Source organism: Molossus molossus, unplaced genomic scaffold (genome assembly GCF_014108415.1).
Source record: "Molossus molossus isolate mMolMol1 unplaced genomic scaffold, mMolMol1.p scaffold_m16_p_12, whole genome shotgun sequence".
In the NCBI taxonomy this organism is placed as follows: domain Eukaryota; kingdom Metazoa; phylum Chordata; class Mammalia; order Chiroptera; family Molossidae; genus Molossus; species Molossus molossus.
The window spans coordinates 73742367-73846251 of NW_023425347.1; the positions used below are offsets into that span (position 1 = coordinate 73742367).

The 103885-nt window shown below is 39.9% G+C and overlaps 1 protein-coding gene and 1 pseudogene across 1 annotated transcript; both read right to left on the bottom strand.

Annotated features, from left to right (window-relative positions):
- Nucleotides 1-845: 845 nt before the first annotated feature.
- Nucleotides 846-102511, bottom strand: CCDC30 (coiled-coil domain containing 30). The gene is made up of 17 exons (XM_036256208.1): nucleotides 102383-102511; nucleotides 93019-93096; nucleotides 90477-90597; nucleotides 85397-85587; nucleotides 81728-81881; nucleotides 74221-74292; nucleotides 71811-71926; nucleotides 70793-70891; nucleotides 40626-40805; nucleotides 30554-30763; nucleotides 27879-28033; nucleotides 16761-16923; nucleotides 14286-14398; nucleotides 8327-8468; nucleotides 4821-4957; nucleotides 2833-2947; nucleotides 846-944 (listed from the first exon to the last, which is right to left on the bottom strand). Exons 2-17 carry the CDS (start codon nucleotides 93082-93084, stop codon nucleotides 846-848), a joined length of 2133 nt encoding a protein of 710 aa, XP_036112101.1. The 5' UTR covers nucleotides 93085-93096; nucleotides 102383-102511.
- LOC118626468 lies at nucleotides 89740-90004 on the bottom strand (annotated as a pseudogene).
- Nucleotides 102512-103885: the final 1374 nt, after the last annotated feature.

The window sequence follows — 103885 nt, forward strand, 5'->3', positions numbered from 1 at the left end:
TTACAATGTTTTTACTTTTTAAACAATAAGAAAATACCCATGAAAATAGGAACTAATGCTGAATTAGCCATATATATGTGTGTGTGTGTTCTGCTGAACAGAAACCTAATTAAACCATCCAACTTAATTTACTATATTGATCAGTACAAGGCATTTGAGGATATCAAACAAACTTGAAAAATCAATTTTTAGAACTGGTTTAATGAATTTATCAGCAATTTTGAAGACTCTTGGTTGATGTCCAGTGGGGAATTCATAACTTCTCCATGTCATCTTCTACCTTCACACCCAAGCTTTAAGTTAGCAGCTTTGATCAGTCTAGTTTTAGTCTGATTGTATAGTCTGACTTCTGGTCTGGTTCTTACATGTGATGTGTTTCTTTTAGAGAAGCCACATTTTATGTGTGTATCCAGCTTCAGATTCTGTGAACAGGAAAGAGACTCCAGGGACTTGGGATTTGCCACTGCTTCTTCTGATTTACGTTCTTTAGTCTCTTAAAGACTTCCAACTGATTCTACCAAGCCTGTTACAGAAAAACTAAAAAGGCCACGTGTGAGGACTTCGTGTGGATGGCATCTCTTGGCAGCATTTTGGGGTTATAGGGATAAGGCTTCAATAGGATTTCAGTTTTGACAACTGTCAAACACAAAGACAGCCAAGTAAAATTACCTTACATTTATGTGTATTATCTTCTGCCATGAGTCAGGATTCTGTCAGCTGTGGGGGTGAAGCAGGGGTGAAGGGAGGAGCTGGAAGATTTAAATACTATATAGAGAAAAGTATCCCTGAATGCTATGCTTTCTCAAGCCAGCAACTCACAACTGGTTAGGCAGCGTGAGTTTCAGTCATATAGAAGATTGTCTTGACTTTACTAACCTGGAGTTTGATAGGGGCAAAATTTTATTCAATACTTCATATTTAGAGGTGCTGCTAAATATTGTTTCCTAAAAAGAAAGAAAGCATGAATTTAAAAATTGTAATGATAAACCATTGGCACTATGGTCCTAGAGCTATGCCATATATATATATATGTATTTTTTTTTTTTATCCTCACCCAAGGACATTTTTTGTTCAGATTGAGTGGGAGGGAGAGAGAGGGAGGGAGAGAGAGAGAGAGAGGGAGAGAGAGAGAGAGAGAGAGAGAGAGAGAGAGAGAGAGAGAGAGAGAGAAACATCGACGTGAAAGGGACACATCAAGTGGCTACCACCCGCATGACCAACCAGGGCCGGGAACAAACTGCAACAGAGGTACATGCCCTTAGCGGGAACCGAACCCGGGTCTCTGAACCGCAGGCCGATGCTCTAACCACTGAGCCAAACTGGCCAGGGATATATATGTTTTTTGTTGTTGTTGTTGTTGTTGTTGTTAAAAATGTAATCCCCTTACCTCATACCTGTGAGAAAGACTTATAAAAAAGACAGGAGGTAATAAATGCTGGTGAGGATAAAGAGAAAAGGGAACCCTTGTGCACTATTGGTGGGAATATAAATTGGTGCAGCTACTATGGAAAACAGTATGGAGGTTCCTCAAGAAATTAAAAATAGAGCTAGATGATCCAGCAATTCCACTTCTGGGTATTTATCCAAAGGAAACAAAATCACTATCCTGAAGACATACTTGCACCTCATGTTCATTGCAGCATTAGTTATAATAGCCAAGACATGGAAGCAACCCAAGCATCCATTATGGATGAATGGATAAGGAAATTGTTATTATTCAGCCATAATAAAGAAGGAAATCCTGCCATTTGTGACAACATGGATAGACCTTAAGGACATGATGCTAAGTGGAATAAGTCAAACAGAGAAAGACAAATACCACATGATCTCACTTATATGTGGAATTTAAAAAAACAAACTCATAGGAACAGATAAGATCCATGGTTGCTAGAGGCAGGGGGTGGGGGAATAAGGCGAAGATGGTCAAAAGGTAATACTTCCAATTATAAGATAAATACATTCTGGGGATGTAATGTACAACACGATGACTATAGTTAACAATACTATATATTTGTATATCTGAAAGTTGTTAAGAGAGTAGATCTTAAGGTTTTCATGACTAGGAAAAAATGGTAAGTATCCTGGGAAGAAACATCTAGCATGTGATATAAGCCAGGGAAGAAAACAAGCAACCTCTATTCTGGATTTAAAATGAAACTCAGCTCACTGAAGTTCCTCTTGTTGACTTGCTCACTAACCAGACTCTGGACCTTGTCTGAACCTATACTTCTTGTCTGCTTGGGTTTTTGTAACATAATTGCTTTTTTCTGACTCAGATGTTCTCTCTAGGCTTGACTTCTTGCCAGACAAGACTAGCTTCCCTATATCTCCCTCAACCTCAGATTTGCTCCTCTCTCAGATTGGGCTGGAATAATCACATGGTAAACAGGGTTGTTGAGAATGGGGTACAAATGTGCAAACATTTAACAGTCATTCATTCTCAAATATTTGTGGAGCACCCATGCATAGATACAGTGACATATGAGATACAATCCTTGATCCAAAATCTCAGCACTGAGTGGATGAGATAGCGAAGTAAAAAGGCAATGGTAATATCGTGTTAAGGAAGAAGTTATGAGCACACAGATTGCTTTGGGACCACACAGAAGGAGAATGTTTACTAAAAGCTGACCCAATGAAGAGCAAAGCTGTCCAAAAGCAGATTCAGGGTCTGCTGTCCTGGTGTGCAGCCAATGAGTCTCTTTGTCACAACCCACCATGAAGACAAGTTAAGGCTACAACAATATGAAGAAGATGGAGGGAAGAGAGAACAGAGCAACCTTAACAACCTAAATGTCATATTAAACACCTACCAGGAAGCACACATCTTACCTGTCCTCGGAAAATCTGGATGCTTCTTATAACGCGTTTTAAGAGGCCAACCTGCTCTGTGAGCTGGAGTCTGTTTTCCTGTAACTGCTTATTTTCTTTATCCAGGAAAAATACTCTAAGAATGGGATAAATCAGAGGCATAACTAAAATGTACATCGTTACTAAAAACTAAAAACTACGTCCCACTTCCCACTAGCTCTGGGTCTTAGCCCATTGTCCAGATTTTAGAACAAACTTTGGCAGACCAAGTGAAAATTCATAAGCTTTAGGCCTGTGCATAGTCATCCAATACCTACTGAGAGCAGGGACATACTATGTGCAAGAGAATGAAAGGCATAGTTCTAGCCCTTGAATCATTTAAGGAAGGATATGATCGCATTTAGGAATGGAACTGATAAAAGAGACTGCATCCCTTCAAAGAAAGTAACTGCCCAGCCTACATCTGGTCTATCTCCCACAGTCATCCCATACATCAGCAGCAGCAGCAACCATTCATTCGCGTACTTCCCATGTACTTAGGCACTACAACCTATCCACACAGAAAGCACTTCAAACTTTGCATGTATCAGCTCATTTAATCCTCACAACAACACTGTGAAATAGTGTCATGAAGCCTATTTCACAGGTGAGGCAACTGAAGCTCAGAGAGGGGACACTAACTTGTGTAAGAGGATAAACCAGAAAGTGGCAGAGCTGGGATGCCAGCCCAGAACTTTCAGACCTCTAAAGCCTGAGCTCCTGACCGCTACCCCAGGCCCGCTCTCCAGGGCTACAGTTTACACAGACACATGACAGGACAATAGTTTTGAGCAGAGGTTTGTATTTGAATGCTGCCACTTACTAGCTGTGTCACCTTGGCAAATTATTAAATCTGAGCCTCAGTTTCCCCATCTGTAAAACGAGGAACCATCCTGTAGAAGAAATTTACTCTAAGTCAAATCCAGGTGACCAGAGTGTGCCTTCAGGAGGGCAAGACAGGAACATTACTAACGTGAAGGCAAGGGTAATGAGTCAGTTGTGCTGAGGCTGTCAGAGCAATGACGTCGTTTGAGAAGGGCAATAAATGATACAGAATATAGAGGGGAGACACAGATCGTAAAACATAATCAGAGATTCTCCAGGCCTGCCTGGAGGAGCAGGTACCCAAATCAGTGGGAAGTGCCAGTCTGCCTGGCAGATCTCCCAGACTGCAGTGCAATGGGGTCTAGCTAGCATCAGGCTGCTGAGGTTCACATGCTGCCCTGCCACTACCTAGGCTGGTGAGTTCCCTGACCAATCTGGACCTCAGCTGCTCACTCATAAAATAAGGCTGTAATAGTGTCTTCCTCCTGGGATTGGTGTGAAAATTAAATAAATATATTTAGAGAGAGTTTAGAACAGTGCCTCGCATATAGTAAGTGCTCCAAAAAGTGTTAATTGCTATAGGTATTATTGGTGATACTGTCTGTTAAGATCAACCCACTCTCTGCTCTAAGTCTGTGCTCTGAAAAAACTTTTCATTGCAATGAAAGTTTTCCTATAAGAGAATGCTTGGGCTGGCTGATATGTGAATCCTTAACCTGTTGGGAATATTCTCCTTACAAATTAATACACTGGTAATCCTGTGGGTTTCGAGAATTTCAGTTACTAGAATAAACCGAAAGAGCCTACTTCTCTCTTGGTTTACCTTGATTCTGTAGGTATCAAATGATAAAAATGAGTGTCAGCACACACAAAGTAATAGGCCAGAATGAGCATGGCTGGGTTCTCAAGGAGGCAATGCCACCATTAAAGAGCCTACCTGAATGGCCAGCTCTCCTTCTCCATGATATTTTTCTCTTTAATTTCACAACTTCTGCTACTTGTATGAACTGCTGAAAACAGCAGATGGCAGAGCAACAGTCGTGAGACAGGCCGCAAGCTCAAAGGACACTCTCAGGAAACATCTCTGTTGAGGGGAAGACACCTCATTTGGAGCTCACTGGCAATTCGAGCAGGACCACACCTACCTGTGCTGCACAGAAGATATTGTGCATCTGTTGTCTTCGATCAATTTTTCTTGCTCCGTGAGTTGCTCCAGAAGTTTCCGATTTTCTAGGAGCAAGTTATTATTTTGGGCAAGGATCTGGTCCTGGAATGCCTTCTCCTAGAATAAGAGCAAAAGCACCCTAATTACCTCAGCAGGAGAAATGATAAATTTAAGAACATCAGCCTGTTTATAACTCCGATGGCAAATTTCCCTTATTTATTTTTTCTTTCCTGAGGTCATGCTGTTTTCACTTGTTTGCTGACATTGTCAGCTAGATTGTCCTTCTATATATTTTAGCTACTATGTCATGTATTTTGTTTGGATATTTACTCATGCTTTTAGGTTAATATTTTAAAATATCTGAGCACTCAACTTCTAATAAGATCCCAATAATCTCATCCATACTCCAACTCCATTTATATCAAATCACAAATACATAAAATTGAATTCTCTGAAGCCCCAGGCTAAAAATCATTTCCAGATAACACATTTCCATATGCTTTTATATGTAATTATATTCTTTTTAAGGCAAAGAGAGGAAGATGGGAATTGAACCGTCTGACTTGGCAACCAGTGTCAGGATCTCAGTCGGCGTGGCAATGAGGCATGCCAGCCAGGCACTGATAGCATTCTTGCAGTGACGATGCTGAAATGATTTCTAGCTGAACACCATGCTTCATTTTCTACCAACGATTTCCCCTGAAAGCAATAGCAAGTGAAGTTATAGGTAAAATGATAAAGGAGTGTATTTTGGGAAAAAACATTCTTAGAGTGAGTCAGTAGATATTAGTAAATATCACTTGTTGAGGAGTTAAAGCTCAAAAGCATAGAAGTCCCTTCTCATTTTTTTAATTTTTAAAAAAGATATGTTTTCATTGATTTTTAGAGAGAGAGGAAGGGAGAGAGAGGTAGGAACATCAATGTGTGCCCTGGCCGGTTTGGCTCAGCAGTTAGAGAGTCAGCCCATGGACCAGAGAGACCCGGGTTCAGTTCCCGCTAAGGGCACGTACCTCGGTTGCAGTTTGTCCCTGGCCCCAGTTGGGGTTGTGTGGCTGGCAGCCAGTCGATATGTCTCTCTCACATTGATGTTTCTCTCTCTCTCTTCTTCCCTCTCTTCCTCCTGATCTATCTGAAGATGAGCGCAGAAATGTCCTCGGGTGAGGATAAAAAAGAAAGAAACATCGATGTGAGAGAGAAACACTGATCGGCTGCCTCACACATGCCCCCTATTGGGGATCGAGCCTGAAACCCAGGCATGTGCCCTGACCTGGAATCCAACCAGGACCTCTCAGTCCATAGGACGATGCTCAATCCAGTGAGCAACACCAGCCAGGCCCCCCTTTCATTTCACTGGTAACCTGGCAATAGTAGCAGGCAGGTGCTTTCACCTTTTCATGTGTGTTTCTCACCTGCCAATAGTGGGAGGGACTGGAGGTAGGAGAATAAGAATGGCCTCTGGCAGGAGGGTGAATCATAGGGTTAAGAGGGGTAATTTTCTTTCTCTTAAATAATATAATGATATAGAGTATTCAGAAAAGACCAAAGCTACAGTACATACACTTAATGGCAGTGAGCAAAAGGTCCAATTACTCTTTCTTAGCCTCTGCTGGTTTTCTATCTCCAATATCTTTCATGGAGACCTGTGGTTCTTTGGGTAGATGTATTTGTGTCCTGGGACTGCCATAATAAATTCCCACAAATTGGGAGAATTAAAACAACAGGAATTTATTTTCTCACAGTCTAGAGGCTCTAAATCTAAAGTAAAAATGTTGGGCCCTGGTCAGTTATCTCAGTTGGTCAGAGCATCGTCCCATACGCCAAGGTTTCGGGTCCTATCCCTGGTCAGGGCACATACAAGCACCAACCAATGAATGCATAAATAAGTGGAATAACAAATTGATGTTTCTCTCTCTCAAAAATCAATCAATCAATAAATTTTTAAAAATCCTCACCCGAGGACATTTTTCCACTTTTTGTTCAGATAGAGTGGGAGGGAGAGAGAAGAAGAGAGCGAGCGAGAGAGAAACATTGATGTGAAAGGGACACATTGAGGCTGCCTCCTGCACGACCCAACCAGGGCTGGGGACAAACTGCAACCGAGGTACATGCCCTTAGCAGGAACCGAACCCGGGTCTCTCTGGACCACAGGCCAACGCTCTAACTGCTGAGCCAAAGTGGCCAGGGCAATAAATAAAAATTTTTTAAAAATGTTGATAGGTTTAGTTTCTTCAGGGGACTCCAAGGGAGATTCTGTTCCATGCTTCTTTCCTAGCTGGTGGTGGTTAGTAATCCTTGGTGTCCCTTGGCTTGTAGCTTCATCACTCCAATCTCTGCCTCCATCATCACACGCCTTCCTCCCCAGTGTAAGGTCTCTGTGTTTTCTCCTTTTTTTTATAAGGACACTAGTCATATTGGACTTAGAGTTCAGTAAATTTTGTGTAGTGAAGGGATTCTTAAACTGGAGTCAACAGCCCATGGAATAACTGAAATTACATGGATTATTTTGGTATCCTTGGCACAGAGTGGTGGTAGTATAAAATTTGTTGGGTGTTGAAATGAGTATGTTAAGAGTGAGGACAGAGTTTTCAAATTTCTGAAATGGGCTAGGGATCTCAAGAAGGGACAACATTACTGGTAGAGTCAGTTGCTCTCCACGTTGGATTTATTTAGTTTAATTATCTCAAGACCATTCTGCCTTAGATTCCAACCACCTGTCCCATTTTCCCCCTACCCACACACCAGCAAGTCACAATGGCAATAAGGCAAATGTAAGGACACCATGGATATTCAGAAACAAGCTTGAAGGCGCTAGTTACAGACTGATAGAGGAATAGGGATCAGCTATTTTCACTGCCATTTAGAACTGAAAGAAGTTTGAGGCAAATGAGGGCTTATAGAAAGTAGGAACAAGCTACTGAGGGTGTTTCAGAACTCTGCTAAACGGTGCTTAGGAAAATATACTTTCACTTGGAGGCAAGGCACAGTCACAGCTGGCAGTGCAGACTATTTTCAGTGTCCAGTTTGGTTTCGCATCACTACGAGTCTTTTTTTTTTTTTTTTTTTAATTTATCCTCACCCGAGGACATTTTTTTCCATTTTTTGCACAGATAGAGTGGGAGGGAGAGAGAGGAAGAGAGAGAGAGATCGATGTGACAGGGACACATCGAGTGGCTGCCACTCGCACGACCAACCAGGGCCGGGGACAAACTGCAACCGAGGTACATGCCCTTAGCGGGAACCGAACCTGGGTCTCTCCGGACCGCAGGCTGACGCTCTAACCGCTGAGCCAAACCGGCCAGGGCTCACTACGAGTCTTAAATCCTTGTTGGCTGAGCTTGAACAGTTACACACGTTGAAAGAAGGTGGAAAGAAAAGACATGAAGACACGGGCTATGAAGAGGCCACAAATAAATTTGGAAAGGGAGTGGGCTTTCTGTAGATGACTGACCACGTGCATCATCAGGGAGCTCTTCACTTTTTTCTCACCTTTTCTAATTTTTGCCGCAGTATTCCGTTTTCATTTTCAAGTAGTTTAATTCTGTCATCGCGTTGCTCTACTTCATGAATGAAGCGATTCTTGACTCTGTGAAGCTTGGTTTTGTGATCATAACATTTTTTATTATAGTTTCTGTAAAATAAATACAGGCACACTTGAACACAGTGAAAATTTTTTTTGCCTCCTCAGTATGCATCTTTCTTGGGTTTCCTCTCCTTGCTTTGTCAGGGCCTGGAACCAGGGAGGGATACCTGTCTTGCCTCCCATTTGCAATACTTCTTGCCCCCAAGTGGGGGAATGGGCCAAAGATAACCTCCTACAGAACACCAGCTTTTAGTCATCACCATGGCCTCAAGTCTCTGGCTTATCTTGGTCTTGAGCTGATGGGTGTAAGCCATACTTACAAGCTTAATTTTGGAAACTCCTTGACTTCTGATCCTCGCTCCACTGATTCAGTAACTAGTTTTGAACTGTCTAGTTCTTAGCTATACCCTTGTATAGTAATATAACCCACTTCAGTTTTGCCTATTTTCCAGATAGCTAGGTCTGCTTTCAGCCCTTGCCTTCAGTCTGGCCTAAATGCCAGTTCTATGTAGGTCTCTGCTCAGAACTCTTACTCTGATTCCGATATAAATCTTACTTACCGCCAACAAGCACATAAAAAGATATTCAACATGATTAGCTATTAAGAAAATGCAACCGAAAACTATAATGAGATATAACTCCACCTCCACTAGGATGGCTAAAATAAAAAAGAAAGGTGGTAACAGTGCTGACAAGGATGTAGAGAAATTGCAATTCTCACATGCTGCTAGTAGGAATGGCAAATGGCACAACCTCTTTGGAAAAAGCCTGGCATTTCCTCAGATGGTTAAACATAGAGCCATATGACCCAGCCATTCCCCTCCTAGAGAAATTCCAAGAGAAATGAAAACATACGTCCACACAAAAACTGTATATGAATGTTCATAGTAGCACTATTCATAAAAGCAAAAAGGTGGAAACAACCCACATTTCCATCAACTGACTGAATAAACAAGATGTGGTGTATACATACAATGGAATATTATTCAACCTTAAAAAGGAAATTTTGACACATGCTAAATTATAGAAATGTGGAGAAAAATCCAATTTCTAATATGATCAGTATTATATTGTATTTTTTTAGTTTTTAGTGTTTTTTTAAAAATTAATCCTCACCCAAGGATATTTTCCCATCGAATTTTAGACAGAATGGGAGGGAGTGGGAGGGAGAGTGGGGGAGAGAGAGAGAAACATCAATGTGAGAGAGATACATTGATTGGCTGCCTCCTGCACGACCCTGACCAGCAACTTGGGTATGTGCCCTTGACCAGAATCAAACCCATGACCCTTCAGGCTGATGCTCTAACTGCTGAGCCAAACAGGCCAGGGCTCCTTTTAGTCTTTTTATAAGCATGTTTTGTTTAAACATTGTCTACATTAAAATTTTTATCATATGCTCTTTTCACAGACTATATCTTAATCATTTCCCCATGCGGTTATCTAGTCTTCACAGCCACCATCTTTTACAGTGGTAATATGTCCCATGAATATATTATACTTGACCTAACTAATTCCTATTGCTGATGTGCAGGTTTCTTCCTGTAGTGTTATGTATGGTTGCAAGAGTGCTGCAGTCCAAGTGAGGGCTTAGAGCCTTCGCTTGCATTGCTGGCTTGCTGTTTGGCACACCTGGTGATTTGGTCAGAAGTTCTGTTGGCCAACTTGCCTGAAGAACATGTGGCTTTGTTAACTACTAGCACCATGAGGCAGCACAATACTGATGTTCTAAAATTCAGGGACAGCTTTTTGCTTATGTTTAAATAAAACCAGATGGCCTTTCTATTCTTTCTATCCCAAAGAAGCAAGGAATTTGTTCCTCTGGAAGAGTGGATGGGAAAGCGTGGAAAAAATGAGCATTGTCCATAAAGGTCAGGTCTGGGATCTGGGGAATGAAAACAGAAATGAACCTAGAGTTTTGACAGTTCCTTCCATTTTCATTCCTAAAGCTGTAGTTTTCAACCCTGCATGCACATCAGAGTCACATGGGGAGGCTTTTAGCAGAATATCAATCCCCAAGCCTTATCTGAAGAGTATGATTTCATTAATCTATGTTGGGGCCCAGGCATATGCAGCAAGGGTTAGGATCCACTGTCCAAAAGGCTATGGACAAATAACATGGGAAAATATTCAGCCTCACTGCCCATCAGAACAACTCAAAATAAAATAACAGTCAAGCCGCCTGGTGTGGCTCAGTGGTTGAACGTCGACCCATACACCAAGAGGTCGCTGGTTGGATTCCCGGTCAGGGCACATGCCCGGGTTGTGGGCCCAATCCCCAGTTGAGGGCATGTGGGAGGCAGCCAATCAATGTTCTCTCTCATCAGTGTTTCTGTCTCTCTCTCCCTCTCCCTTCCTCTCTCTCTAAAATCAATAAAGGGGAAAAAAAAACCAGTCATGTAATTTATGACTACATGAGCATTAAAAATCATAGCATATGTTGAGCTAAAGAAGTTCAGACATAAAAGATTACATGCAGTATGAGTCCTCTTAGATGGAGTTTTAGCAGAGAGAAATCAGAAGAGGGAATGCCTGGGAGGAGGTTGTGGGGAGAAGGAGATACAGATTGACTGCAAAAAGGTAGGAGAGAACTTTGAGGGATAATGAGAATGTTCTGTATCTTGACTGAAGCAGTGGTTATGTCAGTGTATACATTTATTGAAACTCATCAAATTGTACATTTAAAACCTGTGCATTTATAATAAGTAAGTTATACCTCAATTAAAATAAATAATATTGGGACAATTTCATCAATAGCAGCACCCAGGGCTAATGAGGATACAGTGAAACTGCTACTCTTCTACAATGATGACAGAAAATTTGGGTAGGGTGCTTCTGAATTGTTGTCAATACATTTCAAGATCCAGAGTACCAGCTTTTTGACCAGTAATTCCACCCCTGGGAATTTAGTTGATAAAAATAATTTTTAAAATGAAAAGTATATACACGAAAATGTTTTTTTTCAGTGTTATTTTGAATAAAAATGTGAATCGTAGGCCAGTGAGAAATTTTTAACTAATTAGGACTGTGTTGTGAGGGTTGACTCCGGCAGGCCTAGAACTGCCCTGAGCTATTTTGCTAAAGTTCTCGTTTGGCACTGAACACTGGTCAAGGAATGAAAATACTGATTACAACTGTGTTGCTTTGTAAACACAGGTCCATGGAGTTTCATGGCAGTTTGCATCAGCTTGTCAGCATTGTTTATTGATAACAATGAGATTTATGATTTGTACCTAGTCTCAGTGAGACCCCAGGAAGGCTCTGCTCTTGAGGCTGGTTACATTGCAGAGATATGCTTACATGACCAGTAGAATATTTTTTAAAATCTCAGTTGAGAATCCATTTCGGGATCCTGGTTGTTAGGTATTTAGTGCACATTTCTGGTTCGTGACCCGAGAGAGGAGGTGCACCCAGGCATGGCCCTCGCATAGGGAAGGCCTCTGGGCTCCTGCCTCGCGGCTCTGGATGGCCTGCTGTGAGACCATGGCTGTGACGGTACCCTGCCTCTATTCTGTTGCCACTTTGTGTCCTTCTGCAGTGAGCTGTACATTGGTAAGCGCTGTCACTGGGATTCTGTTAGTCTTCTTTAGCAATCAAGCCCAGTTTAACTGGCATTGTTAGTGCATGACTTGTCAACTTTATGAAACTTTATGCTTTACAAAAATAAGCAAATTCAAAGACTCTAGCAACACTGCACAATGCTGACGAGATGATATCAAGAGAAAGAGAATATAAAATTTTCTCTAAGCTAAAATAGTAAAATCATGAAACTATAAAATTATGTTTAGACAGAGGACAAGGAGAGAACATGTGATGGATTCTGAGTAAGTGTTTTGCAAATTCAAAAATTTTCATTGTTCTTTAATTATTTGTGAAATGGATGAAAAAAATGTAACTCCCAAGAAACCAAATGTCATTTTACCTTTGGAGGCTGATATTGACCTATCATATACCAGGATTATATAATATATAATATATATATACACATATAATATATATAATACATGTATTATATATAGATTCGGTATCAATTAATTTGGCAAGCAGTGTGGCACTTTACATACTCTAGCTCTAGTACTTCATTCTCTCACCTCCATATAATGTAGAAAGAGCACTGCATAGGTTATCAGAGGGCTGAGTTCTTCTCTAAGATTTGTAAGCAGCATGAATTAAACCCTTGACCATGATTTCTACATTTCTTAGTGATATAATGATCAAAGCAAGATAATGAATATTGCCCTGGCCGGCTCAGCAGTTAGAGCGTCGGCCTGTGGACCAAAAAGTCACGGTTTCGACTCCAGTCAAGAGCCATGCCTTGGTTGCCGTTGGTTCCCAGCCCTGGTCGGGGTCACGCAGGAGGTAACCAACTGATGTGTCTCTCTCATATCAATGTTTCTCTCTCTCTCTCCCTTACTCCCTCACTCCCTCCAGCTCTATCTGAAGATTAATGTAAAAAAAATATATATCCTTGGGTGAAGATTACAAAACAACAACAGGCTACCAAGAGTACTGATGTTGCTAAAGGTGTGACAGTGCTCATGAGATAATGATCACAGGCAACTGAGAAAGTTTAAAACGGAATCATTTGGGGGGACTCTAGAATGGATTAATTCAATTTACATTATTTCTCATGGGGAAAAAAAAGATTCAGTTTTTGAACAAATCACTTCTTAAACAGACTTCCAGAATGAATAAAGTTTGAGAACCGAGGTTTCACTGTATCATTAACATCATCAACATAGTAAGGAAGGACATAAAAGAATAAGAAACTTCAATCTGTAAAGGAATAAAACAGAAGACTACAGAACTGGGAGCAGAGGAGTTGGTCATGGAGAAAAAACAAAAAATGAATTAATATAATAATATCTGTGTGCTAGACACTGTTCTAAGTACATACTTTACATATATTTATTCACTTAATTCTCACAACAACCTTAGGAGATAAGTAATGTTATTTTGCCCATTTTAAAGATGAAGGACCTCAGACACAAAGCACTTATATAACTCACCCAAGGTCACACAGCTGGTTTCTAATAGAAACAAGATTTGTACCCAGGCAGTATGGCTTCAGAGTCCATACTCTGAACTACTGTGCTACCTTCCAGAGAGGAGGAGAGCAGGAGGAATCTGGTGAAATGATGACCAGGAAACAGAATGAAAGAGCGGGAAGAGTCCTGGCTGGTTTGGCTCAGCGGTTAGAGCGTCAGCCTGCGGTCCAGAGACCCGTATTCGGTTCCCGCTAAGGGTATGTACCTCGGTTGCAGTTTGTCCCCGACCCTGGTTGGGTCGTGCGGGTGGCAGCCACTTGATGTGTCCCTTTTACGTTGATGTTTCTCTTTTTCTCTCTCTTCCTCTCTTTCCCTCCTGCTCTATCTGAACAAAAAGTGAAAAAATGTCCTCGGGTGAGGATAAAAAAAAAAAGAATGAAAGAACAGGAAGATCAGGAACGCACATTTTTATTGAGCACCTATTATATATCAGGAGCTACAGATAAACAGATGAATGAGATTGCGGCCCATGCTCCTGAAAAGCCTACAGTGTGGTGAAGAAGACAGGTGGCAAAATCACATTATTTCAAAACAACACGGCAAGCTCTTAAATAAGTACACAGAGGCATGTACAAAGGGCTATAGGGACACCTGAATGAACACATCTTCCAGCCCAGGCTGCTGGTGTCAAGAAAGCCTTTTTGGAGAAGGTGACTGCTAGTCTAAGAAGTATGAGCTGAAATGAAAAGGTGAAATGGGGAGAGGGTGGTCCAGGCTGAGGAAGGTATTGGGGGGGGGGGGCATGAAGGCAAGTGAGGAGGAGGGTGCATTTGGAGAAAAGCAAGAATTTCCCTTCCAAAGAGAACTTGTTTTTGTTTACCTCATATGGACATCAATCTGCTTCACAAATCTCCTACACTCCTTATGTAGAGCTTTCTTCTCTTGCTGCAACCCAGACACCTTCTTCAACAATTCCTGGTTGCTCTTGAGATACTGAAAAACATTTTTTAAAATGAGAATATTCTGTGCTGAATAAAGGTATGATGTTGATGGATGATGCTGATGGAATGTAAACTGACAAAGCCTTTCTGCTGCAAAAGGCTTACAGTGGCTCCAGCTTCTGATACCAGAGTCACTTCCTGTGATTTCTGCTCTTCCAGATTTTCTGAAAGCTAGCAGCTCTTTTCCTCGACTTTTGCCACCAGCCTTTCCAATAGTTTTACAAGCATCTAATTATCTATATAAAAAGTCTTCCAGTTTGAAGTACATAAAGTGAGAGCTACTTTCCTGACCTAACCCTGACCAATGAAGTATCTGGTTCTAGAAAGCATTCCAGCGAATAGGTCCTCAAATATGGGAAGCTCAAAGATTGGTTATCTGACCAGGTTAGATTTAAAGGCAGTATGATATTATCACTAGTGCTAGATATCCATGACATAAGGCTTGATTTAATTATAACTTACAGTTACCTGTCATGAAGTACTCTGGGAGACCACATGACTGGTACAAAGAATGTTACAGAAGAATTAAGAAGTACAAGGAGTTTGGGGTGGGGGTGAGGTTAGCCACATTCGACCATGTCAATGAGCTTTCAAGGAGATAATGTCCAACTTGGGGATTTAATTATTTTTATTTATTTATTTATTTTTTTTATCCTCACCGGAGGACATTTTTCCATTTTTTGTTCAGGTAGAATGGGAGGGAGAGAGAGGAACAGAGAGAGAGAGAGAAACATCGACGTGAAAGGAACACATCGAGTGGCTGCCACCCGCATGACCAACCAGGGCCGGGGACAAACTGCAACCGAAGTACGCGCCCTTAGCGGGAACCAAATCCGGGTCTCTCAGGACCACAGGCCGACGCTCTAACCGCTGAACCAAACCGGCCAGGGCAGGGGATTTAATTATTGAAACAAGGCACAGTCAGAGACTCAGAGCGCTTCTATAAATGCTCTGAGAGAACCTCTTCTCTCTTGTAGGCAGCAGGTCAATGTATCCAAAAACAAAATCCCAAATTTCATCAAGTAGTTTGCAGAATGACAGCACAAGTTGACTTCACAGCCTTGCCAGGTCTCTTTTTTGAAAAAGAATGCTTTGTTTGGGAATGCATGGAAATTTGAGAAATGGGAATGAATACATTTGGCAGGATTCCAAAGACTGAGCACCCTGGACTTCCAGGTTCTACCCAGCCTCTATTGTCTGCATAAGCAGTTCTTTCTTTGCTCTTAGGAGATCAGCCACTCTTGCCTTGGTCTCTTATTGAGTTCTCTTGAGGCAGTTATCCCATAAGAGGATACCTCTTGTTCTCAAAATCCACCTCTATGCTGCCACTACTCATTGCCTCCAATCCTACAACTAGAGTCAGATCCTAGGACATCCCAGGGTATAGGGCTTGAGTTTAGGTCCTGATCTGGGAGGACTACCATACTGAAAAGATGAAACTATGTTGCCAACTTAAATTGGCAGAAATCTGAGAAATATATATAAGAATGTATTTGTAGGGTGTTATACTACAAAGAAAGAAATATAATGTCGAATAGGTCAAATTTATTGATATGGATGCACTTAATAGGGATTCTGGATGTAATGTGTTTAACTTGAACACCTAAAATGACTTCAACAGTTTGCTTTGTTGAAATTTGGATTCAACAATGGCTCATGCTAAATGATGTTAAGATGTTATACCTTCCTGATATAAGAAAGAGGAAGAAATCCAAAGGCTTAAGCACTAAACTTAACACTAGCAAGTAGATGAATGGGCAGTCAGCAGATGAGGGGCTTCACGAAGAGTCCCTACAAATCCCCCACTTTAGTGCTGCAGGTTCATTTCTGAACGTCTGCATTTATTGAAAGCCAGAGCAGTTCTTTCTGACCTCCTTACCCTCAACTCTCCCTTCCAACCATTGTATAGGCATGTTATTCCCTGTGTTAAATCCCTTTCTGTTTGAAATACCTAGAGTAAATTCTGCTTTCCTGACTGAACTCTGACTAAACTAATGGGTAAAGCCCTGGGCACTCAATAATGATTAGCTATCGCTCTACGGCAGCGATTTTCTACCATTTTCATCTCATGGCACACATAAACTAAAATCACTAAAATTCTGCGGCACACCAAAATATTTTTTTTCCAATCTGACAAAAAAAATAGATATATTTTGATTCATTCACACTGTATGGCTATTGTTGTGTTGGCTGTTGTCATTTTTTAAAATTTGACAGTCTAAGGGGAAAGAGGTCAGTGCCCCTGACTAAATAGTCAGGTATTGTATGTTTTAAAAATTCTTGCCGCATTCCGGTTGGAAGTCACTGCTCTTGGGAACTGGAAAACTAAGAAGCGTGTCTATATACTTTCTTACCGCATCAGATTTTCTTTTATTATTTTCCAGTTGTTTAAGTTGGGCCTCTTGTTGCTGAATTCTGTATTGTTGCTGAAAATTGGTCCTTTCCAGTACGTTCTCTTTATCCTGTAAGATTTTAACTTCCTTTTGTAGCTCATTTATATTCTGATCTAGGAGTTTCCTGAGGGCAATTAATATACATTAAATCACACTGTGAATTGCAAAGCTTTGTGAATAAAACTCTTTGAGATAAAATTGTTTTGTTTTGTTTTTAATCTTCATCCAAAGATATGTTTTTTTGTTGATTCTAGAGAGAGAGGAAGGGAGAGGGAGAGAGAGAAACATTGATGTGAGAGAGAAACAGATATGAGAAAGTAACATTGATCAGCTGCCTCCTGCAAGCACCCCGACTGGGGATCAAACCCACAATCTGGGTAGGTGCCCTGACCAGGAATTGAATAAGCAACACTTCAGAGTATGGCATGACATTCCAACCAAGTGAGCCACATAGGAAAGGTTGAGATAAAATTGTTATATTATCACAGAGGAGTTTTTTGGGTTCAGTGAGGTGGGTTATGTGTCCATAAGATAAAGGGACCAACATAGGGAACTTCCTCTGTGACAGAAACTTTTCTTATCTCTCTCTCACCAACTCTATGAAGAAGAAATAACTCTTTTTATTTCACAGGGGAAGTTGTGACAGAGTTTTAGTTACCTTGCTCGAGGTCACACAGCTAGAACAAGATAGAGACAGGGCTCTGATCTTGAATCCAGTATTCCTCCTCCTATTCCTCACTGCTTTACAAGTTGAGTCCATTGATCTTCTTGGTTCAATATGGGGTTGTTAGTTACAAACACCACTGATACTAATATATACATGTTAACACTACTGTAGCTGAATCATGAATGAGCCTGTGTTTGATGAGTGTTAAAAAAGAAATACCAGGCCCAAAATGGAGCCACCTGTGCTAAGCGTCATGTCAGTAAATCAGGACCTAGTGCAGTTTCAGCCTCTCTCAGGAATGTGACCTTTAACCAGTCAACCAAGAACTACCTGGTCAGTGCTGGTGAGCAAATCTGCTTGGTAGATCCCCATCTTTACCCAAAGGGCAGTGACTTGGCCTAAAATACTGCACTCTTTGCTAGAAACTTCCTTTCCCTGCATATCCCTTCTGCCTATAAAAGCCTTCCATTTTGTACAGCTCCTTAGAGCTCCTTTCTCTGCTAGGTGGGATGCTGCCCAACTCATGAATTGCTGAATAAAGCCAATTAGGTCCTCCAATTCACTCAGTTGAATTTTGTTTTTCGTTTTTGTTTGTTTTTTTTTTTTATCCTCACCCAAGGACATTTTTCCATTTTTTTGTTCAGACAGAGTGGGAGGGAGAAAGAGGAAGAGACAGAGAGAGAGAAACATCAACGTGAAAGGGACACATTGAGTGGCTGCCTCCTCCACGACCCAACCAGGGCCGGGGACAAACTGCAAACGAGGTACATGCCCCCAGAGGGAACCAAACCTGGGTCTCTCTGGACTGCAGACCTACGCTCTAACCGCTGAGCCAAACTGGCCCTGGCAAATTTTGTTTTTTAACATGAAGAAATTCACCCTTTTCCAAAAGGGCCATATGTACATAACTCCTTCAGAGGGAGTTTCGCCAGACTACAGTTTGTAGAATGTTTCTGGGGGTTTCAGACAAGCTTCTTTGGAGTTAGAAGATTTATGTAGACAAATATGATGATCCTCATAATATAGCAATGGTGGGCAAAATACTCACCTGAATGCTAGGTCACTAAAATATTGTTACCACATAAATAAATTTGCTTTTTCTAACTTCAGTTTTTTTTTCAGAAATCAGTGGATTATTGGGAAAGATGTATTGAAACATAGGGTTCAGATCTCTCAACCTCTAGTTCTTCTCGTGGTTCTGGATGTAAGTGCAGGCTTTCCAAGAACTGCTGGAGCTTACTTTCTACCATTTACACCCACCCCTGCACCAACACCCCCGCCTTTCAACTCTATTTCATCTAATTCGTTATATACATGAGCAATCCCTTACTATTGCTGTCTATTTCTTCTTTTTTGGTTCCATTCTGAATTTCTGATCAAGAGACCAGATTAAGACAAGCCTTGGAGCTGAAAGGGAAGTTTTAATTTGCTAGACCTGAAAACCTTAGTGGTCTGCGGTAAAATTCAGGAGTTAGAAACGGGTTGAAAAATAAGAAGTCAAAATTTAAAGAGCAACTCATGAATATGCTAGAAATTAATTTCTATATTATATGTAGGGCTTGAACAATAAAACATTAACAAGCCAGTTCTGCCAGTAAACAAAATTAAGAATTTGGTAAATTGATAAAATTCCCTTGTCTCCCTAATAGCCTAAACTCTTTCAATCCTTCCTGTACATAGCAAGCAGAGTGTTCTATCTCAATCACAATCTAATCTTATCACTCCCTCTGCTTAAAATCCTCAGTGGTTCACATTACCTTTTTTTTTTAAATACTCACCCAAGGGTATGTTTGGTTTTTTTTTTTTATTGATTTTAGAGACTGAGGAAGGGGGAGAGAGAAACATCAATGTGAGAGAGAAACATCGATTGGTTGCTCCCATATGCGTTCTGACTGGGGATCGAACCCACAACCTAGGTATGTGCTTGACTGGGAATTAAACCTGAGACCCTTTAGTCTGAGGGCTAACACTGTACTGCTGAGCCAAACCGGCCAGGGTGAGGAAGGCTTTCTTGAGCTCTCTAGATGAGATTAGATGTCCTTGCTACATGCTATCACATTATCTATCCTAAACTTCCCTTAGCATAACACATATTTCATTGCAGTTTCAAAGTCTTATGTAGAAGAATATTCTTCAAGGTGAAACCGAGGGTCCTGATTTAACGTACGACTTCTGTTTAATACGCAGCCCCAGCACTCTAGTCAGTTTCTTCACAGCTGCCCTGTAAGCCTTAGCCCAACGGTTCTCAACCTGTGGGTCGCGACCCCTTTGGGGGTCGATCGGCCCTTTCACAGGGGTCACCTAAGACCATTGGAAAACACATATTTCCGATGGCAACTCATAACAGTAGCAAAATTACAGTTATGAAGTAGCAATGAAAATAATTTTATGGTCGGGGTCACCACAACATCAGGAACTGTATTAAAGGGTCGTGGCATTAGGAAGGTTGAGAACCACTGCCTTATCCCTTTTCCGTACCAGTCATTAACCCCGAGGCAGCCAGAAACAATGGCCTTCACTAAGGGTCACAAGGTATCTTCTGTTAAGCTGAAGATAATATCTTAACCTAAGTTAGGTTTCAGCTCCTGAGCCCTAAGGTGGAACTTCCTGACTACTTTTCCATGAAACCAGACAGAGGGACACCAGAGCTTTTCTCAAGAAATGCTGTATTACCCTTACTTTACCTTCCAACCAATCAGCTCCCAGCACGACCCCAAACCTCTAATGCATGGTGTCTTATAATTTGGTTCTATACAATCTGTAACCTACATGCCATCAGGGAGTTTGGGCTTTTGAGCTTTAGCTTCCCGTTCTCTGGGGTGGTGCCATTTATAATAAAATAGCCAATAGTTCTCCACTGCAACTTTCGGTTTTTAGTATTTTGCTCTGCTAGCGCCAGGTGGATGAACTCTTTCTGTTTGATAACAATAGCATTATTTATAAGAACGAAAATGTCTAAAAAACATTTTACATAAATAATGATAGATTTATGTAAAAGGATGCTATAACACTGTTTAAAAGAATACTATGAAATTATAAATCAATAACAGAAAGATAGCTGGAAAATCCCCAAATATTTAGAGATTAAACATAGTTCTAAAATTGCATTTGTCAAAAAAAAGAAGTCTCAAGAAATTAAAAAATAGTTTGAAGTACATGTATTTTACATGAAAATGAAATACAACTTATAAAATTTGTGAGAGGCAGCAAAAACTGCTTAGAAGAAATTTATAGCATTAAATGCAACTATTATAAAAGAAAATCAACAATCTAAGTTTCCACCTTAGGAAAACTAGAGAAAGAGACCAATATAAGCCTAAATAAGGCAGAATAAAAGAAACAATAAAAATTAGAGCAGAAATCCCATAAAACAGGAAAACAATAGAGGAAACCATGAAACTGTTACTGGAAAGGGGACCTGGCCCTGAGCGGGTCTGCCTAGGGCCAGCCAGGAGTGGTGGGTTCTTGACTCCATGCAGGAAAAACTGCACATGAGTCCAGGTGAATTTTAGAGGACATTTATTAAAGCTGGGGACAAGAGCCCTGACCGGTTTGGCTCAGCGGTTAGAGACTCAGCCTGCGGTCCAGAGAGACCCGGGTTCGGTGCCCGCTAAGGGCACGTACCTCGGTTGCAGTTTGTCCCCGGCCCTGGTTGGTCGTGCGGGTGGCAGCCACTCGATGTGTCCCTTCACGTTGATGTTTCTCTCTCTCTCTTCCTCTCTCTCCCTCCCGCTCTATCTGAATAAAAAATGGAAAAATGTCCTCGGGTGAGGATTAAAAAAAAAAAAAAAAAAGAAAGCAAGCTGGGGACAAGAAAGGGCTGGGGAAATAAACCTAGGCTGGTCTGCTTTGCTGACTAAGAAGTCAGAGAAAAGAGGGCCTTGGGGACAGGTTTAGGGGGTTTGAACTGCCGCCCATTGCTGCCCTGGTTGCAAGTTGGGGGGTCCCTTAGAGTTTAGGAGATGCATGCCTATGGGAGAAGAAGGGTGGGGGTGAGGGTGTGCTCCTGGGAAGAAGAGCTCATGTTGGGTCCTTTGTGGATTTTCTCTCTTTTTTGCAAGCTGGAATCTTAGGGAGGTCTCAGGAGAGGGTTTCAACAGAATATTCATCAGTTTTCTAGGTGTGCTCCTTCCGGGTCATGGTCCTCACTGACTGGTCAGTGTCAGGGAAGGGAGTTGGTCATTGCAGCTGGTCCTGGTTTTGCTGATTTTCTGTGCCTGGAGCTGAAATACAACTGAGGCCTAGATGTAATTTCTAGGGAGGTGACCTTCAGTATCTGCTATAAATTGCTCTGTCAGTTTGTTTAGTTATCTGTCTCAGTTTCCCTAATCCAGTTGTCCTGGTTTACTGGCTTGTCTCAAAATTAAAGCTGGTTCTTTAAAAAGATCAATAATATTGATAAACCTCTAACCAGGCTAACCAAGAAACAGAAGACATAAATTACTAAAATCAGAAGTAAAAGAGGGATCATCATTACTGTCAGGGAGAAAACATTTTCCTCTACTCTTCTGTGGTAGGCAGTTAGACAGACATGAGCAGAGCAAGGGTGATGGGCTAGGTATACAAGGTCACCAGGGCACAGAGCATTGGGTCCAAGCAATGGGAAAACAAGGACCTAGCCCCCAGAGTAACCTTTCCTCTCCTAGCATATTGATGGTCATGAGATTTAGACCCCCTGACCTTCCATACCATTGGTCATGCTGTTTGGACCCTCCCCTGACCTTTCCTCCCCTGGCATGTCACTAGTTATGAGGTAGACCTCCTTGGAGGAGGAACAAGGGGCCAAAAAGCAGCCTCATGTGACTCCTAGACAGGCTCTTGCATGACCACTCCCTTAAGCATTAACCTCTAGGGATAATATCCAGGCCTCAGATGTTTCAGCCCCAGGCCCAGAAAAGCAGCAAAACCAGACAAGTGATACATGGCTGACATCAGGACCAGCTGCACTGACTAATGATCCCCGGCCCTGGTGCCGACCCAGACACATTACCTTTCTCTCTCCTAAGGTCCAAGGACTCTTCTTTGGCCCCTGTCACTTGTTTCCTGAGCCCATTTCTTCTACAGCTCGCTTCTATCTCTGTGACTTTTTAAATAAACTGTCCATTATAGTTTGGGTCTTGGCTCCGAATTCTTTCTTAGCCAGAACTCAAGTACCTAAGTTGCTGAACCAAAGTCTGGTTTGATTCCACCTATATGGCACTTGGTGCCGTTTTGTCACCAACACTTCCAGGTTCTTCTGGCTGGTCTAATAATCAAATTGACATAAGACAGATTAGTAGGAGAAACACACATTAAAGTTTAATAACACATATATTTCCTGTATACATGGGAGAGATGCAGGAACACTGAATAACTTGCCAAGATGACAAAAGCCTTTACCTTTACCTTCAGCTAAAGACAGAAAAGAAGGTGAGGGTGGGGAATCAGTTATGGGAGGTTACCAGGAAAAGCACAGTACACAAGCATAATATTATCATGCAGACTTAAATCCACACCTGCTCCACTGATAACAATTTCTAGAGTTACCCTCCTCTTCTTGGTACAATGAATGAAACACCCTTACAAATGTAAATGTCCTTTTAGAAAGAGTAACTTCTACTTGGTTTTCAGAGGTTCTCCCTTGTCTTCTGTTTCTTAAAATTAACCAGCCTAAATAAAATCATCAATATTCCTAAAGAGGCATATTTAGAGGTGGTAAACTTTGCTCCCTTCCCTACTGATCTTCTGGACATTAAGAAAACAGTAAGAGAATATTATGAACAGCTCTATGCCCATAAATGTAATTAACTTGGAAGAAAGGGACTGATTCCTTGGAAGACACAATCTACTAAAATTTACACAGGAAAAATAGATAATCTGAATAGGACTATATCTATTAAGGAAATTGAATCAGTATTTAATCATCTTCTAAAACATAAAGCACGGGGCCCACATGGTTTCACTGGTGAATTCTACCAAACATCTAAGGAAAAAATTATACCAATTATCTATAATCTCCTCCAGAAAAATCGAAGAGGGGACACTTTCTAACTAATTCTAATAGGCAACATTCCACTAATACCAGAACCAGATTAGGATATTACCCAAAGGAAAACTGCAGACCATTATCTCCCATGAACATTCCAAACTCAATGCGGCCAGTGTTAGGCTCATCATGACCAGGCCTACCTTACCCTTCTAGCTTCATTTTCTTGCCACCCCCTTATTCCCATGTTTTGTTCTAGCCAAAATGAACATTTTTCACTTCAGTGAAGATGATGGTGATGATGACGACAACAGTAACAGTAACAACAACAATTATAACACCTTTTTAGTAGTCTCTGTAATCTGTCAACTTGACTAGGAACTCCATCCATGCATGTTTCTAGTTAGGGTGGGCTACAAGAGATATATTTGCGCAAGATTTGGAGGGCTGAACTGAAGCATTTTGTTGTTTACTTTTGGAAAGTTGAAATATGTACTTTTGTAGGTCATACATGTTGCCACTTATCTGCTGCTCACCTCAGGGTGAGGCACAGTGGGTGCAACCGCTCCACCTTCCCTTAGAGCCTCCTTCACCTTCTCCATTTCCTGTTTAGCTCCTGGATGCGGGGACACTCCTGTAGGATACCTACTTTAACAAGGTTGGAAGCACTGAGAACTGACATGGGCTCCAGCCCATCCTCATGTGCTCCTGAGTTCCAGCCTGTCATGGCTCTCTCACTTTATATCCATCTTCACTTCCTCACTGTTTGCCCTGCAGACTTCAAGCTCCCGCATAAGATGCAAAGACGACAGCTTTACAGACTCTGTAACCTGTTCCCACCACTGCATAAGATCAAGTCCCTGTAACACATCTCTTATTAAATATATTTTCCTTCTACTGGCTCTGAGGCAATATAGTAAGAAGCTAGGAAAATTACTTGGCAAGTGGAATGGGGAAACTGAGACAGCTGATTCAAAACGGCCTCATCTAGCACCCTGACTCACTTGCCTCTTTCTCCCTTGTGCGACCACTCCCTTAAACATTAAGCCCTCAGGACAACAAGGTTCTGATCAGCATAAAATAATACTAAGAACAAAGCCTCGGGTCTGTTGACCACAAAGACAGAATTTTGGTCAAACTAGAGATAACATCTAGACCACAGCTGTGTTTCAGCTCCAGGCCCAGAAAAGCAGCAAAACCAGATGAAGCGATGCCATGGCTGGCATCAGGACCAGATGCAATGACCAGTGATCCCCTAGAGTAGTGGTTCTCAACCTTCCTAATGCCACAATCCCTTAATACAGTTCCTCATGTTGGATGTGGGCGTATCTGCATGTGGGCAGACCCGCCTGGACACGGATAGAGGAGGGGTGTCTCGGTTCCTATGACCATTGGAAAAATGTTTTCCGATGGTCTTAGGAGACCCCTGTGAAAGGGTTATTTGAACCCCCCAAAGGGGTTGTGACCCACAGGTTGAGAACTGCTGCCCTAGAGGCTCATTTTGGGGAATCAGCATATTAAAGGACACACCTGGAGATCCTTCCCTGAGCTCTCCCCTAAAATTCCTGCCTTTAGAAAATAGATAAAAGCACTTAAGACAAAGGACCCAGTGCATTCTCTCTCTCTCTCTCTCTCTCTCTCTCTCTCTCTCTGGAGCACACCTGCACCCCACCCCCTTCTTTCTTCAGGCATGTGTCTTTGCTTTTTTTCCTCCTAAGCTCTAAAGTTTCCAAGAGACTTACAACCAGGGGAGCAGCTTGTCCTGGGCTAACATCCTGAACCTGTTTCCAAGGGCTCTTCTTTTGCCTCTGTGACTTGTTTCCTGAGTCCCTGCAGCATGGCTGGCTCACTTTGCCTCTGTGACTTTCCTCTGTGAGCTCTGCCCAGGCTCACTCCTACTGCTATAATCTGCCTCTTCTATCTTAAGCCCTTCCTTTGTTTTACTGTCCCCACCTTTAATAAACATACTCTCAGAATCATCTGGACTTGTGTTGTGAAATGTTTCCTGCATGAAGTCAAGAACAGAGGGCTGACATCACCGCTAACAGTTCTACTTCAATTGAACCCTGACTGATACGAGTGCTTACTATGTGCCAGACAATGATACAAGCCAACTGCTTACAACTCATTTAATCTGCATATTGATCCTATGAGGTAGGTATGGACAGGCACTGGGAGGATAAGACATTGCCCAAGGTTATGCAGCTACTAAGTGGCTAATAAGATGACCATGTTGTATTGTTAGGTGATAAATGCAAATTCCAAAGCAGTATATTTTAAATGATTCAAATTTTGTTAAGAATAATAAAATATATGCATATATAGAGTAAAAAAAACTAAGTAATACGTGTCCGAAGACTAGAATTCTGAAGAACTTGGGTTATTTTACATGGCTTTTTAATATTTGAAAATTTATAACAAACAGTTATAATTGCAATTTTACTAGCCAAAATTTATCTCAAGGAAATAATAAAAGATATTCACAAAAATTTGACTACAAGGATATATATCATGTGATTGTTTGCTATAGTAAGAAATTGGAAAAAAATGTAAATGTCCAACAATAAAGAACTAATTAAATAAGTTATGGTATATTATAATAATATTCTAGAAGCTTTAGTGGCAGGTAATCATGATATTTTAAGTGAAAAGAGTAAGTTAAATCTAAATATCTAATTTGGGATTGCTTTCATCCAGGTTACAAAACAATGTATACTTATAGTTCCCTTTTTGTGGAAAATAATGTTCCTACATATTTCATTTTCCTATACTTTAAATATTACTTCTACGTATGTATATCTTCTTAGCCAATCTTCACAAAAAAGGTATAGAACTGGTATTACTATTCCCACTTTAGAGATAAGAAACCAAGCTTCAGAAAAGTTAAATAGTCCTTTTTCTTATTCAGTTCTTTGATTACATCTTTTATTTCTTTAAAAACTTCACACAGGTGCCTTACAATTGATCCTTCTTAATCCCAATGGCTGAATCTGGTGTTTGTTGTTTCTGCTGACTGTCATTCATGGTAGCAAGTTTCCTTGTGTTAGTTGGTGATTTTTGATTGTCAGCATATATTTGATTGAACTTAATAGATGGGAATCCTTAATATCTAAACTGAGGTTGCTTTCCTCCAGAGATAATTTGGGGGCTGCCTACTGGGGGAATACTTTCGCTCCTTCAAGATTCCCAGCTAAATACTAGCGTCTGTCGCAAACTTCCTTGACTTTTCCTCTGAACACAGGGTTGATATTGTGATTTGCCCTTTGACTCAGGAGTTTACTATTCATCATGTTTGGTTTACCTCATGGTGTATCTGCCTTCTGGGCTTTCTATTGCTTTGTGAGCGATACTTTAAAAGGTACACTTACTGTACTTTATTCCGGAGGACAGCCTGCCACCCTGCCAGAAGCGACAGTGAGACAACTATTTTTCCCCTATTCTCACTGAGTGAATTCATTATTCATTTGTACATTTATTCATTCACTTACTCAAACATTCTTTCATTCACTAAATATTTACTGAGTACCTACTGAGTGTCAGCCCTGTGCTAAAGCTTTTAAATGGAGCTAAGAGTAAGTTTCTGAGCTTCCCAGTATATGTGGATGTCTGTATATCTTTTCAGTGGCTAAAACCATATTTTTCTTAAAATATATGTGAATCACTCTGAGTGCCATAAAAGTAAGAAGCCTCAGTTACTGGAGTTTAGGGCATCCAAGAAGACGATTTAAGTAAGATCCTAACAACAATCCCAATAATTTTAGAAAAAACTATGACACCTCTTATCTGGTAGCAGCTTGTTGATGATTAAAATGCCTGTAAAGTACTAGGAACTTCTTTGAAAAAAAATCAGCTTATAAATACAAAACACCAACTTCATTCTATTCTGCATTTTGTGCTAATAGTGTTAGAGTTAGAAAAGCAAATCCCAGATATCCTATTTCCTAGGCAATTCAGTCATTCATGAAAATTCACTGGTGTACCAAGTGTGTCCCAGAACAAGAAGAAATAATCCCTACCTTAAGAATCCCACACTCACCCTGGCTGGTATGGCTTGGTTGGCTGGGTGTCATCCTGTGCATAAAAAGTTGCTGGTTTGACTCTGGTCAGGGCACAAGCCCAGGTTATAAGCTCAAGCCCTGGTAGGAGACGTGCAGGAGGCAGCTGATCTATGTTTTGCTCTTATACATTGATGTTTCTCTCTTCCTCTAAAAATCAATAAAATTCTTAAAAGAAGAAGAAGCAGCAGCAGCAGCAGCAGCAGCAGCCCACACTCTAGTGTGAAAGGCAAAGAAAGAAAGAAAGAATGAGCATACAGTGTGGTAAGTGTGATGTACGAGAAGTGTGAGTTTACTTCAGAGGGACACACAGGAAACACACTGGTGAACTGACACCACTGGAAAACTCAGCCAAGGTTAGCCCACGAGAAACTGACGTCTGCTCCTCTTACCTCTTCTGTTGTTCTTCCTGATATTGCTGCTTTATTTTAGCTTCATTTTCTGTGGCTTCTTTTATCCTTTCCTCTAGTTGCTTCTTTCCCAAAATACAAGCATCTGTGAGACAGACTTTATGAGCATGTTCTAATTTCTGCTGCAGATCCAAAATCTTGAATGAAAAAGTTTACAAATAAAACTTTAGAGAAAAGTGTGACCTATTTTCCAATTAGGGAAATACAATATAAATAGCAAACACAGTAGTGCTGGCACACAAATCTGATCTAAAGTAAAGAGTGGCTAGATTTATTTTCATTTTAAAATAAATTTAGTTTCTGTAATATGTAATATATTCACAAAGCTGTGTGTAAACAAAGCTATATGGTGAAAAGTCTCCTTCCCACCCCTAACCTGTCTTCCTCCACCAAATAGATGATCACTGATATTAGTTTCTTGTATATCCTTCCAGAGATTTATTTATGCACATATAAACAAATATTATTATATAGTTCTCCTTCCCATACACATTTTTTACACAAATGATGGCATGTTATACTTACGTACCTTGCTTTTTTAAATAAAAATACACTCAGTGATTTTTCTATATTATAAGTATATATATAAGAGTCTTCTCTTTTATAGTCATATACCATTCCACTGTAAGAATATACCATAATTTATTTAACTAGCCTCCTACTGATAGACATTTAGGTTAATTCCAATCTTTTGCTGTAATGAACAATGCCTCTACAATAACTTACGAAGTGTGGATTTGCCAGGGCAAAGGTTATTATTTGTTTGTTTGACAGATAAGGGCAAACTGTCTCCATAGGTATGAGAGCCACCTTACATGTCTAATAGCCATGTGTGAGTGTCTGGTTTCTCCACAGTGTGGCTGCATTCAGGAATAGTATCTCAAAACAAAGTCAAAGTCTCTTACAAATCAAGCGCCAATTAGCATACTACCTAACACCAGTAATACCCTGGTAACACTAAAAATAAGGTTTATGAATGTGAAAGATATATACTTTTATTTTAGAATTTACATGTTAGATTAAAATGAAAATTATTTTGTTAGATGAATATTCTTTTAAACTTGTTTATTTATTTTTAAAATGTTTTTATTGATTTTTTTTTTTTGTACAGATAGAATGGGAGGGAGAGAGAGGAAGGGAGAGAGAGAGAGAAACATCGACGTGAAGGGACACATCGAGTGGCTGCCACCCGCACGACCAACCAGGGCCGGGGACAACCTGCAACCGAAGTACGTGCCCTTAGCGGGAACCGAACCCGAGTCTCTCTGGACCGCAGGCCGACGCTCTAACCGCTGAGCCAAACTGGCCAGGGCTTTATTGAGTTTTTATAGAGAGGAAGAGAGAGAAAGATAGAAACCTCTATCAGCTGCCTCCTGCACGCCCCCTACTGGGTATCGAGCCTGCAACCTGGGCATGGGCCCTGGCCTGCAATCAAACTGGGACCTCTCAGTCCATGGGATGACACTCAATCCACTGAGCCAGACTGGCCAGGCATAAACTTGTTTACTTATCTTTTATAAGCCTTTCTGTCACCTAAATTTGTGACTGGTACATAGTAAGTGTTCAAGAAATATTTGTTGAATGACTAGATGTCAGTAGAACAGCTGTTCTCCCTCTACTGCCTTCCTGACCCACCAATGAGTCCCTCACAATGGTTTGATGCAACATTCTGCGCGAACACTCAGTGAATGCCAGTGGATGGCAGTCCTTTTCTAAGAGAAGGGCTTTCTGCATCAGCCCTAAGCCTGGGCACGTAGGACCTTGCAAAATCATACACTGTAGGACAGGTGAAGATGCAGAACAATTCAGGGCAATGGAAGAGGTCAGGTCAAGTTCCTTTGAGCTGCCCCATTAGTTCTGTGCTTAGGGAAATGCTACTTAAAGATATTGTCTCTTTCTTTTTAATTTTTTTCTTTTTTTCTTTATTGATTTTAGAGAGAGAAGAAGGGGGGGAGAGAGAGAGAGAGATAGAAACATAGACGAGAGAGAACATCAACTGGCCACCTTCTGCATGCCCCCCACTGGGGATAAGGCCTACAACCTGGGCATGTGCCCTGACTGGGAATCAAACCGGTGACTTCTTGGTGCATGGGTCAATGTTCAACCACAGAGCTACACTGGTTGGGCTGTTATTTACTTCTTGATGTTAGTTTTATATTTATATAGCTAGATTAAATGACTTATTTTTGATATAAAATTTGGCTCAGACAAACCTACAAACCAATACAGCCAACCATTACATCCTACTGCCACCTGGTGCTGGCAATCTAAAATGCAGGGCAATATTTCGAAAGGGCTCATTTCACAACACAAATCCGAAAATTACAAAATAAAAACCATGTAAATACCAATCCAATGAGGGGAGAATAAATCTCTTAAAATTTGAATGTATAAAACAAAAGTCATTTGGTCTCAGTTCTTTAAATGATCACTTTCATGAAATACCTTTATAAATTCACACAGTTTTAAAAAATACACAAGATTTACTAGAATCGTAGAAGCAGGTGAAGTCCAAGGGAAGAAAGCATGGGAGGGTAAAGAAAAACCCTGGAATTCTGACAAGCTTGCACCATATCTATTTCTTAAAATCCTTAAGGAAACAGGATTCTGGTGGTGGTATCCAGCGCATGTTACTTATTAAGCATGAGGATAATTACCTTTTCCTCTGCATCAGCAACTTTAGATTTCTCCTGAGCCAGCTTTTCTTGCAGGCTGTTCTGTGATTTAATGATCTGAGCCTGTGTAAGTACTTCCAGCTCCAGTTCCTTGATTTTCTGCTGACATTGCTTCCACTCTGCTGGGGGTGAAGAGTACAACTTCACACTGTCTAATAACTTCTGCTGGGCCTGCTTTAGTTCAATTTTGATCTAGAAGTGGAGCATAAATAACAGTGATGGAAATAAGCATGGAGCGAGTGTGCATGTGAGCCAGAATAAGCAGCTTCCAAAGGAATGCAGTCCCCCAGGAACGAACAAACACCAATGTCATGTGGCTGCCTACCTCTCTGGAGCTGATGTGTGTTAGCAAGGTTCGCCAAGGTCTATCTTGCCAGATGGCAGCGGGACAAAGGGATTTTCCTAAGAGTTTCAATACATGCATGGTCTAAATATTTTTCATCCTTTTTTCTATCACTCCAAGCTGGCTTTCCTTGCCACTACTCCATGAAGCTGCTTTTGCCAAGGGCACTATTGCCAAAGTAAGCCCGATGGACAGTGGAGCAGTGGCATTCACTCTCTCCCTCTCAGAAAGTTCTCCTCTCTTGGAGTCCGTGATACCAAATTCCTCTGGTTTCCACTTACCTCTCTTCTGTTCATTCTTGGTCTCTTTTGCACTGTTCTAAATGTTATTGGATTAAACTGGACCTTGAGGGTGGACCATTCTCTCTCCTGATTCATGCTTATGATTTAAAACACCACCTTTGCCCTGGCCGGTTTGGCTCAGTGGTTGGAGCGTCGGCCTGTGGTCCAGAGAGACCCGGGTTCGGTTCCGGTTAGGGGCACATACCTCAGTTGCAGTTTGTCCCCGGCCCTGGTTGGGTGGTGCGGGTGGCAGCCACTCGATGTGTCCCTTTCACATCGATGTTTCTCTCTCTCTTCCTCTCTCCCCCTCCCACTCTACCTGAAGAAAGAATAGAAAAATGTCCTCAGGTGAGGATAAAATAAATAAATAAATAAATAAATAAATAAATAAATAAATAAATAAATAAATAAATAAAAATAAAACACCACCTTTATGTCAAGTAATTGTCAAAGTGAAACTCTTTGATCTGCCCATATCTCCAAAATTGTTTTTCTCTCAGTCTTCCTGATTACAGTAAATGATGCCACCCTCTATCCTTCTATTCAGGCCAATAACCTGAGTTTCCTTTCCCATCATGAGCCACTTCAACGCCAGCTGTCACTCTGCTTCCACTGCAGCTCTTGCATCAATCCAGTTGTGTCGTCTGTGTTACCACCCTCCTCTGGATCAGCATCACCTCTAGCCCTGGCCGTAGCAATAGTCTCAACACTGGTCCTGTCATTTCCATTTTGACTCCCTTTGAATCTGTCCTCTGCACAGCAGCTAAAATGTTCTTTTTTTTAATCCTCACCGGAGGACATTTTTCCATTTTTTGTTCAGGTAGAGTGGGAGGGAGAGAGAGGAACAGAGAGAGAAACATGGACGTGAAAGGGATACATTGAGTGGCTGCCACCCGAACGACCCAACCAGAGCCGGGAACAAACTGCAACCGACGTACATGCCCTTGGCGGGAACTGAACCCGGGTCTCTCAGGACCACAGGCTGATGCTCTAACTGCTGAGCCAAACCGGCCAGGGCTAAAATGTTCTTTTTAAAACATAAGTTGAGCCCTGGCCGGTTTGGCTCAGCGGTTGGAGCGTTGGCCTATGGTCCAGAGAGACCTGGGTTTGGTTCCCTCTGGCGGCGCGTGCCTCAGTTGCAGCTTGTCCCCGGCCCTGGTTGGTTGTGAGGTTGACGGCCACTCAATGTGTCCCTTTCACGTCGATGTTTCTCTTTCTTCCTCTCTCTCCCTCCCACTCTAGCTGAACAAAAAATAGAAAAAAGTGTCCTCGGGTGAGGATTAAAAAACAAAACAAAAAAAAACAACATAAGTTGATGTCCCGGCTGGTTTGGCTCAGCAGTTAGAATGTCGGCCCACAGACCAAAGAGTTGCGGGTTTGATTCCGGTCAAAGGCACAAACCTCGGCTGTGGGTTTGGCCCCCAGCCCTGGTCGGGGTCATGTAGGAGGCAACCAGTCCATGTGTCTCTCTCACATCAATGTTTTCTATTGTTTTTGCTTTTTAATCCTCACCCAAAGATATTTTTCTATTTCTCTTCAGATAGAGTGGGAGGGAGGGGGAGAGAGAGAGAGAGACATCGACATGAGAGGGTTACATCGACTAGCTGCCTCCCGCACAACCCCGACCAGGGCCGGGGATGAACCACAACTGAGGTACATGCCCTTGACCGGAATCAAACCCGTGACTCATTGGTCTGTAGGGTGACGCTCTAACCGCTGAGCAAACCGGCCAGGGCACATCGATGTTTCTCTCTCTCTTTCTCTCTCTCTCTATCTGAAGATAAATGGAAAAAAATATCATTGGGTGAGGATTTAAAAACAAAGAAAAACATAAGTTGAACTACTTGACTCCCCTCCTTAAATATTTTAGTGGCTTCGCATCACTCCGGGAACAAATCCCAGCATCTTGCCTGGCCTTGTATGATCCAGCCCCCACAGCCCTCTTTAGAATCATCTTGTCATTCCCCCTTCTTCCACTGATCTTCTGTCATGCTGGTTTCTGTTTGGAGTTTCCAACACACCAGACTCGACTCTCTCCTCTGCTGGGAATGCTGTCCCTTTGCTCTCTCCTAATGGTATGCTTGGTTCCTGTCTATTCTTAAGGTCTTAGCGTACACGTCACTTTTTAAGAGAAAACTTCCATGATCATTTAATCTGAAGAGGTTTCCTTACTTACTTCTTACTTATTATACCATATTTATTTCCTTCATAGAACTTACCACAATCTATAATTAAACACGTATTTATCTACTTGTTTACATCCCTCTTCCTCACTCTAAATTCCCAGCTGGGACCATGTGTTTTATCCACTTCTCAGTATCCAAGGCCTATCAAAAGTGCCTAAAGTAGATGATGAATCAATATTTGCTGAACAAATAAGTGAATGAATGACATTCTAAGGAATAGTAGAACCTGGTAAATGGACAAACTAGATAGGACTCACAGACAGAAATGCTGAGCTAGAACTTACTTTATCTTATGTAAAACAATTTCCTGGGCTCAAAATTAATAGGGAGCATAACTACAATTTCCTCCATTTATGACTTTTCTGTGTATTAGCCATTTGGATCTTATCAAATGAATTAAAAGTTACTAATGTTCAACCTCTCTGAGCATCAGTTTCTTCATCTGTAATATAGGGATAACTACTTAACTCATAGGACAAAGCAATGAAAACATCAAGAACAGAAACAGCCCTGGCAGGTTTGGCTCAGCGGTTAGAGCGTCGGCCTGCGGTCCAGAGAGACCCAGGTTCGGTTCCCTCTAAGGGCACGTACCTCAGTTGCAGTTTGTTCCCAGCCCTGGTTGGTCATGCAGGTGGCAACCACTTGATGTGTCCCTTTCACGTCAATGTTTCTCTCTCTCTCTCTCTCTCTGTTCCTCTCTCTCCCTCCCACTCTACCTGAACAAAAAATGGAAAAATATCCTCGGGTAAGGATAAAAAAAAAAAAGAACAGAAACAGCTACATGGGTTATACTATTATAAGTTAACTGCTGTTCCTCAAGAATCACTTATAGAATATCTACTGTATTTGAAGTATAGAACTGAGGCAGATACTACTATAACTATTGTATATTGGTTAGGCGTTCATATCTACGGAGTAGCTGAGATTGGTACTTTACCCCATTTTAGATAAAAAAACTGAGTCTCAAATATAGTTGGCAAATGATAGAACCACCATCTGAATACAGATTTCTGATTCTAGTCCAGTATTCAACACGAAACTGCCTCAAAATTGTGAAAGCCTGTATTTTTTAATTTATCAACAGAGCTAAAAGTTAGTTCTTGAAAGGTCTAATAAAATGGGTAAACTAGTGAGAGTGATTAAGTGAAAAGCAACAAAGGACAGGTAACTAGTATCATGAAATTAAAAAGGTCCATTACTATATTTAAACATTTCATGAATAAGTTTATATAAAAATATATTTTTAATTAAAAAAGTTTGTTTTTTCTTTATTGATTTTGAGAGAGAGCAGAAGGGAGAGGGAGAGAGAGAAACATCGATGAGAGAGAACATAGGTTGGCCACCTCCTGCATGGCCCCCACTGGGGATCGGGCCCACAATCTGGGCATGTGCCCTGACCAGGAATTGAACTGGGACTTCTCAGTCTATGGCACAATGCTCAATCCACTGAGCTACACCGGTCAGGTAAAATTTTTTTTAAAATTTAATGAAAAGAAAAAATTTCTAAAAAAGTAAGATATACCAAAGTTAATATAAGAAGAAATTTAAAATGTGAGTTTTCATAACTAATAAGGAACTGAATTAGCAATAAAAAAATCTTTCCAAAAGAAACCTTAGGATTCAGAAATGAGTTGTAATTGTTTAAGAACTAATGAAGTTTTATACACTCTTTCAGAGAACAGAAAAACGGGTATATTACCCATTCTATGTTAAGAGGCTATGATAACCTTGAGAGCAAAATTTGACATGTACATTATAAGAAAGGAAAATGACAAGCTGTCTTATTTATGAACTATCTCAAAAAAATATTAGCAAGCCAGAATCAGCAATGTAGGAAAAGGATAATAACTTATGATGAAGTTGGTTTATCCCAACAATGCAAGGTTGGGTTAACATTAAATCAGTCAATATAATTCACTATATTAGAATTTAAAAAATTTAAATCTTATCTCAAAAAATGCAGAAAAAGAATTTGATAAAATTCAACATTTACTTATTATAAAACGTTGAACTAACACTACAAAAAAATTTCCTTAATTTGATCAAGAATGTCCATTTAAAGGCCCTACAAATAAACATACTAAATGTTGAAAACTGAGAGATTTTCCTTTGAGAGTGGGAATGAAGTAAAGGATACCCATTATCACTGGTTCTATTCTGCACCATACTGGCCACTGGAGAGAACAAAGAAAAAAGAATGAAAGGTGTAATTTTTGGAAGGGAAGAATTTATATTTGTTCTCAGATGATATGATTGCATGCATAGAAGATCCAAAACAATATAAACACAAATTGTAAGAATTAATTTAAAAGTATGGAAAGGTTTTTTTTTTTATCCTCACTTGAGGACATTTTTGCATTTATCTTCAGATAGTGCAGGAGGGAGAGAGGAGGGAAGAGAGAGAGAAAAACATCAATGTGAGAGAGACACACTGAGTGGCTGCTACCCATATGACCCCAACCGGGGCCAGGGACAAACTGTAACTGAGTTATGCGCCCCCAGTGGGAATCAAACCCGGGATTCTCTGGTCCGCATGCGGAGGCTCTAACTGCTGAGCCAAACTGACCAGGGCTGGAAAAGTTTTTATTACAAATTGTGTTTTTATATATTACCAATAGTTAGAAAATGAAATTTAAGAAAAGTTACCATTTACAATAATATGAAAAATATCAGCACCTAGGAATGTGTCTAACAAAAGATGTATAAGACCTCCACAAAGAAAATTATAATGTTGAGAGAAATTAAAGGCCTAAGTATAGTATATACACATATTTTATAAATGCGAGGATTCGATATTATAAAGATTTAAATTATGTCAAATTTATCTATAGATTCAGTGTAATTCCAACTAAAATCCCAAATGGTTGTGTGTGAGTGCATGTGGGTATATGTTTTAATTTGACAAACTGATAATAAAATTTATATAGAACTTCAAATGGCCAAGAATAGCCAACACATCCTAGAACAAGAAGAACAAGGTGAAAGGATTTTCTCTATCAAACCTAAGATTTATAAAAAGCTAAAGTAATTAAGACAGCATGTTATTTTCAGAAGAACAGACAAATAGAACAATGAAAGAGAATAGAGTTCAGAAACATACCAATATTTTTATGACCCAGGTAACAACATAGTAGTGTAGGAAGGTATCTTTATAACTTTGAGATAGACAAAGATTTTTTTATTTTATTTTATTTTATTGGTACGTGCCCTTAGCGGGAACCGAACCCGGGACTCTCTGGTCCGCAGGCCAATACTCCAACCACTGAGCCAAACCGGCCAGGGTGACAACGATATTTTTTAACAAAGATTTCTTAAAAAAAAAAAAAAGATTTCTTAAATCAGATCCCAAAATGGCCAATTATAGGATTAAACACAGATTAAAATTACAAGCTTTGATTCCTCAAAAGATACCATATTTAAAGAATGAAAATATAAGTCACAAAAATGTTTGTCATGCATACCTGATCAACTATTCATATATAAAGATTTCCTATCAATTAATGGAAAAATTAAAAGGACAGAAGCCCAAAGGAAAAGTGAACAAAATCTTGAATAGGCATTTCACAAAATAGTAACTCAAATGCCAAATAAATATATAGAAAACTGCTCAACCTCATTTGTAAACAGGGAAATGCACATTCAAACTGCAAGGAGCTATCACTATACACATAAACCAAATTAGCAAAATTTTAAATTCTGACAGTACCAAGAGTGGGTGAGGCTATAGAGCAACAGGAACCTTCTCACACTGCGGGTGGGAGTAGAAAACTTAAGAGTTGAAGTAATATATACCCTATGATGCAATAGTTTCACTGCCACTCTTTCGTAGAAAAATGTATACTTATGGACACCAGGACACATGTATATGACTGTTTATAATGGTATTTTTTTTTTAAGTAGAGGATTATTACTCATACATCTCACTATTCAGGCAAGAGTCTTACATTCATTAAATGAACTTATCTGAAATTATGTGCTCTTATGCTCTCTGTTGCTCAGGTGAGGATTAAAAAAAAGCATCCTAACCTATTAGATAGTTTGGAAGTTTCAATTTTCAAAAATAATAAAAACAATAAAAAACTCAGTTAAACACAGATGCAGTGAATAGAAGAAAACAAAGAAAAGAAGAAATGAAGTATTGGAATATTTGGCACATTGGATTGGTTCAGGATGATGAAAACATAATTTTCTTACTGTAAATAGAAAAGGAATAGATCCGTTCATAATATATTGTCCACATACTCCATACAAGAAAGCTAAAGGCCTTTGGGCCTTGTGATCATCAGTCATAGAGCCAACACTCAGCATTTGGAATGCTGGTAATGATGAAGTCAGACAACAAAAACACTGGAACAAACACTGTTATGGCAAAAGACATGTGCATCGTGGGTGGCTTCTCCAGCTTTAGGTTGGGATGAAGCACCAGGAAGGGGAACCAGTACAGTGTCTCATTGCTGGTGGTGGCAGAACAGCTCTCTAAGCCTATAGCATTCTTCTTAGTGTGCTGGAAACACACAAGATATCCGTAAGCCACAGAAAGAATAAATACTCTGGGGCGTTGCCTTACAGTGGAATGCTACACTGCAAAGCAAATAGGTGAATGAAGGGTATACACCATGATGTGGATGACTTTTCCAAACAAAGTAGATCATAAGAAGGCAGACACAGTTACATGTAGCGATTGGTTATATTTTAAAAATATACAGAAATAGGCAAAACCGAACTATATTGTGTGGGGTACATATATAGGTGGTGAAACTCTAAAAAAAAAGAGAGTAATTACCAAAATTAGAGACTACTGTACTGCTTAGATAGGAAGGTGATGGGATTATTGTGTGAAAGGAGCATTCAGAGGCTACTGGTATACAGGCAATGTGCTATTTCTTGTCCTGGGTGGTGGTTATATGGATAATCACTATAGAACAATTTGTTAAACTATATATTTATGTTTTATGTACTTTCCGAGTGTTATATTTCACAATAAAATGGTTTAAAAGCAATTAACTAGTATTGTGCTTTTTAAATCAATCTCATACATATGCCTGATATTAGCCAGAGACCCAGTGTTTGATCATCTCTGAGTGTATTTTAAAAAGTGAGCTCTAAGTTTGCAAAGCTGAAGTTCCAAAGTGATCTCAAAATGAGGGGAGGTATAATATGGAATGGTAACTCGACACAGGAAAAAGAGAAACAAACCTGGGTTTACATTCTGACTCCACAATTTGTTAGCTTTTTGATCTTGAACAGTTTTCCCATCCATAAAATGCTGACTCTTTCAGGGTTGTGGGGAGGTTTATAAGGAACAAAGTGGACACACTGTCAAGAAAAGGGAGCTGGGTATTGTGTATACGACTCTGCGTAGGAACCTGGCCTAAGGCACCAGGCCAAAGGTCGATGTCTCATTACTGAAAAGGCCAATATTTTACCCCACCATAAAGATTTAAAACAGAACAGCCCTGGCCGGTTTGGCTCAGCGGTTAGAGCGTCGGCCTGCGGTCCGGAGAGACCAGGGTTCAGTTCCCGCTAAGGGCATGTACCTTGGTTGCAGTTTGTCCCCGGCCCTGGTTGGTTGTGCGGGTGGCGACCACTCGATGTGTCCCTTTCACATCGATGTTTCTCTCTTTCTCTGTTCCTCTCTCTCCCTCCCACTCTACCTGAACAAAAAATGGAAAAAGGTCCTTGGGTGAGGATGATAAAAAAAAAATATATATTTAAAACAGAACAAAAAAAATCTTCTCCTTTCATCAAGCTATCATTTACCCATCTCTGAAAAACCCATTCATTAATTCAACAAATATTTGTAGGGTGCCAACCATCTATAAAGCTTCATGATGTGTGTTTTGTGGTCACTGAACCTTGAAAAATACATAGTAGTGCTTGAATACATTTAGAGTTGGACAGTTAATATGGTCTAAGAAAATGCATTTGAAGGGAAAGGTAAAAGGCAGGGAAATGTGATTAAGATTTGGAATTTAGTTTAAAACTACAAAGGTTTGAGGGAATATGATCAATATTCAAAAGATCATGAAGGATGAGGATAGGGAAGAGATTTATTCAAATAATCCTGGAACACTAGAACTCCCAGAAGAGCTTCCTTTGAAGTTTGGGGTGAATGACTAGTCATTTTCCTTTAGATCTCCCCTACTAGACTGTGAACTCCTGAATAGTCGGAAACTTTCTTAATCCTGCATGACCACAACCAGGCCGAGGACTGAACCTGCCCTAGACCCAAATCAAACCTGTGACCCTTGGGTCTGCAGGCCGATGCTGTAACTCCTGAGTCAAACTGGCCAGGGCCACACTTTAGCCTTTGTGAGCCATATGGTCTCTGTCAGCATCATTCAAATCTGTTGTTATAGTGAAAAAAATCCATTGATAATATGTAAACACACAGGTACAGCTCTTTGCCAATAAATCTTTATTTACAAAAACAGAAGGCTGGCAGGTTTTGACACAAGGGCCAACGTTTGCTGACCCCTGCACCAGGGCATAAGCACTGTGTATGTTCTGCCTACCATTAAACACTCAGTATCAACAAGATTTCCTGCTCTGTGAATACTGATGCTCAATAGACATTTGCTGAATGCTGAAAACCAAACTCTTAGATAGGAGCTCACAGAAACTAGGTACCTATATGTTTACAGAACTGAACCACAATAAAAAGGAAGTACTATTGTACATGGTGGTTCAAATTGTACATTTTTGTGGTTTATAAAATTTAGATGAATATGTGGATGGCAGTTCACATAGATTATTTTCAAACAAGTATGTTTGCGGGATGGTCCCCTAACTTTTGATGCTTTTGTGTCAGAAAGAACAACTTTGCATTCCTATAAATTATACCTTGATGCAGTTGATATTTGATTCAGCCAATAATAATGGATACACCTATTAGGGATAAATAAGTCTAGGGCAGGATAACCAGAGTTTGGGCTCAGGTCACTGAAATATAATAAGTGCTAAAATTTTAGGTAATAATTTCAAAAGCTTGTATGACTTTAAAATGTTTCCTATTTACAGGCTGACAGCACACATACACCCCCTCAGCCCCAAAGAAACAACTAAGCTGTGTACCTACTTGGTAGAGAAAAGTTAAAGGGGTCAGTCAACCATAGAGCACATATTGTCCTCCTATCTATGGACACTATCATGAATTATAACGTTGAGAAATTTTGATTCATTTTTCCCCAGGGCCAACTGAATTACAGAGACCCGTCAATGAAGGATGTGCCCACTAGAATTACCTTAACGCTTTCTTCCTGAAGTAAGCTATTCTGTTGCTTTAAATCCAAGTTCTTTCCTCGCTCATAGCGAAGCTCTTTCTCAGCTGAGTTGCATAGAACCTGGAGCCGGTGCAAATTCTGGCGAAGTTGTTGTACTTCCTCTTGCTGCTGGTATTTCAGTTTTTCTCTACATGATGCATTCTAAAACAAACATTTTAAAAGAGAAACATGGACAATTTGAAAAAAAAATACATGGGTTCAGGCTGTCAGAACCAGAATTGTCAGAATGTGGTTATTCACATGTTAGTTGTTCATATAATTTAACTCCCATTATATTAGAGCAAAAATATCAAAGAAATTATGTGAAATTAACTTCTTATTTTTCATATCAGAAGCATAGAACATTTTAGAGTAAAAAGCCTCTTCAGTGCAACAAAACGACTGTGACCAAGGAAGTCATGAGGGTTTTCTTTTTTATTTATTTATTTATTTTTTTTTATCCTCACCCGAGGACATTTTTCCATTTTTTGTTCAGGTAGAGTGGGAGGGAGAGAGAGGAACAGAGAGAGAGAGAGAAACATCGACGTGAAAGGGACACATCGAGTGGCTGCCACCCGCACGACCAACCAGGGCCGGGGACAAACTGCAACCGAGGTACATGCCCTTAGCGGGAACCGAACCCGGGTCTCTCAGGACCGCAGGCCGACGCTCTAACCGCTGAGCCAAACCGGCCAGGGCTCATGAGGGTTTTCTCATAGGTGGGCACACACCGGTGTGCGGAGTAGATAAAGAATTCAACCTTATCCAATTCAGTAGATAAGATGTACTTAGCGTTTCCTGAGTCCTGGTCCAGGATGCTTCCTATCTGTGACTTTTTGAAAAGCCCATGTCATTATTATATTTCTAGCTTGCTTACAACAGAATTTCCCAAGGCCTGCTAGTCCTTAATTTCCTATCTGGATTTACCCAGAAAGGTGGTCTAAATCCAACTTACTTGTCTTAGAGCTGCAAGTATCTAAAATCCCTAGAGAAAATTATTTAATGTAATTATAATGTAATTATTAAGAACCCTAGTTTTGGCATAAGAGACATTTGGGTTTCAATTTGAATCTATCACTTACTATTTGGGTGATTTTGGAGAATTACATAGTCTTTCTACATTTCATATTTCTCATCTTAAAGTGGGGATAATAATGACAACGACTGGATGGAATACAGGGTGAGGCAATGCAGGCAAGGACTTAGCATAATGCCTGGCAGTAACAAGCACTCAGTAACATTACCCATTACTGTTGAAGCTGCTTAACTTTACTTTAACTTCCTTCTTCTATCTGAAAACAAGAGTTTTCCTGACGCCTGGAGAGCCTTAATGACCACTCTAGCTTCTTATTTAACTATTATACAGCAGGTTTTAACAACTGATTAGCAATCTTCAGCCTAGATAGCTATTTAACATAACGAAACAGAGACATACAAAAGAACCCCATTTGTACCAATGCAACAAACACATTGTTAGCCTATTTTGTAGATGAAAAAAGCCAGAACAGTAGTTCTTCCTGTCTACATTTTCCAGACAAGTTACAAAAGTAAAAATGCAAATTATTTTTCAAAGGCAACTATGAAAGAAACTACCAGTCAGTTTATTAATTAAATTATCTGGAGTGTCAGTTTATTCATCTGCAAATTAAAGATATGGAACCAAATAAAATGATGTTAATGTCTCTTCCATCTTAAGGAATTCCTTAAGAATTTTTTTTTTTTCTTTATCCTCACCTGAGGACTTTTTTTTCCCATTTTTTGTTCAGATAGAGTGGGAAGGAGAGTGAGGAAGAGAAATAAAAACATCAATGTGAAAGAGACACATTGAGTGGTTGCCACCTGCACGACCCAACCAGGGCCAGGGACAAACTGCAACTGAGGTACGTGCCCTTAGTGGGAAAGGAACTTGGGTCTCTCTGAACCGCAGGTGGATGCTCTAGCCGCTGAGACAAACCAGCCAGGGCGGAATTCCTTAAGAATTTAAAACAAGTTGGAACCAGCATTAATTGTCTTAATTCTATAGGCTTAAAATCTAGCTTTTAATATTTTAAAATATTATCTTAATAAAATAAAAATGTAAACCAACCAAGATAATTTATTGATCCCAGTGACAAGATCATTCCTATTACAGAAACAGAGTAAAAGACTACTGGCTTTAAATGTTCCAGCCAGTGAACGTGGATAAACCAGCTATCGAAATCTATGAGTGTATCAATCATCACACTAAATCTGCTTGTTCTGACTCCCCACTCATCAAACGTCCATCAGATTTTGATTTATCATGCTTAGCTCTCTACATGTTCATTTAAACATGTCTGAATGATGTTTATAATTAATTATTACAGAATAGTAACTAATTGGCATTATAATTTTACCCAATAGTTTTGAAAGTTTGGTTTAATGTTAGTTTATCTCCAAAAAAAATCAAGCCTTGGAGGCTGTAAGTCTAAGGGCCAAACCTTAAATAAATTCACCAATATAATCTATGACTGAAACCCTAAGAAGAATTTTGAGAGCCAGCCTTTCTTAGGAAATTAACTTAACATAAGAACTGTACGCTTTTTAAAAATTTCTCAGTAATTGCAAGCAAATGGCAGCAGTTAAAAGGCCAAGCGCTAGCGGGATCCAAGATGGCGGCAGAGTAGGTAGAAGTTACACTCGCCTCCTCCCAGGACCAAACTGGAATTACAACTAAAATATAGAACAATCAACCTGAATAACCAACTGAAGACTAGCTGAAGAGAAGTTTTATAACCAAGGATTTACAGAAGAAGCCACACCGAGACTGGCGGGAAGGGCAGAGACATGAAAAGGGCTGGCCCCACACTCATGTGCAGCAACTGAGAATCTGGAGGGATATCAGAGGTCCCCCCTGAGACATGTGGGGATCTCAAACACATACTGGGTTCCCCAGCCAGGCGCAGCACCAGAGTCAAGAAGAGGAGGAGCCCACATAACATCAGGCTGTGAGAATCAGCAAGGATTCTGTCCACCAGGCAGAGACAGGAGTCTGCTAAAAACCCAGGTGCCCTCTTCCAGAGCGAGTGCACAAAATCTCATTTGCAGCCACTCTCCCTGGGCTCTGGAGGAGGGAGGGCACCTTTAGAGCAGACTAGAGTAGTGGGAGAACAGACTGGGCTGTGTGGCTCTTGGGAGAGAGCTGAAGGGACAGCCGCCAAGATTCCTGTGCTGAGTTCCTGCCCTTCCGTGCCCATAAACACCACCTTTCTTGGCTTGGTGCACACCCCTACATATGACATCGGCCTCGGGGAATGCAATAGCTCCACCCTCCCTACTCTCTATTTCTCCACCCTACTGAGCTCACACTTTGCAGAGGAGTCAACTCACTGCGGGGTGTAGAGGGCTGGGTGAATTCAGGGCATATCAGAGACTGAGTTGTGTGACTCTGGGGTGGGGACCATTCCCCTCTTCTCTGGAGCCTGACTTGGGCCATGTCCTCACAGGAAATCTACAAACCCCACCCTCCTAACTCCTGGCAGCCCCACTCTTCCAACCTCAGGCTCTGGAGGAGGTCTGGGCAGAATCCAGGGAAATTGTGTGGCTCTCAGGTAGGAGTCACTTTTCAATTGCATACCTAGCCAGTGCCACCATTCCTGTACAAAGCCCTCCCCTCACACAACCAAATCTAGGTCTGTTTGGGCCTCATAAACTCTGCTGGCCTCACCCTAAGGACTTCCTGAGATCCCGCCTAACCAAAAAGGTCTTTAGGCACTGGTGGGTAACAGCTGACCTTGGTGTACCCTAGGACTTTGCTAAATGGTCTCAGACCCAGCACCGGCACTGAGTGTGCATCTGTATCAATCTGGTAAACACTACTTGCCCCTACCTGGTGACTCACAGAGAACCTCCCTCACATAACTCGCATACCACCAGAGGTTCTTTCAGTGACCAAACCTAACAGGAAGCTGGCAGGCAAAGGCAGGTGGAGGCAGATCTTGGGGTGCCTTGGGCCTTTAGCTGACCAGCCCCAGGCTCGGTGTTAAAGGAAGCTGGCCTTGGTGCCCAGCTTGGCCCTTCCCATGCACACCAAGGCCCAATAGAGGCAGCCACAAACTCTGAATTGTCTTGTAGCTCCAAACAGCTTGCCTAGGGTCCAATATAGGCAGCATCTGACATTGACCTGCACTAGAATCCCTCTACAGAGGCCCCAGAACCAAAACACCTAGTGGTCAGCTTCAGACAACATTAGAGCAGGATCTAATTGGCAGCACATCCAGTGGGAGATGTCGGCAGGCACCAGACCCTGCTGAAACAAATTTTGCTTCATGTGGTGAGCACCCAGCCTGAGGATTGACTCCATGCACAGATGAGCCAACAGCAATCACGCTGCAACTACAATAGAAGGGCTCACATAACCCACACAAGGGACATTCCTGGAGCACCCAGCTCAGGTGATCAGGGAGATTGTGCCACTGGTTCCCACAGGACACTTACTACATAAGGTCACCCTACCAAAAGTGGGAGACATAGCAGATCTACCTAGTACACAGAAACAAACACAGAGAGGCAGCCAAAATGAGGAAACAAAGAAACATACTCCAAATGAAAGAACAGGAGAAATCTCCAGAAAAAGAACTAAATGAAATAGAGGCAAGCAATTCACCAGAGATAGAGTTCAAAATAATGGTTATAAAGATGTTTAAGGAACTTAGTAAGAACTTCAACAGCATATTAGAAAAACATGGAAACCATAAAAAAGAACCAGTCTGAAATGAAGAATACACTAGAGCAGTGGTTCTCAACCTTCCTAATGTTGTGACCCTTTAATACAGTTCCTCATGTTGTGGTGACCCCCAACCATAAAATCATTTTCGTTGCTACTTCATAACTGTAACTTTGCTACTGTTATGAATTGCCATCGGAAATATGTGTTTTCTGATGGTCTTAGGTGACCCCTGTGAAAGGGTTGTTCGACCCCCAAAGGGGTCGCGACCCACAGGTTGAGAACCGCTGCACTAGAGGGAATCAACATTAGGTTAGATAAAGCAGAGGATTGCATCAGTGATTTGGAAGACACAGTAGCAGGAAATACCCAATCAGAGTAGCAAAAAGAAAAAAGAATTTTAAAAAATGAGGATAGTCTAAGGCATATTTGGGACAGCATGAATCTTTTTTTTTTTTTTTTTTTTTTTTTTTAATCCTCACCCGAGGACATTTTTCCATTTTTTGTTCAGGTAGAGTGGGAGGGAGAGAGAGGAACAGAGAGAGAGAAACATCGATGTGAAGGGACACATCGAGTGGCTGCCACCTGCACAACCGACCAGGGCCGGGGACAAACTGCAACCGAGGTACGTGCCCTTAGCGGGAACCGAACCCGGGTCTCTCAGGACCGCAGGCCAACGCTCTAACCGCTGAGCCAAACCGGCCAGGGCGGGACAGCATGAATCTTAATAACATCCACATCATAGGAATACCAGAAGGCAAAGAGAAAGAGCAAGAAAATGAGAACTTATTTGAAGAAATAATGACTGAAACCTTCCCTAACCTGGTGAAGGAAAAAGAAACACAAGTCCAGGAAGTGCAGGCCCTTACCAAGACACATCATAATTAAAACAGCAATAGTTAAAGACAAGAGAGAATCTTAAAAGCAGCAAAAGACAGTTATCTACAAGGGAGCTCCCATAAGACTCAGCTCATTCCTTAACAGAAACATTTCAGTCAGAAGGGATCAGCATGCAATATTTAAAGTGATGAACAGCAAGGACCTACAACCAAAACTACTTTACCCAGCAAGGCTAAACAAATGCAAAATCACACACGGGTGCTCACCACACAAAGCAAAATTTAAAACTGAAGGAGAAATAAAGAGCTTCCAGGTAACAAAAAGCTAAAGGAGTTCATTACCACCAAATCAATACTACAAAAAATGTTAAAGGATCTTCTTTAAGGAGAAGAAAGGAAAAAAACCCACAGGTATATAGTCAGGAAGAATAAAATGGCAATAAATACATACTTATCAATAATTACTTAAAATGTAAAAGGCTTAAATGCTTTAATCAAAAGATATAGGGTAGCTGACTGGATAAGAAAACAAGACCCATACATATGCTGTCTACAAAAACCCACATCAGAACAAAAGACACACACAGACTAAAAGTAAAAGGATGGAAAAAGACATTTTATGCAAATAGAAATGAAAAACTTTTATCAGCCCAGCTGGTGTGGCTCAATGGTTGAGCATTGACCCATGCACCAAGAGGTCGGTGGTTCAATTCCCAGTAGGGGCATATGCCTGAGGCTGTGGGCCTGATCCCCAGTGGGGGGCGTGCAGGAGGTGGCCAATCAATGCTCTCTCTCATCAATGTTTCTACTCTTTCTCTTCCTCTCTTTCTAAAATCAATAAAGAAAAAAAACCTTTTATCAGACAAAATAGACTTTAAAACAAAGGCTATAATAAGAGACAAAGGTCACTACATAACAATAAAAGGAGCAATCCAACAAGAGGACAACAGGGTACATACCACAAAAATGCACACACAGAAGTAAAAAGAACAATCTATACTCACCAGTAGGTCAAAGAACCCTACACAGAAGGAGGTTCTAAAATTGTCACTGCATAGCTCACTGTAGAAAAAATAAATCTGTCTAAAATGCATTTTCGTCCTTGCCTACTTAAAGAAGTAAATGAAATAGTGTGGGTGACAGCACTTTGGGAAATATAAAGTTCAAAATATGCTATTGCTTTCCCGTAAGGTCTACATCTATCTTGTTTATTAGATCTCAAAACAGTTATCAGAAAGGTGTGTGTAGGGAAATCTTAATTTGTACAAGAATTAACCTGTAAAATTGAGGTGTAAGAAGTGAAGTGTAGCTGGTAGTCATTCCCTTCATTTCCTGAAGGCAGATCTCTGGTAAACAGCAAACGCCATGTTTATTTTTATTTAAAAAATATATTTTTTTTTCATTGATTTTTAAAGAGAGAGGAAGGGAGAGGGAGAGAGAAATAGAAATATCGATGAGAGAGACACATCAGTTGACTGCCTCCTACATGCCCCGCTACTGGGTGGGGATCAAGCCCGAAACCTAGGCATGTGCCCTGATCAGGAATGGAGCTGGTGACCTCTTGGTCCATGGGTTGACATTTAACCACTAAGTCACACTGGCTGGGCAACAAAAACCATATTTAAAACAATTCCATGCCCTGGCAGGTTTGGCTTAGTGGTTGGAGTGTCAGCCCACTGACCAGAGAGACCCAGGTTCAGTTCCACTAAGGGCATGGAGTTCAGTTGCAGTTTGTCCCTGGCCCCGGTTGGGGTTGTGTGGGTGGCAACCAGTTGATGTGTCTCTCTCACATCGACGTTCTCTCTCTCTCTCTCCCTCCTGCTCTATCTGAAGATAAATGCAAAAATGTCCTTGGGTGAGGATAAAAGAAAAATTCCGTATCTGTGGTCTTTTCTCTCCAAAACAAAGTATTTTATACATCTAAGCTAGGTACCAGCTGTAGAAAATGTGGCACAAATCCTGCCATTCCCTATCCTACCTGCCAGGGCAGACAGAGACAATTAATCAGCATTTGTTTTTTGTTTTTTTCCTGTTGAGCCTCAATGGAGCCTAAGAATCCTTTATAATAAAGTGCATCAACTGACAGGCTTAGTTCCAATTTTGGCTGCTATCTTATTACCAGACTGTGGTTATGATATTTTCAACAAATATGTATTTAATAATGACATAAATTATATTTGTATCCACAGCTGACCAGAAAAAATAGCCTGGCTAGGGCACGTGTTTACAGCACCCACCTTGGCGTTACCCCTGTGTCTCTGAGACTGAAGGAGGCTCTGATTTATACAGCTCAGCTCTTCTTTAAGCCTCACAATTTCCTCAGGCTTCAAAGTCAACTGCTGGTCTTCACTTTTCACATCTTGGTTCTGTTGTGAGTCCTCTTTCTGCCTCTCTCTTGGAAAAGTGCCCTCCTCTAGTGACTCCTCTGGAGTTTCCATCGGCTTATTTTCTCCTAGTTCAGAACTTGGTTAAATATAACAATAAAAAATATCAAAATGCTCATTCTACTGGCAGAATATAGAGGAAAAGAAAATCTACCAGTCAAGACAGTACTGCAAGCAAGATTTTCAACTTGAATACTATAGCAGATCAGTTATCTTATTCTTTTTTTTTTTTTATCCTCACCCGAGGACATTTTTGCATTTATTTTCAGATAGAGCGGGGGTGGGGGGTGGGGTGGGGAGAAGGGGTGAGAGAGAGAGAGAAACATCAATGTGAGAGAGACACATCGACTGGCTGCCACCTATACGACCCCAACCGGGGCCAGGGACAAACTGCAACCAAAGTACATGCCCCTAGTGGGAACCAAACCTGGGACACTCTGGTCCGCGGGCTGATGCTCTAATTGCTGAGCCAAACTGGCCAGGACAGTTATCTTATTCTTATAATTAAACCTTGAAAACAAATGAGTCGCCCTGGCCATTTTGGTTCAGCGGTTAGAGCGTCGGCCTGCGGTCCAGAGAGACGCAGGTTCAGTTCCCGCTAAGGGCATGTACCTCGGTTACAGTTTGTCCCCAGCCCTGGTTGGTCGTGTGGGTGACAGCCACTCGATGTGTCCCTTTCACGACGATGTTTCTCTCTCTCTCTCTTCCTCTCTCTCCTTCCCACTCTATCTGAACAAAAAGATGGAAAAAATGTCCTCGGGTGAGGATAAAACAAAACAAAACAAAAAAACCAAATGAGTCTTATTTTTTACTCACACTCAGGGAGATGACACCATAGACTTTTGCCCTACACCCAAACAACCAATTTAAGTGAGTTTTTTGTCTTTTTAACCTTTAGTATAGCATTGGGCAGACAGAGCTTATAAAGATTTTTTTAAAAAATCACTCAGCCCTGGCCTGTGTGCTCAGTGGTTAGTGTTGGCCCACACACAGAAAGGCATTGGGTTAGATTCCAGGTCAAGGGCATGTACCTGGGTTTCATATTCGATCCCTGGCCCTGGTTGAGGCACATGCGGGGGACAACCAATCGATGGGTCTCTCTCTCACAGATGTGTCTTTCTCTCTCTTCCCCCTCCTTCTCCCTCCCCCCTTCCACGCTCTAAAAAAAAATCAGTGGAAAATATCCTCAGGTGAGGATTAACAACAACAACAAAAATCACTCAATAAGCACTGGGCACTTTGACAGGCACTAGGGCTACAACAGGATATAATCCCTGCCCTAAGGAGTCTACAATTTAGTGAGAAACAATGATAAGTAAACAACTGATTAGATTAAATAACAGTAAGTAATCTGAGGCCTGATAGATAAGTAGGTACACACTAGGCAAATGTGAAGGAAGAGGTGTATGCATACTTGCATGTGTGTATGTATGCATATTGGGGAAGGGGGTGTTGGTACAGATAAGAACAGGGAAAAATAGTTCCGGGGTGACTAGTAACTAAGCTGTGTAAAAGCCCAGACGCAAAAAAGAGAAAGGTCTTTTGTATACCATATTGCAGGGAAACCAGCTGAGAGACTGTTGTAGTTATCCATGTAATAAACATCAGTGCCTACCTACTGACTAGCTCCTTTCTGATACTCTGAATCCTAAACCTGTCCATTTTAGGACTCTTTCCCATCAGCACTTAAACATACATAAAATTCCTCTTAACTCAGCTCCATATTCTTTTCTCCCCTCTACAACCACCTTTATTGGAAAGTGCTATCTACATTAACCATTTTCATGCACCATCCATTGGGCTGAGATCTAGGAAGCAATGTTTTCTGCCACTTTTTAGGACTACTTTTATGAAAGTCTTCAACCATCTTCTTATTGCTAAGTTCAGTAGTCACTTTTTATCCCTTATTTTATTTGACTTCTTGGCAGTACATGATGCTATTGACCATGACTTTCTTCTTGAAGTACTCTTTAATTTGGCTTCTGTAACACACTCTCTCCTGACTATTCTTCTCTGGCTTTTTTGTCTCAGTTACTTTTGGGAGGGGGATACACACACACACACACACACACACACACACATATTTAAAATATGTTTTTTGTTTTTGTTTTTTAGAGAGAGAGAGGAATGGAGAGAGAAGAAGAGGGAGAGGGAGAGAGAGAAACATCGATGTGAGAGACACACATCCACTGGCTTCCTCCTGCACGACCCAACCAGGGCTGGGAATCAAGCCACAACCGAGGTATGTGCCCTTGACCAGAATCAAACCTGAGACTCTTTGGTCCATGGGCCAATGCTCTAACTGCTGAGCCAAATCAGCCAGGGCTAAATATATTTTTACTGAATTTTTTTTGAGAGAGAGAATAGAACTTCATCTTTTTTTTTTTTTTTTTTTTTTTTAAACAAAGAGTATTTGGGTGATATTTCTGTGTCTTTGAACATGCCCTTTTTTGTTATCACATATGAGAGAAATTAGTTTGGCAGCTGGTACAATTCTTGAGTTACAATGATATTCCCTTAGTGCCACTGTCTTTTTTTTTTTTAAATAGATGAAGACCACACTTTTTTTTCTTTATTTATTTTAGAGAGAGAGGAAAAGAAAGAGAGAGATAAACATTGATGTGAAAGGGACACATCGAGTGGCTGCCACCCGCACGACCAACCAGGGCCGGGGACAAACTGCAACCAAGGTAGCGCCCTTAGCAGGAACTGAACCCAGGTCTCTCTGGACCAAAGGCCGACGCTCTAACCACTGTGGAAAAACCGGCCAGGGCTGTGCCACTGTCTTTTAGGATAGTGTTGCTGATGCATCTAATTTTCTTTCCATTTATTTTCAGACAAAGTAAGGTGGGGAGAGGGGAGAGAGAAACATCAATGTGAGAGAGACACATCGACTGGTTGCCTCCCGCACGACCCCAACCACGGCCAGGGACTGAAGTACATGCCTTTGAGACTCTTTGGTCTGCAGGTCAATGCTCTAACCACTGAACCAAACCGGCCAGGGCCTCTGCCTGCCTCTTCATCCTCATCGTCTCCTTCCCTGTTTCTTCTCTTCACACTCTATACTACAGCAGCACTGAGGTCACTTTTAAATTCCTGAAATAAAGCATGCTTTCTCTTGCACATCATATCTACCCTGAAGATCATTCCTTTTGCTTGGCCCTTGATTACTCATATTTCAGGACTCAATTTCAGTTGTCAATTCCTTTAAGGATATGTTCTGCTTTATTAGCCTGGGCCAGGGCCTCTGCCTAGTGCTTCCATGGTATCCAATACTCGCTATGTAACTATTTATCTCCCCCCATCAGGCTCTGTGGACCATAAGAATAGAAATTGTGTTTTATTTTGCATCCTCAGTACCCACCTACAATACCTGGCCCATGGCAGAATGCAATTGATTGTTAAATGAGATTGCGTAATGGCTCTGAGACAAGTAGAAACTTGCAGAGGGCACAGGAGATAAGCAAGCAGGGAAACGTTATGAGGAGAGAGGGAAGCATATGGCACATGGATTCACAGTCCCGGCAATGGGAAGCAGTTTACACCAAGTCCTGGAAACAGGTGGCAGCAAGGAGCTTTTTATAGAGAAGTCCAGTATCTTTTTCATGGCAAAGTTCCCACTTCCGAATGAATTAAGGATGTCCCCTGTGGCAACTATCCCTGCCAACGATCCCAAATCAGCTGGGTAGATTTTTGTCAGCTTTGATTAGTAATGTCAACTCCTTCTCTGGAAAGCATTCATATTGGCCATTTCGTCTCCACTGCCACTCACTCAATCTAGGCTACTATCTCTTCATCTGTGGCTCATACTGGGATTAATCATTCTGTCTTTCCTCTCCAATTCATCTAATATAGAGACATTAGAAAAATCTCCCTCAAAAACTCTGTAATAATACACTATTCTAATGCTCAAAATTAGGCTCGCCCCCACCCCCAACAAACCTAAATGCTGTGACCTGGCTTCTTGGCCCTTTGCTCTTGTGACCACTGTCTCACTGTCCCTGACCGTTTCTCCTGTATGCTCTTCGCCCTTCTGCAGCTAGGTAGGTTCCATGACTGTGAATCCTGGACTCAGAGCTCACTCTAAATTTAAAAGCCAGTTTTTAAGAGAACATAAAATTTAGGGTCCCAAAACTAGCAATTTCCTTTCGTAGAACATTTATTAAGATATTAATTTGGCCCTGGCCAGTTTGGCACAGCGGTTGGAGCGACGGCCCACTGACCAGAGGGTCCCGGATTTGGTTCCCACTAAGGGCACGTACCTCGGGTGCAGTTTGTCCCGGGACCCGGTTGGGGTCGTGTGGGTGGCAGGCAGTCAATGTGTCTCTCACATCAATGTTTCTCTCTCTCTTTTCCCCTATCTCTCCCTCCTGCTCTAGCTTAAGATAAATGCAAAAGTGTGCTTGAGTGAGAATGAAAAAAACAAAACAAAACAGATATAAATTTGGCTACACCAACACAATGTTTTCCCTATTCAGTGATGATGTATCCTTGAGTACGGTATATAAGTAAAAACTGACAGCTACTGTTTCCTTTCAATAATTCCAATTTAGGCTTTTGCCCAGGCAAAATTTGATTGCATCTATTAGTTTTTATGCCAAAACAGTAGTGCATTTGCCCAAGCCTCAAAGTTTCCGTGAAAGATACTTTTAGTGAAAAAGAGAAATACAAGAGTTAGAGGACAAGATTAGGAGGAGGAGGAGGAGGAGGAGGAGGAGGAGGAGGAGGAGGAGGAGGAGGAGAAAGGTTCTCAAAACAATGATCAGATACAATGTTAAATAAAATAGCAAAAAACAAACCTCTCTTCAGAGTATAGTCTTAATTATGCTAAAAGATACATATACATTTATGTGTACAGAAAGAAAAAAACAAGAAAGAAAATTCAGGATGTTAACATTCTCTATGATGGGACTTATGGGTTATTATAATCTCCTTATAATATTTCATGCTTAACAAACTTGCTATAAAAATTATATATTTATTTTTTAAAAGCAGGAAAATGTTTTAAAATGCAACAATATACTGGAAGACAAACTTTTTGGGGAATGCTTGCTTACAACAAATTTTTCCACTCACATCATTTGGAGTTGAATGTCAAATTAATTATAACAGTCAAGTCTAATAAAATGTACTGTCCAAATAATTAATGTAATATGGGATTTTCTCAATTTACCAGACTTCCTCTCTCTCTTCCTTTCGGCTTTGAATCTCAACTTCCGAAATTGGTACTTTAGACGCGAGAGCTTTACAGATATTTTCACTTATAATAAAAGTTGCAGCTGCAGTGTTTATCCCTACAGTAAAATTGTTTAATTGTACAAATTCTTCTGCAAGCTTCAAGACCTGTGAAGTTAAGTAAAAAGACAAATATTCTATTTTTCATATTTTTATATATAATTGTGAAAAAATATATTGATTCTATTAAATGATTAAATAGTTATTGCCTTAAGTAATAGAAGCTGACATCCGCCCTGGCCAGTTTGGCTCAGTGGTTGGAGCATCAGCCTGCGGACTGGAGAGTCTCAGTTTTGGTTCCTGCTAAGGGCATGTACCTTGCTTGCAGTTTGTCCCCGGCCCCAGTTGGGGTCGTGTGGGTGGCAACCACTCGATGTGTCTCTCTCGCATGGATGTTTCTCTCTCTTCCCTCCCTCTCTCTCTCCAGCTCTATCTGAAGATAAATGCAGAAATGTCCTCGGGTGAGGATAAAAAAAAAAAAAAGAAGCTGACATCCTAAGTTTAAGTGTTCATCCAATTTAATACTTTGCAGTTGTTATATAATCTAAAACATTTTTACCACAGGGTGATAGATCTGTTTTTTAAAATAAAAGGGTATTTTTTGTTTCTGGGGTTGGCTTCACAGAATGCTGTTTAGGGTTTTGTTCTATCTTTTAACATGAACAAAAATGTGACCTACAGTTTTACACTATTATTACACATTTTTGTTCTCAAGTTTTGAATGTATTTCATTGATTCATAAAAGCAATATAATATATTGCTATAAGAAAACATTAGATTGAATATAATACATACATTACACAGTACAAATTTCTTCCAGTCTGATCCTGTTTGCCTGGAAACATTTGAACATGTAAAGGCTCCTAGACTATCATAGTGGTTCTCAAACTTTAGCGTATAAGAGCGTCGATCACCTGAGGTGTTGAAACATGTAGTCTGCCCCACCCTCAGATTCAGAGTCAGTGGTCTGGGCTGAAAAATAGGAATTTGCACTTTAAATAAGTCTCCCAGGTAATTCTGATGAGGGTGGATGTACCTGCTCTGTTGTGTGATTTGGTAAAACATTTATTTAGGATTTCTTTTTTCCCTCCGTTTTTTTGACAAATAGATTCCTTTCCTCAAAGGTTGCTCTTTAGAAAAGGAAAGAACACCTCCAGAAGGCAGAAGAAAGGCTAGATGAGGTATAGTTCTAAGAATGGAAATGAATCCCCATTAAAGGACTGCACTAAAATAGACATCAACCTGTTTGACTTCCATTCTGAGCTCATTTGCAAATGCAAAGTTCCTACAGTAGCTGTGTTTGATTCTAAAAACACAATGAATTTAATTCTAAAAATCAATCTAAGTTACTATAAGAGATTCCTCTGGTTTACTAAGCTTTTCACTTCTCTGAAGAGAAACTACAGTGTGTGATATAGACTCTAATCTCATAAATCCATATATTCTCATATGAACTAGCACCTCTCCAGGGGAGAGTGTTGGTCTTGAACTGGAGAGGGAAGATATGGATCGGTGAGAGCCGACAGCACATTTATTTATTTTTTATTTTTATTTTTTATTTTTTTATCCTCATCCAAGGACATTCTTTGATATTTTGTTCAGATAGAGTGGGAGGGAGGAAGGGAGGGAGGGAGGGAGAGAGAGAGAGAGGGAGAGAGAGAGAGAGAAAGAGAGAGAGAGAAACATCGACGTGAAAGGGACACATCGAGTGGCTGCCACTCACACGACCCAACCAGGGCCGGGGACAAACTGCAACCAAGGTACGTGCCCTTAGCGGGAACCGAACCCGGGTCTCTCCGGACCACAGGCCAACGCTCTAACCGCTGAGCCAAACCGGCCAGGGCCCGACAGCACATTTAAAGCATTTTAAGCATGAGTGACATGATCAAAGGCACTGGTGTGGAACTGAGTATAGAGCATTGGAGCGGAAGTGAGAATATTCTCATTGGAGTAGAGGCTACAAGATGAGGAACTGAGGAAATAAGGGTAAGATAGAAGGGAAGAGTCACTTTATGATGGAACTTTAAAGAGAAGAATTCTTTTTATTTTATTAATATTTTTTTTACAGATGTCCCTCCTTTTTCTGCCATTGACACTCTCCACCCCACTCCTGTCCCCTCCCCCACCTTCACTGTAACTGTTGTCTGTGTCCATTGGTTATGCATACATGCATGTAAGTTCTTTGGTTTATCTCTCCTCCCGCACAACCCAACTGGGGCCAGGGATCAAACCCACAACCTGGGTACGTGCCCTTGACCAGGAATTGAACCCATGACTCTTAGGTCTGTGGGCTGAAGCTCTAACTGTTGAGCCAAACAGGCCAGGTCAAGAAGAATTCTTAATAGGTTTGCACTACTTTTGTAAGCAGACCGAAAAAAAAGACAGAGATTTCAAAATGCTACTTAATCATTTTTTATGGTGAATGTAAAATCTTAAACATTGTGGTTAATAAATTTTAGTTTCTTAAGGAAAAAGCCAAAAGGAATTTAAACTTGATATTATAGCAAATTGAGGACTGCTGAAGGTTTCTGAAGAGGATGGTGACAATAATACTGTTTTCTAGGTGTTCTGGATTTTCACATGATGGTGTCTATCTTAAGTAGGCAGAATCTTTGCTCTTTATCATGAAGAGTTAAATCGACAGAACCTTCCATGACACAGATGTTGTGAAGCAGGACCACTTCTGTGCCACAAGCTCCTCCTTACCAAAATTTTATCTCAGTGACATAGCTCAATCTAATACTCAGCCATACTTTAGGTATATAAAGTATTAAATTGATTGTTCCTCTTTCTGCTTGAGGCCCTAGAGAGGGAGGACAAAGTTTAGGCTGAGAATCACCAGGCAGCATGGCAGCTGTTTAATATCTCCCAGCCTAGGGTTCTTATTTGTAAACTGAGGATGCTGGCTTGTATGATCATGTCCCATCCAGCCCGAAATTCTGTGACTATGAGTCTAGGTATTATGACCCAAACAAAATGACAGCTTATAAATCAGGGGCTTTATTAGATATTTATTAATTGCAAAGGGAACGATAACAACTTTACAGGGGAGAAATCTGACAGGCAGTATCTTAACCAAAATGATCAACATTAACATCACTAGCAATAAGATAGAAAGATGTCATGTGTCTCTTGATATAATGCTCTGAGAACACAATATCACTGCTGTAGTATTCCTGCCAAAAATATGTAACCTGAATTATATTGTGAGGAAACAGTAGACAAATTCAAATGGAAAGATATTCTACAAAATAAGGTCTGTACTCTTCAAAATATCAAAGTCATGAACAACAAAGAAAGACTGAGGAACTGTTGCAGGTTAAAGGAGGTACAGAGAGATGTAATGTATGCTCCTGGATTGGATCTTGGACTAGAAAAAAAATGTTGTTCTTTTGTAATAGAGTAGAACAATTGGTGAAATTCAAATATGAGCTGGAGATCAAATTAGATTAATATCCTGATTTTGAAACTTGTACTGTGATAAAGAGATGTCATTATTTTTAGCAAACATACATAGACATATTTAGTGGTAAAGGAGTACTAACTATGTCTCCAACTTACTCTCGAAGGGTTCAGAAGATAAAGAGTGTGTGTGTCTGTGTCTGTGTGTGTGTGTGCGCGCGCACACAGAAAGAGCATGACAAAGCAAACATGGTACCATGTTAACATTTGGAGGAGTGAAGGTATACAGGAATTCTTTGTAGTATTTTTGCAACTTTTCTGTAAGTCTGCAATTATTGCAAAACAAAAAGGTTTTGTTTGTTTGTTTGTTTGTTTTTTAATAAGAGAGAGGGAGAGAGAAAGCCAGATCACCAGGATAGTGATCTGGATCTCTTGTTTTTATATTACATTCTCTTGCCTCAGTACATCCTCTGTGTGAAATTTTTGGATATCTTAAAAGACAAGATCCTTTAGTTGTACAGTGTGAAGATAAACCAGCTTGCTGACAACGTCCCCCAAACAAAGCTTAGGCCGTGTCCTACGTTACCTACCCTCCCAGGCAGCAAATCCTGTGTTCTGGACCTTTCCCTTCCCAGGTCACACACTATTTTATCTATGTCCCATCCCAGGCCCTCAGTAGCTTGTTCTCTGCTTTCAGTGTAACAACTTCATATAGGATAAATTAGGCCTTGATTTAATCCTTTGCTTTGCACGTGGTGCTAAAATATAACAATATATTTTAACTATTGTGTTCTGGCCTGTACTCCTTACCATTTTAATCAAGAACAAGACAGTGATTAAGGATAAAAATTTTCAGCCAAGAGTTGGTGATAACCTAATTGGTGGGACTCCAGAAATTACACTACAGGCAACCTCTCCATCTAGTGTTGCACTAACCCTGGTTTGGTAGCCGTTTTTATGCTTGGAAAATAAATGGGGGGGAGGGGAGGTCAGGACATTTAAATGTTTTCCTAATTCTAAGTATAAGCCTAATTTCAGTATAACTGACAAAACTGTTTTGATTCTAAGTTTTAAAGGCAAAGATATTTAAGTAAACTTTTATATGTTTATATGTTTTTGCATTTTTTAACTGTGCTAAAATACACCTAATATAAAATTTCCATCTTAACCATTTTTAAGCATATAGCTCAGTGGTATTAAATACATTCACATTGTTGTGCAATCACCACCACTATCCATCACTACTACTCTCTTTATCTTGTAAAACAAACTCCATACCTATTAAAAACAATTAACACCCCATTCTTCCCTCTCCCTAGCCCCAGCAACCACCATTACACTTTCTGTCATTGTGATTTTGACTGCTCTAAGTAACTCACATAAGTGGAATCATACAGTATTTGTCTTTTTGTGATTGGCCTGTTCCACTTCTCATAATGTCCTTAAGGTTCATCCATGTTATAGCATATTGCAGAATTTCCTCTTTTTAAGGCTGAATAATATTCCATTGTATGTATATTATCCATTCATCCATTGGTGGATACTTGGGTTGCTTCCACATTTTAGATATTGTGAATACTGCTATGAACATATCCCTTTGAGACCCTGCTTTTAATTCTTTTGGGTGTATACCCAGAAGTGGAATTGCTGGATATGATAATTCTACTTTTTTTTTTTTTTTATCCTCACCTGAGGACATTTTTTCCCTTTTTTTTTATTTTTTTTTATTCAGACAGAGCAGGAGGGAGAGAGAGGAAGAGAGAGAGAGAGAGAGAGAGAGAAAGAGAGAGAGAGAGAGAAACAGCGACGTGAAAGGGACACATCGAGTGGTTGCCACCCGCACGACCCAACCAGGGCCAGGGACAAACTGCAACCAAAATACATGCCCTTAGTGGGAGAACCAAACCTGGGTCTCCCTGGACCACAGGCCGATACTCTAACCTCTGAGCCAAACCGGCCAGGGCAATTCTACTTTTTTCTTTACTGATATTAGAGAGAGAGAGAGAAACATAGATGAGAGAGAACATAGATTGGCTGCCTCCTGCATGCCCCCCACCGGGTTTCAGGCCCACAACTTGGGCATGTGCCCTGACTGGGAATTGAACTGGCAACCTCTTGGTACATGGTCGGGCGATATGAAGATGAAGGCAAAAGTGTCATGCTATTTTTTTTTTTTTTTATCCTCACCCAAGGACACTTTTGCCTTCATCTTCAGATAGAGCAGGAGGGAGAGAGGGAGGAGGAGAGAGAGAGAAATATCGATGTGAGAGAGACATATCGAGTGGCTGCCACCCACATGACCCCAACCAGGGCCAGGGACAAACTGCAACCAAGGTACATGCCCTTAGGGGGAACCAAACCCATCTCTCTGGTCTGTAGACCGATGATCTAACTGCTGAGCCTAACTGGCCAGGGTGATAATTCTATTTTTAAATAAACCTTTTACATTATAGTATGTGCTCCAAAAATTAAGTCATTAGGAAGCTGATTTAATGTAAAAAAAAAAAAAAAAAAAGGTAACTGATCTTAAGAGTAAAGTACTGGCTGAAGTCTGAATATTTATTTTAAAATTCAGCTTGATTTATAACACACACTATATAGCAATTTATTTTATAATAATAAAAGAAACTCCAATTTCCTTTTATCTTATTCTCATAAAAGATATGTCATGTATCAAACATGTAAATACTTAAGAATTCAGTCTCACCTTTGTTTCTAATTCAGAATTCTCTTTTTGTAGCAGGTTATATGCTATTATTAAATGATCTTCTGCTGCCCCTGGAAGACTTTGAATTTCATTATAAAGATATATAAGTTCTGACTTTGATTTTTGCAATTCCTGATGAAGAAATGAAGATATTTAGTAGAATAAGATAAGACTTTCCCCATAAAAGGTTTAATATATCTAAAAAGGAATCTTTGGAGTGATCCTGACAAATTTCTTGTTTTAAATACAGAAAGTGGTCAAAAGTAGGTTTACAGTTGTGAGTACACAAAACACAGAGTTAATAAAGCTATTGTAATCATCATAACCTGCATGTCTTTCCATACGAACAACTGTAAACCTACTTCTGCCTGCCCCTGTATCTCAACCTATCCTCTGGTAGCAGGCTCTTTTCTTAGCAGTTAAAATAAAGGTTACTTAAATCAGTTAAACTGAGCATTTTTAAAAAATCCTCACCAAATGATATGTTTATTGACTTTAGAGAGAAAGGAAGGGAGAGAGAGAGAAATATTAATGTGAGAAAGAAACATCCATCAGTTGCCTCTGGTACACACCCTGACCAGAGATGGAACATGAAATCTAGGTATGTGCCCTGACCGAGAATCAAACCGCAACCTTTTGGTGTACAGGACGACACTTCAACCAAATGAGCCCCCTGGCCAGGGCCTGAACTGAGCAGTCTTAATTTCTATCATTCACAGGTTGAAAGCCTGGGATTTTGAGAGTCATTCCTGCTTTGTGCAAAGCTTATACAGAGGTAAATTCTTCAGCAATTCCTGCATTAGTTTTAATATGTTTATAAAAGTACCTTTTTTAAAAAGTTGCCTTTTATAGAGCAATGTGCTACAAGGTTTACCTTTAATCTTGTGACAACCCTGTGAGGTAGGGTTATTGAAACTGAGGTTCAGAGAACTTAAGTGACCTGTCTAAGTTCACATAGCCTGAAAGTGGTAGAGCTGAGATTCAAACTGTGTTCTTAACTATAAATTATCCTACCTACTTCATAATGTATATTCAGTGACTTAATCAACTAAGGTTTCCTCTAGTCCTCTGATTTTTCTTTTTCCGTGACAGAAAATATTTTAGCTACATGTAGATTCTTAATAATTTCTACATTGATGACATGAATATGCAGTATTTGACTGGTGGATGACTGGGGCATGAGAGTCAGTCTGTAGTGCTCTATGAAGAGAATAGGTGATATAAAATTTACTTTAGGAGAGGAGCAACTTAGTATATTCCCAAAGCCTTAAGATCAGAGAGGGAAGAGAATGTCGATGAGGAAAGCATTGGGCAAAAAGGAGAAGAGGGCAAGTGGTATCACTTTCCTACCGCATTTTATGGAAAATTCCTATAGGTCAGCAGGATGGGATTTGGGACATTGGCTTTCACCCACCCTGACAGCTGTCATTGTCCTCGAAGTTGGTGATCGAAATGTCCATGAACTCACTTTCAGGTAGGTCTCTTCCAAACACAGGCTGGTTATGTCCCCTAATAGACCTTTCCAAGATGGCAGGACATGTGGTTAAAAGGAGAAACAAGTCCCTGACACTATGACCACCATAATAAACACCTGCTTCTTAAAGGGCTGTTCTTGACTAGTGCTAGAACTCAGCTTGGGGAAACAGACATCCCCCTATTACTAATAGAAATACATCTTCTATAGCTATAATTTATTTTAAAATAAAAATAAATGATAACATTAAATTCCTAAATTAGAAATGTAAAAAGAGGAAAATAACATCCTAAATGACAAAATACCTCACTTTCAACTTCCAAAGCCTTCTGTACAGTATTAAGATCAGATGTCAATTGCTTTCTCCTTTCTCTCTCCTCTGACAACTCACTTTCAAATATTTCCATTTTTTATTGGTTCATTTTCAAAATCTGCAAAAGGATTTTTATATAATTAATCTTATATACAGTTACATTTCCTATAAATTCTGATAATAATTCTCTGCCTAACTCAATTATAAAGTCATCTAGGGTAGACTGAAAGCTGGGAAAACTAGTTCACAGTATCACAGCTCATAAGATACATTTTTTCTCTCTAAGCCTGTTTTGTCAACAATAGAATGGAGCTAATATTTGTCCTATGTACATTACAGCCATCAGAATAGGTGTAAAACGTGAGTCTGAAAGTATTTTGTAAATTTTAAGCACCCACCAAATATAAGGTATTGTTGAAATCTTACCAAATTGATAATAATATCAGTTACTATTTAGTGCTTACCATATGTCAGGTATTATGGTAAATACTTTATATGCATTATCTCATTTTGTTTTCCCAGGATTCCTATGAGATTGGAACTATTATTATATTCTCTTAACAGAGAACGTAGGTGAGGCTCAAATATATTAGGTAATTTGCCCAAGGTCACACAGCCAACACTGGGATTCAAACCAAGTCTAACTTATAAGCCCTTGTTTTATTTTATTTTTATTGAGTTATAATTAACATATAACATTATATTAGTTTCAGGTGTACAACATGATTTGATCTTTGTGTATTTTGCAAAATGATCACAACAGTATAGTTAACAACTGTCACCATAGTTAAAAAATGTTTTCCTGCCCTGGCAGGTTTGGCTCAGCAGTTGGAGTGTCGGCCTGCAGACCAGAGAGTCCTGGGTTCGGTTGCCACTACAGGCACATACAAAAAAAAAAAAATGTTTTCCTTGTATAAGAACTTTCAAGATCCACTCTCCTAGCTATTTTAAAATATGCGACACTGGCCCTGGCCAGTTTTGCTCAGCGGTTAGAGCGTCGGCCTGCGGTCCGGAGAGACCCGGGTTCGGTTCCCGCTAAGGGCACGTACTTCGGTTGCAGTTTGTCCCTGGCACTGGTTGGTCGTGCGGGTGGCAGCCACTCGATGTGTCCCTTCACGTCGATGTTTCTCTCTCTCTCTCTCCCTCCCACTCTATCTGTACAAAAAATGGAAAAATATCCTCAGGTGAGGATAAAAAAAAAAAATATGCGACACTGTATTATTAACTACAGTCTCCATGCTATACATTACATCCCTGAATTATTCATTTTATAACTTGGAATTTGTATCTTTTGAACCCCTTCACCCATTTCCCTCAGGCAACCACCAATCTGTTTTCTATATCCACAAGCTCAGTTTTTGTTTGTTTTTAGATTGTACATATAAGTGAGATCATACAGTATCTGACTTATTTCACTTATCATAATGCCTTCAAGGTCCACTCATGTTGTAAATGGCAAGATTTCCTTTTTTTATAGATGAATAATATCCCACTGGAGATATGTACCACATTTTCTTTATCTATTCATCCACCAGTGAACATTTAGGTTGTTTCCATATCTTGGCTATTGTAGATAATGTGGCAACAAACTTGGGGGAACATATATCTTTTCTTTTAAAAAAAATGATTTTAGAGGGAGAGGGGAAGGAAGAGAGAGAAAAACATCAATTTGTTGTTCCACTTATTGATGCATTCATTGCATTCACTGATTGATTCTTGTATGTGCCCTGACTGGGGATTGAACCTGAAACCTTGGTGTATCAGGACAATGGTCTAACCAACTGAGTTACCTGGCCAGAGGCATCTTTTCAAATTAGTGTATTCATTGTTTTTGGATAAATGCACATAACTGGAATTGCTAGATCATACGGTAGTCCTACTTTTAATTTCTTAAGGAACCTCCATACTGTTTTCCATAGTGGCTGTACTAACTTATATTCCCACCAACAGTGCACAAGAGTTCCCTTTTCTCCACATCCTCACCAACACTTATTGTCTTTTTTATAATAGCCGTTATAACAGGTGTGAGGTGATAGCTCACTGTGGTTTTGATTTGCATTTCCCTGGTGATGTTAAACATCTTTTAATGTACCTGTTGGCCATCTGTTTGTCTTTTTTGGAAAAATGTCTATTCAGATCCTCTGTCCATTTTATTTTATTTTAGCTAAATTCATTGGGGTGACACTGGTCAATAAGGTCATATAGGTTTCCAGTGTGTATTTCTATAATACATGATCTGTATATTACACTGGTGCCTACAACCCAAAGTCAAATTATCTTCCGTCACCATATATGGGCCCTGCTTACCCTTTACTACCCCACCACCCCTTTCCCTTTGGTCCCCACCATACTGTTGTCTGTGTCTAGGAGTTTCAGTTTATATTCCACGTATGAGTGAAATCATATGGTTCCTAGCTTTTTCTGACTGATATATTTCATTGTATAATATTCTCAAGGTTCATTCATGTTGTTGCAAATGTCAGTATTTTGTCTTTTCTTACGGCGGAGTAGTATTCTATAATATATATTTACCATATTAAAATCAGATTGTAGTTTCTCTACTGAGTTGTATGAATTTTTTATATATTTTAGATATTAACCCCTTATCATATATATGATTTGCATATATTTTCTCACATTTGTTAGGTTGCCTTTTCATTTTGTTGATGGTTTCCTTTGCTGTGCAGAAACTTTCTAGTTTGATGTAGTCCCATGTGTTTACTTTGGTGTCAGATCCAAAAAATTATTATCAAGACCAGTGTCAAAGAGCTTACTGACTATATTTTCTTCTTGGAGTTCTATCATCTTAGGTCTTATGGTCAAGTCTTTAATCCATGTTGAGTTGCTTTTTACATACTGTCCAGTTTTCCCAACATAATATATTGAAAAGACTGTCCTTTACCCATTGTATATTCTTAACTCACTTGTTGTAAATTAATTGACCATATATGCATGGGTTTATTTCTGGGCTCTCTGTTCTATTCCATTGAGCTAATGTGTCTGTTTTTATGCCAATACCATACTGTTTTGATTACTCTAGCTTTATAATATAGCTTGAAATCAGGGCGCATAATGTCTCCAGTTTTGTTCTTCTTTCTCAAGATTGCTTTGATTCTTCTGGGTCATTTGTGGTTACATATAAATTGTACTGTTGGTGGGAATGCAGATTTGTGCAGCCACTATGAAAAACAGTATGGAGATTCCTCAAAAAATTAAAAATGTAACTATTGCCCAGCCAGTGTGGCTCAATGGTTGAGCATCTACCCATGTACCCAGAGGTCCCCGGTTCGATTCCCAGTCAGGGCATATGCCCAGGTTATGGGCCTGATCCCCAGTGGAGGGCATGCAGGAGGCAGCCAATTGATGTTCTCTGTCATCAATGTTTCTATTTCTTTCTCCCTCTCTAAAAAAATCAATCAATCAATCAATTAGCACCCTGCCCCTGCATAAAAATAAAAATGTAACTATTTTATGACGTAGAAATTCCACTTCTGGGTATATATCTGAAGAAATCCAAAACACCAATTCAAAAGAATATATACACCTATATTCATTGGAGCATTATTTACAATAGCCAAGATATGGAAACAACCTATATACTCATCAATAGATGTGTGGATAAAAGTTCGGTACATATATACAATGGAATATTGTAGTATTAAATTTAAAAAATAATGAAAATCTTAATATATGCTAAGTGAAATAAGTCAGTCAGTGAAAAGCAAATACCATTTGATTTCACTTATATGTGGACTCTAAAGAGAAAAATAAACAAACAAAATAAAAACAGACACCTAGACACAGAGAACAGATTGATGGTTGACAGAGGATAGGAGGGTAGGGAAATGGGTGAAAAAGGTGAAGGGATTAAGAAGTACAACTGTATTCGAAAATGTAACTAAAAATAATCTTTTTGTTTCTTACCTCTAATCTTGTACTTCACTGTCTTTGACCTTCCATACTGATTTCTCTTCTGTCTCCGTATACTCCTGATATTTTAGGCTTTAAATTAGAACTCTTAATCCAAATAAATCATCAGTTAAAATACATACATACTTGTGTTGTTTTTATGAGAAGATAAGCTACATTTCTTAAGTGTCTTTCCTAAGGCTATATCTCTGAAATTTCTCCCTACCAACAAGCTGTATCTCTTATCTGGTCTTGAATCTTTGGGAGAGGTATTTAATTATGAGCCCTTGCTGCAATCTGGCAGCTGAACCTAGGGGAACAAGTACTAGAAAAGACACTGCAGAATCCTGATTGTTCTGAATTAATAAAGCTGAAAATTTACCTATAAAAAATTTCCAAAAGTAAGTTTTTATTATTAATTGACCCAATAACGAAATTATATGCAAAATAGCATATAAGTACTTAGATGTAATTTAGAAACAAGACAAGATTGATACTACTTTTATTCAGAATGAGGTTTCAACAGAAACTTCAATTCAGTTTTTAGTTTAATTTGGAGATAAAAAACATTCATTTACTTAGGCTAAAGAAAGGAAAGGGTTGATTCATCAAAAAGTTTTATCTATTTAAATTTTAGGGAAAGTATTCTGGAGCTTTGCTTATATTTCTAGATTCATAACTTACTACAAGATATGTATTAATGTAACCTATAGATTTAAAAAATTAATTCATTTGTTTAGTAAAGTTGATTATCAAGAATTTCACACGTTTAATATCAATTAAACAGGAATAGCAATCCCAAACTATGAGTTGGCAAGAAAGAGGAATATTACTGGGAAAATGGATGCTAAAACACAAGTGTAACTTTTACAAATCCTCCTGTTTGGTGAAATGGACAAAAGACCTATTTAAGAATCATGGTGACTTCTTAGCTGCAGTGTACAAGTATACAGGGAAGGATATACATTTTTCCCCAGAGTAGTTTCTCCCTCTTCACCAGCCACCATCACACTGGTAAATGTTTCTGCACATCCGCACACCATGCTGATGCACTCAACACGTCTCCTTAGCCCTACCCTTACAGCAACTGAGATGCCTCAGTACAAAGAGCAAGAAACATTTCAACTTAAAAATGCTACCCCCCCTCATTTTCTTTGTTTTCTTAATATAATAATGTCAAGTATTTCAATGCTATAACTTAAAAAAAATAACTTTTCAAAAGAATATATATTTTAAATGTATCACAATTATGGCATACTAAGTATAGTTATGTATTTAGGCAATCTATGTACTTCATAAGTCCAGGAACCAAAATTTAAAACAGAAAAACACAGGAAAGGCACAGTAAATGATGTGAGAAACGGGTAATGGGACATAGAGACCTGTGGGTAGCTAAAGAGAGGCTACCTCCTGTCAGCCAGCAGTAAACAAAGAGGAGGACGGATGGACTTGCTAGGAAATAGCCTCATTGGTATGAGGTAACTGCCAAAGATTCTGGAGAACTATGTAACAGTTCAGAATTTTCCACTATCAATGTTCTACTGTCTGAAAGGTAGGGATCACCTAATGCTCTGAACCAAGCTGCACTTCCCAGGCATGTCCCCTGTGTGCTTACAATGTACTGGACCCTCAGGCCAGTCAAATGAGATGGCAGATGCAGGTGCTATGGAGAACAAAGCAGTACGTGGTCACCACCTCCAGGTAGAGATGGTTTATGTGCTGCTAGGTGCTGGCCTTGACCTCCATGAGTTACAGTAAATCCCGAATATAAATCCTCCTTAGAAATTCTCACAAGAGTCGGTATGTTGTAGTACTGAAGCCTAGGGCCAGACAAACCTGGATCAACTCCTGGCTCTGCCTCTTACTTTAGTCAAGTTCCTGTAAATTCTCTCAAATATGAAACAGGAATACTCTACTTATCTTAGAAAGGGCTTTTTCAGGGATTACACGAGATTGTTTGTCAAACACGTAGAATAGATCATGGCATATGACAGATAATCAAAATACTGTGGCTATTTTTCCTGCCAAGTACCTACCCAAGAAATGGGTAAGGATATAGTCATATCTTGAGGAAACTGCTTGATTTAAGGGAGTGGGTTTTCTTAATTATTTGCCCTTTTTAAGTCACAGAACTCTCCCCCCCCAATTTGTTTTCAAAATAATTCTTATGAGGAAGCTGTCTATAGAGTGCCCAGAAGTGGAAGCTTCTTTGGTTGCTATGGAGGTGGAAGACCTAGAGATTTGTATCTGTGGAACAGCAAGGATCCCTGAAAATCAAAGTGGCAAAAATATGGGTTTTGTAGTTGGTTTAAATTTGAAATCTTACTTCCACTTTTATGAATCTGTGATCTTGGTTTTCTCATCTGTAAAGCAGGGTGAAAAATACCTACCTCCCAGAATTTCTGTCAATGTTAAATGAGTTATGTCAAACCACCAGCAGTAAAGTTACTACATTATAGGTACTCAAATCTTAGTTTTCATTATTTTACTTCCTTTTTGTAGGAAACAGAAAACGAAGTAGTCAGAGACAGGAATGACTGCATGAGGTACCTAGTGCCTTTAAAGCTGAAGGGGAACGCCAAGGAAAGCATGGGTCTAAGATCTGGAAACCAGCTCATTACCTACTGCTTACAGCACTTAGTTCACTTAGTTCCCCTGCTGAGAAGGATCCTTTAGTTAATGCTTGTTAATATCACCATTGCCAGACTGCTAAACACAACCAAGGAAGCTTAAAGTTTTTTCTTTGTGAAAGATCAAGAGAGAAGTTTGAAGGCAAAAATCTATTTAGCTATGTCCTCTTTCCTCAGGAAATGACTTTAAGAGGTCCTAAATTGTTATTGATTACTTACTCCCTGAGTACCTTTTATAGGCTTAAAGACCTCTACTTCTAAACACCTTTAAAGAGAAGAGATATTTATTTACAATGTTCCTCATTAGCCCATTCTAGCTGCCTCTATGTGGGATGAAGTGAAAGGAACATTGAGAGTCAATATAAAGCTTTATTATTTCAGAAATCCGCACATATTTCAAGCCTTGATGACATGGAAAAGAAAACTGTTTTATACCAGAGCCTAACAACACCCTCTTAAACAACAAATGTATCAAAGAAGAAATCACGGAGAAGTTAGGAAACACTCAGAGACAAATGAAAATGAAAGCACAACATACTAAAACTTGTAAGATGCAATGAAAGCAGTGTTAAGGAAGAAATTTACAGCTATAAATGCTTACATTAAAGAACAAGAAAAATCTCAAATCTACAACTTAAATTTACAATTTAAGAAACTAGAAAAAGAACAACAAACTAAACCCAAAAGTAGCAGAAGGAAATAATAAAGGTTAGAGCAGAGGTAAACATAATAGAGAATAGGAAAGATGAAAAAAATCAGTAAAACCAAAAGTTGGTTCTTTGAAAAGATCAACAAAATTGACAAACTTTGACCTAAAATGACTAAGAAGAAAAGAGAGAATACACAAATCACTAAAATAAAAATTTTAAGTGGGGACATTATTACTAATTCTATAGGAATATAGAATGAGAATATAGAATTGATATTCAATTGTTCAGAGTACTCTCATGATTTTTTAGGAATACTCTGAACAATTGTATACTAACAAACTGGGTAACCAAGAAGAAATGAACAAATTTCTAGAAACACAAAACCAACAAAGACTGAATCACAAAATGTGAATAGACCTAGAATTAGCAAGGATATTGAATAATTAATAAAAAAATTTTCTGTACAAAGAAAAGCTATGGACCTGATGGCTTCACTGGTGAATTCTACCAGGTATTTAAAGAAGTAGCACAGATGCTTCTCAAACTTTCCCCAAAACTTGAAAGGGAAGAAACACTTTCTAACTCATCCTATGAGGCCAGCATGATCCCGATACCAAAACCAGACAAAGACACTAAAAGAAAACTGTAAACCAATATTCCTTACAAGCATTTACACAAAAATCCTCAACCAAAATACTAGCAAAACAAATTCAACACTGTATTAGAAGGATAATACACCAGGACCAAGTGTGATTTATTCCTGAAATGCAAGGATGGTTCAGCATACAAAAATTAACCAATGTAATATCCCACATTAATAGAATGAAGGGAAAAAAAACACATGTTCATCTCACTTGATGCAGAAACAGCATTGTAGTAAGAAAGAAAGGAGAGATGGAGGGAGGGAGGGAGGAAGGGAGAGAAAAAGGAAGGAAGAAGATAATCTGGATAAATATTTAAATTGCTTCTATTTAAATAAATAAATACTACTAGAAGGATAAATAAGAAACTAATAAAAATGGTTACTAATAAATCAACTTGCTTTAAATTAGAGCAACACTGGATTCTTTGGGGAATTATTTTGGTAAAAGTTCCTGAAGTCCTGCCTAGAAAGCCCTTCTTTCCTTTTCTCCTTCTTTCTCTCCCTCCCTTCCTACAAAAACGTATTATTTACCTGCAAGGGGGTTTTGAAAGGCAGGAAGGATACTAGTTCCTTGGCTGAAATCAAGAAATCCTATGTCAATAGTTTCCCTGATACCTAAAAGGTCTAAAATATAAGGCTCAGGCAGTTACAATAAAAACAAGTTCAGTGACTGAGATCCCTGTAACAAGGGATATCACTTATCTTCAGTATGTGAGAAGAAAGGCGGCCCCAGAAGAGCAGTCTAGCTCCTTGACCTGAACGTCTGAAATAGCTCTATTTAAAACACATTGGCTCTTGCTTCAGTTTGTCTTGCTTCACTTTGATTACTGATCACTTTGCCCACCACTTCAGAGACTGATCATGCCGAAAACACTAGACACTGTACACGCTGGAGCCTAATGTATGATTCGTTCTCTATGATATTTTATTATATTCGGTGTGATTCCAATTACCCACTCTCCCACCATTGGTTGATTCTACAAATCAACTGCATTTTGATGATTAAAAATACCCAGTTGCTTGCACATTTGTAAAATTCTTCTTTTCTTTAAAGAAACAATCCATTATATTCTTCATATTAGTTATTCCCTTGGGGAAGAAGTGAACAGAAACACAGGCTCTATACCTCAGTTTCTTCCTAAACTCTAATTAGCTGAAAAATAGAAAAAGACAAGCAATAAGAGAGTAGCATATGATCGGCACAATTACTCTGGTGTACTCCGTAAAAATGTGACTCCCGTAAAAATTAGAAATCAGAAAGAAGAGAACTTTAAAATACCTGTTCTTTCTGTTCAGCACCCACAGTTTTCCCAGGGGAGTGGTTTCCCAGCTGCTTATTCTCTTGAGATTCACGAATCTCTCCTTTAAGCCTTTCAACCTTAAATACAAAAGGGGAGTTGCTTTGTTTTTAAAATATACAAGTAATGCATGAATACATGCTTCATGTAAAATATTCTAACAACACCTAAGTATATAGAGTAAAAAGTGATACTTTCCTTCACATAACCTTACCCCAATGTTCCCTTTCCCCTTTCCAAAAGTAACACTGTTTACAAATATATCCTTCTTGAAATTTATCTCCCAAATACATATGTACACATACATGTCAAACATATAAATATATATCAGTATTAGACATATAAATTTACAAAGTCCACTTGAACAGTTTATTAATTCTTATGATTACAGTTTTAAGTTACAATAAAATACACATAATGCGGAATTTACCATGTTAACCATTTTTAAGTGTACAGTTCAGTAGCATTAAGCACATTCACATTTTTGTGCAACCATCACCACTATCCATCTCCAGACACTAGAGATATGACTGTGAAATGCATATAAACTAAAACTGAAGGGATATATAATATATCCAGAACTTGGAAGTACATATTAAAAATCAGTGAATTGCTAAGGAAAAATGGTTAAAAAATACAACACAACTAAGGGTGTAGTATTAATAATTTCAAACATATCCAGTATAATAGAGTAATAATTTCTATTTGGCAAATGTGTTAAGTATAAACTATTATCTAAATCCCTATTACAAAGAAGAGATCCTAAATTGACACAACAATAAGACTGTAGTTTAACATAGGTAGTTAAGATGCATAAATTACAAATACTGATAGAGTGCATCCAAGTCAAAGAATGGCTTTTTCCTGGGATGCTAGAGCTACCGGTATCAGTCCTCAATAAGACCAATAGGTGATGCGCATCTGTGTTGCTCTACTGCTCATTGTTATTCTATAAACATTTAAATAAATTCTAAGAACAAACTAAATTAAACAACTTACCACTTCTCCAAGCACTTTTCTTTCTGAGTCAAGTGATCTAACCCGAGTTCTTAAAGCCAGAATTTCCTCATTCAGTCTCTGATTGTGTTCCTTTGCTTTCTTTAGGTCAATTGAATCTAAAACAGAGAGAAGAATGCACTCTACTCACTCAACTGGAGCAAAGTTTTAATTTGGGGGCATTAACTCTAAAAACTGAGGAAGCGCTATTTCCTGACCTTGTCATTTCTCTGCATATGTGATTCTCTGCACAACAAAACTGCTAGATTCTAACGTCCAGCTCTAGAATATTCAACTAACCTAAACAGAACAGAATGTTTTTTATTTCTCACATCAAGACTAATGAATTGGACTTTTGAATGTAGGGTTTCCAGCAGTAGATGTTTTTTCTAGGACCTAGAATTTTAAAACAGTTGAACCTACCTTCTAAAAATTAACTGACAGAAAATGACCTTCCTGGCTTCCTTGTAGTCCTATCTTTCTTATACATGTCACATACTCCTAGATACTTTCCATCTACTCATTAACAGCAAGTGCCCCATAGATGACTGAAGTAGTGAGCCAGGAGCAGTGAATGAACAGATTTTCCATGTTAAAGCAGTTAATTCATCCAAGCCACTTTTCTGCCCGAGCACCACTGCCATTACAGTGGTAGTCCACTCTCAGCACCTCATGTTAAGACCTGCCCTTTCCGGCACTCATCAAAGTTTCAATGATAAAACTTGCTGCCCATTACTTTCCTGAATTTGTAGCTGTTTCTTTTTAGCCATCTTTTACTCCAGTTTCTCTTATTTTTCTTTTGCTTCTTTAAGTCTTTGTTTTCCTTCTCATTGCCTGTTTTGTATTTCACTTATATTTTTTCTTTAATTTTTTTCTCCCTTGCTACACTCTTTTTTCCTCCTTAGTATGTAAATTTTTTTTAATTTGAAAAATGCTGAAAACACACCAAAAAGAAAATAGAGCATTTACAATCCCTAAATGTAATAATCACAATTTGTGTATACAATGTGTGTGGGGTTTTCCCCACATATTCAATTATTTCTCAGAGAGTACCTTGGTGTCCTGCAGTTTAACTCAATTCTAACACTATCTACCCAGAAATAGCATCATATTCCTCAGGTTAAGGGCTCAGTCCCATAAGACTGTCCTCCACTTCAGATGCCAATCACAATCTCTGGTTGTTATCTGCGCTTCTGATTGATTACTTCTAAATCAAAGGTTCCCAGGACCTCCTCCTTGGGTTTGTTTAATTTGCTAGAGTGGCTCACAGAACTCAGAGTAATATTTTATTTATTATATTACCAGTTTATTTTAAAAGGATATAACTCAGGACAGCTAGATGGAAGAGATGCATAGGGCAAGGTATTGAGAAAGGGGTGCAGAACTTCCATGCCCTCCCTGAGAGCACCACACTCCTCAAAGTCCATGTCTTCACCAACCTGGAAGCTCTCCAAACCCTCTCCTTTTGGGTTGTTGTGGACATAGGCACGGCTGATTAAATCACTGGCCATTGGTAACTGAACTCAATCTTCAACCTCTCTCCCTTTTCAGGAGATGGGAGGGATCCCAGTTTGGGGGTGGGGAGAAGAGTGAGAGGGTACTGAAAGGTCCCCTGTAACCAGTTCCCATCATCCTCTGGTTACCTAGGGCCTCTCCAAAACTCCTCATTAACATAACAAGATATCTTTATTGCTCTCATCACTGAGGAAATTGCAAAGGTTTTAGGAGCTCCATGCTTGACCAAATGTGTATTTCTTGGTTTGAGTCACAGCATCACAGGGTTAAGTAGTTTTAGAATTACTTAAAAACAATAAACATATTTTAAATTATTTTTCTAGTTGCTACCATTACAACAGGCAAATTTCACTATATTATTTATAGCCGGTAGCATTTTTACATAGTCAAGCTAGGGTCAGATTTACTAATTCACCACTGATGCCAAGTCTGTTGGCTTCCCAGTGAAAAAATATGTGTGAGGTGCTGTGAAATGCATTTTAAGGTGTCTTGATCTCAGTTGTCCTAGTAAAATATGTATTATTTGTGTTCACCACAGGTTTTGGAGTCCAGACATATCTGGGTTCAAACACCAGCTATAATACTTAATGTAGCTATTGGCTAATTCACTTAACCTCACCATGACTCTGTTTCTTTATCTATGGAATTGGAATAATAATACTCACTACTTGGAACTGTTGTGAGGATTAGAGATAATGCATGTAAAGTGCCTGGCAGAGTATCTGTTACTTATAAGCAACAAGTAGTAGTAATAGCAAGAATAGTAGAAATAGTAATAATAGCAGTAGTAGTGTTATTATTATTATAATTATTAAATATTATTGTAGAACATTATTTAATGTTATATTATTGTTTAATGTATTATTGTTAAATATTGTTATCTGCTAAAATGACTCACCATTTTCTCTCAGCTTTGTCAAATTTTTTTTCAGTTTCTCAATTTCTAGTTGAGCATTCTCAAGTGCAAAATCTAAAGGGAAAAAAAATACAGGATGGGGCAAAAGTAGGTTCACAATTCCTCATATGGAAAATAATAAATAATAATACAAGAAATAACTGTTTTATGTATTCACAATTGTAAACCTACTTTTGCCCACCCCTGTGTTTATGTAAGGAGCAAATGATTAGTGTGATCATCAAATTTCAAATGACTCGTGGGCCTCCTATAATGTCAGGATGAGGATTCTCCCAGAAGTAAGAGACTAACACCAATGTTATAAAAGATTATTCCTAATCACAGAAAAGGTGCATGGGACAAAGTCCAGAGAAAATCAGGCACAAGCTATCAAGAGTCTTCTAGTGAAGTCACCAGCAAAAAAAAAATTGAGACTTCTGGTCAAGATGGCGGGTAGGTAAACACAGTATCACGTCCTCCCACAACCACATCCAAGTTACAACTAAACTACAGAACAACCATCATTCAAAACCGCCTAAAATCAAGCTGAATGGAAGTCCTACAACTACGGAATTAAAGAAGCTGCATCCAGACTGGTAGGAGGGGCGGAGGCGCGAGGGGCGGCGGTGAGGCGGTGAGACAGGCTGGTCCCACACCCATGTGTGGCGGATAAAAATCAGGAGGACACCTCGGCTGGGAAGGTCCTTCCTGAGAACTGAGGGGTCCCTGTCCCACACCAGGTGCCCCGCTCAGAGTTCCAGTACCAGGAAGAGAATCCCCATCACTTCTGGCTGGAAAAACCAGCAGGAACTGAAGCTCAGGGAAGCTGAAGCGGCTGGAGCCCCAGGCAGCTCCCTAAAGGGCCCGCGCACAGACTTATCAGACTCTCTCCCTCTAAGCTTGGAGGGGAGGCAGCTCGAGGGGCGCCAGAGACATACAGGGAAGAACTGAGCTGTTTGGCACTGGAGCGAGGGCTTTCTCCGGGACAAAGTGCTGTCAGAAGTCTTTGTTCCTTTGGTGAGCCCTTCCCTGGGGCGGCAGACAGAAGCCATATCTGGGACTTCAGCAACCTGGCTCACACTGGTAGCCCCGCCCTGGTGGCTCCCTGAGGCCTCGCCCCACCCCACCCAACTTTCAGGCCCACCCAACTTTCAGGCCCACCCAAGCTGTTGCTACTTGCTTAACCATAGGATTGGCCTGTCTTGGATCCTGCTTCACGTTTTTCCTAAATTCTTTCAAACGAGCAGCATCTGGTCTCAGCTAGCCCCATACCTCTCATTAAGTGATACACAGAAACAAACACAGGGAGGCAGCCAAAATGAGGAGGCAAAGAAACAGGTCCCAAATGAAAGAACAGAACAAAACCCCAAGAAAAGAACTAAGCGAAATGGAGATAGGTAACCTAACAGATGCTGAGTTCAAAATACTGCTTATAAGGATGCTCAATGAACTCAGTGAGGGCCTCAAGAGCATAAAAAAGGACCTGTCAGAAATGAGCGATGCACAGTTAGAAACGAAGGAGGCTTTAACTGAAATAAAGAATAATTTACACGGATTCATTAGTAGAGTACGTAAATCCAAGAAGCAAACCATTGATTTGGAATATAAGGAAGCAAAAAACGCCCAATCAGAACAGCAAAAAGAAAAAGGAATCCAAAAAAATGAGGATAGTCTAAGGAGCCTCTGGGACAACTTCAAGCGGGCCAACATTCGCATCTTGGGGGTGCCAGAAGGAGAAGAGAGAGAACAAGAAATTGAAAACCTGTTTGAAACAATAATGGTAGAAAACTTTCCTAACTTGGTGAAGGAAAGAGACATACAAGTCCAGGAAGCACAGAGAGTCCCAAACAAGATGAACCCCAAGAGGCCCACACCAAGACACATCATCAAAATGCAAAAGGTTCAAGACAAAGAGAGAATCTTAAAAGCAGCAAGAGAAAGGCAACTAGTTACCTATAAGGGAGTTCCCATAAGGCTGTCAGCTGATTTCTCAAAAGAAACTTTGCAGGCCAGAAGGGAGTGGCAAGAAATATTCAGAGTGATGAAAAGCAAGAACCTGCAACCAAGATTACTCTATCCTGCAAAGCTGTCATTTAGAATCGATGGCCATATAAAGACTTTCCCAGACAAGAAAAAGTTAAAGGAGTTCATCACCACCAAACCGTTATTATATGAAATGATGAAGGGTCTTTTTGAAGAAAAAAATAAAATATATGAACAAACAAAATGGCAATGAATACGTATCTATCAACAATGGAATCTACAAACAAAATGAACAGGTAGAACAGAAACATTCTCATAGATACAGAGAACATTTTGTTGGTTGCCAGATGGGAGGGGGGTTGGGGGAATGGGTGAAAAAGGTGAAGGGATTAAGAAGTACAAATTGGTTGCTAGACTGACAAACCTCAAAGGGAAAGGGGTTGGGGGGGTGGGAAGAAATAAACCAAAGAACTTATATGTATAACCAATGGATACAGACAATAGTGTGGGAAAAGGCGGGAGGGGGGCAGGAGTGGGGAGGAGGGGGGTCAATGTGGGAAAAATGTGGAACATCTGTAATACATTCTACATCCAACAATAAAGATTTAAAAAAAAAATTGACAACACATGTAAAATGTCTACCAGGGAAATCCATTACAGTGCCCAAAGTTTTTATTGGGGACTGGTCACATATACCTCATCTTCTGCCTAGATCATACCAAAATTCCAGGCTCTCAGAACACAAGGAAAGCAGGTTTTCAGCGTAAACCACACTGTACAAACAGATTAAACACAGTGATATTTTGCCCTGGCCAGTTTGGCTCAGCGGTTAGAGCGTCGGCCTGCGGTCCTGAGAGACCCGGGTTCGGTTCCCGCTAAGGGCACGTACTTTGGTTGCAGTTTGTCCCCGGCCCTGGTTGGTCGTGCGGGTGGCAGCCACTCGATGTGTCCCTTCACGTCGATGTTTCTCACTCTCTCTCTCTCTCCCCCTCCCCCTCTATCTGTACAAAAAATGGAAAAATATCCTCGGGTGAGGATAAAAAAAAAAATAAACACAGTGATATTTTAAAGGACTTGCTAATTCAGTTTCCCAACAGTCTACCTCTAGTTTATTCACTGGAGCTAGATTTCAGTTAATAGCTTAGGATCTACCAGACTAACCAACTGCTAATGGAACGGTGCCATGTGATTGTGTTCTGCTGTGTCCAGATGTAACTGAGTAAAGGGTGTCCTGCTTTCCTTTCTCCTGCTTTATTGCAAGCAGCAAAGACTGACTAAAATTTTTTTTTTTTTTTATCCTCACCCGAGGACATTTTTCCATTTTTTGTTCAGATAGAGCGGGAGGGAGAGAGAGGAAGAGACAGAGAGAGAAACATCGACGTGAAGGGACACATCGAGTGGCTGCCACCCGCACGACCAACCAGGGCTGGGGACAAACTGCAACCCAGGTACGTGCCCTTAGCGGGAACCGAACCCAGGTCTCTTTGTACCGCAGGCCGACACTCCAACCGCTGAGCCAAACCGGCCAGGGCAAAATTTTTTTTTTCTTTATTGATTTTTAGAGAGAGAGGAAGGGGAGGGAGAGAGAGATAGAAACATCAGTGAAAGAGAACATTGATTGGCTGCCTCCTGCATGCCTCCCACTGGGGATTTGGCCCACAACCTGGGCATGTGCTCTGACTGGGAATTGAACCAGTGACCTCTTGGTGCATGGGTTGATACTCAACCACTGAGCCACACCTGCAGGACCAAGACTGCTTTTTATTTTATTTTATTTTATTTTTTAAAGTTTTACTCATTTATTTTTCCTTTATTGATTTCAGAGAGAGAGGAAGGACAGGGAGAGAGCGAGAGAGAGATAGAAACATTAATGAAAGACAACATCAATTGGCTGCCTCTTGCATGCACTCCACTGGGAATTGGGCCCACAACCTGGGCATGTGTCCTGATTGGGAATCAAACCAGTGACCTCTTGGTGCAAGGGTCGATGCTCAACCATTGAGCCAAACCAGCTGGACCAAAGACTGCCTTTTTTTTTAAATCTTTACCTGAGGACATTTTTGTAGTATTTATCTTCAGATAGAGCAGGAGGGAGAGAGGGAGGAAGAGAGAGAGAGAAACATGGACGTGAGAGAGACACATCGACTGGTTGCCACCCACACGACCCCCAACCAGGGCCGGGGGCAAACCACAACCAAGGAACGTGCCCTTAGAGGAAACTGAACCCAGGACTCTCTGGTCCACAGGCCAACACTCTAACCGCTGAGCCAAACTGGCCAGGGCCAAAGAATGCTTTTTATTTTTTTTTAATGAATTTTTTTTGTTACAGATATTTTACCTTTTTACCCCATTGGCACCCCCCACCCCACCCCACCTCCGCCCCATCCCCGGCTTAGTTGTCCATGTCCATTGGTCATGCATACATGCATATAAGTTCTGTGGTTTATCTCTTCCCACCCCCCCATCCCCCCACCCCCTCTTCTGAGGGATGTCAGTCTGTGCCCTACTTCCATGTTTCTGGGTCTACTGTATTCCTCAGACTGTTATGTTCATTATATTCCGTATATAAGTGAGATCATGTGGTATTTGTCTTTTTCTGCTTGGCTTCTTTCACTAAGGATAATACTTTCCAGGTCCCTCCATGTCGTCTCAAATGATAAGAGATCTTTCTTTCTTACCGCTGCATAGTACTCCATTGTGTATATGTACCACAGCTTTTTTATCCATTCGTCTACTGGTGGACACTTGGGCTGTTTCCAGATCTTAGCTATTGTAAATAGTGCTGCTATCAAAGAATGCTTTTTAAATAGCCAAATTTCTTTTTCCTTTTTTTTTTTTTTTTTTTTTAATCCTCACCCGAGGATATTTTTCCATTTTTTGTACAGATAGAGTGGGAGGGAGAGAGAGGAAGGGAGAGAGAGAGAGAAACATCGATGTGAAGGGACACATCGAGTGGCTGCCACCCGCACGACCAACCAGGGCCGGGGACAAACTGCAACCGAGGTACGTGCCCTTAGCGGGAACCGAACCCGGGTCTCTCCGGACCGCAGGCTGACGCTCTAACCGCTGAGCCAAACCGGCCAGGGCTGTTTTTAATCCCACAATCAATTTGGCAGAATCGTTATTATTTTATACATATAACATTCTTTAGATGTGATCTAAGGTAACCTATTATGCATTTAAAAAGAATGAGTCTAGCCCTGGCTGGTGTGGCTCAGCGGTTAGAGCGTCGGCCTGTGGTCCAGAGAGACCTGGGTTCAGTTCCCGCTAAGGGCACATATCTTGGTTGCAATTTGTCCCCAGCCCTGGTTGGGTCATGGCCCTGGTTGGGTCATGCAGGAGGCAGCCATTCGATGTGTACCTTTCACATCGATGTTTCTCTCTCTCTCTTCCTCTCTCTCCTTCCCACTCTATCTGAATAAAAAAATGGAAAAATGTCCTTGGCTGAGGATAAAAAAAAGAATCAGTCTTAATTTTTTTAATCATTGCAAATTATAAATATAGAAACAAGACAACTAAAAAATTTTAAATTTTATACTAAAATAAATTATAGATAAAACAAAGATTAAAATATAAACAACAAACCCATAAAAGCACTACAAAAAAACAAACCTGGGGTGAACATTTTCAGTAATATTGTAATGATGTAGAAAAGGCTTTACACATGAAAACTCAGAAGCCATAAAGAATAACTCTGTTAAACCTGACTTGATAAATATTACCATTTCTATATGGCAAAAAAAAACAACACCAAAATCATATTTATAACCAAAAAAGGGCTCATATCTAGAATATATAAAAAACTCCTATAAATTAATAAAACATAAACATACAACCCACTAGAAAAATATACATGAGACTTGAGCAGAAACTTCATAAAATAGTATCTTCAAATAAGCAAGAACAACAAACATATTTTTCAACTTCATTAGCCATCAGGGAACTGCAAATAAAAGCCACAATTAAATACCACTACACACCAGAAAAGAAAGTTAACAAGACCAACAGTATCAAGTATTAACAAGAAATGTGGAACAACCAAAATCTCATATACAACTGACGAGAGCGCAAATAAATACAACTATTTGGAAGACAGTGTAGCAGTAATCTACCAAAGTAGAACATACTTATAATCTGTTGATCCAATAATTCTACTCTTAGGTATATCACAATTAGAAATGTGTTGATAAGTGCAAGAATATATATTTTTTAATCCTTACCCAAGGATATTTTTCTATTTATCTTCATATAGAGTGGGGGGGAGAGAAAGGGGAAGAGAAACATCAATATGAGAGGGACACATCGACTGGTTGCCTCCTTCAAAACCCGACTAGGGCTGGGGATGAACCACAACCGTGCCTTTGGCCGAAATCGAACCCGTGACTCATTGGTCCGCAGGCAAAGCTCTGCTGATGCTCTACCACTGAGCCAAACCAGCCAGGGCTTTTTTTTTTAGAGAGAGAGTGGAAAGTAGAGGGGGAGGGGGGGAGGAAGGGAGGAAGAGAGAGATCGATTGGTTGCTTCCCAATCTCCGGGTTTCGGGCCGGGAATCAAACCTGAGATCCTTTGGTCCGTGGACTGACGCTCTAACCACTGAACAATCTGCCAGAGCTGTTGGAAAATTCTCGACTGTGCCCATTGTTCTTTATGCTCTGAACTTCAGGCTGTAATTTGTTCCTTTTGGGTGGTAGTCACCTTTTTGAATCATTGCTTAGAGCATAACTGACCTTCTTTGAGAACTACAGACTGACTACAAGATGGGCCTCTGGCAGCCAAATTTGCATTACAAAATAGAGACTTGACAACATAGACCACTTAGGATTCATAGATTTGATTTAATCTCTGCTGGTTCTCGAAGTGAGGCTAGGTACACTTGGACAGTCATGTTCTACTATGTTTCCAGAGAAGTAGTAAAAGCAAGTCTGTAGAAAAGAATGAAGCAGCTCTGAAGAGACAAGTAGCTATGTAAGAACATTTGACCACAGAGAAAGATAAAGAATATCCATAGCAGCACTATTCATAATAGATCAGAACTGGAAACATAAACGTCGAACAGTATAAAGGATAAATAAAATAATTACAGTATGTTTATTAAATGGGATATTCTACAAAGAGCAAAGTGAACAAATTGCTGCTATAGGCAGCAACATGAACGAATCTCACAAACATAAGATTGAACAAGAGAAACAACTGAAGAGTATGTGGTGCCTGTAATGAAAACTCCGAAATAGTGTTGAAAGTCAAGATAGTGGTTACTTTTGGGGAGGAGAGGGGGTATAGATATAGGGAAGAGGTACAAAGGGGGCCTCTGGGTGCTGAGGATTTCTCGCTGGGTGGTGTACACTTAAGAGTCGTGCACTTCTTGGCAGGTATGTTATACTTATGGACACTGGAGAAAATGAGGCTGTTTATCAGATGCGTATGTGTTTATCTGAAGATTATTTTCTCAAGGCACTCATGTTCCACCCTGAGAAAAGATCACTACATTTAAACTACTCAGAAATGCTCTTTTGTAATCATGGCTTACCTAATTTACTCTGTTCTTTCTCATTCCCTTGTAGTTCATCAGTGAACCTTTGGATCTCTTCATGGACCATCCTTAACCTCTTTGCTATTTGTTCCACATCTCTCTCTGTGCCGTTTTGTGATGTTTTATCTTTTTCTATATCTTCATTATGAGACTGAAATAACAGTACTGTTAGTAATAAAACAAAAAGTAAATGTACTCTTATGACATTGCACTATTTCCTATAAGTATTTAAAAACGAATAAAAGTAGAAAACAGAGTATTTCATTTATGTGCATTTTTTTTAAAGATATATTTTTATTGATTTTTAGAGAGAGAGGAAGGGAGAGATAGAAACATCAGTGACAGAGACACATTGATCAGTTGCCTCCTACATGCTCCCACTGGGGATCGAGCCCACAACCCAGGCATGTGCCCTGACTGGGAATTGAACCAGTGACTTTGGTCCATGGGTCGACGCTCAACCACTGAGCCACACTGGCTGGGCTCATTTATGTGCATCGTTTTATTAGGTAGAACCATATAAAATTGGTGATATTTGATTATTTTTTACCTATACACATGCAGTTTCATATGGTTTAACATAATGTATCTAAAAGATTTTAGTTGTATAGTTATTTTTAAAAATAGAAATTTTGTCCAGCTGGTGTGGCTCAGTGGTTGAGTGTCGCTCCATGCACCAAGAGGTTGCCAGTTCAATTCCTCGTCAGGGCATATGCCTAGGTTGTGGGCCAAATCCCCAGTAGGGGACATGCAGGAGGCAGCCAACTGATGTTCTCTCTCATCAATGTTTCTATCTCCCTTCCCCTCTCTTTTCTTCTCTCTCTAAAATCAATAAAGAAAAAAGATAGAAATTTAATCATAAAAATGAGTATCGTCTGGCAAGAAAAAAACTATTCTTCTCATTTACATGGAACATTAAATACAGTTTGTAAAATGCTTTCACATGAAGTATTTCACTTAATTCCAAGGAATACACACACTGAACAAGGCTCAAATCATGTTCAGAGCTCCTTTTCTGCAATTATTTTCTTTTTTTTGCATTTATCTTCAGACAGAGCGGGAAAGAGAGAGAAACATCAATGTGAGAGAGACACATCGACTGGCTGCCACCCACATGACCCCAACCAGGGCTGTGGACAAACTGCAACCAAGGTATGTGTACTTAGCGGGAACTGAACCCGGGACTCTCTGGTCTGCGGGCCGACACTCTAACCGCTGAACCAAACTGGCCAGGGCTGCAATTATTTTCAAAGCATTATAAAATCTAAGGAAGAAATTCAATCTCAGTTATATTTTGCTTTTGATCCCCCAAATATGTATTAATTTTATATAAATATAATCATCATATAAATTTTTCTGAAAGATAAGAAAACAGCAAATTACCATCTATATAACAAAACCACTTTTAACATATTGGTATATTTCATTGCAGTATTTTTATTCACACCATGTTTTACATAGTCATAATCACCATCTATATACAAGTTTCTGTCTGACTTTTTCATTTAACATGAGAAACATTTTCCACATTGCTGGATAGATTTCATAATGATAATTTTTAAAAGCTGTATAATGTTCCAGAGTGGGCATAACATAATTTATATAAGCACTGAAACATTTTGGTAGTTTCTAATTTTTGCTATTGAAAATAATATTATGGTATACAGTTTTATCTATATATTTTTTTCCTTTTCTTGGGTTAAATTCCCAGCATACACTTTATTCAGTGGACTTAGGTCTTAATAACATTTCCCCAGATAAAAAAAATTAAATTCCATTAGAAAAACTGATTATATTTAAAATAATGTGTTTTACATTTTATTTTATTTATATTTTTAATTCTCCCCTGAGGATATTTTTCCACTGAATTTCAGATAGAGTGGGAGTGAAGGAGAGAAAGAGAGAGGGAAGTAGAGGGAGAGAGAGGAAGAGAAAGAGAAAGAGAGAGAGAGAGAGAGAGAGAGAGAGAGAGAGAGGGAAATATCAATGTGAACACTGACTGGTTGCCTCCTGCACAACCCTAACCAGGGCCAGGGATTCAACCACAACTGAGGTACATGCCCTTGACCAGAATCGAACCCGTGACTCCCTGGTCTGTGGGATGACATTCTATCCAGAGTCAAAATGGCCAGGGCTGTGTTTTATATGTTAAAGGACTCCTCAAAAGAGAGGCTCCAAACATAATTGGAAAGACATATATAATATCCCAATTCGATTTTTCCAAGGTTATAATATACATTGATTTAATTTTGATACATTCGCCCTGGCCAGTTTGGCTCAGTGGTTGAGCATCAGCCTGTGGACCAGAGAGTCCTGGGTTCAGTTCCCGCTAGAGGAATGTACCACACACACACAAAAATTTGATACATTCGATTCAAATAAGCTTTGTGTTAAATGAATAATTGATTTTTTTCTTCCTAAATTTTTGTGATGTGCATAAAATATGCAGGATCACTTTAATGCACAATTTGATCATTTTTACAGTATCAATATATACACTGAAATATATTCAAACAAAATACTTCTACGGAAGAGCTAATTTGCAATTAGGTAGTACTATTAAGTAAAGAAATATATATATAGTGTGAGTGTGTGTGTCTGTATTTGTTTACCTCATTCAGATTTTTTTAGACTGCTTCCCAGGTTCTTGATGTTTCTGATGTTCTCTTTGCAGAAGCTGGTGGATTTGTTCAAATTTCTTCTAAATAAATGTCAAGATATAACCCTTTCTTATAGAACTTTCCACACTGAACTATAATGACTGGTTTACTCCTTTCCCTCGTTAGCTTATAAATTCCTTGCACTCCAGATCATGTCTAATTTGACTTTATTTCTACATCCACTAGCACAAAATAGGAACATGGAAAGTTCTCAATAAATAATAACAATAATGACAATTAATGTGTGAGGTACTATTCTAGAGCTTTATATACATTAAGTTATTTCATTTTCATGATCATTTTGTAGAGCAAGTGAGTCAGTCAAGGCTCACAAAAGTTAACTAAGTTCCTCAAGGACAAAAGAAGACCATCCAAACCCAAAGCCTGTATTCTTAAGTACTGCTAAATGTGGCTTCCTGATATTTTAATAAATGAATAATTAAGTGAACAAATGCATATTATTATTATTATTATTGTTATTTTGATCCTCACCTGAGGATATTTTTACATTACTCTTCAGAAAGAGCTGGAGGGAGAGAGAGAGGAAGAGAGAGAGAGAGAAACATCATGCAAGAGAGACACATCAATTGGTTGCCACCCAAATGGCCCCAACTGGGGCTGGGGATGAACCGCAACCAAGGCACATGCCCTTGGCTGGAATAGAACCCAGGATTCTTTGGTCAGTGACTGACGCTCTTACTGCTGAGCCATACCATCCAGGGCTTTATTATTATTTTTTAAAACTATGTTTATATTGATTTTTCAGAGAGAGGGGAAGGGAGACAGAAATAGAAACATCCATGTGAGAAACATCTACTGGCTGCCTCCTACATGCCCTCTACTGGGGATGAAGTCTGCAACTTGGGCATGTGCCCTGACTAGAATGGAACTGGGACCTCTTAGTCCATGGGACCAAGCTCAATCCACTGAGCCACATCGGCTGGGCAACAAATGCATTTTAAAACTTACTGTCCCTTATTCAGTCATCTAAATAATTTTGGAGTACCTGGGCACATTTTTTCTGTAGGTTACCGCTCATACATCTTTGTGACTCAGGCTTTGAGTCCCCAAGTTCCAGTTTACTCAAGAGTTTACTTCTGTCCACCAGTAAGTATGCAATCTGTTCGCTGGGGCTGCTCAGAGCTAGTTCAGAGCCTTCTTGATACCACATTTCTTTAACCTCCTTTATTTGTGCTTCTGTTAGGAAGAAGTAACAGAAACAAACTTAAAAGAAATGCAGGTAAATAACTAGTCTATAAGATGTTAAATAAGTTCTTAATTAGATAACAAATTAATTTAAAAAATAAACTATACTAATACTATGACACTTCTATCTCTCCAGGGTGTTTGCAAACTTTCAAAATTGTAACAAAAAAATTAGTGGAACAAGTTCTCAAAAGTAGTAAATATTCTTACTACTTGCATAAGTTTAAAATTTGTTCTTGTATAACTTTAAAATTTGTTTGAGTGCTTACTATGTGGCAGGACTGTACTAAGTATCTGAGATAAACTTATCTCATTTAATCCTTACAACAGCCCAGTGATGTAAGGAACCAAGATAATCCTTTTATGAAAGGACTCAGGCACCAAGAAACCAAATAACTTACTCCACTCCTGTTCTCATTTAGTTTCTTGCCCAGCTTAGATTCTATTGTCCATTATAATTACTCCCTTGAAAATATTCACAGCTCCCTTGCCTGTTTCCTTCCATTATATTTGGTTGGCAAAACTTCAGTCACTCTAAATCCAACTCTCCATCTCTTTTGCACCTTGCTTCAGAAGCAGAATGTAGCTGGACAAAACTGCACAGCCAACGCTGACTGATTTTACTTTAAATTCGTGTCTGCTGACCTCAAGTGAGCTCTTACGGCTGCCTAGCAATGCTCCTGCATTTCCCTGGTCACTTCTCCCTCTTATTCTCTAGAAACCTAGACCATTATTTCATTCCTTTCTCTCCTCAAATCTCCAGCATCTCCTTCCCCATCCTCACTCTCACCCTGCCTTTTATTTCACTGAGAAAAGAGAAGCTCCTCTTACCAAATCTGCCAACTCCCACATACTCTCCCCTCTTATGAGATTGAATGTACCTATCCTTGCTCCTAAGGCTAGCCCCTCCCCTTGCACACTGGATCCCATTCCCTCTTATCTCAAAGATAATACTCTTGCAATTGACTCTTCTCTCTATTGTCTCATCAAGCTTTCTTCCCATCTAAGCATTATAACCATCTTAGAGACATGTTATATCTCCCATTAAAAACAACAACAACAAAAAACTTCCTTCAACTTCATGGCCCCTCCAGCTTCTGTACCATTTCTTCATTATCCTTTACATCACAATTTCAAGAAATAACCCATCATACCCGTGCCCCCTCTTCCTCTCCTACCACTCCAGGCAGGCTTTCATATCCACCACTCCACAGAAACAGCTCCCAGCAAAGCCACTGATGACCTCCATGTGACCAAATCCAATGGTCCATTATGTGTCCTCATTCCACCTAGCCTATTAGGGGCATTTGACTCACTTGTTCACCTCCTTTCCTTAAGACACTTTTGTCATTTCTGAGGCACCACACTGCTGGTTTTCCTACTTCAAGTGCCACTCTTTCTCAGACTCCTTTGCTGATTTCTCATCTTTCCAACCTCTAAACACTTGAATATGCCAACCCTGAATTCTCTTTTTTCTCCCTAGGTTGTCTCCTATAGTCTCAAGGCTTTAAGTATTACCTATATGCTGATGATTCCAAATTTACAGCTCAATTGCACTGCATTGCAAATACATACATAACTGCCTACCTGACACTTCCACTTGGATGTCTAATATAGACCTCAACATTTACATGTCTAGAAGCAAAGTCTGTTTTTAAATTTTTTTATCCTCACCCGAGGACACTTTTGCATTATCTTCAAACAGAGCAGGAGGGAGAGAGGGAAGAAGAGAGAGAGAGAAACATCGATGTAAGAGAGATACATTGAGTGGTTGCCACCCACACGACCCCAACCAGGGCCGGGACAAACTGCAACCAAGGTACGTGCCCCTTAGTGAAAACCAAACCCAGGACTCTCTGGTCCACGGGCCGATGCTCTAACCACTTAGCAACCGTCCAGGGCCAGAAGCAAACTCTTTACTTTCTCCCCCATCTGAACAATTAGGAACTCCACCATTCTAACTGCTCAAACCAAAAAGCTTTGGGTCATCCGTGACTTCTCTGCTTTTCTCCCACCCAACATTAAATCCATTATCAAATCATGTTATCTGCACCTTCAAAAGATAATCCTTTAATTATATAAGCATTTCTAATGTGATTGATATACGTGTTCCTGAAAAGAAAAACAACCTGTATTTTGCAAAATTGCTCACTAAAAATAATAGAGCTTATTGAAAAAACAGATTCTATAGACCATTCACAACCTTTGTCACTGTGTAACTAGAGTGCTATAAAAGTCATTAATAATCCTAATAATTGCATTGGTTTATTTAAAGAGATATGTCAAATTCCTAGAAAAAAGAGGACACCATAGTAAATGTAAAACTTTGTGCTTTTTAAAAAAACCAAGTTTGCTGTGGCTAAAGGAGGAGCTGAGTCTGCAGAATAATGAAAACAAAGTCAGAATGCACCAAGATTAGGGATATCTTTGCAATGAGCACTTCCAAGGCAAGCATGGGGCCAAACTGAGCCTAGAAGAATGTGGGATGAATGGATTTTATGTACAAACTTCAGTGCTTGCTGGAAACCCAAATCATTAACATGCTGGGGAAAATTGGACATGATCTTCCATATTACAATGACATCATTCCCCTATTTACCAGTCCTTCATGAGCTAATTTATGCTGGCAGCAGGACATACAGTATGTTCTGTTTCATGCAGTGCCCTGAAAAACCCTCCTGCTGAGTAGAACTAAAAATGCTGGAAGAAGAGAAGTAGATTTGAGAGTTTAAGCTCCACTTCTCCATTCTCTGGCCACTGAATAAAGCCTGTACTGTCAAAAGTCAAAATAATAATAATATAAATGTAAAAATTTAAAGAAAACTCTTAAAATGCAACCACTCTACGAACAAAAATAGAATGCAAACTTTTAAATCAGCAGGAGAAAACTCAATATATCCAATGAAAAACAAGGAAACAAGAGGGTGGAAATATGTCCTAAGATCAACTCAACCTGCACCTGAGATTCATGATAAAGAAAACACTTGTTCATCAACAGACCCTCATAAAAGTTTTTTTGTTTTGTTTTTATCCTCACCCAAGGACATTTTTCCACCTTTTGTTCAGGTAGTGTGGAAGGAAGAGAGAGGAGGAGGAGAGAGAGAGAGAGAGAGAGAGAGAAATATCAATGCGAAAGGGACACATCGAGTGGCTGCCACCCGCACGACCAACCAGGGCTGGGGACAAACTGCAACCGAGGCACGAGGCATGCGCCCCCAGTGGGAACCGAACCCAGGTCTCTCTGGACCGCAGGCCAACACTCTAACTGCTGAGCCAAATCGGCCAGGGTGACCCTCATAAAAGTTTTAAAGACAAAAAAGGAGCCCTGGCCGGTTTGGCTCAGCAGTTAGAGTCGGCCCGCGGTCCAGAGAGACTCAAGTTCCGTTCCCGCTAAGGGCAAGTACCTGGGTTGCAGTTTGTCCCTGGCCCCGGCTGGGGTCATGTGGGTGGCAGCCAGTTGATGTGCCTCTCTCACATCGATGTTTCTCTCTCTCTCTTCCTCCCTCTCACTTTATCTGAAGATGAATGCAAAAAGAGTCCTCGGATGAGGATTAAAAGAAAAGATAACAAAGGAAAATGATTCTAAATGAAATATCTGAGATGCAAGAAAGAATGCTGAGCAAAGAAAATAAGAAATGTGTAGTAAATATAATCATTGACCACATCAATAGTACTGATTTGTAGAGCTAAATAAAGTAGAATAATAATATAAAATGTACTGTCTATATTTTCCCTTATAGCTTTATAGTACTTAATAAATATTTCCCGAATCCTTAACATGTTAGATACTTTATAAACAGGTACTGTGGGGATCACAGAAACCACTAAGACTAGGACATAATCTCTGCCCCAGGGGAGCCAACACAGGTAATTATGACCCAGTGTGGTAAGTGCTGTAATAGCCGTGGAAGGAAATAACCAATCTGTGCTCTCTCACACACATTTCAGAGTATTTCAGAATATATACTTTATTATTATTTTTTAAAAAATAAAAACAATTCAACATTATTTATTGTCAGCTGGGTAGTCCACACTGGGTAGTGAGCAAAACGAAACAGTATTTTTAGCCTATAACTCCAACAAAGGACAACTGAGAACCAAACTGTATTGCTTCTCAACAATTTCTCACTTCATTAGTCATTTCTAGGTGGAGACACTTTGGACCAGAGTAATATTATCTCCTTCTAGCATGATCTGACCTAGTTGTTTTCTTTGTTTTAGAATGAATCTCTTCTGCATCATCTAATATGAGGTTCATATACTCATCAAAACCAATGATACAGCCCTCTATCCACATATTCACTTGCTCATAAAGCCACACCTGAATCCGAGATCTGTTTTCCAAGTATCTGAAGATGAGGCTGATGGGCTGCACCATCACCTTCTGGACTTTTTTGCGGTATGCCATGGTGGAAGCTAACAAAGACTGAACACACTAAACGGCGCCCAGAATATATACTTTAAAAAGGCAGGCTGAAAAATACATCTAAAACATGACAAGTGCTTTTGTAATGTGGAGGACTTATAGTATTTTTTCCCTTCCTTCTACTTTTATACATTTCCCCAATTTTTTTTTTTAATCCTCACCTGAGGACATTTTTCCATTTTTGTTCAGATAGAGTGGGAGGGGGAGAAAGAGAGAGAGAGAGAAACATCGACGTGAAAGGGACACATCGAGTGGTTGCCACCCACATGACCCAACCAGGGCTGGGGACAAACTGCAACCGAGGTATGTGCCCTTAGCAGGAACCAAACCCGGGTCTCTCTGGACCGCAGGCTGACACTCTAACCGCTGAGCCAAACTGGCTGGGGCCCAAATTTTTTAATTGTCAATATAATTTATATAGTTAAAAAATTAAATTTACAAAAAGAGAAATTACCCTGTTTGAGTTGGAGCTCTTTAAACTCATGTGTAAGATGTTTGTTCTCCTTTTCATAACCATGAGAAAATGCTTCTCTTTCCTCTGGTAAATTACAAACACGGTTTGTATCATTTCCCACCTAAAGAAAATAATACATTTTCTTACTCAGTCCATGGTTCATATTTTAACCCATATTAAAAGTCTGTTAAGTGAAATAGCCATTAAGAGGTCACCACACTATTGTGCCTACAGTCTGAGAAACAAACAAGACTCGGCTCTCCTTCAGTGTGGGTCTCTCTCCCTAAACAGCTGTCTTATGTTATCAGACACCATTTCCCATTGATATGATGACATGTAACCACAACTTTTATGACAGTCACTATCTCTAATATTTTTCCCATTGATATATAAGGTTTCAAACCAAATCTTATCTATGGTTTAGGAAAGATGGTCATGATACCCATGAACAGTGAAAAATCTACACAATAATTATAATTATACGTATTTTCCTATGCTAAAATGTCTGAAATGTTAACAGGAGATTCTATTAAAATAAATTGTTGGGTATTCTTTAAAAATAGTTTCTGGTTAATAAGGCAGCTTCACAAAAGGTACTTTTATGTGGCCAATAATAACAGATTGAAAGCTAACTATATGCTCCAGGCACTAATATGTTAAGGACTTCAAATACAGGGTGGGGCAAAAGCAGGTTTACAGTTGTGAGTTTGTAAAACAGAGTTTATTTTGTATTATTATTAATGATTGTATTACTTTCCATATGATCAACTGTAAAACTACTTATGTCCCACCCTGTACTTAATTTCCTCCACAACCCTATGGGACTACAATCCTCCCTCTTTATAGGGGAGGAAGCAGGCTGAGAGAGGCTAAGACACTTGCCTTATCATGCAAGGAGTCAGAGGAAGCGCTAGACTGCACAGGCAGGTGGGCCGGAACCAGATGAGCCCTTACCGAGTGCCCAGATGCTGAGGTAGACTGCCCAAATAACTGAATTGAATTTTGCTGAATTGTTTTGAAGCCTAGTGAACACCTCTTCAGAATATGAATAGAAAGCTGAATGGTATAGAAGGAAAACAGGACTGCAGTCTAGTTTATAACTTCCTGGTACGCTTTAGTTTCCTCCTCTTTAAAATCGCAGGAAGAGTAATACTTATTTCTTTTTCTTTTTCTTTTTTTTTTTCCTCACCCGAGGACATTTTTCGATATTTTGTTCAGATAGAGTGGGAGGGAGAGAGAGAGAGAAAAACATCGACGTGAAAGGGACACATTGAGTGGTTGCCACCCACACGACCCAACCAGGGTCGGGGACAAACCAACCGAGGTACGTGCACTTAGCGGGAACCGAACCCGGATCTCTCTGGACCACAGGCCGACGCTCTAACTGCTGAGCCAAACTGGCCAGGGCGGTAATACTTATTTCTATTAATAAAGCTAGAATTTACGAAATACTTGTTAGGTGCCAAGTAGGCGTGTGAAAGGTTTATTCACATTTCCTTGTGTAAACCTCACAAACTTTTAACAAATTATCATCATTTTCAGGCTCAAAGAAGTCAGGTTATCTGCCCAAGGTTACAGAGAGACAGTACTAAAGGCAGTTTTTCACCCCCATCTGCCTCACGTTAACGTTCATGGTCTAATGTGCTCTAGTGCTTTTTTTCTGAAGGAACTGCATTCTTCTTGAAGAGTTTGGAAATCAGATTGCCCTCTAAGAGTTACATTTAAAAATCAACAAGTTACCTATCTGAACTGAGGGGTGGAAACACAGCAGAGTGATGATTCCCAAGAAAACTGAGAGAATTAACTCATTTAAAGAAAACATGTATCATATCAGAAAGTAGGTTGCTCAGTAATGGAAACATCAAAGAGTGATAAGAGAGTCAAATATGCCATTATTTACTCAACTAAGTGCTAGGTACCCCGATCCTAGGATATAACAGGTCTAGAAATAAGGGTAGGTATAGGTAGCCCTATTGTGTAAGTATGACTATCAATAACATTTCAGAACCATTTGTTCACCAAGTAAACTTACGATTAAAATTTGGCTTCCTCTCCTATGTGGTGTGCCTGCAGGGAGTAAATGCATCAGACCACAGAACATATGCGACTGGTTCCTCTGACAACCAGTCCAATATTTGTTATTGTCCATTAATAAGCTGCTGTCTATTTTTCTGAAAAGTTCTCTGTGAATTTGGTTAATACAAGAGTACTTGTCAGAAGAAGATCCACTTAGGTACCTAAGCCAACAAGCAAGAGAGTCAGCCAGAGGTCAGTTATTAAGATAAGGAGGAATTTACCAAGATAATGAAAGCTACCATGAGCAGACCTATTTGGATGTTCAACTAGTCATTTCTGGGCAATATCCTGTACGTGTCCTCTATTGGAAATCAATGCAGACTGTCGATATATTTCATGAAAAAAATGTACATGTGAGTGCTTTGCAAACTATATCATGATATTCAAATGCTGGGTTTTAATATGTTAATTTAATGGACAATGAACAAAACCACAGGTATCTTAAAACTTTGTTATTAGCTCTTACTTCTTTCATTTTCTCCATGTCCTTCACTGAAAGTTCTTCTAGATTTCTGGAAGCAGTCCTCAGCATGTCTTCACTGCACTGAAATAGGCACCAGACAAAATAGAATTATTCTTCTGTAGTAGTTATAAGGTTCAGTTCTTTCTTTCTCAAGACGGTGAAGCACGTCTTCTAACTGAGCTTTGTCCTTGATAGAAGATAGAGGCATATGTGTATGTACACACACACACACTACATGAGACTGAGCATGCAAGAAACCTGACATGTATATACTGGAGTGGGCAAAAGTAGGTTAACAATAATAATAAATAATACAATAATTAATAAATAACACAAGAATAAACTCTTTGTGTTTCATCTACTCACAACCTTTTGCCTAGAGTTTAGACTCTCTACAAAGAATAGTTTTCCTGTTGCTGTGTTACCAAGTTATAATGAGCACTTACATGAAATAGCCAACACAATAAAATCAAAGCTCTACACAGCTGTATATATTCTAAAATAAGAAATGACAATGATAGCCCTGGCTGGTTTGGCTCAGCGGTTAGAGCGTCGGCCTGCGGTCCTGAGAGACCCGGGCTCGGTTCCCGCTAAGGGCACGTACCTCAGTTGCAGTTTGTCCCCGGCCCTGGTCGGTTGTGTGGGTGGCAGCCGCTCGATGTGTCCCTTTCACATCGATGTTTCTCTCTCTCTCTCTGTTCCTCTCTCTCCCTCTCACTCTACCTGAACAAAAAATGGAAAAATGTCCTCGGGTGAGGATAAAAAGAAAAAAAAGAAATGACAATGATATATATAATGCAAATGTATGATAGTGTCTTTAAAAATACAAGCTTTTCTGTCTGCCCAGTTCTGAAGTTTGAAATTTAATAATCTGAAAATCTCCCAAAGACCCCTTACAATGTTATGAATTCCAAAGAAGCCTTTGTTCCCTCTAGTGAATGTATGTATTTTTAATCCTCACCTGAGGATGTTTTTCATTGATTCTAGAGAGAAAAGAAGGGAGAGGCAAGAGAGAGAAACATCGATGTCAGAAACATCAATTGCCTCCCATATGTGCCCCGACCAGGGATTGAGCCTGCAACCTGGGTATGTGCCCTGACCAGGAATTGAACCCATGACCCTTCAGTGCATGGGACGATGCTCTAACCAACTGAGCTACACCAGCCAGGGTCCCACTAGTATATATTTAGAAATAAAAGGACCCCTCTGCAAGTTAGAGAGCCTACTAATTCTATACTAGCAATTAATTATTTTGCTCACAGAATATGTCTTATCATTGATTATCAATGATTTCTAAGTCATTCAGCTCTCTTCTAAAACTTCTTACTCTAAGCCTGCCATCAATACTGTCTTTAATTTTTTTAAGTTGAAAATGGTCATGCTACATAACAGCTTGCACTACACGGTGGGTAAAAGATAAATATCTGCTGATTGATAAAGTGATATTTGTGTTACTAGGACCACACAGACTTGCTGTTATAATCAAATACGTACAGCTTTTAACCAAGTTGATCTGACCCAAATTGTAGTGATAAGCAAAATTAATATTATACCACAATTATACATAATTATACTGTTTTGTTTTCTTAATAACAAAACTAAATTTTTATTTTTCTCCTTTCTTGCTTAAATGTTTCACATCGACACTTTTTGTGGATGATATATAGAATCTGAATTATCATCTGATATTCACACTGAAAGAAAAAAGGACTCATATCTGAATCTTTGTACCCCCATGTGTCCTCCCCATGACTTACAGCTAAAAATCTTCTCGTACATCTCCCTATCCCACCCCATCGTCTGGTCGTCACTCAGACCCTCCTTTTCCCTACAAGGTCTCTGAGCACTAACCAGTTACTTGTGGTTTTAGTCCTGGGTATCAGATTGCCAAAAACACTAGAAATATATCCTATGAGGCCTATTTGGTAATATGAAAAATACTTATATTATAATGGTAAGAATGTAAAAATATTACAACAACTATTTGAAAACCAGACACACAAAGAAAAGACTGGAAGCAAATATATCAAAATGTTAAAACAAGTTGTGATAAACAGATGAGATTGTGAGTTAATAGAACATGAATGTTAGAATTATTACAAGTCCTCTGCTGTGGGTTGCTTACCCCCAGAAAGTAGCATAACCCCACCTCCCATGTTGTAGGGGAAAGTAGGAGAATCACAGAGGAGGATGAAAAGGGGATTTGGGATATTGAATCCTTTGTATTCTTGGTTCCTGGGAGATTTGGGGGTATCAGAGGTGAGCAGGGAAATAGGCAGAGGGGGCTTGTGGGTCAGGAGGACAATGTAGGCTGCAGATCAATATCCAAGTATATGATTCATTTGAGCTCCTAGACTTGACCAAACTCCCAAAGGCAGTGATCTTTAATCTCCATTCTACTTAGTCATCCATCCCCATGGCTACATCTGAGCCCTTGTTATAATCTGAACTGCTGTTGAAATCTGCAGTCCTAAACTCCAAATGTCCCACTGTGACCACCCTTTCTGTACTTCCTGCTCTTTTTCTGTGTGTCTATGTGGTAAATAAATAAAACTTAACACTTACCATTTTAACCATTCTTAAGTGTATAATTCAATGGCATTAAGTACATTCACAATGTTGTGTAACCATCACCACCATTTTTAGAACTTTTTCATTATCCCAAACATCTGTTCTGTACCCATTAAACAATAACTCCCCATTTCTCTCTTACCCCAGCCCCTGGCAACCTCTATTCTACTTTCTATCTCTCTACAAATCTCCCTATTTTAGGTACCCCATATAGGTAGAATCATACATTTGTCCTTTTGTTTTTGGCCTATTTCACTTAGCAAAATGTCTTCAAGGTTCATCCATTTTATAGCATCTATCAGGATTCCCTTCCTTTTTATTTTGTTTATCCATTCATCTGTTGATAGATATTTAGGTTATTTCCACCTTTCGACTATTGCGCATAACACTACTATGGACAAGTATCTGTTTGAGTCCCTGCTTTCAACTGTTTTGGGTAGACACCTAAAAATGGAGCTGCTGGATATATAATTCTATGTTTAACCTTTTGAGGAACTGCTATAAAAATATACACAATAGCCACATTAATGGGTGTGAAGTGGTTACTCGATGGAACTATAATTAATCTACAATTACTGTGAGACCTCCAGTTTTTGGACCATTACTTTCTCTCTTAAACTACCAGATACTCCCTGGTTTTCCCCTCAAACTGTTGATCAATTCAATCAATCTCTCACCAATGTCTCCAGTTATCTTGCTCCTTATCCCATCTTCCTTGCAAATCCCTGGAAAAGTTCAGCCATTTGACTATTCTCTAGCTATTTTAGTTTGCTGAGTGCTAATAGAGAAAAATAAAACAAGCATGCAGACTGGAGCCACTACAAATTCATGGTCTGCAGCCTGAGTCAAGCTTCGGGTCACTCTATGTATTCTTTTTTTTTTTTTTTATCCTCACCCGAGGACATTTTTCCATTTTTTGTTCAGGTAGAGTGGGAGGGAGAGAGAGGAACAGAGAGAGAGAGAGAAACATCGATGTGAAAGGGACACATCGAGTGGCTGCCACCCACACAACCGACCAGGGTCGGGGACAAACTGCAACCAAGGTACGCGCCCTTAGCAGGAACCGAACCCAGGTCTCTCAGGACCACAGGCCGACGCTCTAACCGCTGAGCCAAACCGGCCAGGGCACTCTATGTATTCTTTACCAACATCTGTTACCATTTTACTCAGTAACTACTCAGAACTTTCACCTCTCCACTCTCTTGGCAGATGACCTTGTCTCCCACAGCACTTGTAAAACTAAGGTCATCATAAACTCTGTCAGCTTTTTCCACTATCACCAACATACTAACCTTCAACTCTGGACACCTGTCCTCTTTCCCTTTTCCAGTGGAAGGGCTTTCCACCCTCCTGACCTAAGTTAATCACTCTACCTGTGTTCTAGATCCCACCCCATATTGCTTCCTCAAAGGGTTTTCTTTTCTGTATGCTCATTGTCTTGCCCTTAGCTCAAGAGGTCTCTGATCTCAAAAATAAATATACAAATATAATCCTCCTTTGATCTCAATACATTCCCCTTAAGCTATTGTCCTTTCTAATTTCTTCCCACTCTTTAACTCACTGCATTTTGGCTTCTGCTCTTACCACTGTACTTGAACTCGGTTAACAATGCCAGATCCAACTGGACATGTTTCTGTTCTTTTATATATGATCTCCCTACAGTATCTGTGATTCCTGAAAGTGATTCCTTTCCATCTCTGATGTCACTTTCTCCTGTTTTACTCTTAGCTCTCCAGGCTTTCCTTCTCGGTGTTCTTCCATCTTCACCCATAGACCCTTCAAATGCTGCCATTTCTAAGAACCCTGCCTTTGGCTCGCTGATCTTCTCACTATCACGGTGATTAATAGCTTGGGCATGGGAGTCTGACATACCTTAGCTCAAACTCTGGCTCCACCACTTTCTAGCTGTGCGACTTATACAAGTAATCTAACTTCTTTAAATTTTGATTTCCCTTAAATGAAATGGATATAATTGGATTGTTATGAGGATTAAATAATAATTCATCTCTGCTGAGCTCCAGATCTATCCAGAAAAAGTGGCAAGAAACAGAAACACACTGAAGTTAGAACAAATACAAGTGCATGTGGCAGAATCTGCATTGTCCTTCAATATTCATTCATTCCTTTTTCACAAAAATAAGACATCTAATTTTTTGTCCAATCACACAGCTGCCTGCCTTACTGTTTGATACAGCCTTATAACTAAGTTCTGACCAATGAGGTGTAAATGGAGTTGTGTGAAACCTCTAGGGAGTGTCCTTAAAGTAACAGGATGCCCTCTTTCTCACTCGTTCCTCCTTTCTACTGGCTGGAACACAGATGCGATAGCTGGAGCTTGAGCAGCCATCTTGGACACCATGAGGGAAACCCATATGCCCCGGATAATATACTATCATCTCTACATGATAGGACTTTCCCTGCTTGCTCATCAGCAACAGTGAGAACAGTTATTCAGATCCTCAACCTATATGACTTTTCAGATTAAGTCATTTCCATTCTTTTTTTCTTAGTTCAAATTTGTGAAAAAGAGACAACTATTAGTTGCTTACCCAATGAATTGTGCCCCCTTCTTTTAAGCTAGTTATATAATCCTCTGCAACTGAAGAGACAGGCAGGAGCAAGATCGTGAAGAATCTCTGGTGCCAATCTAAGGGGTTTGAATTATACAATCTAAGTTGTATAATTCAGTCTGTTGTGGCTGAAATGGCTGGAAGTAGTAGTACAAATATGGTCACCAAAGCAAAGATTTGTAGAGAGGAACAAGTTCCAGAGAGAGGATGTGGACCAGGAAGGCAATACAAAGAGTCAACTATTTAAGACCAGTGCACGTCACTGTCTAGAGAACAACTCAGTTTGAACAATCCACTCTTCTTTCTCTTACACCTGTTCCTCCTTCTGTTTTCCAGTTAATAAAATCACCATCAGTACAGTTTCCCAAGCCAGAAACCTGGGAGTCATCCTTGGTCCCTCCTTCTTATTTATATCACTCTCTTGCACAACCAGTCCCTAAATGTGTAGATTCTCTCTCTCTTTATCACTTTCTAATTCATCCTTTCCATGTCTATGGTTGCTATCTTAATTTAGGTTCTCCTCACTATTTGCCCAGTTTAGTGTAATAGCACCCTTAACTGATTTCCCTGCTACTAGGCTGGCTCCCATTCAAACTGTATTCCACAAAGCTCTCAGACTGATCTTTCTGAATGCAAATCACTTGCTGCTTAACATTCTCTTTGCTTTCAGGAAGAGTTCAAACCCCTTAGATTGGCACCAGAGATTCTTCACAATCTTGCTCCTGCCTGTCTCTTCAGTCGCATATTCTGCCACACCTTGACATTAGCTCTTCATGCAGTATACTTATTGATCCCCATCATGCTGCTTGTATTTCCATGACTTTGAACATTTGTGTCCCTCTGCCTATTCTGCTATGACATTCCAGGACTAACATTTTTTTCCAGTGGATTTATTGAGACCCAGTGGTTGAGTAAATTGAAAATTCTAAAAAATCAGATATTGAGGTAACATAAATCCAGTCTTTGAATTATACATGCTCTGACATTGAAACTGTGCCTAAAATTGCCCACATAACAAAGTATGCACACATACCATTCTCTACAAAGTAGATACTGAATAAATAAATGCTCAATAAGTATCTTAAAAGTCCACTCTTTGAAAAGAACATCATCCTATAGTGTTTTGGGGCCTTCAGAAACTTCCAGATGTAAAGAATGAGGTGGGAAAGCTGTCAAAGCAAACTGAGACAGAGACAGGAATTTTAAGTGAGGCGAGGGCAAGGAGAATGGGTGAGAGTCATTTCTACTTGTTCTTATTTCTCCTACAGTACGTGCCCTCGAAGGGCCAGGACCACACCTCATGCTATAATGCATCACCTGGCTTTGAGCAAAGGATGAGCTTTGGATCCCATGGCCTTTGAGTGACACTAGAGAACACAGTAAATAGCATGGCCACAAAAGCTGAAATATCCAGTCAGGTTATTCACCCTAACCCTTCTTTCTTTCTTCTACACAAATACAATTTAAAACTTAGACTTCTTAAATACTATATAGTATTTATACTATAAAATACTATACTATTTATACTATACTATTAAAACTGTATATAGTATAATACACAGTTTCTTCCTTTCCAATTCTCAAATAAATGAGAAAAGTAATTTTTTTTTAATCTCCACTCAAGGACATTTTTTGCATTTATCTTCAGACAGGACAGGAGGGGCGGGGGGAGAGAGAGAGAGAAACATCAACCAGTCCCTAAATGTGAAAGAGACACATCGACTGTCTGCCACCCACACGACCCCAACCGGGGCCAGGGACAAACTGCAACAAAGGTACGTGCCCTTAGCAGGAAATGAACCCGGGACTCTTGGCCCATGGGCTGACGCTCTAACTGCTGAACAAAACCAGCCAGAATGAGAAAAATAATTTTTAAAGTGAAAAACAATGTACTGATGTTTAAATGCTCAAAATATAAAAGTAAGTGAAGCCCTGGCTGGTTTGGCTCAGCGGTTAGAGTGTTGGCCCACGGACCAGAGAGATCCAGGTTCGGTTCCCGCTAAGGGCATGTACCTCAGTTGCAGTTTGTCCCCAGCCCCGGTTGGGGTTGTGTGGGTGGCAACGTCAATGTGTCTCTCTCACATCAATGTTTCTCTCTCTCTCTCTTCCTTCCTTTCTTCCTCCCTCTCTATCTAAAGATGAATGCAAAAATGTCCTCAGGTGAGAATTAAAAAAAAAATAAAAGTAAGTGAAAAAGAAAGGTAAAATACACACTATAACTAAGTAAAAATGTACACACATGAGCAAGGGCTGACATAACAGAAAACATGATAGGACAGGGTTTCCCAACCTCGGCACTACTCACATTTAGGGCTAGCTAATTCTTTGTTGTGGGGGAATCTTCTGTGCATAGCAGGATGTATAGCAGCATCCCTGTCCTCTACCAACTAGATGCCAGTAGCATAACCTCAGTTGTGACAACTAAAAATGTCTCTATACATTGCTAAATGTCTCCTGGGAAGCAACCCCTCCCAACCCCCCAGGTTTGGAACTACTGTGCTTGGGTGGGAGATAAAAACTTTTTTTTTTTGGTACGTGCCCCTAGCGGGAACTGAACCTGAGACTCTCTGATCCACAGGCTGACGCTCCAACTGCTGGGCCAAACTGGCCAGGGCAAAACATTTTTTAAAATTATTTTAACATGGCCATAATGATGTTTGTTCAGTATATACATATTGGATGGGAAAAGGAAAGCTCCTTATGATATAGTATCTAACAGACCTTTTTTTTCAAGAGTTAAAATGTACAGTTCTCATTTAATGCAAAAAAGGAAAAAGAAGAAAAGGCTGCAGAACTTGTTTCTCTTTTCCAATCCATTATAGAATTTCTCAGTATTTGGAAACCTGACTTGGCATCAAACATGAGATATCACAAATAACTGCTATAACTGGACTAAGAAATGAAAAATATCCAAACCATTCTAGCCCCAAAATACCTGTTAAAAATGTACACTTTGCATATCTTTGCAAACAGGTTTATGTTTTAATCTGAATACTGAAGAAGTAGTAACACTTGATTAGGAATACATACTTTAAGACAAAGTTTTCTAAGATAAAATACAATTGCATTGGATATAATTGAATTTCATTCTACTTTTAAGGCCCTCTGTTATAGTCTTTTTAGAATTATTAAGTCTGCCCTCTTGCCAAAAATATTTTTCAGCCACTCCTCCTCATTTATCACAGAGAATGTTTTCTGATCAAGAAACTGACATGAAGAGGAGGCACAAGAACTGTTTCAAGTATTTTCTTTCCAAAAATTCTATCATATCAAGGTGTTGGGTTCATGTGGGATTAAAGTTGGAATCCTGTTGCACGATCATTCTGAATGATCTTTTCACATGCATGAATACATCACTAAAATGTATGCCTAATAAAGCATTCACTTAAGCAAGCAACAATCTTTCTTTATATAAGCCTGAGATGGGTCCAGAATTGCATTTTTATTTTTCCCTCCCCATTTTAAAAACACACTAGGCTTGCAGTAATTTACTGTTTGTATTTACCAATGTGCCTTTCTCCATTCTAGTCCCTAGTTTTCTAAACAGAAAGCTAGCCATAGTGCAGAGAAACAGAGAAAATCTTCCAAATGACTCCAGGGCTAGAGAAAGTGAAATAAGTTATTCAAAGCACTGTAGCAGAAAAACAGGAGGGGGTCTCATAGATGACAGAGGTGGTGGAGACAAATGGATATTCAGTAAGGTGCAGCGTGGACAAGAAAGGGTGAAAATGGCCGTGGAAGAAGCAGAATGAGAAAATTGGCACTCAGGGTGATGAAAGAAGTGGATGAGGTGGTAGCTTGAAAGGCAGGTGAACTGACTTGATGACGTCTGATGTTTCGGATACAAAAGGCCTCCAGAGCTTCAACGGGAATTAAATAAGGTTCCGCATGGCGAACATTGGGCAACAAAGCAGAAAACGGCAGTTCTTTGTTCACAACCCGGGAAAGCCGTGGCTCGGTGCACTTTGTTCATTAATGGCCGAGAGTTTCAGAGCCTTCGCCTGAAAAGTGAGAAATGAAACGCCTCCCTAACTAACTGGGGGTATTCTAAGCACTCTCTAAATAAGAGCTGCAGACTAATTCTAAAAGCCTGTGGCTTTTAGGTCCCCCAAACGGGCGAGTCCTTAAGACAAAATCACTCTGGCCGGTGGCTAGAAAGGCCGAGCCAGAGGAGAGGCTTTTCTCCGGTAGTTTCGGGCCATACTGGGGAGAGAAGCGGGAAAGACCTGGAATGGTGAAAAAGAGCGGAGAATAGGTGCATTCCTCCTCGGGGCTGCGGCGGGAACCACAGAAAGCAGGCCGGAAACTGTCTTCCAGAGAGCGCGGTGAGGGTCCCGGGTCACTTCGCTCCCAGTAAGCTGCAGGTGCCTACGGAGCCCTGGGTGTCATAGCAACCGCGCTAGCCTCAGATGCCAAGACGTTCTTCCGGCGGGAACTATAGGAACGACGCTCCCCATTGGCTCAGAGGCTGTTCTTCCGGCAGAGACCAGCGTTACAGCGCATACCATTGGCCTTTGAGTCGTGGGGCGGGACTTTTCTGGCAGGAACAACGCTAAGGCTTATTCTGTAGTAGGCTTTGCAGTAACCCTGGTAACGCCATGGCATGCGTTTGTAACTTAGAGGATACTTTTTTGTCACTGAGCATTTATTATTCTCAAATAGCTTCTCTTCAGGCCTTATCTGGAGCCCGGGCATAATTACTTTGGATTTATTTTTCTAGAAGTTACTGCATTCTTTTTTTAAATCCTCACTGGAGGATATCCCCCCCCCCAACCCCCCATTTATCTTCAGGTAGAGAGGGAAGGAGAAAGGGAGTGAGGGGTAGGGCAGAGAGAGAAAGAGAGAAACATCCGATGTGAGAGGGACACATCGAGTGGTTGCTTCCCACAGGACCCCAACCAGGGCCAGGGACTAACCGCAACGGAAGGTACGTGCCCTTAACCAGAATCCATCCGACACTCATTGGTCAGGGGAGGCCGCTGTAACAGCTGAGCCAAACCAGTGAGGGCAAAAAGTTACTACGTGCTTAAAAGGAACAGGGTGCTAGGAAAGGAGTTATGAATTTTAGGCCCAGATCTGTTAACTACCTGGTGCAAATCACATTTTGGACCCGACTTATTATTGTAAAAATGAAGAGACAGGAAAAAAGTCCTAAGCACTGAAATTCGGTTTAGGTGACCCATTCCTCAACCTATGTAACGCAAAGTAAAAATTTCTAAATGACACAAAATTTTAACGTAAGCTCAGTTTATATAATCTTATTTTAGATGCTTTTATTGGAAGATACTAGTTAGTTCATCAAAGCTCAATTTTACTCAAGTTGAGCAGGCCCTTGCTTTTCTGGTATCCCAAACACATACTTACATTTCTTAGTCTTATTCTAGTTTTGCATAGGATCCTTTCCAAAGCACTGCCGGTTCTACATGCATTATCAGGACGGATTTTATCCCTTACTTTCTAGAACTGCTTCAACCCTTATCTCTGGCACCAGAACCCTTGCAAGTTTTTTTTCCTCTCACCTAAAATGCTCACCACTGTTATCATATCCTCAAGCCCACTTAACTCCTATTTATTAGTTCAAGTGTCACTTCCTCAGGGAAACATTCCTTGGTTCTCCACTCTAGATCAAGTTCTCATTTGCTCATTGACTCATGTTCCTCTTCATTCTTTCTTTCTTTGCTCACTTTCATTTGCTATTAAAAAACAAAACAAAACTCTTGAAATTTTAA

What these genes read in the sequence shown, in the direction of transcription:
- CCDC30 (XM_036256208.1), bottom strand. Translation starts at nt 93,084, where the DNA reads ATGCTGAGGACTGCTTCCAGAAATCTAGAAGAACTTTCAGTGAAGGAC. An exon ending in GAAAGAACAGAGTAAATTAG is followed by an intron (nt 74,293 to 81,727) that starts GTAAGCCATGAT and finishes TTTTCCCTTTAG; the next exon opens with ATTTTGCACTTGAGAATGCT. An exon ending in GAAAAGTGCTTGGAGAAGTG is followed by an intron (nt 70,892 to 71,810) that starts GTAAGTTGTTTA and finishes TTTGTATTTAAG; the next exon opens with GTTGAAAGGCTTAAAGGAGA.